The 122207-nt window shown below is 44.8% G+C and overlaps 9 protein-coding genes across 19 annotated transcripts; 5 read left to right on the top strand and 4 right to left on the bottom strand.

Moving 5' to 3' along the window:
* Positions 1–5301: 5301 nt before the first annotated feature.
* On the bottom strand, positions 5302–20684 carry crfb16 (cytokine receptor family member B16). 2 transcript variants are annotated; one of them, XM_015956522.3, is made up of 7 exons: positions 19489–20684; positions 17986–18112; positions 12998–13182; positions 12807–12925; positions 12566–12696; positions 12146–12300; positions 5302–11486 (listed from the first exon to the last, which is right to left on the bottom strand). In XM_015956522.3, the coding sequence occupies exons 1-7, from the start codon at positions 19553–19555 to the stop codon at positions 11449–11451; spliced, it is 822 nt and encodes a 273-aa protein (XP_015812008.1). In that variant the 5' UTR covers positions 19556–20684; the 3' UTR covers positions 5302–11448. The 2 variants fall into 2 exon arrangements, with proteins under 2 accessions (XP_015812008.1, XP_015812007.1); XM_015956521.3 differs by having other exon boundaries at positions 12549–12696; positions 19489–20475.
* Positions 20685–37223: 16539 nt separating this feature from the next.
* Positions 37224–41199, top strand: cldn15la (claudin 15-like a). Of its 2 annotated transcripts, none has more exons than XM_054747270.2 (5): positions 37224–37856; positions 39657–39821; positions 40280–40361; positions 40566–40679; positions 40852–41199. In XM_054747270.2, exons 1-5 carry the CDS (start codon positions 37640–37642, stop codon positions 40922–40924), a joined length of 651 nt encoding a protein of 216 aa, XP_054603245.1. In that variant the 5' UTR covers positions 37224–37639; the 3' UTR covers positions 40925–41199. The 2 variants fall into 2 exon arrangements, with proteins under 2 accessions (XP_054603245.1, XP_054603246.1); XM_054747271.2 differs by having other exon boundaries at positions 37448–37856; positions 40855–41199.
* A 747-nt stretch (positions 41200–41946) lies between these two features.
* On the top strand, positions 41947–58952 carry saga (S-antigen; retina and pineal gland (arrestin) a). 5 transcript variants are annotated; one of them, XM_015956496.3, is made up of 16 exons: positions 41952–42950; positions 45281–45353; positions 45618–45678; positions 45804–45848; positions 47206–47405; positions 47493–47552; positions 49564–49631; positions 49701–49836; positions 50029–50113; positions 50205–50277; positions 56347–56484; positions 56560–56637; positions 57403–57417; positions 58089–58141; positions 58236–58245; positions 58647–58952. In XM_015956496.3, the coding sequence occupies exons 2-16, from the start codon at positions 45306–45308 to the stop codon at positions 58774–58776; spliced, it is 1200 nt and encodes a 399-aa protein (XP_015811982.3). In that variant the 5' UTR covers positions 41952–42950; positions 45281–45305; the 3' UTR covers positions 58777–58952. The 5 variants fall into 5 exon arrangements, with proteins under 5 accessions (XP_054603139.2, XP_054603155.2, XP_015811982.3 ...); XM_054747164.2 differs by having other exon boundaries at positions 41947–42950; positions 47206–47552; XM_015956497.3 differs by lacking the exon at positions 58236–58245 and having other exon boundaries at positions 41954–42950.
* On the top strand, positions 50284–56140 carry LOC107383704 (zinc-binding protein A33). The gene has a single exon (XM_015956481.3). The coding sequence runs from the start codon at positions 53248–53250 to the stop codon at positions 54613–54615; it is 1368 nt and encodes a 455-aa protein (XP_015811967.3). The 5' UTR covers positions 50284–53247; the 3' UTR covers positions 54616–56140.
* Positions 58953–59440: 488 nt separating the features above from the next.
* On the bottom strand, positions 59441–106519 carry LOC107383697 (inner ear-specific collagen). Its single transcript, XM_015956471.3, has 7 exons — positions 105933–106519; positions 85875–86023; positions 65321–65535; positions 64692–65070; positions 62958–63038; positions 61565–61645; positions 59441–61302 (listed from the first exon to the last, which is right to left on the bottom strand). Exons 3-7 carry the CDS (start codon positions 65522–65524, stop codon positions 60422–60424), a joined length of 1626 nt encoding a protein of 541 aa, XP_015811957.3. The 5' UTR covers positions 65525–65535; positions 85875–86023; positions 105933–106519; the 3' UTR covers positions 59441–60421.
* On the top strand, positions 75429–81039 carry proca (protein C (inactivator of coagulation factors Va and VIIIa), a). Of its 5 annotated transcripts, none has more exons than XM_015956483.3 (9): positions 75429–75567; positions 75921–75993; positions 76583–76740; positions 78230–78254; positions 79049–79159; positions 79702–79842; positions 79920–80038; positions 80154–80271; positions 80369–81039. In XM_015956483.3, exons 2-9 carry the CDS (start codon positions 75924–75926, stop codon positions 80950–80952), a joined length of 1326 nt encoding a protein of 441 aa, XP_015811969.1. In that variant the 5' UTR covers positions 75429–75567; positions 75921–75923; the 3' UTR covers positions 80953–81039. The 5 variants fall into 5 exon arrangements, with proteins under 5 accessions (XP_015811969.1, XP_015811973.1, XP_070397617.1 ...); XM_015956485.3 differs by lacking the exon at positions 75429–75567 and adding an exon at positions 75587–75662; XM_015956487.3 differs by lacking the exon at positions 79049–79159.
* dusp28 (dual specificity phosphatase 28) lies at positions 86770–89085 on the bottom strand. The gene has a single exon (XM_054747304.2). The coding sequence runs from the start codon at positions 87321–87323 to the stop codon at positions 86940–86942; it is 384 nt and encodes a 127-aa protein (XP_054603279.1). The 5' UTR covers positions 87324–89085; the 3' UTR covers positions 86770–86939.
* Positions 106520–107036: 517 nt separating the features above from the next.
* LOC107383710 (zinc finger protein ZFP2) lies at positions 107037–109157 on the top strand. The gene is made up of 4 exons (XM_070541872.1): positions 107037–107112; positions 107222–107327; positions 107491–107572; positions 107621–109157. The coding sequence occupies exons 1-4, from the start codon at positions 107037–107039 to the stop codon at positions 108869–108871; spliced, it is 1515 nt and encodes a 504-aa protein (XP_070397973.1). The 3' UTR covers positions 108872–109157.
* Positions 109158–109227: 70 nt separating this feature from the next.
* Positions 109228–118894, bottom strand: vcpip1 (valosin containing protein (p97)/p47 complex interacting protein 1). Its single transcript, XM_015956429.3, has 3 exons — positions 116060–118894; positions 114216–114302; positions 109228–112254 (listed from the first exon to the last, which is right to left on the bottom strand). Exons 1-3 carry the CDS (start codon positions 118704–118706, stop codon positions 111473–111475), a joined length of 3516 nt encoding a protein of 1171 aa, XP_015811915.3. The 5' UTR covers positions 118707–118894; the 3' UTR covers positions 109228–111472.
* Between the last annotated feature and the right edge of the window lie 3313 nt (positions 118895–122207).

Below are 122207 nucleotides of genomic sequence, written 5' to 3'. Positions count from 1 at the left end.
ATGGATATTTGGTGAAGCGCCTTGGGCTTCCTGACAGGGTTGTGGAAGGCGCTTTATAAATAAAGCTTTGATTGATTGATTGATTGATTTGGACCAGCAGTGTTAGCCCCATGTCGCTAATTAGCCTAACTTCCCAGTGGATAGACGAGTTTCACGCTGCAACCAGCCATATTACATGCAAAACAACTCCACGGCTCGCACACCAGCCAGGCTATAGCGCATGTGTTTGAGGAAATGCTCCAGACATGGGGTATACCTAAAACATCAGTACACGTTGTGCTTCGTGACAATGCCAAAAACATGATTAAAGCCATGAATGATGCAGGGCTCCAAAGTCTGCCGTGTGTCGCGCACACGCTCCAGCTGGCTGTTCACGAGGGCTTACAGAGGAGCATAGCTGATGCTATAGCAATGGGGCGAAAAATAGTTGGGCATTTTAAGCATTCCGCCTTAGCCTACACCCGCCTCGAGGACATTCAGGGACAGCTGAACCAGCCAATAAAGAGACTGCAGCAGGAAGTACATAAGCGCTGGAACAGCACTTATTACATGCTTCAGTCCCTCATTGAGCAAAAGCGAGTGCTGGGGGTGTATGTGTCCGAGCATGAACTCCCTGACAGTCTCACCGCTCACCAATGGGCTCTTATTGAGAAGATTGTTGCCATCCTCGCCCCCTTTGAGGAACTAACTAAAAAAGTGAGCAGCTACGACGCACTAGCCTCTGATGTCATCCCAGCTGTGACTGTGCTTGTGAGACTTCTAAACAGAGAAACCGACGAGGACCACGGTGTCAAGACTATGAAAGCAACCTTACTGACAGCTGTGAAGAAGCGCTTCAGTGGCGTGGAGACCAACCCACTGCACTTCATCTCCACCATACTTGACCCAAGGTAAAGTCTATATTTTCCCATATTACTCCCAGAAAGCCACATAGCTGGCATTTGTGACAGTGGTTTGGGGGAAACTAAAATCTCTATTTTTCCACATATTAATAAATTCTTTAATTTTGTTCAGGTATAAAGATCGCTTCTTCTCCACCAACACTGCCTCAGAGGCCAAGCTGCACCTGAAGTAGGAGCTGCAGATGATGTCCAGAGCTGAGTCAGAGGGTAGTCGGGCGGAAGCTGCAGAACCTCCTGCTAAACTGTTCCTCAAGGCCCAGGCCAGCACTGGCAGCAGTCTGGACACTGTCTTTGAAGAAATCGCCATGGAGCAGGCCCAAGCAGCACAGCCGCTGGCAGCAGGAGCTGCCATTGAGCTCGACACATACCTCGGAGAGGCCCCAAGCCCTCGTGAAAACAGTCCTCTGAAGTACTGGGGTGTCAACAAAATCAGGTTCCCCACTTTGGCTAAAATGGCCCGTAAATACCTCTCAGCTCCATGTAGCAGTGTGGAAAGTGAAAGGCTCTTTAGCTCTGTGTCACACATTATAGATGAAAACAGAAACAGGCTGACTGCTGATAATGCAGGAAAGCTACTTTTCTTAAAAAAACCTGCCACTCACTTTTTCTAAATAGGCTTCATTAAGTGAGACGTCTTAGAGTTTATTTTAAAACCTTCCTCAGTTGCACTGACTGCCAGAGTCCCATGTTGGTGGATGTTGTTAGTTTACTCGAATATTGTGCACTAAATAGCAAAGATGTTTATTAATGCCTCTTGTGTTGTCCAAAGCGGCAGAGTTTACAACAAACTGAAAAAAAAAATACCTGAGTTGCAATGTTAACCTTGTTTTTTAATAATTATTTATTCCTTAATATGTTGCATAAAGGATGCTGCAGTTTTCATTTTAAATAAATGTTCTTAATTCCAAACTAGTGCCTTGTTTTTTTTTTTTTGTTAAATTATACGACTAAAGCTGTTACCTGTAAATTTAAATCAGGATTTTATTAAGTACTCGGCATCGGTATCGGTGAGTACTGAAATGCAAGTACTCGTATTCGTTTTCCAAAAAAGTGGTATCGGTGCATCCGTAGTGGCAACCCCCGTACCTGCTGGTGGACACCAGAAGTTCGGGGAGACGTCAGGCTGAAGAAGGAGGCCTACAGGGCGTGGCTGGTCTGTGGGTCTCCGGAGGCAGCAGACAGGTGCCGGATAGCCAAGCGGGGTGTAGCAGTGGCAGTTGCCGAGGCAAAATCTCGGGCGTGGGAGGAGTTTGGTGAGGCCATGGAGAAAGACTATCAATTGGCTCCAAAGAGGTTCTGGCAAACTGTCCGGCACCTCAGGAGAGGAAGGCAGCAACTCGCTCACACTGTTTACAGTGGGGATGGGGAGCTGCTGACGTCAACTGAGGCTATAGTCGGATGGTGGAAGGAATACTTTGAGGAGCTCCTCAATCCCACCTACACGCATTCCGAGGAGGAACCAGAGCCGGGAGACCTGGGGATGGACTGTCAAATCTTGGGGGCAGAGGTTGCTGAGGTAGTCAAACAATTACACAGCGGCGGAGCCCCGGGGGCGGACAAGATTCGTCCTGGTATGTTGTAGGGCTGTCGTGGTTGACACATCTCTGCAACATTGCGTGGTCATCGGAGGCAGTTCCTGTGGAGTGGCAGACCGGGGTGGTGGTCCCCATCTTTAAGAAGGGTGACCTGAGGGTGTGTTCCAACTATAGGGGATCACACTCATCAGCCTCCCTGGAAAGGTCTACTCCAAGGTACTGGAGAGGAGGGTCCGATCGATATTTGAATCTCAGATTGAGGAGGAGCAATGTGGTTTTCGTCCTGGCCGTGGAACTGTGGACCAGCTCTATACCCTTGCAAGGGTGATGGAGGGGGCATGGGAGTTTGCCCAATCAATCCACATGTGTTTTGTGGATTTGGAGAAGGCTTATGACCGTGTCCCCAGGGGCACCTTGTGGGGGACGCTCCAGGAGTATGGGGTGGGTGGCTTTCTGTTAAGGGCCATTCAGTCCCTTTACCAGAGGAGCGTGAGTTTGGTCCGCATAGCCGGTAGTAAGTCGGACCTGTTCCCGGTGAGGGTTGGACTCCGCCAGGGCTGCCCTTTGTCACCGGTTCTGTTCATTACCTTTATGGACAGAATTTCTAGGCGCAGCCATAGTGTGGAGTGTGTCGAGTTTGGTGGCTGGAGAATCTCGTCTCTGCTTTTTGCGGATGATGTGGTCCTCCTAGCTTCATCCAGCTCTGACCTTCAGCTCTTGCCGGCAGGAGGCCCCCGGGTCGACCTAGGACATGTTGGAGAGTTTACATCTCCAATCTGGTCTGGGAACGCCTTGGAGTCCTGCCGGAGGAGCTGGTGGAGGTGGCCGGGGTGAGGACGGTCTGGAGCTCCCTAGTTGGGATGCTGCCCCCGCGACCCGGACCCGGATAAGTGGAGGAAGACGACGGCGGCCGTGGGTTTGAATGCTTACACCTCTGTAACTACATTTACAAAACATTCTACAAATTAGTTTTCAGTGTCACATGTAGCAGTCACATTTGTAAAAAAATATACTACTGTGGTTCAGCAATCCAAAAATGCACAAATCATAAGGCTATCAATCCACCATCAATACAAATATTCACATCCTAATGCCCTTAATCCAGTGTGTTGAGTTTCATAAATCTGGTTACCTTTGGAATGTTTTTGCAACAGTCACTCTAGGAGATGGTCTTGCAGATGAAGTGGAAGCTCCAGCAGCACTCTGTGGTCGGTGGAAGGAGAACCGAGTGGGGTTGTAGGATGCAGGCACGCTTGATGACTCCTCCATGCCTTCTCCATGAACTTCGTAATGACCTCTCACTGAGAGGTCCAATGTACTGAAGCGTCTGTCATTACCAGGAAAAATGGCTACATTGCTGTCATCAGTAATATACAGACTGGTGCAATGAACCTTTGAAATAAGTAAAAAGCAATTTAAAAATGTTCTCTGCACAGCAACATCAGTAAAATGTGTTTTAGAATAAAAGGCTACCTGGAAGATTCTTATCTTTTCAGTCATCATGTCTTCTTCCTTTAAAGTCAGCCGTTTTGTTCCTTTGAACAACACATAACTGTCCATGTTGGTTGGTTTAATTAACAGCTGGTCGGTGAATCTGATGAGGTCTGAAGCTAACGTAAAAGTTTCGAACTCTAGCAAGAAAAAAAAAATTCCGGGTCACGTAACCCCGAATAACGAAATATTAAAATCAAATTCGGTGCAGCAGCCATTTTTCCATTTCTCATATTTGATCTGAAACTAAAATAGAAAATACGAAAAACACGACTTTTTTTATTTTTTAAAATCCGTTTGTAAAACAAAAAACAAAAAAAAAAAACAAATCCATTTTTCCTTTTTTGGTTGTTTTCAATTGAAAATAGAAAGAACGAATGATACACGGATTCACCTGCAGCCTTTGGGATGACCACTGTGGACGTGCAATCTTCCGGGTCACAATGAATCACACCAAATTCAAGATGATGTACTCCACCCTCCGGTTAGATGACAAGCTGAACAGGCCTTCCCGTCTCAGGCAGCTTGCCCCTATCTGCTCGATTTGGGACATGTGGACCTATCGCCTCCAAGTGCAAAGTACAGATTGAAACTCTGGGTCACTGCAGTGGCCCAGAGTTTCAATCTGTACTTTGCTGGTTTACTTGGCATATACTGGCGAAACCTGCACCTGCCTCTGAAAGGGAAAAGCTGCTCATCAACACACACATCTAACCCAGTGTTAAAAAGCATTTGGAGGCGATGGTTCAACATGTCCCAAATCGAGCTGAATTCTGGAGCAGGATCCGTTGTCCTCCCTTCTCTTTCACTGGACAGGTCAGGAGAAGAAGTCAAGGAAACAGAATGGTCTGACTCCACCTCAGAGTCCACTGGAGATGTTTCACTCTCCTCATTTTCTTCATGAGTACCATGCTGCAGCTGGAGCTGATCCAGAACTTGTTCCACAGAGAGATGCCTCTTCATCTTGCTCCGTGGCTTTCACAGAAGTGAAATGACCAGATAAACAGACTACAAGGAGTTTGAATGTGGCAGGTGCATAAACATACTAATTGTTTTTGTTTTCTACACTTTGAAGTTCAGTAGGAGAGTCAAACTGTGTTTTATTTACTTATCAGAGGTCAGGTTGGCCTTTTGACTTCAATAAAAACAGCAGAAAATCTAAAGAAATGTGTAAACTTTCTCGCCTGGGCAACATATGGAGAAATTACTGAATTTGGTGGTGAACAGTAAAAGTCATAAATTTGAATACTTTTGTCCAAAATTAAACCGTAACATCACAGAAAGCATGATTATTTGTTGCAGGTGATACAGGATCAAAAACTGTGGTTTGCACAGAAGTCAATGGGACGTTTTTGTTCATAACAGGCACAAGAGGGTGGTAAATTTTTAATCTGCTGCTACACAAAAACTAAAAAAGCATAAAATGTGATATTTTGCCAGACTCTTGACATATCCAAGGCTGATTTAAAAAAATATTTCAGTCACTCAAAATATGTTTCATGTAAAATATCTCCTCTTTTGTCTGCTTTTTTTAATGAAAAAAATGAGCATCACATAATCAAACTGGCATGTAAAGGGTTAAATTTTAGATAAATATTCAATATTTGATTTTTTTTATCAGAACTGAAGTTGATCACAAGATTTAGACCCAAAAAGCAGAAAAAAATATTAATCTGGACCATTTTAAAGCAGTTTTAAAAGTGGACGTTTTTGTCCTCTAATGGCTCAAGTGTATAGTAAATTTTAAATCTGTTGCTATGTAAAAACTATAAATGCAAAAAATTCAAATTTTTAAATATTTCATAACATAATAAAGACTGATTTGTACTAAACACCCCAGGCAAAAAAAATGTCTTTTTTAGAAAATAACTCAGTTTTAGTGTTTTTTTTTTTCATTAATTACATGAACGGCTTTGAGTATTTAAACTGGCATTTCAAGGGTTAAAAGCTTCAAAATGATATAACGTTTTTATGTTTGAGCAGGGCTGATGTTGTTCGACAGATCTATGAAAAAAAAGCAAAAAAAATAAAATAAAAAAAAGAATGTATACATTTTTATAGCCACTTTTACAAGCGGATGTTTTTATCCTTTTATATGAAAATTAAAGTAAAGCCTGAGGGTTAATAAACTTTTGACTAAACATTTTTACATCCTTCATTCCTTTACACATATCAACACAAAACATTTCATTTTTCAGATTCATCGTGTTAAAATGTGTTTCAGAAAACCTTTTGTGCATTTATCAGAAGATCTGAAACAAACTCAGATGACACGCCTGAGTTATTTAAATGAGCTTTATTCCTGCTTCAACACCAGCCCGACAACATGTCATCGTGTTAAAGTTAAGTTATTTATATGTAAATGTATGTTTTCATATTAAATCTTTCATTTAGTTTATAACCAGAGGGACAGTCCAGGTCCTGGAGGGCCGCTGTCCAGCATTTTTAGGTGTTTCCCTGCATCAACACACCTGGTGTCACTCAGCAGGTGATTAACAGGCTTCTGCAGAGCCTGATGAACTGCTGAAGCAGGAAAACAACTAAAACATGCTGGATACCGGCCCTCCAGGACCAGGATCGGACACCCTTGGTAACTCTGTGTGTGTGTGTGTGTGTGTGTGTGTGTGTGTGTGTGTGTGTGTGTGTGTGTGTGTGTGTGTGTGTGTGTGTGTGTGTGTGTGTGTGTGTAAATTATATCAACTAAAAGCAGAATGAGGATTTTGATTCAACAGCAGAAACTGCTATGTTGAACGGACGATCTGTAGCTTGGAGTAAAAACAAATTATACTAAATGTGTTTGGTTTGAATTCCTGATATATTAATGAAAACCTTTGTTTATTATGTTCTTGATCTGGATTAAAGGGGAACTAGGCCATTTAGGCTGCTTTTAGCACCCCCCAGTGTCCATTTGTTGAACCAAAACCTAACCTTATCTCCTCACTAGGGCTGCACAATAAATCGTAAATATATCGTTTTCGCGATATCAGCATGAACAATATGCATATCGCAAAGAACTGATAAATATTGCAATGAATGGTCAGCTCAAATGTTTGCTACACATAATGCATTCTGTCAATCAAATGGAAGCATGATTTTTTTAACAACTAAATGGAGCTCTTCACCCATTTGGCCAACTGGGTGAGTTCTCATAGGTCAGATGCCCGCCTCCGAGGCGGATGGCACTTCATTTTGATGGTTAGCAAACACCTGAGTTAGTTTTATTCTGCTCTTTCTGCTGATTCTGCTTTTCCCTGGATCCACTGATTGCCTTTTCTTGTTAGGCCCGAGCAGTGAAGCTGCGAAGGCCTATTGTATCTGCTCCGTTTATTATTACGCTTTCTTTCTTTCTTTTTTCTTCCGCGTCTTTGACTGGCCTTTAGGGGGTCTTAGCATATCCAAAAAGTCACCAAATTCTGGCCCAATATAGAAAGTGCGTGAAATTTACGTATTTCACTGGCGATGTGAAAGTTCATAAAAAAATGGCTGAACAGCGCCCCCTAGAAAGTGAAAAATACCCCTCTCCATAAAGCTTAGTTTATCGTACAGTTATGAAATTTGGTACACTTGTAGAACTCAACAATATGCACAGAAAAGCCTCTTGCATCCATGGTCAATATCAAACAGGAAGTCGGCCATTTTGGACTAAAGTGGCCATTTTGACCCTGTTTCGGCCATTTCTTGGGTCTATATTTGGTTGAACAGTTTGGTCATTTTTCGCACGATCGTCTCAAAAATAGTGTGCGATCGAACAGAAGCGACAGACGATTAAAATGAGACAATAAAATTGACTTTTCGTAAATACTGAAGGGGCGGGACCAGGCCTCAAAGTTCGAGCACTCGCCAAAAAAATTCAAATTGCTATAATTTCATAAATGAAAGAATTACAGATAAAGTAACTTTCTATGGACAATCATCATCGCCCCCCGAAGACAAATGAATGGTCGATTGATGATGTCACATAAGCCCCGCCCCTTCAGGACTTAAAAGGTCAAGTTTTACTAGGAAATTTTCCAAAATTCGCCCTTTCGAATAATCATCCTAAATTTGTATCAGGTAACTGAAGACAAGTTGGGGTTGCTTGGCGTCACTTTATGGGAGTTTTCTGGAGAAGGCGGGGCTGTGGCGGCGCGGCGAACTCAGGCGTACCGCTTAGGCCTTACGTTTGCCTCCCATTTCGTCATTTCTAGAGATATCGCCACGAAACTTCTTGTGAGTGATCCTAGTCCGGCCCCCAAAAAAATCTGATGTGAAATTCCGGTGGGCGTGGTCTATTTTCTGAAATAGCGCCCCCTAGGACCATTAAAACTGACAGCCCCAAGCCATGCTTTGACTGAGGATTACGAAATGTGGTACACTAATGTGGTGTCTCAGGACCTACAAAAAAGTTTCTTGGAGCCAAGTGCAAAGTCGCACAGGAAGTCGGCCATTTTGGTCCAAGTGCGCGATTTAGTGGTTTTCGCACACGTTGTTTGGAGAGTGATGCTCCGTCGCCCTTTTCACCAATCGCCTTCACACTTCTGCTATATACTCTTAAGACATAGATGAAAAAATTCAACCGTCGGATTTTAAATAAGTATAGAGGTGTGGGCGTGGCTAAGCCTCAAACTCTGACCTGTCGCCACGCCACTCTTTTTTTCACAGCTCCCTATTGGACTCCTTTTATCCAATCACCACCAAACAGTGGCAAATAGCAGCAGACAAGTTAAGGTCACTTCGTCTATAGTACTGGCAGGTTTCGAATAAAGGCGGAGCTTTGGGAGCATGGCGAAATTCACCATCACGCCATGGAAATACGTTTGTCTCTCATTTCTTCAATCATTGTGACATTGCCACACAATTTCTGATGAGTGATCCTACTCTGACCCCTAATATAACTGGACAGCTGAAGTTTGTGGGCGTGGCCTATTTTCCGAAACAGTGCCCCCTAGGACCATTAAAACAGTCAGCCCCAAGCCATGCTTTGACTGAGGATCACACAATTTGGCACACTAATGTAGTGTCTCAGGACCTACAAAAAAGTCTCTTGGAGCCAAGCGCAATGTCGCACAGGAGGTCGGCCATTTTGGTGCAATTACTCAATTTAGTGGTTTTCGCACACGTTATTAGGAGAATTATATCTCCTCGCCCTTTCCACCGATCACCTTCAAACTTCTGCTATATACTCTTAAGACATAGAGGAAAAAATTCAACCGTCGGATTTTAAATAAGTATAAAGGTATGGGCGTGGCTAAGCCTCAAACTTTGACCAGTCGCCATTACTTTATTTGACTTAACAACTCCCATGTGCATGATCAGATCAATTTCATACTTTGTCTGTGTGATCACTGACCACATCTGAAGACAGTGACAATGTGGACAGCTGACATCACCTAAGCCCCGCCCCCTGACTACAGGAAGTCTATTGTTTTATGGTGAACTTCCCATATTTGTCCCCTCTAATTTAGTCAAGATGACACTAAGGTCATGCACTGTCTTCATGATGTTGTAATGACCATTCAGATCTGATAGCTTTTCAGAAAGTGAGGGGCTTTGATGCCATGGCGATTTCTGGCGTGATGCTGTGACCTTACGTTTGACTGTAACTTCCACAAACAGCCTCCGATTTGCCCGAGACTGAACATCACATCACCAGTGTGGTAAAGATAGAGTATCTCCTAGGGGTGAGACATGTAATGGTGGGCTCAGAAGGGATGCTGAGTCAGGGTGAGGTGTGGACGAGGAGGCCTTTCACGGTTTCCGGTGTTGGGGTGGCTGACTTTCTGTTCCGCCAGGCATGCCCTGGTGCCCTCGGCTGCCGGCCAGGATGGAAAAGCGCGGAGCCGGGTTTGGAGAGCGTCGGGGATGGAGCGGAGGGGGTGCGGACAGAGGGCGAGCAGCTTCGCTGCGAGGGCCGAACGACGCTGCTTGCAGCTTTAATTCATTTTCTTTTTCCCTTTCCTCACATCTTTTGCATTTCTCATTGTTATGATTTTTTTATTTCTTTGTTTTGATTGTTTTTTTCCTGAGTTAAGATTTTATTTATCGCAAGTAATATCGTCATTGCAATATTAATCATTGTTATCAAATATCGCAGGTTTTCCTAATATCGTGCAGCCCTATTCCTCACTGTGCGTTCGTCTTTTTAGCACCTTAATCTAACAGCTGAAACGTCTCAGAGCGTTCCTCAGTGTCTACAGGAGTGATTCATCACTAAAATAAACAAATCAGCTGTGTTCCTGATCTAAAACATGCAGGGAACGTTGTGGAGCCAGACTGCAGTGCCAGGTCATTTTTCCCAACAGAGTGGCATGTCATTCTGAAGTTGCAAGTGGGATATTCTGGCCACAGCGGGCAAAAGAGGCTGGGTGGCCTTTCTTTAACCCTGTAGGGTCATTTTAGCACTGGTTCAAGTTGCTTTTGTTCAATATCAGAAAATAACCTTTAGATGTTACCATAATGGCACTATCTGAGCTCCATACTGAGTTCTGCGTTACAAACCAGCTTAAATTAGGAATGGCAGCAGCAGCTCAGAAGGTAGAGTGGGTTGTTCAGAAATTGGAAGGTTGCAGGTTCAATCATAGCTCTGACCGTGCTGCTGGTGTTGGTCAGTGTTCAGCAGCATCACCTCTGTCAGTGCGCCCCAGGGCAGCTGTGGCTACATCGTAGCTCATCCCCACCAGCGTGTGAATGACTGATTGTGGTGTGAAGCGCCTTGGGGGGTTGTAGAACCCTAAGAAGGCGCAATAGGTTATTTACCATGAGATTATCTGTTTTAGATTAAATCCTTTATTCTAGATGAATTAGTAGGTTTTATCTAGAAATATTATTTAAATGTTGCCATGTTTTATGAAGCTGTTAAATGAAACATTAACGTAAACTTTAGGAATCTGATGTTTCTTCTTCAGCTTCTCTGTGACACCGAGAGCAGATGTTTAGCTGCTCGTGGTTGAAGTAAAAAATTAAATAAAACAGAAAATGCTTATTTTAGATGAAGTTCGCTGTGCTCCCCTCTCCATTCCCATGTGATGCGCACTGGAAATACGCGTCATCAGTCCAGCAGATGCCAGCCCATGAAGAAGGCCTTAACGAGAAGCCAACGCGGTTGGCAGGTAAAAGAGGAATATCCCAACTCTCTTACTCATTCAGTTCCTGTTAGATGAAACACACACGGTGTTTGTTGTGTCTTAAACGATTATCTGCTTCATTACTTTGTCAGTTTTAACGTTTCTGAACTTTCTTCTTCCTGCAGCTTCATTCTGAGTAAACAAGCTTCATTCACAACGTTCCTCTTGGAAACAGGAGCAGCAGAACCTCCTGCTCCCTTTGGCTCCGCTCAGAACTGGACCAGAACAGAGCCACTCCTGATGAATCCTGTCCAGGTTTTCATTTGTTTTACTTCCTTCAGGATTCTGATTCCGGGTTTTCCATCCAGATTTGAACACAGCACGTACAAACTGAGGGTGTTGAATGTCTCCAGACCTGTCCATCAGGTCTTCTCCACCAGCAGGGTGGGTGTTTCCTCACAAAGCTCCGCCTCCTCCTCAGGCCCAACAAACACCTGAGTGTCCCAGTTTCCTTTCTGCAAACAAGTAAACAAACATGTTTATCTACTGGTGCGGTGGCTCGTTAGGGTCATTAAAAGAGGCTGAACAAGAGCTGAGACTAAAATCATAAATTCAAACGGTTTTGGTTCAGTTTTTACTCAGTAAAACATAAAAACAAGTTTTATTCTGAAGATGAGCTTAAGCTCAAAAAACTTCCTTCAGTCCTCCACAACAAGAGTCTCTAACAAATGCCCCCAAAACAACAGAAACTTCCACAATTAGTTCATGTTTGTTTTTTGGTAAAACATATGATGCAGCTTTAATCGCTGGGGATTCAGGGAAATTATTGACAGGTGGCGTGGAGGAAAACAGGATGAAGAAAACATTTCTGTTAATTCTATACTTGCGGGGATTATTTAGTTACAAAAATAGATTCTTTTTGTTTAGTTTTACATGGTCTTTCTTGTGCTGATAAACAAGGATTCACGTGAATAAATAAATCAACCGTGGAAAAAGGAGCTAAAAGATTTTCTATTTTGTTAAAAACTATGAAGTCATCATGGTATTCTGTGCACCAGTTAATCTCATCACTAGAATGAATCTAATTTAATCACTAATCTAACGGTTACACCAGCAGGAGGCGCTAGCGTTCCTCAGGCAAAGGTTCTGATTCTGTAGAGTTCTGAACACAGACCAGCGACTGCGGCAGCGGCTCCTTCTGGAAAAACATCTGCCAGGATTCTGGATGACAGTGAATGATGGACCAGAACAACCCGATCAGCAGACCCAGCATGATAATGATGGTCAGAATCACGGTGGTCGGTTCCTTCCACGCTGGAGCCCCGGGACCTGCCGGAGAGCCGGGAATCAGAGGGAAACCATGCTTTATTCAGGCAGACCCAAAAGTTTTTATTACATCAAAAACAGAAGAAAATCATCCGGACTCGTTGTCTGATTCCTGTTCATTTGTTTTAGGCTCAAAAATCTACAAAACTGTATTTGTGTGTGTGTGTGTGTGTGTGTGTGTGTGTGTGTGTGTGTGTGTGTGTGTGTGTGTGTGTGTGTGTGTGTGTGTGTGTGTGTGTGTGTGTGTGTACCTGTGATGGACACACACCGGGTCTCGGTGTACCCGCTATGAGCACCAGGGTTCAGGACCAACTGGGCCTTGACGCAGTACTCCTCTCCCTCCTGCAGGGCGGCGACATGTAGATCCTTCTGCTCAGCCGCCATCATGTAAACAACAGCCTGAAACAGAAATTCAGCTCTTTTAGAGAAATTTTATGCAGCCAAACAAAAGATAAAGCATGTCTAATCAGTGATGACCTAAAGAGAAGATAAAGAATAGAAGATGAGACCTGCGGCTCGTCGTCTTTCTCCCACACTGTCACGCTGGCGCTCACAGACGGCTTTATGATCGACACCTGAAGGGCGTCATCCATCGTGGTCACCATCATCTCAGGAACTTGAAGAATTGCTGAAACAAAATCCCAAACCTTTAGAAGAAGCTCTTGCTTCAGTCGTAGACGGGATTAGGAACTGGACTCACTGTTTCTCCTGTTGAACGGGACTTTGGCCCAGTTTGACAGCTGGGAGCCGCACTCGGCTCGGACCTGTAGAACGTAGTCAGCATCCGTTCCCAGGTCCAGGCTCAGGTCACACTCACTGCCCGGGATCTTCTGGCATCTGGCAGCTTCCAGCCAGCTGTTGTTCATGAACAGAAGTTCAAACTCTCTGAGGAGGAAACAACAACGTTGGTAATCTTGTCTACAGTCAGGCTGATTTAGGATTAAAATATTCCTAAAGCTTCACTTCAAATAATTAAAACTAATCAGCTTTAAAAAAAATGTTCATGCCTCTAGCAGCATTGTGTGTGTGTGTGTGTGTGTGTGTGTGTGTGGGTGGGTGTGGGGGTTACAGCTTGTTAATGTAGTTTCTGCTTTATGAAAATTCTACGGAAGCAGGTTGCAGGTTTAAATCGCTGCTGCAGCCTTCTCTCTTGCTCTCTTTCTTGCAATAGAAATGATATTTTCTTCTTCTTCTTCTAAAATACACAAATGCAACTTCGTAGTACATGCACTACCACAAACGTTGTCTAAAAACTCTTAAAATATTTTAACCTCAAACAAACGTTTATAAGAAAACATTTAAACTTCAAAACAAACTCATTCTGAACTTCCTTCTCTTTAATACTTTTAAAGTTTATTTTATATATTAATAAATGATTGCAACTCTAAAATATAAAAAAGTCTACATACAACTGGGAAAACCGAGTTTCTGACAGTAAATATCAGAGGTAAATAATCTGTTACTCTAGAAACAAGAATTCTGTTTTAGCTCTATGATGTAAAAAAATTAGTTGCAGAATTAATGCCTAAAATCATCTTCAGCTCAGTGGATATCAGAAGTCCCCCCCCCCCACCCCCACCCCCCCACCCCCCCACCCCCTTAGTACAATGTCAGGTTCCTGTGCTGTACAAACAAACAAAAGATAAATAATTTCAGAACTTTTACCGCCTTTGTTGTGTAACGCTAACCCTATAAACTGAAAAACTAACTGAAAACCTTCAGGTGGAGGGATGAAAACCAAAAACACTAAAATAATGTGCTTGTACAAGTGTGCACACGCTAATACTTTGTTGAAGCACCTTTTGATTTAATTACAGCTTTTAGGGTATGCGTCTATCAGCATGGCACATCCTGACTTTGGAAGATGCCCGCTCGTCTTTGCAGAAACTCTCCAAATCGGACAGATTGTGAGGGCATCTCCTGTGCTCTTCAGATCAGGTTCAGGTCTGGGCTCTGGCTGGGCTGTTCCCAAACTTTAATCTTCTTCTGGTGAAGCCATTCCTTTGTTAATCTGGATGCATGCTTTGGGTCGTTGTCATGCTGAAAGACGAAGTTCCTCCTCACGTTCACACGTTTCTATCAGAAGCCTGAAGGTTTTAATATTGACTGGAATTTGGACTGTTCATAATTCCCGCTAAGGCCCCAGTCCCAGCTGAAGAAAAACAGCCACAAAGCATGATGCTGACACCACCATGCTTTAATGTGGGGATGGTGCTCTTTTGGTAATGTTTTGTTTTTGTGCCAAACATATTTTTGGGAATTATGACCAAAAAGTCCCATCTTGGTTTCATCAGACCATAACACTTTTCCCCACATGCTTTTGGGAGACTTCAGATGTGTTTTTGCTAAATGTAGCCTGACTTGGATGTTTTTCTTCATAAAAGGCTTTCATCTTGCCACTCTACCCCATGGCCCAGACATATGGAGAGTACGGGAGATTGTACCACACAACGAGTACTTGCCACATATTCCTGCAGCTATTCCTGCAGCTCCTTTGTTGTTGCTGTAGGCCTCCCTGACCGGTTAGGGTTAGGGTTTGGAGGGGTGTCCAGTTCTTGGGAATGTCACTGTTGTGTCACATTTTCTCCACTTGATGAGGACTGTCTCCACTGTGGTCCATGGTATGGCTAAATGACTTGGACATTTTTTGTACCCTTCTCCTGACTAATCTTTTGACAATGAGACCCCTCTGATGCAGCTGTTTTTACAGGACCATAGCTTTTGCAAAACGGGATTTGCCGCGGCTCCCTGGGGAGGATTTTGGCATTTATAGTAGCAAAGCTGAAGCTAGAATAAACTGCCAACAGGCACCTCTCAAACCAAGACGGGATAAAGGGAGGTCGCTGGGCGGCCCCCCCGCATGTGACGTACAGGGTCGCGCATTCAGCGTCAGACGGAAGACACGTCAGACTGATGAAATTTCTTTTTCAGGACCTTTAGCTTTGATGTGACCTGCTTTTTGTCCCGCTTGACGCCCCACTCAGCCGGTGTTTTCATCACTCTGTCGAACAGCTGGCTGTCTCTCACCGTCCCCGTAAAAAGGTGACTAATCTGTTCGTCCGCTCGCACGGCCAAAAACTTGTGCGTCCATCCAGTTTGCCAAGTTGTAGGAGGTTGAAAGATACTAGTGAGTGGCCGTGTTTATCTGTGTTTATATCCCTTCCGGCCAGCAGTCGGCGCGCAGACAACGCGACCACCCTCTTTTGCGGGGGCGCCTCCCATAGTCGCTCCAAAAGGATTAGCGGGGCTGACACGCGTTTAGCCGTCAGAGGCAAGGGGCGCATGCAGCAATATATGGATTGTGGCTTTTGTTGTGGGATGCAACCAACTAAATATACCAGCTAGAGCAGCTGAACTTTATTTGGGGTTAATCAGAGGCACTTTTAAACGATTCAGGTGGACTACTATTTAACATGATTTGAGTGTAATAGTTTAATTCTGAAGACAGCTACCTCTCCAGAAGAGCATGTGCACTCTTATGCAACCACATTATTTTAGTTGTTTTGGTTTCCAACCCTCCACCTAAAAGATTTCAGTTTGGTTTTCAGAGTGGTTTAGCTTATAGGTCACATTAATGGTGACATGTGTGTGTGTGTGTGTGTGTGTGTGTGTGTGTGTGTGTGTGTGTGTGTGTGTGTGTGTGTGTGTGTGTGTGTGTGTGTGTGTTTGTGTGTGTGAAGGTGGGTGTGGGTGTGTGTGTGCGTGCGTGCGCGCGCGTGTGTTGGTTATCCGACGCCATTCCAGAGATTTGTTCGAAGAGGGCTATGTAGGTCAGAGGCCAGCTGTAACTGGATCTGTGTCTCAGGCTCCGCCCACCCATGAAGCTCCTCTTCTTCTTTTGAGTTCACATTATTCAGCAGCTGTTTCTCTACATTCCTGCCAGGTTTTGGCTCCTGTTTGGAGGAGGTGTAGCGATGAGTCAGCATCCAACCTGTTTGGTGACTTACCGCTCAGAACAAAAGATCTGCAGATATATTAATGTCGATGCTCCTAATCAACACCAGCTAAAGATGGGATGGAACCAGCTGGTCTGGTCAGCACCAGCCATCACCACCATTACTGTGACTGATGAACACATAAATCTGGTGCTTTCTTTTACTTTGTTTTGTTTTTTACTGTATTTGTGAGGAAATAAGGTACTTTTAGGAAGAAGTTCTTTTTATTTTTGTATAATATTTGACCCGGATCAGGTTCTTGGGTCAGGCACCTTTAAATGAACTGATTAGGGATGTGAACACAAAGGGATTCTTCTAGTTTAAGAACACGCAGGTTTTATCGTAAAAGTGAAATCGTTTCACTTTTCCACGTTTTAGTGAAGCTTTAACGCCTCCTCTGTGGGACTGAAGGGGTTAAACTCCCAGAATAACCTCCATTTGTGATCATTGTGATTCTGAGTCCAAACGCTTCAGAACAATAAAGTAACTCTTAAACAAAAGCTGTGATTGACGGCCGAGGACGATCCGGATTTGTGCAACGTTCTCTTTTCACCTTACAAGTAATGTCTGTTTACTTTGAGGGCGGGACTCCACCCCAGGCTATGGACGACTTCGTCTGCAACACTGTTATCAATAAAGCTTGTTTAGAAATGTGAACGGTGATCAGTCAGTTGGTGGAAACGAGGCTCAGGTTTCACTTGTTAATTCCGACTCGCCTGATTCTGGTTGTTTATAGTGAAACGGCACTCGGAGCCACCGGGTCGGGTTAATGAGACTAGAACCATCAGTAGCTTTGTGACACTTTTAGGATTAAATCTCTTTAAGATGTAGCTAAATAAATATAATATTTATGTACAAATTTCACCCGACCCAAGAGGAGTTAAGCTGTGAGGCTGTGGTTACCATGTAGCTCATCACCACCACTGTAAAGTACTTTGGGGGGCAGGCGCGTTGCAAGCTTTTCAAACGTGTGGGGGATGTTGTTTGTGGATGTCATCAGCTTTAAATTGAAACTCAACCTCAATCCAGTAACAGGTCCGCGCATAATTCACAGTAAGTCCTTCCAAAAACATTAATATTCACCAGTCAGGGCTTAATTTGAGGCGGATGTTGCCAGAACAAGATCCGGGAACTATCTTATTTTGAAACGACCGTTCCGGCAACTGTCCGCTAGGATCCGGTAACTCACACGACAAACTTGTGCTATACGCAGGATTCGAATTACAGTTGAGCTAGTGAGCTCCTGGAAGCCCTCAGCACACCCAGGGGGAGTCCGAAACGACCCTGGTTCTACTTATATTACATTATCTATGTGAACTCTCCGGGGATTATTTAGAGCTGAGAGGCTGCAGGCGCATCAGTGGGTTTGCGGCCGCTGCGCAGGGGTAGGGGGAGAGGGCTGAAGCAGGGGAACAGTAAAGATGCAAAAACTACCGTTGTTAAAAGGTTTCTGCCGATGTCGGGTTTCAAGGAGAAACAGGAGGGGGGGGGGGGGGGAGATGGAGATGTGGCAAACAGAGTGAGTGCAACGTAGAGAAACCAGAATGGTGTGGAGGTGAGCAAAACGGCTGGAAAAGTGTGGGTGTTGAACGATCTCAATAAGAAAAGTGTGGGTGTTGAACGATCTCAATAAGAAAAGTGTGGGTGTTGAAACCCCCACATCCCACACGGATGCGATGCCCATGTTGGGTGGTTGTGGAACCCTAAAGCGCTATATAATAGAGAGCATTTATCATTTCAGCTTTCTACTCACCCCTGGTACCGGACCGAGTACAGAACCGTGGTGTTGCAGGACGTCGTCGGGCTGGACCACCTCAGGATGTGCCTCAGGTTGACAGAGTCCATGAGGACTCTGCTGGGAGGAGACAGCGTCCAAACATCTGCAGACAGTGGAGGACTCAGAGATTAGAGATTATCTACTGAAACCATGATTTTGTTTGTGATTCTGCTGTTTTTGAGGACAAAGACGAGACTAATTCCTGGATGAGAACCTGGTAACTTCTGCTGATGGAAAGTGGCCTGACTCAGTGGTATTACAGATGTGGAGCTGATGTTAGACCTGAGAGCCATTCACACCAGATGTGCTGAGTCTGTATAAAATGTTCTTTCCTGTGTTTGATCTTTTCTGAGCATCAGATGATTTCAGTTTAAATTCCAGATTAGATTAATTCCTCTGACGAAAGACAGGAGTTTGTTTTGAAGCTGGATTTTTCTGCGTAAGATCTCAGAGCTACAAACTAAAAGCTTTTAATCATCAGCCTTCAGCTCAGCGTCCTGATGGACTCCAGCTGTCAGCGTTTCAACGTCAGTCAGACTAAAAACATGAGAAAACAAATGAAATGATAAAAATCAGCTAGTTTATTCACAGCGTAAAGTCAGCAGCAGATGTAAAAATAACAATTAAACTTGGTTTTAAAAGCTTCTGGAACATAAATCAGTAACACGGTTAAAGTGAGTTCATGTTAGAGTCAAACTACAAAAACATCACAGAAACTAACAGAACTCAAACAAACCTTTTGTTTTTGTTCTTAGGGTTTCTCCATCTCATGGTAAATGGTCTGTATTTGTATAGAGCCTTCTTAAGGTTCCACAACCCCCCAAAGCACTTCACAACACAATCAGTCATTCAACCATTCACATGCTGGTGGGCTACAATGTAGCCACAGCTGCCCTGGGGTGCACTGACAGGGGCGAGGCTGCCGAGCACAGGCACCACCGGTCCTTCCAACCAGCAGGCAAGGCGGGTTAAGTGTCTTGCCCAAGGACACAACAGCAGAATTCTCTGGTCTGAGCCGGGATCAAACCTGCAACCTTCAGATTAGTGGACAACCCGCTCTACCTCCTGAGCTACTGCTGTCTCACATTCATTCTGGAGAATTAAAAACTAACTTTAGTATCTGCTGCTGTAAACACTTTACAGGCTCCGCCCACTCAGTGCATTAAATGTGCTGGTGAGTAAATGATGCAGACCCAGGGAAGGGCTGTGTGACGCCATGTTGCTTTGGTCTCAGAAGCAGATATAAAAGCTGGTTCTGTTTCTAAAGAGTTAAATTAGCTCTACACTATAAAAGGTATTAATGTTCCTCCTAAAACCTGTCAGTGTGAGTTATTTTTTTTACCATAAAATTCCTAATTTTCATTTTTACTTATTTAAAATTCTGTATTTTCACATCTAAATTATTCAGAAGAGAAACACAGAAGGACAGATTTCAGAGGGTTTTGTAACCTGTTGGTAGCTTGGTTTATTTCTACTCACCGTTCATAAAGTCCAGCAGGATCAGCGGCATCAGGAGGTTCCTCAGGGTCATTACTATGAAGATCATGTCAGGAAATGCATTCAGCGTTCAGCTGTCCAGCTGACAGTAGAAATCCTGCAGTACGGTCCGGACTGCCCGTCTAACCCATGGTGAGGTTGTGGTTCCTACGAGGTTCAGGTCGGATCTGCTGCACGGCCGGATGCTGAAGCTGGATTAAGAGTCACAGATCTGGTCTGACTGGTTGTGAGCTCCCTGAAGGCTTCAGCTGTCACCTCTGATTTACAGAGAAAAACCTGAAACCTCAGAGGCTGCTGCTGCTCGTCTGTTCTTTTGTTTATGTTCTAAACACGAGTTATGAGCCGAAGCCAGAAATAATATCTTAAAAGATCAGAGCTTCTAGAAATGCAGGTTTTCTGTTCTTTTGACGCTCTACAGAAACACAAACATTTTTCACCATTAATCCCTCAGACTTTTTGTTTTTACATATGAATTATCGTTTTTACCCCTAAACCTGCATAACCACCTGTGTGCAAAACACATTTCATTTGTTTTCTTGCCCAGTTCAGCAGCGTGTTTCTAAATGTAAGGTGAAACTTGCAGCTTTAAACATGGCCTCCTGGGATGTCCCTCTCTCCTGATACCATCTCATGTCCCCTCTCACTTTCCCTCATCTCATTTGCCTCACTGCTGCTGCTGCTTTCCTCATTCTCTGAAATTATAATGGCACTGTTAGAATAAAGAATAATTTTAAAATAAAATTAATAAAAATGTCTTAATATTTCAAAAGATTTGTACCACCGTTTACTTGAGTACAATATGTGTGGTCACTGGTCAGTGGATCAACATGCAGAGGTTCTGCTGTACTTCTCACTGCGGGGTCCTTCCTCCTTCTTGGTTCAGGGTGATGAACAAACACAGCATCAGCCCTGAGTCTCACCTTGCCTTGCCTAGTCTTAGTAAACTGTCCCTCCCCACAATGTGCCTGTAGAGGGGTGTATTAGTTTATTTCCTGCCACATTTAACAGTTTAATTGCAGTCTAGTGCAGTTGAGAGCAAAACATGTAGAGCCTTGATAGAAAACATTTGAGAGTGCACGTTAAACTCACTGCACACAGCTTTTTCTTATTGTGATCTCTGGTCATGGTGATGTTGCTCCTGGTGACTTGAGCCAACCATTTTCTTCTTCTCTCTGCGACTTTGGGTAAGCCATAATTCAGATTCCTCCCTCAGACCGATTGCTGTATGCAGCGCAGCCAACCACGGTAAGAAATTCAACCTATAAAGGGATTATTAAAATGCAGTTTTTGTACATATAGAAATATTGAACTAAACCAAAAATATAGAGATGTTAAATTACATTTTAAAATTTTATCCAACCCTAAAATTAGTCATTTCAAATTTTAACCCACTGACACATTTTATTTTAATAATAATCAAAATAAAGTTATTCAAAAGAGTTTCATTAGGTCTTGAGAACATTGCTCATAATTAATGATTCAGCTTATTTGTGCATATGTAATGACTAAACATAATGTTGGTAAAATGCTTTATTAAAAATACATGTTGTACAAGTTTGGTGTTCATTTTTTCACAGTTAACACTTTTTTATCTACTGTGATGAACCATACAGTTTTATTGAAAATTTATTTTTAATTAGTTGCTATAGAAGCCAGATAAACTGGGTTATAGATGCATGTACTGTCTTCACATAAAAATATAAAGTAATGATTGTAAAATGTATTCTACTGAACATAATAGATCATCATTCAAAGCATAAACAGCTACATATTTTCTTCAAGGTAAGCTGGAGCAGAATTCTAGCTTTCAATAAACACTTTAAAATGGACATTACAACTCGAGTTTAAGCTTCTTGTAGGACGTAAAGTTATTAAATATGTTTATATTAGAGCAGTGTGTTGCATTACTACATCGCATTTATTGCTATAGTATATTATAGTAATGTATGTGGTCTAAATGTGTTCTACAGTGTGTTAGGACTGTCGTGTTCCTGTAATGGAGAACAGTCACGGGTGTTTGTCTTCCTACAAATGCTCAGAAAAATATAAATCGGGTACTTTGTGAAGGAGTTAGGACATAATATAATATAATATATAATATTATTCAATAATTATCACAAATCGCCAGGGGAAATGTGATTATATTAAATTTTTGTGATTTGTCCCACCATACGCTGTTCAAACTGACTTACGGCGCTGTGGGATGTTTGGAACTGAGAGCTCCATGAACCACGTGACCGCGAGTCGGTGAGTTCAAAGAGTGTCGTAACTCTCTCTTTCTACAGCTCTGACAGAACCCTGCCCTCCTCTCCCAATGATTGGACAGGAATTCGAGAAACGTGATTGGTAGCTAAGACTCGTGCTCTCATTGGTTCCACCCAAGTTCCTCCCACTGAGCTAGAATTGAGACAAAAAGATCTGTAACACTGTAGATTTGAGGTTTGTACCTGTAGAATGAAATGTGTGTTTTGAGAATTTTGATTTCAAACTTGTACCTTGATTTTTTTCAATTTGGAAGTCTGCTAGTTACAAAACAAAAGTTTTATGTTTCTGAATGAATGTTTGATGTTGCAAAATGAGTAGTAAATGTACAAAATAAAAGTTAGATTTTACAAAATAAAAAATACATGTACAAAATACAACGTTCCTGTTACAAAACAAGAAATACAAGTACGAATTGAGAATTACAAGTTAGAAAACTAAAGTTACAAGTTACGAATCCAAAGTTACATGTGATGAAACATGTTCGAAGTTACAAAACTTGGTAAAAGTTATGCTGAATATTGTCCCAATCCTAGCTCCATAACATCCTCCCTACTAAGGAAGATCCTGTCTGATCAGCTCATCAGCTGAATGAGAGCACCTGTTTGCAGGACACAAACAAATTCAGTCCTCACCTCAGAAGGAATCAGTGGGTACAGCAAAAAACTGTTCAGCTTTGGGGGAAACCACAAAGAGGCTACTGGTATGATACTGACAACATTTTACTGTTGAACAAAGTTAAATGAAATTGCCTGCTTAGATTTGATTTAATAGTATTTGAAATGCAGTGGATTATATGTTATTTGGACTTTTTACTTTCATTATTAAAGCAGCATTATTAGATAAAATAATTTATTTCATTTTGACTGTAATTGTATAAATCTGTTTCTGTTTGAAGGTTTTCAACCTGATTACCTGATTTACCTCAAATAAATTAAGAAGAGGAAATGAGTTGTTTCCTAGCTCACTTTTTGTGGTGGATCAAGTCCTTTTCAAGTTTGGACAGAAGCTGAACGGAGAGAGAAACTTGACAGTTGAAAACCAATGCACTCACGGTGAAGGATCATAGGCCTGAGTCAAGAGAAAGAGCTGTTTCAGCAGCAGAGGAAAATAAAGACAAAGCCTGGACCACGTTCTTGATTATAAGTTGTTTCACACAAGATGGCAGAAGAAGCTTTTGGGAAATCAGTGAGTCAGCTGAAGAGAGAAAAAACCATGGCTAAAAGTGTTTTCACCAAAGCAGCTAATTCCCTCACAAGAGAAGTACAAAGCATGATGAAAGGTGAACTACAAGAGGAGTTCAAGGAACTCACATGTGAAGCAAGAAGACTCTGAGAGTCAAATGATGACTATAAAGCTCGCTTACTAGCAGACCTCGAGGCTGAAGACGGAGAAGAGCTAAGCAAGCAACAGGAGCCTGAACTGGAGAAAACTGTGAATGACTGTCAGACAAGGTTGGATGAAGTCAGAGCCCTAATTCAAAACAAATTATGATCAAGCTATGGACATGAGGTGATAACTGCAATCCAGGAAGCAGAAAAGACATGTGAGGAGGCTATGGCAATGCCAGTCAGCGCCATAAACCAAGATGGATATGAAGTACAGATCGCCTTCATGAGACAGCTGGTCCAAGAAGCTGCTAAGACCCTAGCATTGTGGGAGATGTGGATTCCAGCCACAGAGCGACCTGAGCTGGAAGACCGAGTAAGGGATTTGAAGCTCATGAAGAACAAGCTCGGTGCGAAGAGAGTAGAGTTTGCAATAGCAGGAAAAATTGCAAAGGACAAAAGAGATGCAGATGTGGCAGCAGCTGCTGCATCAGTGGCCACCAATATGGCTACTACACCAGCCACTCACCCTATGCCCATTGTGAGAATATAGCCAGCAAGTATGCCCAGATTTTATGGGTGCAATAGAGTTCCACCGATGGAAGAAGGACTGGGAAAGTCTACAAAGGCAAGAAGAACCCACTGGCTCAGTGGAAGTGAAAAAAAAAATACAACTTCTGGACAGTGTAGTGTCATGAATGGCCTCTAATTTGTGACAAAGGTCACATTTTCCCAGCTGGGTCAAGCTGGGACGTTCTGTAACTTTGCCCCACAGATTAACCACGCCAGGAGCCGTGATGTCTGCTGAAACACCATCTTTATCTGCTGCTGTTCCATCCCAAGATGAAGGACACTTCAAGCTTCACAATAATAATTTTAAATAATAATTTTAATAAACTCTTGACTTTATTACTGTTATTACAATCATCATAAATAATCTCTTTATTCAGTATAAATGTATTTTAATTACTGAAATGACTTATTATGCTTTGGTTATAATAATGATTATGGTTGATAATCCTAATGTGTGTTCAGCAAACCAGAAGGTCATCTTGCACGTTAGCCAGCCTCATTCAGAAGGGATCCAGGGTAAAGGGTAAAACCATCTCACATGTCGTTACCTCATGACCAAGCTTTCTGACGCTGAGAGGGCGTGTTCCGATGGTTTTGTTAAAACCGAATCCCGCAGCAAAAAGTTGAGTTCTTGAACCATACCAGGAGAAGAGGGACGGCCGCCCAAATCTCTACTAAGCATTCTGTCACGCCGATAGAATTGCTTCGAATAAACGCACCTGTTTCCAGCTGACGCAAAACTCCTTCAGAGTTATTGATTTTGAGACGCTAATAGTTCCACCAGTCGAGTGACCCACAGAGACATCTCGGGACCGATTTGGTCGCACTAAGGTCCTTCTACCAGCCTTGTGCCCAGAGGAAACCATCTCCACCTGACATCTCGGATCCAGAAGAGGGTTCCTGATCTGGGTGAGGTAGACACTCTTGACAGATTGCGTCCGTATGCTGTTTCTTCTAATAAACATCAGTTAGCTGCAAAACAACTTTCCACCCAGAACGATTCTCTCGCTGAAAGAAACCTTCTGATATTAATTCACACATCCAAAACTCTCATTTTCATTTTAGCTTCCATTCAGTCACATGTTTGCCTTTAAAACAAGTTTTAATATCAAATTGTCTGTTAAAAATGGTCATTTTTAAATTGTCATTTCAAATTGTCATTTTTTAAAAGTGTTAGTAATAAATTCTTAACTTTTAAAACTGGACTCTTTGAAATGAAACACAGAATGGTGTATATTTCTGGTTATTGAAAAACCAAAGATTCCTTTAAACTTGTGATTAAATAAACTTTTGCTATTAAATTTAATTATCTTAAATTAAACATTAATCTTTGGATTAAAAATAGACCAAGCTCGTTGGCATATGAACTTCTATCGAATATATAATGTCCTAGATATTTATATATGATAGAAGCTTCATTGTTAACTTGTTTGGATCTTTTCTCAGAATCTAACAAAGCTGATAGCAAACAGTGTTGATTCTAGTATGTAGTTAACTACGCTACAACAGCATCGATGAAAAAATTTCCAGAGACCTACATCTATCAACCTACAAATTAGAAATTTTCAGGGTGCTTGAAAACAGATTTGGAAATAAATCTACTATCACCATGGAAATAATTGAAGAACTTCAGAAAACACCCACAGTAAAAGCAAACCGGCCAAGAAAGGTTATTGACTTAATCCAAATGGTGGAAAAAGCTCTGGCTGACCTTACAGAGCCTGGAGATGTGAGTGCCATTAAGAACTCTCTGGTAACCAAGTCTATTGAATGCAAGTTAGCAGAGGCTGTAAAAAAAAGATTGGCTTGTGTTTATGGTGAACCCTCGCAACAATGTCACGCCAGACAATCATTTTGATAACCTTCTCAAGTTCCTGAAAACTCAAGAAGAAATTCTGGAGAAATTGGAACAACTTGAAGTAACTGAGAAGCCAGAGAGGCAAGAGAGTAAGATTGGAAAAAGGTTTGCTTCCACACGCTCCATAAAGAAAGGAGGATGTGTCGTCTGTGGAGATGAAAGGCATAAGGACAAAGTATTCTTCTGCAAAAGGTTCAAGGAACTGCGCTGCCTGAGAAAATGAATGCCGTTATGGCTGTAATGAGCACCGTTATGGCTGCTCTCGTGGTCTGCCTCTATCTGTGTGTAACCTTGGTCAGGCGGTGCTGCGGAGTCAAGTTCCTATGCTCTGGTTCGCTGGAGCACTGGCAATAAAGCTTTTTCTGATTCTGATTCTGATTAAGAAGTTGGGAGCATGTAAGTGGTGCTTAGGATGCCACAGAGAAGAGGATGAATGTTTAGGCAACTACCTGTGCAGAAACAAAGACAGCGGAAAGGGGAGCTTGTCAGATCACCACTTTTTTCTCTGCCCCAGAGGATAATACGGAAAAAGCGGGGAAGACAAAGGTGGGAAAGACGGCAGGAAAAATCCCAAGTTTACCGAAGAACAGGAAAAATTCATGGCTGAACTCTCCCCAGAAATGGCAGAGAAGTGCAGATGAGTGTTTACAAACTTGACTGCAAAACCAAACAACCCAGGAAGAGAGAAGAGGGGATTAATGGATGCAAATGGCCTGGAAGAGCTACCAGTCCTTATGATGCTTCTAGAAGTCACTACCAATGCAGGTCAGAAAATGGGAACCCTAACTGACTTGGCATCGGACACTAATTATATAACACACAGAGCTGCTAAAAGATTGAACCTGAGGAGTGAAAAAATCACTTTGGTCGTCCATGGAGTTGGAGGAATGGCTATGAAGGTTAACATCAGACGATATCTACTCAGGGTGAGAATCAAAACACCCAGAGGGACAGAAATAGCTCAGGAACTCATCTGCTATGGTCTGCGTGAAATAGCCAAAGTCCACAAAGTTATTGAACCTGAACGGCTGAGGAGATTCTTCCCAGGAATTGCGGTGGAGGACTTGAAGAGACCAGAGAGCGGTGATTCAGTCATCAGCCACTGTGAAGGTCGACTCGCCCCACAGAGAATGAAAGTTGTTGGGGATTTCGTCTTGTGGGACAGCCCACTGGGGAAAGTTGTGGGAGTAACTCATCCAGATCTCTCTGAGGAGGTGGACATCACAGCACATCGGTCTGAAACGCAATTTGCTTACTCAATGAGAACAGCTGCAAGGAAATATGAAGAGATCGAGGAGACAAGAGAGAAGCAGGCTGAGACCAGAGTTTCTAGAGTGGTGGAAATGGGACAGCATTGGGACAGCCTGTGAACCAAAGTGTGGTGGATGTCGCTGTGGCAGCTGTCAACCAGGAGGAAAAGAAATGACACTGAATGAAGAAGAGGAGTTTGAAATCATAAAACAAGAGCTCAAACATGTCAAAGCGGATGCCCACAGTGATGCACCACACTGGGATTCAAAATACCGCTGGATCGAAGACCCAACCTCTCTTCCCAATAACCGGAGTGGGGTAGAAGCTACCTTTCGGAGAACGGAAAAACAGCTTAAGAAAGATCCTAAGTGGAGGGCTGCCTATGCAGCTCAGATACACGAGATGGTTGGAAGAGGAGCAGCCAGGAAGCTCACCAAGGAGTTAATGGATGGGTGGAAAGGGCCAATTTGGTATGTGAGCCACTTGATTGCACCAAACCCCCACTCTTTAACAACACCTATACAAGTCATATGGAAGAGCAGCCAAAGGTTCCAGAGACTAAGTACAGGTGCTGGCCAGTAAATTAGAATATCATCAAAAGGTTGAAGATATTTCAGTAATTCCATTCAAAACGTGAAACTTGTACATTATATTCATGCAATGCACACAGACCAATGTATTTCCAATGTTCATTACATTTAAATTTGATATTCATAAGTGACAACTAATGAAAACTCCAAATTTGGTATCTCAAAAAATTAGAATATTCTGAAAAGGCTGAATATAGAAGACACCTGCTGCCACTCTAATCAGCTGATTTACTCAAAACACCTGCAAAGGCCTTTAAAAGGTCCCTCAGTCTTGTTTTGAAGGCACCACAATCATGGGGAAGACTTCTGACTTAACAGCTGTCCAAAAGACAATCATTGATACCTTGCACAAGGAGGGCAAGACACAAAAGGTGATTGCTAAAGAAGCTGGCTGTTCGCAGAGCTCTGTGTCCAAGCACATTAACAGACAGGCGAAGGGACGGAAAAAATGTGGTAGAAAAAAGTGTACAAGCTCTAGGGATAACCGCACCCTGCAGAGAATTGTGACGACAAACCCATTCAAAAATGTGGGGGAGATCCACAAAGAGTGGACTGCAGCTGGAGTCAGCGCTTCAAGAACCACCACGAGGAGACTCATGAAAGACATGGGATTCAGGTGTCGCATTCCGTGTGTCAAGCCACTCTTGAACAAGAAACAGCGCAAGAAACGTCTCGCCTGGGCCAAGGACAAAAAGGACTGGACTGATGCTGAGTGGTCCAAAGTTATGTTTTCTGATGAAAGCAAGTTCTGCATTTCCTTTGGAAATCAAGGACCCAGAGTCTGGAGGAAGAGCGGAGAAGCACAGAATCCACGTTGCATGAGGTCCAGTGTAAAGTTTCCACCGTCAGTGATGGTGTGGGGTGCCATGTCATCTGCCGGTGTTGGCCCACTCTGTTTCCTGAGGTCCAGGGTCAATGCAGCCGTCTACCAGGAAGTTTTAGAGCACTTCATGCTTCCTGCTGCTGACCAACTTTATGGGGATGCAGACTTCACCTTTCAACAGGACTTGGCACCTGCACACAGTGCCAAAACCACCAGCACCTGGTTCAAGGACCATGGTATCCCTGTCCTTGATTGGCCCGCAAACTCGCCTGACCTTAACCCCATAGAAAATCTATGGGGTATTGTGAAGCGGAGGATGCAATACGCTAGACCCAACAATGCAGAGGAGCTGAAGACGACTATCAGAGCAACCTGGGCTCTCATAACACCTGAGCAGTGCCACAGACTGATCGAGTCCATGCCACGCCGCATTACTGCAGTTATTGAGGCAAAAGGGGCCCCGACTAAGTATTGAGTGCTATACATGCACATTCTTTTCATGTTCATTCTTTTCAGTTGGCCAACATTAGAGAAACAAACATTTTTTCATTGGCCTTTATAATATTCTAATTTTCTGAGATACCAGATTTGATGTTTTCATTGGTTGTCACCTATAAATATCAAAATTGAACGTAATAAACATTGGAAATACATTGGTCTGTGTGCATTGCATGAATATAATGTACAAGTTTCACGTTTTGAATGGAATTACTGAAATATTTTCAACCTTTTGATGATATTCTAATTTACTGGCCAGCACCTGTATGATTTATCTCCTGCTAAAAGGGCCTGATGTCCTTAACCCAATCCGGGCATTCTTACTCCGGTTCAGAAAGGGAAGTTTAGCAGCTCTGGGGGACATCAAAAAGATGTACAAATCTGTGTTGTTGGAAGACCAAGAGATGCACCTTCACCGATTTCTCTGGAGTGATACTCAGGAAGAGGAGATTGGAGAGTATGTGATCACCAGAGTAAACATGGGAGATCGACCAGCAGGATGCATAGTACAGCTGACTATGCGGGAGACTGCAAGGTTACCAATGTTTGCTCACCTACAAGAGGAGCGTAGAGTTTTAGAAGAGGACAGTTACGTGGATGATATCCTGACATCTCACAATGACTCTGAAAGGTCGAAAGAGATCACAAAAAATGTTGAGGACATTCTGAGAGCAGGGGGATTCTTTCTCAAGCCATGAATTCTGTCGTAGCAAGGTGAGAAGCAGATAAACCAGGAAGCAGTTGAGCCTGGATCAGCAAACCCAACAAGGAAAGCAGTGATACTTATCAATCAGATGAAATAAGGTGAAAATAGAGCCCTTGGGATTGGATACATGGTCCAGGAGGACAAACTGTATATATTATCGTCGATCAACTTCTCAAGAAGGAAAAAGAAAATAAGGACTGGCCAAGACCTCCTTGAAGAGGAAGTGAAAGAAAAGACTCCTGACCCACTGACTAGAAGAGAGCTATTAAGTCAAGTAGCTGGCCTTTATGACCCTATTGGGCTAGTCTCCCTTATCAAGCAAAAATGAGCCATGCTTTTCAGGAAAGCATTCCAAGAGGCAGCAAGTGGAGGTCTGATAAGAGACACTTGGGACAAGCCACTCTCTGAGGACCTCAGGAGAGAAGCCATTAAACTATTTGAGGAGTATGAGCATGTTGGCCACATCACATTCCCTAGGAGCCTCACACCAACTGGCTGGATTGGAAAACCTTGTGGAGCAACATTCTCCGATGAGAGTGACAAGAGCGTTGGAGCTGTAGTGTACCTCAGGTGTGAGACAGAGCAAGGCATCCAGGTCAGATTGGTCGAATCTAAAGCAAAACTCACGCCACTGGACCAAAAAGTGGAACCAGTCAAGGCAGAGATTTGTGGGGCCGTTGTTGCAACCCGGCTCAGAAAATATATTGAAAAGCATGGCCGAATGGAAGTTGAGCGATGGTTCCACCTACTAGCCAGTCAAACTGTGTTGGGAGCTATTCATCGGGACAGTTATGGATACCAAACCTGCTTTGGCAACAGAGTTGGTGAAATTCAGAAGGCTGGGTCTCTAGAGGACTGGTGGTGGATTCTTGGTGATGTGAACATAGCTGATGTTTTGACAAGAGGAGCTACTCCAGAGGATCTCAATGAGGTTTCAGAATGGCAAAACGGACCTTATTTCTTAAAACAGTCTGTGGAAGAATGGCCAAAAAAGTCGGCTAAAGAAGTTGCAACTAATGCCAAAGAGACTAGCCAAGCCTGCCCTATTGGAACTTTACCTGTTTCTGGACCAGTTAGAGAAGGCGTAACTAGAGAACGAGGCCACCAAACGGGATAAACGGGAGCTGGACGATCCACCCAGCAGACTCGCCTCACAGGAATGGAGCCGCTGAAGCAGCTGTTCAGGTCGTGAAAAGAGCCCTGCATAACCTTAGGGGAGATGGAATCTTCACATGGGGAGAGTTTCAAACATTCCTTTACATGGCAGCGAACCTGACTAATGAAAGGCCAACAGATGCCAGGACTCAGAGTCAAAAGGACTGTATCGAATACCTCAGCCCAAACTCTCTACTCCTTGGTAGGGCTAGACCTAAGGGAGATACAGGAAGCTTCAACTTTGACAACTACCGTTACAAGAGGCTAAGGGTGATTCAGGCAGAAGTCAACAGGTTCTGGAAGAAATGGAGCCAGACTGGACCCATCCTATTCGTCAGAAGTAAGTGGCACACAAAGGAACGCAATGTTGCAGTTAGCGACATCGTTTGGGTGGCCGGCCAGAATGCCTTGAGAAACCAATATAGGTTTGCCAGGGTGATCAGTGTCAACACCGACAGGAAGGGAGTTGTGAGGCATGTCAATGTCAAAACGTTCCCAAGTTACCCAGTTACCTCTGTGAGACCTGTAAAACAAGACAATAACGCAAAGAGAGAACATCCCACCCAGATCCCTGTTACAGTTCTTCACAGAGACGTCAGGCAGATTGTCATCTTGCTTCCTGTAGAAGAGCAAAATGTCACTGGGAGATGGAGAGAGTGGATCAATGGTGAAAGAGATTCCGAAGTCACCATAGTAAGATCAGCCTCTGCTCTATAAGCTTTGGACTTAACAGTTGTGACCTCCTTGGGTTCAAGAACCAGGAGCTCAAGTGGGAGGTGTCAGACTCAAAGTCATAATGTCAAATCAGTCAGCCAGTCAATAATGGCGCCCCCTGGTGGCCGAGGAACACCAATGTCCTCGCTACTAAGGAAGTTCCTGTCTAATCAGCTCATCAGCTGAATGAGAGCACCTGTCTGCAGGACACAAACAAATTCAGTCCTCACCTCAGAAGGAATCAGTGGGTACAGCAAAAAACTGTTCAGCTTTGGGGGAAACCACAAAGAGGCTACTGGTATGATACTGACAATATTTTACTGTTGAACAAAGTTAAATGAAATTGCCTGCTTAGATTTGATTTAATAGTATTTGAAATGCAGTGGATGATATGTTATTTGGACTTTTTAATTTCATTATTAAAGCAGCATTATTAGATAAAATAATTTACTTCATTCTGATTGTAATTGTATAAATCTGTTTCTGTTTGAAGGTTTTCAACCTGATTACCTGATTTACCTCAAATAAATTGAGAAGAGTAAATGAGTTGTTTCCTAGCTCACTTTTTGTGGTGGATTAAGTCCTTTTCAAGTGTTCAACCTTTGTTTTAAAGGTTTTAAAGAGTTTAAATCTGTCTCAAACTTAGCACAAAGTGTTTTAAAAATTTGTAAATATCTGGCATTATGTAAAGGATTAGAATTACATTTAATTAAGGACCATAAGACATTAAAGATTCATATCTAGTATGAATCCCATCTTACGGACACTGGGTTATTTAAATCAGAAGATTGGATCTTTTTATTACAGGGACTTTAAATAACACTTTGCATTAACTGAGAGACAAGAGAAGAGAGAGAGACTTTCAAACGTTTAAGGAAATTTATTAATAAATGATTTTTAAACAATTTAACAAGACTAACTCTCTAGTGATGGATGTTCTGTTGGAATGAAGTGTGAGGTGGATGGTGTGTGTGTGTGTGTGTGTGTGTGTGTGTGTGTGTGTGTGTGTGTGTGTGTGTGTGTGTGTGAATGATGTTAAATTCAGAACCTTCGCATCCGGAGAAGCAAAGTTTGAGTGGGTGATGATGTTTTGCTCCTAACTGATCAAAGTTTGAGACCAGTGGTCATAAATACATGAGATGCCATTCTGTCGCATCCACATACCCTCAATGAGACCTCTATGATGGATCCAGAATGCCCAGGTCCTCGGACATTCCTTCCGGTACTGGAGCCAATAGTACAGCGTCACAGCACGACAGACTAGTCCTTGGATTGTCTCCAGGTAAAAAGCGACAGGTGTTTCACAGCGTCAAAAAGAGGACCCTCCCTGGGTCAGCGAGTTCAGCTTTTATTCTGAAGGGCCCGTTGCTTGTTTGGTAACACAGGAATTTTCCCTGCTTGAATAGTTCTCATCTTAAAAAGAAAAGTATAGATGGCCTGTCCATACTTCACTTAACATGCGGTGAACTTCAGAGCATCTTGAGAGATCTTGAATACTGAACTTAAGATGGTGTTGGAACTGTTTTATTAATCTGGATGTTTTTGATTCTGGACGAATCAAAGCTGACAGATTAAATAAACATCACAGAGACTCTGCCATGCTTCAGACTTGAAGGTTCTGATTGGATCAGCAACAGCAATGTGTCATGTGATTATTTACCTTAATGTATCAGCGTGTCCAGTGACTAGAATAAGTCATTTACTTATTAAAACATATTAATCATAATATTGTGATTTCACATTGTATTATTGACAGTTGTTTTGATTGGCTTTATTGAAAATAGAGTTCTTTGGCTTTTAATAAAAGAAAAGGAAAGAGTATCTTCATCTTCTGTCTTCATTGCTGGAAAGTAAACAGTTTAGAAGCGAATGCATGACCTTGAGGCTGTTTCATGCACTCTGGCGCTGTGTCAAAGGGAACTGTGGTTAGAGGATAATAACCTTGAGGAATGGCTCCTTCATCACGTTACACAAGTTTGGACAGAAGCTGAATGGAGCGAGAAACTTGACAATGCTAATTCCACACATGCATGAGGAGAACACGCTCACTCCACACATGCATGAGGAGAACACGCTAACCCCAAAATTCCACTATCTCTGCTCCACTCCGGCACGAATTCCGCAGCAAAAACGGTCCCGTTGTAGTCAATCATAGCTGTTCCACTACTGCGGCCCGTTCCGCCATCCGGCAAAAATAGGATCGATTCTATTTTTGCCGGACACCGAAGCACTTCCGCAGTCAATGGACAGAAATCACAACCGCCCAACAAGAAAGGGAGCAAGCACAACTGTTATTTCACAATAAATCGATAAACAAAAAGCGTTTTTTTTTTTTGTTTCATATGCACAGGTTTAACAACTTTTAACAACTATCAATGGCGGTTGAACTTTAAATGCACAGAAATAAGCCATAAATACAGTTTCCACTATCAAAGTAGTCACCCTTTGTTGATCCAAACACTGCTGATCTCTCAACACAAATGATGGGCAGATTAAACAGTTCATTTTGATGCTTCTCCCACACAACGGGTGTTTGGATCTAACTTCCGCTTTTATTGCTCGGACTGTATCGCAAGATCTCGAAAATCCACGCACGCCTGTTTGCGCACCTCAGGTCTCCGCACCGGAGTGGAGCCGTTGTAGAGCGGGTACAGTATAATTTGAGTTTGGAAGCGAGTGGCATCGGAAAGCGGGGGCGGAGCGGAGATAGTGAAATTTTGGGGTAACTCCACACATGCATGAGGAGAACACGCAAACTCCACACATGATTGAGGAGAACATGCAAACTCCACACATGATTGAGGAGAACACGCAAACTCCACACATGATTGAGGAGAACATGCAAACTCCACACATGCATGAGGAGAACACGCAAACTCCACACATGATTGAGGAGAACATGCAAACTCCACACATGCATGAGGAGAACATGCAAACTCCACACATGCATGAGGAGAACACGCTAACTCCACACATGCATGAGGAGAGCATGCTAACTCCACGCATGCATGAGGAGTGTAAACAGAGCTTGTGTGAAGTAGGAACCTTAATGCAGGATCCTTGTTTCATAGAGTCTATAGAAGTGAGGGACAGCTCTGGTTGTCAGCAGCTGCACTAAATTGTTTGTAATCAAACTGAAGATCACGTCAAACAGCAGAGAGGCAGTCGGTAAAATAAACTCTTATTATAATAATATTGTGAAGGTTTCTGCTGCTGGAGAGCACTGATGTGGCCCAAAGTCTTCCTGAAACTCTGCTGAGAAAACCTGATATGTTCATTGTTGTTGGTTCAAAAGTGGTTTTCTGTTTAATCACTCAGGTCATTTGGGTCACATACAGGTTGTTTCTCTCTGGTTGGTTAAGTTAATGGGATGATTTCAGACAGTTTTACTGAAATTTTTGCATCTAAATGTTGTGTCTTTGTGATTTTTGGTAAATGATGGTTTATTTAATGGAACGACAAACGCTCAGGGGTCAGAATGGTGGTTTCTGTGTGTGTGTGTGTGTGTGTGTGTGTGTGTGTGTTCCAGCTGCATCACTTTAGCATAAAGTCTGATTCTACGTTTGTTGTGATCCTCAGAACTCCTCCTCGACAACTGAACTCGTCTTTTCTTCGTCTCTCGCAGCTTCTCAGCTTCTTTCTTTAGAATTCTGAGAATCTGAATCTGTAATTACTTCAGCTCTTGAATTCTTCAGGTTGTTTTCAACCTCATCCTCGTTAATCACAGCCCAATTAGGTACAAATGCAAACCAGAGCCAAAGCAGCAGGTGTCCAGGTGTGGTGCTGCAGGCGGCGCTGGTTTCTCAGCTCTGATGACGTCTGACTGGATCAGGGTGGAAAACTGATCCAAGCATAAAATTATTTCTGTCACCAAACCTGTGATGTTCAGCTGGTATCGTTATGGGATCAGTTATTAATGATAATCTACGATTTAATAACAATAAAAATCTTATCTTAACAAGCATCTAGAGATGTGATCTGTCGGACCAGAACTGACACCAAAAGACTGATCTTGCATCAAAGTCCGGCTCAGAGCTCAAATAAAATGAACCTTTTAACATCAGTTGAGGTTTGAGGATTTCAGCTGAGAGAGAAACAAGCCTCTGACCAGACTTTGGACTCTGATCAAACATTAACCGTCACCGACCATAAACCCATAAAACACAAGCTGAGTTTCACTGAAAACCCAAAACAAACTTCTGCTGTTTAATCATCAGATAAATGATGGTGTACAGCCAGAGAAGGACAACTTCCTGTTTCAGCAGACCGAGGAGCTGATTTTTCTTTTGTTATTTAAGCCGTGACTCGTCGTCAGGAGGAACGACGAGGTTTCCATTTGGACTTGATCCAGTGAGTCTTCAAGCAGCTGATCAAAGGAGGAGTTGAGTCAAAACCAAAAAGTCTAAAAGCAGCACAGCCTCCCAGTTCTATAGAAAACTGGATCAGCATCTGAAGTCCTGCAGGCCTCACCTGGTTCACGTCAGAGGTCAGGATTTAGAGCTCCAGAACCTCAGCTGACCTAAACCACAAACATCTGGAATGTGTGTGTGTGTGTGTGTGCTTTGGGGTGTTTAGTATCATGTAGGTTATTATTTGTGTATTTATACTTATTTGTGTTTTTATACACACTCTGAGGTGGAGCAGCCCTCTGACATCACAGACTGGTTAAGTCCAGCAGCTCACTGGTTGCAGGTTTTGTCCCTGAGAGGGTGGACAGAGACACCCTGGCAGTGGAGCTCCCAGATAGTTTTCATAGGGGTGGCCAGATAGATGTTGTCCTCGTGGCTCTGTGAGAGTTTAGCCGGTGGAATACGTCGCATGCTCCTTTATAATTTTTATAAAAATAAAAACATGCATTCAACATCCTTACCTCAAATTTGAAGAACAAAAATTTTCTGAAAAACACATTTCAAACAGTTATTTGGAATGTCATTTTAAAATAAATTGTAGCATTTTAGAACACTTTATTTCACCTTTTGCTGTTTTCACAAACATCCAGAAAAACAAAGAGATTTAAACTTTAGTTTTGAAGATGGTGAGCAGAAATTTAGTCTGATTATTTACTCTTCAATTGTATTTTTATTGGGTTTTAAATCCATCCATCCATACCCGCTTATCCCCACAGGGTCGCAGGGGTCAGCAGTCTTCGGGAAAACAGGCGGGGCACACCGTGGACAGGTTGCCTTTCCATCGCCGAGTTTAACATTTATGTCAGATTAAATAATATGAATTTATAGTTTGTGTGAACAATAATATGATTCACTAAAAAACATTGGTCCTCTCTGGTGTGACCAGCAGTTTTCTCGGGGTGGTCCTGGACACCCCAGGCCACTCCTTGGGGGCGCCACTGCACCCTGGTGGTGGGGTCTACCACCCCCTACCGCAATGACCTTTCCATTATAAACACACTTGGGATGTTTAAAATGTTTGAGCATCACGTGTCAGAAATAAACAAAATAAATGACTAAAACTTTCCGTCCCTGACAGGAAACTGAAGCTCAGTCAGTCTGAATCCAACTTTATTCATAAAGCTCTTTAAACAGCCTCATCAGACCAAACCGATGAACAAAAGGATAAATCACCAAAAAAAAAACATTTATTAATTGCCGTTCCAGAGAATAATTTTCTGAATTACAATTCCAGCATTTTCTTGTTGGCAGAACGTTTGATTCACTCAGTCAGAATTAAAAACAAAACAACTGGTTTCTAGTTGGAAGGGGTCACAGATCAGAATTCCAGCTAAGTTTAGCATCAAGGAGATCAGAACAGAGACCTGCAGAAATGGGAAAGGTGTCCTACATAAATAAAGTTCTGGTCCAGCTCTGGTCAGACAGAACCAGATGATGCCTGAGTGGACCTGAAGACACAGGTCTGGTTCTGGTAAACCCTGATCTGAAGGGATACCAAAGATCTGGTTCTGTTTGGTAGTTTTTACCCATGTTAGGAACATGGATGGGACTGCTGTGACCTGCTAACGTTCTGCTGAAACCCCTGATGATTCACTTGAACCTGGATCTGTTGATGAAGCAGGTGTGTATGACCTCCTGCCACCACACAGGCTGTGAATCATATCAGAGGCGTGTCTCCAGGCTCTTCATCATCATCATCACATCATCCTGATCCTGGTTTAGGAGATAAAGGGGAACTTCGAGGAGTGGCCCTGAGGTTTATGGCACTTGTAGGGTGTAAAGTCCACCGGCTGCAGCCTCAGACCTCAGATTAGCTCCGTGTTACTGAAGGAGAGAGACCAGACCCTCCAGCTGACCCACCCAGGACTTGGACTATACATCCTCAGACACATTGAGACCTTCTCTGACGGCTTTTTTGGGTCTTGTGGATTTTGTATTTTGGTGATTTTTCCTGGACTTAGCGATCATGTCGACAGCTGTGGAGGCAACCGGGTTCCTCATGTGCATCATCGGCTGGCTGGTGACCGGATCGGCGCTCGGTAACGACTACTGGAAAATCTCCACGGTGTCAGGCAGTGTCATCATCTCCCAGAGGCAGTTTGAGAACTTGTGGCATGCGTGTGCGGAGAACAGCGCAGGCATTGCCGAGTGTCGGGACTTCGAGTCGCTGCTCGCCCTCCCAGGTAAGACCCGGTTTGGTCCCATCCATGTTTAAACACACATTCAGGTCAGTCCCACCCTCTCTTTCTGAAAGTTGTTTTGAAGCCAGGCATCTGTGAGGAACATCACGTCACCATTCAGCCAAAGAAATGGCTTTAGTTTCTGCTTTTATTTAACAAATGAAAAAATGTTAATCAGAAATACTTACTTAATCAATAAATGGGGAAAGCTTATCAGAAAATTATTAGAGAGATCAATCAGCAGCCTGACGTCTGACTTCACAGGTCAAAGGTTGCCGGATTCTAACGTCAGATGTTTCCCGCCAAAAAATCAGATTATTTTCAAAAGTCCCTTAGTAGTTACATCGCAGAAATATGAAAGTTATCTGGTTTGTTCTGCTTTTGTTGAAGTCAGATTATCTTCTGGTGACTTTTTGAACTTCTTCTGGAGGTTAGGGTTAGTAATGGAGCGAACCCCAAACAGAAGCAACCTCCGCAGCATCTTCTGTAGTTTATGTTTTTACGGATATAAATATGTGCATGGATGAGTTTTGACTGCTTTTATTATTGTGAAGATGCTAACAGTTGCATCAGTCTCGTGTGAATGTTTTAGTTGATTTTAATTCAAGCTCATGACTTTAGAAAAACCACGATTCTTGCGTGTGTGTGGGTGGCTGACCAGAGATCAACCATTTTATGAAACATGTTCGTTAGAATCCAACCAGATGTTTTACTTTATTCCTTCGTCTGTCCTGAAACTACAGGAAGGTTGTAAAAAGGAGTGGTGGCGGTTTTTATGACGGGTCAGTAAACGACCAGAGCAGCTGTAAAAGCTTCGATATCGACCACAGTTCCTCTTTTCCACTGAACACCGTCGAGTTTGGGTTTAAAAATAAAGATTGTTTCTCAGAAAATGTTTGTTTCTAATTGAATATTTAAATGTTTTAATCTGGTTTAAGTAAAGAGCGTCCGGCTCATTAAACACAACTTCGTGTTTTTCACAGAGACCTGGCTTTTATTTTTTATTTAGAGAAAATGAAATGTGCCATTCAGTTTTTAAAAGTTCGAAAAGAGCAAGTCACCCCCTACCAGAGGCTTACTCCACTCCCACTTCCTGTTTGAAAAAACAAATGCTATTTCCTGGCAGACCGAGAGGGCGGAGCCGCTAACTAATACTCACACAGACTCACAACGGCATTGTGACATCATACGGTACCAGCTAACATTCTAGGGTACCTCTTAGCCAATAGCAATGGCAGATTTAAATTTAAATGCAGAGCAGTTTTTACCCGACGACGGCACAACACTGACAGTTTTAGGCAGAAAATTAAAAATTGAACTAAAATGCACTAAATTGCAAAACTATTGACTACAAGTGTCTGCAGCACGATTAGACACTCATTTATGAAGATTATCAGCAAAGAGAAGTTGATTTGGTGGTGACTTGTTCTTTAAACCAGCAGTTCAAAAACAGATTTGTGTAGAATTATCAATAAGGAGGTGAAACTAGAAGTTCTTTCTCTGATTGTTTGATCTCTTATTGTATTTTTCTTTTTCTGCATCATTTAAAATTGGACCTAAATGTTTATAGTTTACTGTTTTCTTCACAAACACCCATCAAGTTGAGTGGATTTACATGTTCAAATTATATCATTAATATAATTGAAGCTGTATTTATGATAAAAGTAAAAACACGAGACCCTTTAGATATTAAACTGGATCGGGATCTCAGCTGTTGTTAACAGATGTTTATAAAACCACAGCTGCTCCGTGCATATCCTATGTTTGTTGGGGTGTCTGAGCTCCTGCTGTCTCCTCCTGCAGCACACATCCAGGCCTGTCGGGCTCTAATGATCATCTCTCTGCTGCTTGGACTCGGCTGCATGATCGTTTCTCTCCTCGGACTCAAGTGCATTAAAATCGGATCGGCCTCGGAGCAATCCAAGGCCAAGATGGCCGTGGCCGGAGGAGTCCTCAGCCTTCTTGGCGGTATGCTGACCCCAGACCAGAGTTGTGTGTGTGTGTGTTTATGTACTGTAGGGTTTTAGGGGCTGGACTGCTACATCTTTTATCTAAATCTAAAATAAACCTTTTCTTTTTATATTTATGTACAAATGAACACATTTTCCTGAGGGTTTATAACACATTTATTAAATCTTTAGAACTATATCAGCAGGATGGTTGTAAAAATGATCTCAGCAGTTTAATTCTTTATTTTTAGATTAATTTAAAGGTGTAGAGGTTCATCTGCACTCTGATTAGAAGATATCATACTTTCTCAGGTAAAAGCAGAAAACTGTTTTAATCCCTTTCAAACGTTTCCTCTTCATCACGTTTCTGACATAAATCACATCCAGATATTCTGAACTAAATTCTTTAAAGTTTGAAACTTCATTTTATAAATCTGCTAAAAAAATTGGGTTTCAAAAGATTTGTTTCATTTTCAGGTCTGTGCTGCATCATAGCCTGTTCCTGGTACGGCTACCAGGTGGTCCAGGACTTCCACAACCCGTTCTTTGGAGGAGTGAAGTGAGTTCACACACACACACACGCACACACACACACACACACACACACACACACACACACACACACACACACGCACGCACGCACGCACGCACGCACGCACGCACGCACGCACACACACACACACACAGACACACACACACACACACACACACACACACACACACACACACACACACAGGTTAACGGTGTGTTCTGGCTCTGCAGGTTCGAGCTGGGTGCTGGTCTCTACGTGGGCTGGGCTGGAGGATCCCTCTTCATCCTGGGCGGAGCTCTCCTCTGCCTCGCCTGCAAGAGAACGTCACCTGCTGTCAAGAAAAGGTAAATAAAACACACCTGACAGGAAGAAACTCCTGAATGAACCTGATCTGGTTTTAATTTAGAAACTACATTTCCAACAGAAACTATTTACTTTTACTTATGTAATTGTTTTATTTTATTTTACTTATTTGGGTTCAAATTAAAATAAACTTAATTCTTCTCTGTTTTACAGCAGCTACCCTCCTCAGAAGGTCTACACTGCTACGGCCAAGTCTGACCCAGATACAGCCAGAGCTTACGTCTAAACACACACACACACACACACACACACACACACACACACACACACACACACACACACACACACACACACACACACACACACACACACACACACACACACACACACACACACACACACACACACACACACACATACACACACACACACACTTTAGCATTTTTTTCTTATTGTTTTCAGACATTTTTATTGATGACATCAAATGAAAAATAAATGGTCAATTTTCATTGATTGTTAAACTGTTTATTTTATCTGAATAAAGTTTGTTTTACAAAATAAGAGCTTTGTTTCCTTCTTAGAAACATCACTGGCCCAGGAGCATCCAAACTTTTCTAAATAAGGCTCAAACTTGTCAAGTGAAAAGTTAAAAGTCCTTGCCAGTAACAAAAATGTGACTTCTTTTATTTTAAAAATCCAAAAATTATTTTATGGGGATATTTATTCCATTAACTGCATGAACAAAGCCCTAATTATGCACGTTAGTAAGGATCAGAAATAACATAAGCAGCACTACATTGTCAATAAGCTGAGGAGAAATTTATCATGATAGAAATGCTGGAGGGGTTCTCACAAATTCACTCTGAGGGCCCCAAACGGCCCCTGGGCCTCCATTTGAACACTCAGCTTGGACCTCATTCTTTAAGAATCCTGCATGCAAATAAAAATAAAACCATTTAGTGTCTCTGAGTGGGTGGGCCAGGCCTGCTGCTGGTCCACAACCCTCCCCTAGATCTAGAAAGTTATTTTCTGTGAAAGTCTCAGAGACAAAATCTAAATCTGAACCACAGAGAAGGAAGTCTGGGCCTCTGCACTCCGGCTGCGGTCTCCACGACTCCAGACAGGTAGAGGAATGGACAGATAAAAAAAATACCTTTTTATTGTTTTTTTTTCTGATGCTTTAAACATAAAACATGTGTGTGTGTGTGTGTGTGTGTGTGTGTGTGTGTGTGTGTGTGTGTGTGTGTGTGTGTGTGTGTGTGTGTGTGTGTGTGTGTGTGTGTGTGTGTGTGATATTGATGATTAATGCGCTGCAGGCAGTAATCCACCTGGGTCTCGACCTGCTGACGGGCAGGACGGTGGATTAAACTCTGTTAGGCTCCGCCCACACCAGAGGGGTGAAAACAACCACAGAGAAATACGTAAATAGGTTTTGTAGGTTTAAACCATATTTCTGGGTTCAGACGAATAAAATAATCAGCTGATGCTTAAAATCAGAGAAGAAAACATTTTGAATGAATAATAAAATGAATCTGATTTGATCTATTAGACATAATAAATAATTAATCGAGGTAAAATAATCCTCTTTTGCTGTTTTGTCAGATTAACACGCTGCTTTATTTACACCACGAGGAGTAAAGTGAATATTGCAGCAATGCATTGTGGGTAGTGGTTAAACCCTCCTTTGGTTTTATTCATTTACTAGTTAAAATACAAACTGAGGTTTTTATTGAACTCAACAGGTTTTTCATCTAAATTCTCTATAAAAGCTGCTCTAGAACCTTTAATCTCAGTTTAGTTTCACGTGTTGCAGATTAAACCTGAACCCTCCTGGTTTTTAGGGTTTCAGGGGTTTTCTCTAATGCAGGATCTTGTTTTATTTTAGTCTGAATCAGAAGAATGTTGTTCTGATCGTTTGTTCTCAGGAGTTTCTCTCTGATTTTCTTCCGACTCGTCAGGTTACGTTGGGGATGTTTATGACCTGAAACCAGCTGCTGTTTTCTCTCTGCTCTCCTGGTTTCTGTTGCCGATCTTCTCGTTTCTGACAGAAATCTGAATGTCTCTGAGGATGAAGCTTAACCTTCTCGCTAACATCCGCATTTAATCCTGAACCCGATGTGCTGACAGAGGTGGAACCGGCTTCAATCCTCTCAGGTGGCTCACTCACAGGAAGTCTCTGAGGATGGAGGAGGAAAGAGGGCAAAGGTCAGACCTGATTGGCTGACGGAGCCGTGACGAGCAGCAGGTGGTTACTTATAGATCCTCCTGGAGAGATGACAGTTTCCACGTCTCATTCATCACTTCAGCAGCAGGTGAGTAAGATCAACGCCACAGCACCGCTCCAGGTCCAACCAGAACCAGACGGGGATTTTTAAAATCCAGAAACAATTCCACCTCAGAGGTCAGAGGTGGAATTTCTGAGCTTTAGTTTGCTGACCGTCCACTTTTCAAACTAGCTAAGTGTCTTCCTGCCAGGATGTTTGAGTAAATATTATTTAGGGAGACCGAGGATGGTTGCAACAATCTCCGTTTACCCAGTCAGGAGCGAGCTACGCTGATGTCATCAACAGTTGATGCCCACTTGCTCATTGGCCACACTGGCAAAGCCACATGTCTCTGAGTAGAAAACAGGCAGTTTCGGAAAAATAAAACCAATTTTCAGGTAAGAAAGTAAAAATTTTCATCTCAGCCGCTAGGTTCGTGACAGGCACTAGGCGCAGGGAGCATGTCACCCCTGTGTTGGCATCCCTTCATTGGCTGCCTGTGCAATACAGGACAAAATTCAAGATCTTGGTACTGGCATACAAGGCCTTACACGGAACTGCTCCAGCATATCTTGGCAACCTTTTGCATAGACATGCCCCCTCGCGGGCCCTTCGCTCAGCCGGCAGGGAGCTGTTGATCGTTCCACGCACTAAGTAAAGGTCACGGGGGGACCGTGCGTTCTCTGTGTTGGCACCTGCACTTTGGAACCATTTGCCTTTGGTGGTGCGTCAGTCACCCTCATTGGGGGTTTTTAAGACTTGCCTTAAGACCCATTTTGTTGTCAAGGCTTTTCAGGATTAGCAAATTTTACCCGGTTTCGATGCCGCGGCCTCTTAATCTTTTTCTGGATTTTATTTTTTGCTTTTACTCTCCTCTTTTAATTGATTTTATGCTGGTTTTACGATTGTTGTGTTTTATTCTGATGGTTTTATGTTTTATTGTGTTGTGTTCAACACCTTGGGTGTCTGCATTGGTCGCAGAAGGGCTTTATAAATAAATGAAATGAAATGAATGAAAGATATTTTTTGCATAGTGTCCATTGTGTTATAGATACAATTGTTGGACAGCTCAAGCAGTAGTTTCTCTCCTTTGATTTGGTATCTATCATAAGTGCAAGCTTTGAAGCTAATTGCTAAAAATGATTAGCTTTTTAATGGCAACTCAGCATGGGGTTCGGTTTTAACAGGTCTGAAAAGGTGTTGCTACCTTCCACTACCTCACTGGTCTCAGTTTTACATCATGCCTAGGCAGTGGATGCATACAACAGTCAGCAGTGTCCCCACAGGAGAATGCGAAAGCCTGATGACACAAAAGATGCAGACTCAGAAAATGTCTGCATTGTATGTTTGGAGCTCTTTGATAACTCACGGCCAAGGGAAGAGTGGGTTAGGTGTTAGCATTGTACATATTGGGCTCATGAAGCTAATGACTCACTGTGGATCTTTTTAAGCATAAACATTTAACCGTTACATCGGTTACAACTCACCCCGGTACTGGGGTGAGTTGTAACAACCGACCTCTTTGTATTTAACAGCAGTTTAATAATCTGTGATGGAAGTCTGAATGCATGTAATCTGTAGCAGACAAATATGGGTTCCACCTGTTAAAACCTGAACTTTCCACCACAAAGAACCACTGAGTTACAGTTGCTCAAACACAAAGTGGTACAACCACCCCCGCCTCCTCTAGTTTGAATTTAATCTTAAATTATGATAAACATTTCAAGCTTTTAAATGAAATCCAGGTTAAACATTACAGCGAGAAGACGACGCTCTTTTCTCAGCAGGTTTTGTTTTCATAAAAAATATTTTCTATGTGACAAAAAGGTTTGTGTTGTTTATTGAAGAGCTGAAACACTCCAGAGAGTTTTAACGGGATTAATGAGCTCAGCAGATTAAATTCCAATTTAAATTCTTCGTTTAATTGAATTAAATCAACTAGAACCTCTTTGATTAGTTCATTATTTAAATATTTCATCTATAGGATGCAATAAACTCAAGTAAATGTGTGGATTTTTGCCACTTCCTTTTTGGCTTCATATATTCTGCAGATTTATGGGGGATTGTCTTTAACATGTGTTACCATGGTGACTGGGAGGGGCAGTTACACCGGGAATCTCACAAGAAAGCCTGGTTTTGGGAAAATCTTGCTTTCTGTTCACAGATAAAAGAAAAACTCGGTCAAATGATTTGAAAAATGACTAAAAACAGAAATCTACTAAAAATCTAACATTGGTTTTTAGTTTGATTTCACAGAAAAATATCAAACTAATGAAACTAAAAGATGGATTCTGAAGTGAAACAAGACATGAATCTACAGAATAAACCACCTGTCGGGTAAAGTTTTGTTTTGACGCATGTTTATTTTGTCTCTTCAGGCTCCACCCCCTTTTCATCTCCAGCATGAGTCCAAAAAATGTCATTTTCAAGAAGACCTGCAAAGACAAGTCGGTGAGTGAGTGAATCAGGCGACGGAACTATTTCATCATTAGTTTATGATGCAACAAATCAAATTATTTCTCTGAAGTTGTTCCTGCTACAGAGAGCCGAGCATGAACTTAACTCAACAGTAACGTCAATCTGCAGAAGAGAATCAGATCATTGTCAGATGAATTATCTCGTTAATCTGTTAGTGGTTGCTGGTTCACTTCCTTCTGCCCTCTGCAGCTTTTGCTGGTAAGAACTGAAGGAATGATTGTGATTCGTTTGCTTCAGGTCGGAGTGTTCATGGGAAAACGAGACTTTGTGGACCGTGTTGACGCCGTTGATCCTGTAGGTGAGACTCTGAAACACTTTTACATCCAGTTAAACCGTTGGAGGAGTTACAGGAATTGTATCACCTGGATTGGATTTGATCCGTCTGGTCAGCGATCAGCTGTTTGTATCTTTCTCCACCACTAGATGGCGTCATCCTTGTCGACCCAGAGGCTCTGGCAGGAAGGAAAGGTTGGTGCTCGAACACACTTTTCAACAATGTTTTAATTGAGTTTATGTGACTTCTGATCCGGTTGACGTTATTCTACCCCAACACTTTTGCTTGGTGTGAAACTGAACTCAGCACTGATGCTCAATACACAGATGAACTCGGCGGTGCGGCCTGAATTATTTCAGCTTTGGCGCTTGTCCAGGATCAAGCCCATGCTCTAATAAGAATTTAGAAATGGTGACATCATAATTTGTTCTGTTACCACTGTAACTCCCGTCATGTCGGTCTAGCCGCATCTACACTCTCAAGGCTCCAGATGGTCCAGAATGCAAAATTCATCACGGGAGTTAAAAGATGGGGGGAGTATCTCACCAGTACTGCACACCCTGCGGTGGCTTCCAGTTAGGCACCGCCTTGAAGTTAAAGTGCTCACATATCAGTCTCTGGCAGGGACAGCTCCCCTTACCTTTCATCCCTTTTGGAGAAACATGTCCCCTCAACATTGCCGCTCTGCTGCTGATGACCTTTTTGTTGTGCAGAGGTCAAAGAGCTAATGTCGTGGTGTGAGCTTAGAGGGAACATCCTCGGGGTCTTTGAGAACCGAACTGATGCAGCATTACAGATGTCTGACGTCACCCTAGGAGGATGTTTTACTGTCTGTTTAGACTTTTAACTGCTGTCATTTCTCTTAACTGAATTTATTTATGATAATTTTATATTTGGCATGTTTTTATCATGTTGACTTTATTATTTTATTGTTTGTATTTTATCATGTTCAATGTTTTGGGCTTCCTTGACTGGTGGAAGGCACTATATAAATCAATAAATGAAATGAAATGACACCAACACTGAGGAATGAGATCATGGATACCAGCAGCCAGAAGGAGTTACGCCTCCAGGCTCAGACTCAGAGTTAAGATGAGGAGTTCGGACATTCAGGAGTGGAGCTGCTGCTCCTCCTCATCGAGATGAGACAGCTGAGGTGGTCAGGGTGCTTCCTGAGGGTAGATGTTTCATCCCTCTGGGAAGAGAGCCCTGGGGCTGAACCAGGACACGCTGGAGGGACTGTTCCTCTAGGCTGCTCTGGGAATGCTGTAAGATCCCACCAGACTAGCCAGACAAAGCTGGGAGATAGGTGGGAATCCTGCTTGGGCCGCTGCCCCTGAGACCTGGATCAGGATAAGTGTCGGACAGGTAGTTCCAGATTCCATGATTGATCCAAGAGGGAATTTGTCTCAAAGCTTCTCAAACATCCTCAAAACTCTAGTCAAGCCCAAGTGATGCCCAATGCAACGATGGGAAGCTGGGTACACTTCCTGGTGCGTCCTTCATCATACCTGATACGGACCTGGAGTATGTGTCTGCTCCGCCCTCTAGTGTTCGTCACGCTGTCCTGCACCTTCCGCTACGGCAGAGATGACATGGACGTGCTCGGGATTGCCTTCCGCAGAGAACTGTACCTGTCCACCCGCCAGGTGTATCCACCCCTGCAGGACCGTGAGAAGGGCGCCCACACCAAAGTTCAGGTCAAACTTCTGCAGAAGCTCGGGATCAACGCCTACCCATTCTTCTTTGAGGTGAGTCGAGAACAGCTTACCAGAAAACTTTTTGATATCTTAATCAGAGCTCAGAACAATACACTTACATGGAATGCTTTTTCCCAGTTTCCCGACAACCTGCCTTGCTCAGTGGCACTTCAACCAGCACCCCAAGATGTTGGGAAGGTAAGATCTGAACTCCAGAGGTGGATTCTGGTGCCTTAAGCCAAACCTGACCAGTTAGGAGCTTTTGTTTGGACTTTTTAAAACAACAAGCTTCTCCCGAGTGTCTCTCCAGACCTGGGGGTATTCCAAAAAAGTGAGTTTAGAACATCAAGGATCTCCTAATAAATCCTTGCTTGACAAAGCGCTCCCCTTCCCTCCCTGTTTCACCGGTTCCACGAATGATCCTCAGGTGAATTCAATCCCCTATTGGCAATCACTGCTCACGCGCATCCATAGGCAGCCCCTGTTAATTGATGCTAGGTAAATGAGAATGGAAGGAAAGGACAGAACTTTGTTCTTCTTCCAGACGGAGCAACAATTATTCATTCATGCCTATGAGGACTACAATGATATCAGAACTAAAATAGAGACCATGAGCTGTTTGATAAAAGCTGTGTAGCTGGCACTATTTAGGTAGAACGCTCAGTTTACATGACTGTAGCTCCTGGAGAACGGTCCGACCCTTGGGGAGAAGATAAGGAACTCGAGAGCATCTCCTCCTCATAGACAAGAGCCAGCTGAAGAGTTTCAGATATGTCCCAACAGAAGGAAGTCTCAGGGAAGATTCAGAACTCCCGGGAAAGATTAAATCTGATAGAAGGTCTGGGAACACCTAGTAGAACATGTGGATGAGCTGGAGGAGGGATGGAGGTCTGAGAATCTCTGCTGAAGTTTCTGTGGGGGTGGATGGGTGGATTCAATTCAGTTCAGTTTATTTATAAACTCAAGAGTCATCTCAAGGCACTTCACACAGTACACACACACACACACACACACACACACACACATGCACGCACGCATGCACACACACACACACGCACATATACCAAATACTGTTTCTATGGTTACATTGTGATTTCTTAGTAAATATTGTAAATGTTCTATTTGGTGAGAGATAAACTTTATTGATTTTTTCCTAGTGAATTTATAATTAAACAGATAAACTAGTATTAGCACATTCAATGTCAAAGAAAGTAAAATGTTATCATCAGGAGAGAGAGAATGTTTAAGTGGTTAGCAGCAGTGTGCTAGCCGATGGCCCCCTCCATGAGGCTACCACAGCTCAGCAGAACATCATTGTAGCTTCTTCTGGGGAGAAAAACACTTGATACTGAAATAGCAGGAAATAATACAGTTAAAGAGCAGATTGTAGAAGAAAGTAGTTGAGTGTGGAAAGTGGTCAGTATATCCTTGCAGTCTAAGCCTATAGCAGCATAACTACAGAGATAACTCTGGATAACCTAGCCTTTTAGATGTAGGCATGTTGGAGGCAGGCCAAGGGAGAGCCGTCTTTACCGACTGTACACTCCACCTCCCTGTACTCCCCCACTTGTCCAGATCTAGGCTAACATCAGATTTGAACCATAGGCCCTATCAAATAAAAAATGTTTTAAGCCTAGTCTTAAAAGTAGATAAGGTTTCTGCCTCACAGTCTTAAGCTGGGAACTGGTTCCACAGGAGAGGAGCCTGATAACTAAAAGATCTGCCTCCCATCCTAATTTTAGATATTCTGGGAACCACCAGTAAACCTGCAGTCTGAGAGCGAAGTGCTCGGTTAGGAATGTATGGAACAATCAGATCACTGATGTATGATGGAGCTTGATTATTAAGAGCTTTACATGTGAGAAGGAGGATCTTAAAATATATTCTGAATTTAACAGGCAGCCAATGTAGGGGAGCTAAGACAGGAGAGATATGATCTCTCTTTTCAATTCTCATTAGAACTGTGGATGGATGGATGGATGGATGGATGGATGGATGGTGAGGGGTGGGTGGGTGGATGGATGGATGGATGGATGGATGGATGGTGAGGGGTGGGTGGGTGGATGGATGGATGGATGGATGGATGGGTGAGGGGTGGGTGGATGGATGGATGGATGGATGGGTGAGGGGTGGGTGGATGGATGGATGGATGAATGGACAGACGGATGTTCCATCTGATGTTACTGTGACACATCATCTTCTTCTGCAGCAATGTGCCGTGGAGTTTGAAATCAAAGCATTTAGCGCTGAGAGTCAAGATGCAAAAGTCCATAAAAGGTGAGTCTCACCTGTCCTGTTGAGTGAGACGTCAGCTGTTTGTCCTCAACGTCTCTGTATGTCCACCAGGAGCACGGTGAGGCTGATGATCAGGAAGGTCCAGTACGCTCCGGAGACTCAGGGAACGCCACCTTCCGTTGAAATCACCAAGGACTTTGTCATGTCGGACAAACCGCTACACATCAAGGCATCGCTGGACAAAGAGGTCCGACGTTTCAGATTAATCAGCTGTTCTAATCAGATTTATTTATTTTAGGCTGCAGGATTTAAACAAAACTGGAAGGATTTAGAATTAGTTTCCCTTCCTGTAAATCTGTTTGATCATCTTGTTACTGAAGATTTTATAACTATTGATAAAGTTGAACAACTTTTTGCTCCTGTTTGTGTTTTTGTGTAGCTCTATTACCACGGTGAGACAATCAAAGTTCTCGTCAACATAACAAACAACTCCAACAAAACCATAAGGAACGTGGTCCTCTCAGGTAACCCGTCTGCTTGGGACCGTCCCTTTTAGAGGACGGGTCTAAAACCTGGAGTAAATTACCTGGATTAAAATGGGTTTTCTGGTTTCAGTTGACCAGGTGGCCAACGTGGTTCTGTATTCCAATGACAACTACTCCAAATGTGTGGACATCGAGGATTCTGGGTAACGAGCAGCAACACAGACTCAGTATTTCTGTTTATTACGACTCTGCCACGCTCAACGACATGTTTGGGATTAAGGATCAGAATTAGACAGAGACTAGGAACAGTTATAAATGTTTAGTTTTCTTCTCAGACTTGTTGTTTCCTAACAGATTTTTTTTCTTCACATTTATGACCTAAACTTTTTCTTCTGTAAAATTAAAACTAGAAAAAAGTTTTGGGGAAAAAGAAAAAGATAAAAATAAATGTTTGAGTGTTCCGTTTGGACCGATGATTACCCACAATGCACTGCAGCACCAACTGCTGATGGTTTGGGCTGGTTCTGACTCAACTAGACTCAGGTCCACCAGGTCCATCTGTCTGTAGTTTGGGTCGCGAACCAGAACCTCGATCCAACCAGCAGCAGGTGTGGTCCACTCGCTTAAAACCAGAACCCGATGGGATGCTGTGGTGTAAATGGCCCGTATTTGATGTAGCACCTTCTAGAGTCCTGGAACCCCCCAAGGCGCTTTACAACACAATCAGTCATTCACACCCAGGTGGTGATGAGCTAGGGTGATTGGAGGATTCCTGACCTGTTAGGTGGAGGATGTTTTAACTCTGACAGTGTTTGTGACCCAGAATCTGTGGTGAAACAGAAGAAAATTATAAAGATTTTCCAAACTGTTTGACTAATGAAAATACTTAATGAGGCTCACATGCAGGCAGCTGGACTTCTTTGGTTTCCCGAAGATATTTTGGTTCTCATCCGAGGAGCGTTATCATTTCTGACTGGAATATGGGAGGGTCAGAATTAACAAAGCTCCTTTATTCTAACCCTTTGGATTACAATGGTAAATGGCCCACATTTGATGTAGTACCTTCTAGAGTCCTGGAACCCCCCAAGGCACTTTACAACACAATTAGTCATTCATCCATCCACACCCTGGTGGTGATGAGCTACACTGTAGCCACAGCTGCCCTTGGACGCACTGACAGAGACGAGGCTGCAGGCAAGGTGGGTTAAGTGTCTTGCCCAAGGACACCTCTGCAACAGACTGAGCGGGGCTTGAACCTGCAACCTTCTGATTATGGGGCAAGCACTTAACTCCTGTCTCACTGTCGCTCCATGTAGCAGCTTCCTGAACCGGGCTGGACCAGGACTCCATGAGTCCCAACGGTTCTGACATCAAACCCAAAAACTTCTGTTGGATTAAACTCGACACCTTTGACCCAAATGCCGCTCGCCCAAATCTGGAACAACGTTTATTATGTAAGAGCTGAAGAAAAGCCGTGGAGTCACCGAACCCGGGCCCAGTACCGCTGAAGCTTCTCTACTGATAGGATCTTCAGAAAAGGGTCCGGCTCACCTGAGATGCAGAACGAAACGGGTTTTAGGTTTCAGAAGGAAATGCAGACAAAGGTTGATGTTGAATAAAACTTTCCCTGAAGCTTCAGCAAGCCTCGGCTCCTGCTTGAGTCTCTGCCATCGCTCCGACTCTACAGGAAGTAAAACTCCAGGAATCAGACATTTCCTGGTTTTCAGCATCACATGGCTGCTGAGTCGGAGTAGGACCTCAGTGTTCCTGCTCATATCCTGTTGTTCCTTCTTGCTTCTAGAGCGTGTGTGTCCCAGCAGCAGGAGGACAGTTGTGGCCCCCTGCAACAGGAGGACAGTTGTGGCCCCCTGCAGCAGGAGGACAGTTGTGGCCCCCTGCAGCAGGAGGACAGTTGTGGCCCCCTGCAGCAGGAGGACTTCTTATCCTGAACCAACAGAAACAAATTCAAATGTTCTGGCATGGAAACAGCTTCCTGCTGCTTGATCTTCTGGACCATTTCAGTAATCAAAGCCGGTCAGAAACCCAGAACTCCTTCAGTCCCAGGGACAAACCTGCAGTTTCCAAGGAGGGCTGGTGAATCCTGATCTGAGATCAGACTCGAAGCTCAGATGCTGGATCCCAGATGATGAAAACATCTAATCTGTCTGAAACAGAAAACCATAAACAAAGCAGAGTTGGTACAGCGTGAGATGTTTGGGGACGTAAAGCGTCTGACGTTGTCCACCAGCAGCAGGTAAAGGTCTCTGCCTGGTGGCTAAACGTCTCCTGATGGGCTTGAATAAACTCAGATTTTAATCTCATTACATAGCTGGTTTTCTCCGTTTGTTCTCAGATGTTTTAAAACAAAAACTGAGTTCTGTTGAGCATGTACAGCTCGTCGTTTTAGCTTCCATGAGTCAGAGACACCTTTGGGAGGAGATGGAGACAAACGGAGACTAAACTGACACTTTTAGGACCAGCGAAGCTGTTTCTGCCCAGCGAGTTACTGGTTTTATTCAAACAAACCAGTCTAACAGATGATTACAGGTGTGTTTTAGTCTACTTCCTCTGACAGGAAGGAGTTTTATTTTGAAACTGAACTTCCTGTGAAGTTATTTTTAGAAACAAAACAACAAAACAGAATCCTTCTGAAGAATAAGTAAATTTGTATTTTACACCCAAGCGTCACCAGAGCAGTAAAAGGATTCTGTTGGAACAGTGCCAGGATGACTCGATGATTCTGTGACTCGGTATGTTGGCGTGTGGATGAACAACATTCCTGCTGCAGGAAGATTTTTAGTTTTCTCACATGGATCATTTGTTAACACACCAAAGTGTCTCTGAAACATTTCCTCCCACAGATGTTCAGATTATCGGAGTTCTTCTAAACGAGTCAAATCGAGTCTGATCGGCTCCAAAGACCCGGTTTCATCAGCGTAATCTTTACAGAACCAGGACAAAGGTCATATTACCAGTCAGGAATGAAGCTGGACCTGCTAAGCAGACGGATCTCCGCCCTGCTGAGACTAAACCAGCTTCAAGTTTCCTCCTCGGTTCCCGTCAGTGATGCAGCACCTCCAGACGAACAAAGACATCTGCAGCTTTGAGCCTTTCCACCATTTTTCCCCAGAGTTCCCGTTTCTGCTGTGATTTTTCATCTTCTTTCAGACTGAATGGCTTACAGGTCTCAGGAGGACCTCCACTGTCCCATCTGCCTCGAGGTCTTCAAAGATCCCGTCATTCTCCCATGCAGCCACAGCTTCTGTAAAGCCTGCCTGAGGAGCTGGTGGGTGGAGAAAAGGATCCAGCAGTGTCCCATCTGTAAGAACACGTGTGAAGAGAAGGATGTTCTCCGCAACCTGGCCCTGGGGAACCTGTGTGAGACGTTCCTAAAACCAGGAGACCAGGCCAACATCTGCAAGCTGCACGGGGAGACGCTGAAGCTCTTCTGTGTGAACCACTGGGAGCTGGCATGCGTCGTCTGCAGGGACTCAGACAAACATCTCAACCACAAATTCAAACCCCTGGATGAAGCAGTGCATCAACAGAAGGAAGAGCTCCAGGAGCGTCTGAAGGTTCTGCAGGAGAGGATGAAGGTTTTTGATCAAGTTAAGGTTAAGTTCTTCCAGACAGCTGAATATATAAAGGTCCAGGCCCAGCAGACGCAGGTTCAGATCAAGGAGCAGTTCCAGAAGCTCCACCGGTTTCTGGAGGAGGAGGAGAAGATCAGGATGGTTGCTGTGATGAAGGAGAAGGAGCAGAAGAGCCAGATGATGAGGGAGAAGATTGATCTCTTGAAGAGAGAGATGGTGGCTCTTCTGGATAGAATCAAAGACACAGAGAAGAAGCTGAAAGCTTCAGATGTTTCGGTCCTGCTGTCCCCGATGGACAGGGTTCAGCAGTGTCCCCAGCTGGATGACCCACAGCTGCTGTCAGGAACCCTGATTTCTCAGGCTAAACATCTGGGAAACCTTAGCTTCAACATCTGGAACAAGATGAAGGACGTGGTCTCCTTCTCGCCTGTGATCCTGGACCCGAACACGGCCAACCCAGAACTGGTCCTGTCTGATGATCTGACCTCTGTGAGATGTGGGAGGAGACGGCAGCTCCCTGAGAACCCAGAGAGAATCAACGGTTTCTGCTCCGTGCTGGGATCAGAGGGCTTCTGCTCGGGGAACCACTACTGGGACGTGGAGGTGGGCAACCACACCCGCTGGGAGCTGGGGGTCCTCCAGGAGTCCGTTCAGAGGAAAGGGGACTTGTGGCCAGGACTGTGGAGAATCCAGCTGTGTGACGGGAAACACAAAGCCATGTCCCCGCCCCGAACCAGCGCTCTTCTGCCGGTGAAGACCCTCCAGAGGATCACGGTGAACCTGGACCTGAACAAGAAGAAGCTGTCATTCTTTAATGCCGACACCAGCGAGCCCATCTACACCTTCATCCACAGCTTCACGGGGAGAGTCTTCCCGTACATCTGGGCTGGAGAGGAGCGCCCTCTGAGGATTTTACCCGTTAACATCAGTGTGTGCATGCTCGGGTGACGCTGAGGCGTCCTCACCAGGACGCAGCTGTCCCCAAGAGGCTTCTGGTCCTCCACACGTCCAGGTTTCTTCTCATCAGAGGCCTGGGGCGTTTGGTGTGGTTTTAATGTTCTGCTCTAAGCTGTCCAAGGGTGGGGGAGCAGAACTATCAAAGGTTCTAGAAGCTGATGATTTCTACTGATGGTATAAGAGTTAAAGAAATGTTAATGCTGAGGGGAGAAGATAGAGGAGGAGGAGGAGCAGCAGGAGTGGGGGGGGGGGTCATTAAACAGCTTAAGCTGGGCGGACACTGTGCGATTTTTTCACTCGTAGCACTCAGCTTCAGCTCAAACTGTACGACTTCCTCGCAGAGCAGATCTCACGAGTCATGTGCTCACACTGTACGTCTGGTAGTAACACGTCGGCCCTAAAAATATGCTAAAAATAGCAGTTTTACACAACACGTCAGACTTTTTTGTCTTGTTTTGCCTGTTGTCCTTCGGGAGTGCTGCAGGAGGACACACAGGGATTAATGGGGGTTGGATGAGGAAAACGAAATAAAGAAAGTAAATTTGTATTTAGTGATCAGTTTAATTTGACATGAACACGACAAACACGCTTTCTTGACAATCTTTGTGAGTAAAAAAAAAAAACTTGTAGAAACAAAAGCGAACAGCGTGTGTTATTAGGGAAATAGCGGGCGAGCGGCGCTGATGCAGGATTGCGCATGCGCCGTGAGCGGTTCTGATACTTTTTGGGTCGCAGCGCCACTTCAACAGTGCAATACCCTCACGAGGGATGAGCAAACTATTAAACACGGCAGAAGTCCGTGCGAGCTCACAACAGCTGATCGGTAGCTGGTCACGGGGTGTTAATCGCCTCTCGTAACCCCCTGTACACTACACGACACTCAGCGCAAAACTCGCCCCGATCTTGTGGATTCTCGCACGAGTGGAAAATCGGCTCAAAAAAGTTAAAAAGTCGCACAGTGTACACCCGGCTTTAGACATGTTGGTTCCTGGTTAGCTTTCAGGTAATTATCATGTAAACAATGAAAGTGAGTCAGAATAGTTTAGACATATAAAAATCTGTTAAACGATGTTTTAATTTCTAAAAGCAGAAACTGTCTGGTTGTTTTATTGGATTATCTAATCTGTGGGTTAATAGAATAACTCACAGATTAAGTATTAGTATTATAGTTTGTTTCCACCATTTTTTAACCTGCTTTCACTCAATTCTGACCGCGAAGGGTTTTGATGTTTCCGGTTTCATCAGATCTGTGACTCACCGATCAACTGTAAAGGCTGTCACCTTGTGGCCGAAATCAGAACTGCGTCATGTTTTTAGTTGTTTTCTGACCTTATTTTGTTTATTTTCTGTTAATAAAACGTGTAAAAACACTTTTAATGTTTTAATAATTTCAGGCTTTAAGTAGACGGTTGATTTAAAGAAGAGAAGTGTTACTTTGCCTGATGTATCTGTGAGAAACGCACTTTGGGGATTGTAGATGTTTAAATTTGGGAAATAAAAATATTTCTATATAATATATCCTGTTTTTAAACATTTGAGTCTTTTTATTGTTTTTGTTAAACACCTTAATGATGCATCTTAGCTGGAAGCAGCTACACAAAATAAAGCTTTAAACCTTTTTGGTCTAAGAGAAATTCTAGTGTAGAAACTAAAAAAGGTCTTTAAAGCTTCCAGGTGCATCATCCTCTGTGTGTTTTATTCCTCCTGTAATTGTTTCATCAGGGATTCGGTGTCAGCCGGAGCAACGCTGCAGAAGGTCTACAAGCTGCTGCCACTGCTGGCCAACAACCGTGAGAGGAGAGGCATCGCTCTGGACGGCAAACTGAAGCATGAAGACACCAACCTGGCGTCATCGAGCATGTGAGCAGAACGTTCCTCCTCAGCAGGAAGCAGAAACCTGAAAAATCTCCTACATGTTTGTGTTTTTTCTTTCAGAGTTAAGGAAGGAGTCCTGAAGGAGGTTCTGGGAATCATGGTTTCATACAAAGTCATGGTGAAGCTCGTCATCGGAGGGTCAGTCTGAGGTTTCAGCTGCATGTCGGGGCTCTAAACCACATGTTGACCATTTTAGCTTCATCTGTTTTTCACAATAACAACTTTTCTATCGCTAAGTAGGACCTGCAGGTTGGAGGCCTGTCTGGTCTGGAGCATACAGGCGTGTGTTAACACACAGCTAAAGCCATCAACCTACTTTTCCATCTAGTCAGGGTCAAAGGTCACTAACTATTTTAAGTCCAGATGAGGAAATGGGTTTGAATTCTTTTGTGATTTAAGACGTCTTCCTACGATAACTGCTGACTTGGGATTAGTCCGACTTCATCAACATTTACAATGTTTTTCCGAACAATTCATTCTTTAAAATGTATTAAAATAATTTTAATGCCAAGGCAGAGTTCCTGGTTTTAGAAATGAAAATGTAAAAGTCAGGCGTTAAACTCAGCTTTTCACCCTGAATAACAACATTAATAAAAATGGCGTATGGCTGTAGGGAGACGAGGGCGAGCTGATGCAGCAGAAACAGATTTTTCACATGAAAACTCTAAAGGGCCTTAAACAGAGTAGAGCTGGAGTTGTGGATGTTGTAACCGGGTACTTATGAAGGTCAGCAGGGCGCGACGCCTCGGACTGGTGCTGAAACCACTCCCAGCTGCTTCCTCTAACACCATTTTGGTCCTAAATCCTCTCATTTTGTTACAGGTTTAGATTCTGACTTCAATACTTTATTCGTTTGTTCCCTCTGAGAATCTAAACTCTGCTTTGGCCCTGATCTGCTCACAGGATGATGGGATCGAGGTGAGTTCCTCCTCCTCGTTTATTCACTTTAAAGTTTTCAGAGCAGTAAAAACGTTTTTATTTATGTCTCATAATAAATGGAATATTTGATCATTTATTTAGTGAACAAAAGGTAACAATTAACCTTTATTTTATTTTAATTATTTTACTTTATTTCCCCAGACCTATTCTTAATGCTGAGTAGAGGGTCTGTATCATTGATGCTGACTCGTTGTTTTTATTGTTATATGAAGTAAATTATTTCTGGGGAAGTTTTTAGTTTTGGTCATTTTTTGATTTTTTTTATGTTTAATTTTAGAACAATTATTGTTTCTACCACTTACCAGACAGACCCTAACTCTAAACTAAGCTCTAAACATCTGTGTCTCCGCCAGCCGACTGGTGTCTCCGCCAACCGACTGGCGTGTCCACCAGCCGACTGGCGGAGACACCAACCGACTGGCGTCTCCGTCAGCCGACTGGCGTCTCCGCCAACCAATTGGCATCTCCGCCAACCGACTGGCGTCTCCACCAACCGACTGGTGTCTCCGTCAGCCGACTGGCGTCTCCGCCAACCAATTGGCGTCTCCGCCAGCCGACTGGCGTCTCCACCAACCGACTGGTGTCTCCGCCAGCCGACTGGCGTGTCCGCCAGCCGACTAACAGTCTAACACTAAGACTTTATGTTGCAGCGAGGTCGGCCTGGAGGTTCCCTTCAGACTGATGCATCCCAAACCTGATACAGGTAAAGCCTTTATTACAACTTTATAATTTCATGTTTCCAAACACAAAAATGCTTGATTTATTAATCTTTATGTTCCTGTCTCTGCTGCCGACAGTGAAGGACGGGTAAATACGATCACAATCTCTGATCTTAATCCTAGTTCCTAAAACTGTGGTTTATATAAACAGGGGATTGAATCTTAAAACGAAACAGATTTATTTTTCATTTATTACAATAAATGAAACAAAGACTTGCGTTGTCTCATAAATTCACTTTCCATTATGAAACAAATGTTTGCTGTAACCTTCTGAAGCTGTTCTGGTTCTGGATCAGCACCTCTCCAGACTTTCTAGTCAGTATTTAAATCGACTTTGTTCACTGTTCTGATTCTCTGTTGAAACGAGACTTGTTTTGAATTTTCCTTCTGTGACTTCCAGGTCATGTGACCGAAACACTTTAAATCAGATCCTAACTGTGTTGGGACCAATCAGGAAAACTCTAGATCTGATGTGGACTCTGTTTCCAGGGAGCTGGAGGAGGAGTTGGTGTTCCAGGAGTTTAAGCGCTCCTACTTGAAGGGAATGATCGGAGGTGATGATGATGAGGAGGAAGGAAACGTGTCAGGGGGGGATGACATGGCGCCCAAAGAGAAGTAGATCAGAGCTATTTCAGACCCCTAGACCTGCTTGACCACTAAGTTATTACAGATGAATGTTTGTGTTTTAGTCTTCAGCTCCAGCTGTAACCTGGAGCCCGTTAGGCAGCACCGGTGGTCTCGTGTTCATTTTATACATGATAACCGTGTTTCTGTTTTAGTGGCGGTTGAAACAAACACGTAGAAACATTTAAATGTCTAAAGGAGATGTGCTCTTCTGTGTTTGAACAATAAAAAGCTGTTTGAAACCTTCAAAAACCAGCTGTCCATAGCAACTCCTTCTGGTTTTTCATGGAGAACAAGGTTCTGGATTTACTGGTTCATCAAACTCACATTTTGGTCCTGAGATGTGGGTCATGGCTCTGCCTTGGAGGTTAGAAGAGATGTGAATGGATGGATGATTGTTGGTTGGTTGGATGGATGGATGGATGGATGGATGGATGGATGAGTGATCAATGGTTAAATGGATGCATGGATGATTGATGGTTGGATGGATGGATGGATTGATGGTTGGATGGATGGATGGATACATGATTGATGGATGGATGAATGATCAGTGATTAAATGGAAGGATGATTGTTGAGTGGATGGATAAATGAATTTTAAACATCAATGTTATTTTCATTGTTCAATAAATAGCAAGCACAAAAGAATTCTAATAATAATTTTGTGTTTTAATTAGTTTATTAATCACTTTCAGGCCAAAAAGCAGATTTGAGGATTTTGGAGGGAATTGAAATCACATAAGAAACCGTTAGAAGCATTAGACATCCTGCAAAGCTACACTAATGTAATTAATGCTTTGCTGCAAACATCCCATCAGTAATAATTTATTAAAGAGGTCGTTTCGGGTCATGAAACTTCTCAAAACTGAAAAATAAAATAAGAATTAAAGGATTTAACTGAACGATTTGAGGTTTGTAACAAACTTTTCACTCCAGCGTTCTTTCAAACATCATTTGTTCAAAACGATCAAACTTCACAGAAACCTTTTCATAAACCAAACCTCGGTCGTCTGGGTGGATTCTGTTTGGGTCAGAATATTTAAAGTTACAACAACTCTAAGTACAAATGTACAAAGTGAACTTTGGGTAAAAACCAACAAAAGCACTTCTGATCACTCCAGATGGATCAATCTCCTTTAGTAGCAACATCACATTTTTTCTTTATTATTAAATCACTTTTACTGCAAAAAGCCAACTAATTAAAGCTCAGATGAAAAACCAAAGCATGCTGGTGTCCAGGAACAAACACAAAGCCGCAAAAGCCTTAAAACCTTAAAGCAGAGCCTTTACGGCGAGGTTGGTGTGATAAAAGCAAAATGAAAAATCTAAGTGTGGATCTAGCTGTACGTTTAAAAACGGCTCATTTTCATTTCCCTTCGCTCTCCGTCCTTTAGCCTGCAGGTTTGGGGGTTTGTTGCAGAAAATAATTTTCCTGACAAACAAATGTAAAGATCCCGACACGTGCAGCGTAAATGTCTGAAGTCCGTCCCAGGGGAGATGGGGGCGGGGGCGGAGCTTTCCAAGTGAAGTGAAAATGCCCGTGGTTTAAACCGTACAGAAGGAAACACACTGAGGGTCTGATTGGGTGTCTGCTGGTGCAGGTCTAACCTTTCTGCAACCTCCGCTGCTTAACGAACGTCATTAAACCCAGTCAAATGGTCTGGAAGGTAAGGTCGGCGGCGGTCCAAACTCACGGCTCATGGGTAGCTCGCAGGAGTCGGGGTGCAGCAGGTACCCGGTGAACGAGCTGGTGCTTTCAGTATCCATGTACATGCCATTGGTTGTGACGTCCTTCACCTGCATCCAGACCCTGTCGCCCATGGCCAGGTGAAGGACGATGGACTGGCTGACAGTGGCGAGGTTGGATGTTTCTGTTACTTTGACTATAGGCATGAAGTTTAGGAAGAGGCCGGCTTTAAGAGGTTTGTTTGCTACGGCTAGGCTGAAGGAGAAGCTGTAGGTGCCGTTGACGGGGGCGGTGTACATACCCAGGGACGGGTTAAAGTGCCCCTGCTGGTTGCTGATGACTTGGCTGAAAGCTACGGGCCAGTTTGGAAGGGGGAAGGACTGATTAATGGCTGCAGAAAATGCCGACTGGATCGCTGGGGAACAGGGACCAGGTGGGCCCATCATGCCCATGTTACCCTGGTCACCCTTTGACCCTGTAAGACCCTGAGTACCCTGGACACCTTGATCACCTTTGTCGCCTTTACTCCCCTTTGCTCCTGGCAGTCCATCTGTTCCATTTGTGCAACGACAGATCCCCTGTGCACCTTGATCACCTTTGGTACCATTTAAACCTGGGCTCCCAGGTAGGCCTGTGTCACCCTTATCGCCCTGCCCACCCTTGGGTCCTACAGATCCAGTCACCCCAGGAAGTCCCCGGGCTCCAACTGGTCCAGGTGGTCCTTGTGTCCCTGGTGCTCCTGGAATGCTCTGACAGATGGCAGGACATACACCCATTTCACCTTGGGGTCCTTGTGCACCTGGAGGTCCTGCTAAGCCTAGATCTCCTTTCTCCCCTAGAAGAAAAACATGACATTATTTTTATATGAAGGTAAATTTAGTCTCTGAGCTGCTGAAATATTGTCCCGTGCACATGAGGAAGAATTCGTTCCCGGTTACATCTCAGTCTTTGATGGAAACAAAAACAACCATTCTGCACCGTTCCCATCCCTGTCAGCACGGCCGTGTCCGCTTAGGAAGTTTTGGATTTAGCATTCTGTAAATGTTCAGAGGAGATTCATGCTGGAGCAATCATTTTATGGAATAATCTCAGCAGACCTTTTAATCCCTGATCACCCTTTGTTCCAGTGAATCCAGCAAGACCAGGCTGTCCTTTCTCTCCATAGTCTCCCTTCTGACCTGGAGAGAGGGGGTGGGGGTGGGGAGAGAGAGAGAGAGAGAGAGAGAGAGAGAGAGAGAGAGAGAGAGAGAGAGAGAGAGAGAGAGAGAGAGAGAGAGAGAGAGAGAGAGAGAGAGAGAGAGAGAGAGAGAGAGAGAGAGAGAGAGAGAGAGAGAGAGAGAGAGAGAGAGAGAGAGAGAGAGAGAGAGAGAGAGAGAGAGAGAGAGAGAGAGAGAGAGAGAGAGAGAGAGAGAACCATCTCATGACACTAGACATGACTTGTGTGATGTGAAACGAGAAGTTTGATAGGATCAGAATTTGATGAGTGGGCTGAAAAGACCTTCAGATCCCTCAGAAGTTATCAGAAGACGTGTCTGGATGTGGCTTCTGTGACAAAAAACTTCAGAAAGACCAAAATTCTGAATCTTTTGGGTTGAAATCAACCTCTGGACTTCCTGAAGCTTCCCTCATAAATGTCGACCAATGTCGACTGGCCTTCTGGGCTCAGCCTTGGAGATCGGACCTCCAGAACATACTAGAATAGTTTCTCTCCAGGATGGTGGAGGTGTCTGGTGAGAAGACATTCTGAGCTTCACTGCTGGAGCTGCTCCACCTGGACTTGGATGAGCAGAAGTCCTATCAAGTTACTTTTAGAAGAACCTAAACTCCTTCATTCCATCAACATGATTTTGTGGACAGATAAAAACTGAGAACCACAAAAGGAACCGACCTTACTGGACCAACATCTTTAGTGCATCCCATAGTTAACAGGACCAGGACCCTCCTAATCTGATCCAGGCTTTCCAGGTTAAACACAGAAGACTAGAAGGAAAAAAGTCTACTTCTGCCAGACCTCCAGAGGCTTGTTCATCTACACACCTGTGCAGGTGTCCATGAAGCACGGTGGTGGCTGTGTCATAATATGGACCCACTCCTCAGATCATAGGTCAAATTAGGGTTGAGTGTGGGCAGGAAAACAGATCCAAGGAGGGAATCTTATTCAGATCAGCAAGAACTGATCGGAGGAACCTTCACCTCCTGGGTCTGACCTTGGAAAACTGCTTAAGACTTGCCCGTGAGGAGTGGAACCGCTCGGTTCTACGGTTCTGTTTGCTTTGGTCAATCAAAGAGATGAGTTTTAGTTTCATGAGTTGATGATGGTTGAGGAGTTAAAGTCCCACCCTGTAACTGGAGGGTTGCAGGTTCGAGCCCCGCTCAGTTTCCTCTGACTCAGAAAGGTGCTGTCCAGGTGTGGGTCATTTATCATTTGATTCCAGTTTTGGTCGTGTTTCCTGGTTCTGGTATCCTGATCATCCAGGACGTGTTGCTTACCTTTGATCCCCTGAAGACCGGTGAATCCTCGGTAGCCTTTGTCTCCCGTCAAGCCCCTGATTCCTGGACTTCCAGGTTGACCTGATAAAAATGGGGGAGGCGGGGTTATAAGTTTCGTCTGTGAGTCTAGAAGTTTTCCTGCTGAATGTTTTTTTTTCTACTTTTCTCATCGTAAAATCTTCAGATTCTTCATTCAGACCAAATTTTCACGTTTCTGTCCAGCCAATCACGAAGCACCAAATTCTGGTTGTCATGACAGCATCAGATGCATTTGTGAACAAATCCCTTTTTACCTTTACAGTTGCTGCTGTGTGACGTCAGGTTTTTATTCACATCAACTTTAAAAAAACTTTACCACCAAACAAACAACCAAACAAACAAACAGAGAGAGGTGATGAAATGATGACTGCTAATCACCTGGGTGGATGAGCAGAGAGAGGCTGACTTGTTTTAAGTAAGAAGAGTGATCTGATGATGTCATAATTTATAGTATTGAACCTGTGGGCGGGGCTTAGTCTGACTTACCCAGTAGCAGCTTAAACATCCTTTTAGGACGCACCTCTTCTAAATCTCTTTTCCTAAACTTGAGATAAAGGTAGCAGGTCTAAACAGAAAGTCCTGCATTGTGCCATCTGAGGTTCCTGTGTGACATTTCTATGATCATTTGGCTTGCCTTAGAGCTGATATCAGGCGTATTCAATCCTGATCCTGGAGAGCCGGTATCCAGCTTGTTTTAGTGGTTTCTCTGCTCAAACACACCTGTGCAGCAGCTCATCAGGCTCTGCAGAAGCCTGTTAATCAGCTGCTGATTAAATCAGGTGTGTTGAAACTAAAACCTGTTGACCTGCCCTCCAGGACCAGGATCGAATACACCTGCTTTAAATGTTTAAGGAAAGCTTTGTGACAGTTTGAAGCCCTTTGGGTTTGAGATAGAAGAACAATAAATACAAAATAGGATTTTGAAACAGTAATTCGTGCTTTTATTACATCAAGGCTTGATTACTGTAATTCTTTGTACCTTGGTGTTTCACAATCCCACCTCTCTTGGTGCAGAATGCTGCTGCACGGCTGCTCACTGGGATGAAAAAGATGGAGCATGTTACTCCTGTCCTGGCCTCACTGCACTGGCTGCCTGTTTGTGTTAGAATCCAGCACAAGGTGCTTTTATGGGTTTTTAAATATGTGCATGGCCTTGCTCCAGATGACCTCTCTGAGCTGCTGGTTTTCTACTCCCCTGTACGGTCTCTGAGGTCGGCTGATAGGATGCTCCTGGAAGTCCCAAAAAACAGACATAAGCTCAGAGGTGACGGGGCTTCTCTGTAGCGGCCTCTAGGCTCTGGGATGAGCTGCCTTCGAGCGTTAGGTCACCTCCTCTCTGTCTGGTTTTAGATCTCTTTTGAAAACATGTTTTTATGATGTGGCTTTTAACTCAGCATGAGTCGTTTTAGTGTTTCTAGTGTTGTTCTTGAGCTTTAGTCTTTATGCATTTTTATGTTGTGTATTGTTTTTATGTTTTATTTCTGTGAAGCACTTTGGTCGGTTTTAAACTGTTGTAAGGTGCTACACAAATAAAGCTGCCTTACCTTACAAGCATTTCATCTCTCTGTTATGCCTGATTAGATTAGATTAGATTAGAAACATTAAAACCTGGATAAACCTTTCCGTGTGCAAGAGGAGACACATGTTCCTAACACGGAAACGTCTCAGGTAGGGTGAGGGAAGAGGTCGGCGTACCTGGAGGGCCTCGGTCTCCACGGTCTCCTTTGGGCCCCCCAGTCCCTTTACAGTAAGAGCAAATGCAGAAAAACGGGATCTGGTCGATGGACGGAGGCACCGGCGCATTGAACAGCATGTCACAGATGGCCGTGTTGGACACTGGGAAAGACGTGGAGTCGGTGGGTAAAGCCAGCTGCGAGGTGGGGTCGAACATCCTGTTAGACGACATGTTTCCCAGGAAGTCATAGCCAGGAAATGAGGCGGACCCCTCTGCGTGCTCCGACCACTGGGGAAAACCAGGAGCAGATCTTTTCTCTACACGTTTAGTCTCTTCTTGGAGGTGCATGCCTGAGCAGGTGGAGGACAGGACGAGGAGTCCCAGCAGGCTGGACAACACCTGGATCAGGAGCAAAAGGTCAGTGGAACAAGGAAGATGAGCTAAACACAGCTTTTCATGAGATTTACTAAAATGATGTTAGCCCAGGATTCGCCCTGGCCCTGGAGGTAACAACACCTGACTACAGAATACGTTCTTAGTTTAGTGTTTTTCATCATTTACATTTTTAGATTTATTCATTAACATCAGTCAATAAGAGATCAGATCTGGTGTTTCAGGTAAATCCTGCGATGCTTCAGGAAGAACTCACCATTCTCTCAGAGGCGTCCAGCATCTTCAGCAGAAGGATTTTTAAGAAGATGAGCAGGATGCAGGCAGCTTTGATGCTTTTATAAGCGTCGCCCTCAACAATGCAGCTCTCAGCCACTGTCTCGTCGGGCCGACCCACAGACAAAAGGGTGAGGACAGGGAGGGATGTCCTCATTGTAGAGGAAGAACTTGGCTTTCTGCCCATCTTGTCTCCTTCTGTTCCATGAAAAGGTGAAAACACGCTCAGATGTGAAAGATGAGACACGGCTCGGTGTATCGCTCCATCTCTCCACACCCTCAGTTTTGTTTCTTTTTTACAGGAACTCCCGTAGCTGCAGATGATTCTGTCTGCTGGGTTTCACCACCGCCTCCATGTTCCTTACAGGTAGAGTCCTGCATCACATCGTCTCACAGGACTTTCCCTTCAAACCCAACTGACTTCTCTTTCAAACACACGGGGCAGAGACAAGACCAGATACAGCTTCAGCACATGAAAACTTCTCAAGAACTTATGTTTTCTTAGTGAGCATAAGTGGGGCGGGGCCAAGAAGGGCCATATAGATCAGAGTCAGGTGGTTAGGCCAGGATGAGGCGACCTTAAAACCGGAGTTTTACCTTTGGTTTGCTGACCTGATTATTAAAACAGAGCTGCTGATGAGGCAGGAAGCCCAGGTTCTTCTGACTGGAGACTCCTTGGGCTGAGGGAGCTCTGAGAGTTTAGGGTTTGGTTTTGTATTTTATTTTAGATCAGTGCAAACTAGACTGGATTGTTTCTAAAACGGTTCGTAAAACAGTGCTATTCAGTCATGGTCCTCCAGGGACACCATCCAGCATGTTCTAGAGGTTCCTCTGCTGCAGCACAGCTGGTTTAATCAGCAGATGATTAACAGGCTTCTGCAGAGCTTCATGATCTGCTGAACAGGTGAATCAGGTCTGCCGGAGCAGAGAAACACCTAAAACCTGCTGGAACTGGGTTGGAGCTACATCCGACATGTTGGTGACATAAACCATTTGGTAACTCTTTACAATATGGGCACTTTAATAACGTTACTGATATTATCTTTTAGGGTCCTTATTAACACTTTAATAGTTTAATAACGCTTAAAAATGCACTAAAGTTAAAGTCTCATTAATCATCACAAATGGGTGAAATTACATCTCAGTATGTGTATGAGTATGTGGTGGTTTAACCCACACACACACACACACACACACACACATATATAGATACATGCACACACACAGATACAATCACATACATAGATATATGCACACACACACACACACACACACACAGAGAGAGAGAGAGAGAGAGAGACACTCAGATACACACACACATAGACACACACAGATGCACACACACACATATAGATACATGCTCACACACATACGCACACACATGTACAACACACACACATACATAGATACATGCACACACACACACACACACATACACACATACATGCACGCACACACACACACACACACACACACACACACACACACACACACACACACACACACACACACACACACACACACACACACACACACACACAAACACACACACACACACAAACAGATACACACACAGAACCACACACAGACACACACATAGATACATGCACACACACAGATACAATCACATACATAGATATATGCACACACACACACACACACACATACACAGAGAGAGAGAGAGAGACACACACTCAGATACACACACAAATAGACACACACAGATGCACACACACACACATATAGATAGATACATGCTCACACACATACGCACACACATGTACAACACACAAACATACATAGATACATGCACACACACACACACATACATAGATACATGCACACACACACACACACACACATACACAGAGAGAGAGAGAGAGACACACACTCAGATACACACACAAATAGACACACACAGATGCACACACACACACATATAGATAGATACATGCTCACACACATACGCACACACATGTACAACACACAAACATACATAGATACATGCACACACACACACACATACATAGATACATGCACACACACACACACACACACACACACACACACACACACACACACACACACACACACACACACACAGGAAAACAGTAAAAGACATTTTATCTGTGTGACAGAAACTTTGGATTTCATGTCATTAGTTTGGATGTTTCAGGTGTGTGTGGCGAGTCGACTGCTGGTGCAACACCAACACCTGCCTGAGTAATAAATGAGTCCAGAAGACGTCACCGAGGGTTTCATCTCAACAATGAAGTAATCCAACACTCCTCAATGAGCTGCCTACTTTATTCACACGTTTATCAGAGAGAACAAAACATGGTCCAGAAATGTGGACTTGATCAAAGATCAGATTAAAGCACATCAGATTCATTCTAACAGATCCTTTCCCGATGACTTCTGTCGTTCTTCTAAAGCAGCTCAATGTTCTAATTAACTGATTTCTGCAGGATCTGTGCTTTTCTTCTAAGCTCTTTGTCCTTTGCTCCAATGGTCCTGATGCTGATAAAACTCCAGATTGTAAAAAGATCCCCAGCCGGTAAATGATGCTCCTCCAGAAACTAAAACCCTTTTGGGAAGCATTCAAGCTGCTGGGAACACATCTGAAGCCAAATCAGCTGACCACATCTTGCCTTCTGGCTCTTTTGGGGCTTATTTTGAAACTTTGGACCTTGTTTATTTTATCTTCTATTAGGAATCAGAACAAATCTAAACTAGAAAAGGGTCGTTTTGGTTTAAATGTGGATAAAACTGAGCTGAGCTGTTGAAATGAGCAAAATTTATTTGAAATTTAGATATTTTAGCAGCAAAAATCCCTTGAAGCTAATTAACCGAAGCAGAAAGTCCTGAAGAGCAGAAAGATGAAAGCTCTGAGCTCCTGGATGAAGGTCTACAACATGGTCAAGCTCCTCCCTACATTACTGAGCCGGTAAGCCTTACCTGAGCCCTCTGGTCCACAAATCAGAACCTTCTAGAAGTTGTAAGGACCTGATTGAAAAGTCGAGGTGATCGCTCTTTTCAGGCTGTTGCATCCCGACTCTAAAATGAACGTTCTTCATCCTGACGTAGTCTGGTGACCTTTAAAACACAGCTGAAGAGCCTTTTATCTAAATCTTTTGTGCTTTTCGTGTTTCATCTGTAAAATGACTATTATCTTCCTATCACCTTATCATTTTATAACTTTCCCTAAAACTTATGATTTTATTTATCTCTTTTTTCTTGTTTTGTTTTTATGATGATTTGCTGACTTTATGATTAATTTTGGTTTTCTGTCTGCGATAACTGCTACGTATGTAAAGTTTACTTACTAAAAAGTGGTGAGTAAGAGGAAAGCTGATGGAATTTCTTGGATTTAAAAGGTTATAATTACTTTCAGTGGCTGATATTTTAGCAGAGAAAAACTAACGGTGACTGTGATTCTAATGGGGACGAGTGGGATAATGGCTGAGGTGTTACATAACCACAGGAAACATGCTGGATGGACACCATCAGCATCTTTAGATTCAGCGTTCTCATGAGCTGCTTGTAGAAAGATAAAGACGAAGAAGATGATCCAACCAAAAACCAGCTGGAACCGGGCCAGTCCTCAGTCCTGAGAGTAACCCACCCTCCCTCGCCCGGGGAACCAGAGATGTTTCGTTTATGCCCCCTAGGCCAGCTTTTATTCTGAAATCCTAAAGAAAACTGAGCTGTGAGAACAATGATAAGGCACAAAAGATGACAGAAAGATGAATAGTTAACCTTAAAACATGTCCTGGTTTCCACAGGCACTGCAGGTCAGTGAAACCCTGGAGGCCGACCCGGTTTCCTCACAGGTACCTTATCTGGGCGTTCGCCTGGGGCAGCAACAATACCAGCATTCTTGTCTGAAGGGTTTTCATGTTGCTGCTGGTGTTACGTGATGCCCAGAAGGGCGAAGACAGTTCGGTCAAATGAATCAGAACAGCCAACTAGGAAACTGTTTTCACCTAAAACATGTTAGTGTCAGTTAGCATGTTCTCCTTATGAATGTGTGGAGTTAGCATGTTCTTGTTGTGAATGTGTGGAGTTAGGGTGTTCTCATGCATGTGTGGAGTTAGCATGTTCTCCTTATGCATGTGTGGCATTAGCATGTTCTTGTCATGCATGTGTGGAGTTATCATGTGCTCCTTATGCATGTGTGGCTTTAGCATGTGCTCCTCATGCATGTGTGGAGTTAGCGTGTTTCAATGAACGTGTGAAGTTTGCATGTTCTCCTCATGAATGTGGGGAGTTAGCATGTTCTCCTTATGCATGTGTGGAGTTAGGATGTTCTCCTTATGCATGTGTGGCATTAGCATGTTCTCCTCATGCATGTGTGGAGTTAGCATATTCTCCTTATGCATGTGTGGCGTTAGCATGTGCTCCTCATGCATGTGTGGAGTTAGCATGTTCTTCTCATGCATGTGTGGAGTTAGCATGTTCTCCTCATGCATGTGTGGAGTTGGCATGCTCTCCTCATGCATGTGTGGAGTTAGCATGTTCTTCTCATGCATGTGTGGAGTTAGCATGTTCTCCTCATGCATGTGTGGAGTTGGCATGCTCTCCTCATGCATGTGTGGAGTTAGTGTGTTCTTCTCATGCATGTGTGGAGTTAGCATGTTCTCCTTATGCATGTATGGAGTTAGCGTGTTCTTCTCATGCATGTGTGGAGTTAGCATGTTGTCCTTATGCATGTGTGGAGTTAGCGTGTTCTCCTCATGCATGTGTGGAGTTAGTGTGTTCTCCCCATGCATGTGTGGAGTTAGCAAGTTCTCCTTATGCATGTGTGGCATTAGCATGTTCTCTTCATGCATGTGTGGAGTTAGCATATTCTCCTTTTGCATATGTGGCGTTAGCATGTGCTCCTTATGCATGTGTGGAGTTAGCATGTTTTCCTACTTGATGAGTTGAGTTAGCGTGTTCTCCTCATGCATGTGTGGAGTTAGTGTGTTCTCCCCATGCATGTGTGGAGTTAGCAAGTTCTCCTTATGCATGTGTGGCATTAGCATGTTCTCTTCATGCATGTGTGGAGTTAGCATATTCTCCTTTTGCATATGTGGCGTTAGCATGTGCTCCTTATGCATGTGTGGAGTTAGCATGTTTTCCTACTTGATGAGTTGAGTTAGCGTGTTCTCCTCATGCATGTGTGGAGTTAGTGTGGTCTCATGCATGTGTGGAGTTAGCGTGTTTTTTCATGCATGTGTGGAGTTAGCGTGTTCTCCTCATGCATGTGTGGAGTTAGCATGCTCTCCTTATGCATGTGTGGCATTAGCGTGTTCTCCTCATGCATGTGTGGAGTTAGCATGCTCTCCTTATGCATGTGTGGCATTAGCATGTTCTCCTCATGCATGTGTGGAGTTAGCATATTCTCCTTATGCATGTGTGGCGTTAGCATGTGCTCCTCATGCATGTGTGGAGTTAGCATGTTTTCCTCCTTGATGAGTGGAGTTGGCATGTTCTCCTCATGCATGTGTGGAGTTAGCGTGTTCTCCTCATGCATGTGTGGAGTTAGAGTGTTCTCCTCGTGCATGTGTGGAGTTAGGATGTTCTCTTTATGCATGTGTGGCATTAGCATGTTCTCCTCATGCATGTGTGGAGTTAGCATATTCTCCTTATGCATGTGGGGTGTTAGCATGTGCTCCTCATGCATGTGTGGGGTTAGCATGTTCTCCTCATGCATGTGTGAAGTTAGCATGTTCTTCTCATGCATGTGTGGAGTTAGCATGTTCTCCTTATGCATGTGTGGAGTTAGCGTGTTCTCCTCATGCATCTGTGGCATTAGTGTGTTCTCCTCATGCATGTGTGGAGTTAGCATGTTCTCCTTATGAATGTGTGGCATTAGCATGTTCTCCTCATGCATGTGTGGAGTTAGCATATTCTCCTTATGCATGTGTGGCGTTAGCATGTGCTCTTCATGCATGTGTGGAGTTGGCATGCTCTCCTCATCATGTGTGGAGTTAGCATGTTCTTCTCATGCATGTGTGGAGTTGGCATGCTCTCCTCATCATGTGTGGAGTTAGCATGTTCTCCTCATGCATGTGTGGAGTTAGCATGTTCTCCTCATGCATGTGTGGAGTTGGCATGCTCTCCTCATCATGTGTGGAGTTAGCATGTTCTTCTCATGCATGTGTGGAGTTGGCATGCTCTCCTCATCATGTGTGGAGTTAGCATGTTCTCCTCATGCATGTGTGGAGTTAGCATGTTCTCCTCATGCATGTGTGGAGTTGGCATGCTCTCCTCATCATGTGTGGAGTTAGCATGTTCTCCTTATGCATGTGTGGAGTTAGTGTGTTCTCCTCATGCATCTGTGGAGTTAGCGTGTTCTCCTCATGCATGTGTGGAGTTAGCATGTTCTCCTTATGCATGTGTGGCATTAGCATGTTCTCCGCATGCATGTGTGGAGTTAGCATATTCTTCTTATGCATGTGTGGCGTTAGCATGTGCTCCTCATGCATGTGTGCGGTTAGCATGTTCTCTTCATGCATGTGTGGAGTTAGCATGTTCTCCTCATGCATGTGTGGAGTTGGCATGCTCTCCTCATCATGTGTGGAGTTAGCATGTTCTTCTCATGCATGTGTGGAGTTAGCATGTTCTCCTTATGCATGTGTGGAGTTAGCATGTTCTCCTCATGCATGTGTGGAGTTAGCGTGTTCTCCTCATGCATGTGTGGAGTTAGGATGTTCTCCTTATGCATGTGTGGGGTTAGCATGTTCTCCTCATGCATGTGTGGAGTTAGCGTTTTCTCCTCATGCATGTGTGGAGTTAGCATGTTCTCCTTATGCATGTGTGGCATTAGCATGTTCTTGTCATGCACGTGTGGAGTTATCATGTGCTCCTTATGCATGTGTTGCTTTAGCATGTGCTCCTCATGCATGTGTGGAGTTAGCGTGTTTCAATGAACGTGTGAAGTTTGCATGTTCTCCTCATGAATGTGGGGAGTTAGCATGTTCTCCTTATGCATGTGTGGAGTTAGGATGTTCTCCTTATGCATGTGTGGCATTAGCATATTCTCCTTATGCATGTGTGTCGTTAGCATGTGCTCCTCATGCATGTGTGGAGTTAGCATGTTCTTCTCATGCATGTGTGGAGTTAGCATGTTCTCCTCATGCATGTGTGGAGTTGGCATGCTCTCCTCATGCATGTGTGGAGTTAGCATGTTCTTCTCATGCATGTGTGGAGTTAGCATGTTCTCCTCATGCATGTGTGGAGTTGGCATGCTCTCCTCATGCATGTGTGGAGTTAGTGTGTTCTTCTCATGCATGTGTGGAGTTAGCATGTTCTCCTTATGCATGTATGGAGTTAGCGTGTTCTTCTCATGCATGTGTGGAGTTAGCATGTTGTCCTTATGCATGTGTGGAGTTAGCGTGTTCTCCTCATGCATGTGTGGAGTTAGCGTGTTCTCCTCATGCATGTGTGGAGTTAGTGTGTTCTCCTCATGCATGTGTGGAGTTAGCAAGTTCTCCTTATGCATGTGTGGCATTAGCATGTTCTCTTCATGCATGTGTGGAATTAGCATATTCTCCTTTTGCATGTGTAGCATTAGCATGTGCTCCTTATGCATGTGTGGAGTTAGCATGTTTTCCTACTTGATGAGTTGAGTTAGCGTGTTCTCCTCATGCATGTGTGGAGTTAGTGTGGTCTCATGCATGTGTGGAGTTAGCGTGTTTTTTCATGCATGTGTGGAGTTAGCGTGTTCTCCTCATGCATGTGTGGAGTTAGCATGCTCTCCTTATGCATGTGTGGCATTAGCGTGTTCTCCTCATGCATGTGTGGAGTTAGCATGCTCTCCTTATGCATGTGTGGCATTAGCATGTTCTCCTCATGCATGTGTGGAGTTAGCATATTCTCCTTATGCATGTGTGGCGTTAGCATGTGCTCCTCATGCATGTGTGGAGTTAGCATGTTTTCCTCCTTGATGAGTGGAGTTGGCATGTTCTCCTCATGCATGTGTGGAGTTAGCGTGTTCTCCTCATGCATGTGTGGAGTTAAGAGTGTTCTCCTCGTGCATGTGTGGAGTTAGGATGTTCTCCTTATGCATGTGTGGCATTAGCATGTTCTCCTCATGCATGTGTGGAGTTAGCATATTCTCCTTATGCATGTGGGGTGTTAGCATGTGCTCCTCATGCATGTGTGGGGTTAGCATGTTCTCCTCATGCATGTGTGAAGTTAGCATGTTCTTCTCATGCATGTGTGGAGTTAGCATGTTCTCCTTATGCATGTGTGGAGTTAGCATGTTCTCCTCATGCATCTGTGGCATTAGCATGTTCTCCTCATGCATGTGTGGAGTTAGCATATTCTCCTTATGCATGTGTGGCGTTAGCATGTGCTCCTCATGCATGTGTGGAGTTGGCATGCTCTCCTCATCATGTGTGGAGTTAGCATGTTCTTCTCATGCATGTGTGGAGTTGGCATGCTCTCCTCATCATGTGTGGAGTTAGCATGTTCTCCTCATGCATGTGTGGAGTTAGCATGTTCTCCTCATGCATGTGTGGAGTTGGCATGCTCTCCTCATCATGTGTGGAGTTAGCATGTTCTTCTCATGCATGTGTGGAGTTGGCATGCTCTCCTCATCATGTGTGGAGTTAGCATGTTCTCCTCATGCATGTGTGGAGTTAGCATGTTCTCCTCATGCATGTGTGGAGTTGGCATGCTCTCCTCATCATGTGTGGAGTTAGCATGTTCTCCTTATGCATGTGTGGAGTTAGCGTATTCTCCTCATGAATCTGTGGAGTTAGCGTGTTCTCCTCATGCATGTGTGGAGTTAGCATGTTCTCCTTATGCATGTGTGGCATTAGCATGTTCTCCTCATGCATGTGTGGAGTTAGCATATTCTCCTTATGCATGTGTGGCGTTAGCATGTGCTCCTCATGCATGTGTGCTGTTAGCATGTTCTCTTCATGCATGTGTGGAGTTAGCATGTTCTCCTCATGCATGTGTGGAGTTGGCATGCTCTCCTCATCATGTGTGGAGTTAGCATGTTCTTCTCATGCATGTGTGGAGTTAGCATGTTCTCCTTATGCATGTGTGGAGTTAGCGTGTTCTCCTCATGCATGTGTGGAGTTAGCGTGTTCTCCTCATGCATGTGTGGAGTTAGGATGTTCTCCTTATGCATGTGTGGGATTAGCATGTTCTCCTCATGCATGTGTGGAGTTAGCGTTTTCTCCTCATGCATGTGTGGAGTTAGCATGTTCTCCTTATGCATGTGTGGCATTTGCATGTTCTCCTCATGCATGTGTGGAGTTAGCATATTCTCCTTATGCATGTGTGGTGTTAGCATGTGCTCCTTGAGCATGTGTGGATTTAGCATGTTTTCCTCCTTGATGAGTGGAGTTTGCATGTTCTCCTCATGCATGTGTGGAGTTAGTGTGTTCTCACGCATGTGTGGAGTTAGCGTGTTCTCCTCATGCATGTGTGGAGTTAGCATGTTCTCCTTATGCATGTGTGGCATTAGCATGTTCTCCTCATGCATGTGTGGAATTAGCATATTCTCCTTATGCATGTGTGGCGTTAGCATGTGCTCCTCATGCATGTGTGAAGTTAGTGTGTTCTCATGCATGTGTGGAGTTAGCGTGTTCTCCTCATGCATGTGTGGAGTTAGCGTGTTCTCCTCACGCATGTGTGGCATTAGCATGTTCTCCTCATGCATGTGTGGAGTTAGCATGTTCTCCTCCTTGATGTTTGGAGTTAACGTGTTCTCATGCATATTCAAGTTTCACTTCATTTTTTTCCTACAGACCAAAATCAGTCGTGTCAGGTTAACTGGAGACTCTAGGTTTGATTGAGTCACCATATGTCCCTGTGCTGGACACCAGAGATCTGTCCAGGTGTCCCCCACCTCTCATCTGGTGGCTGCTGGTGGGAATAATCAGTTAATGGGTGAGTAAATATTACAGCAACAGAATGTCTGACATTAGCTGTAGGCGCCTGGTTCAGAGCTATCAGAACACATGGGGATATCAGAAATGGAACGCTCCATGCAGCTTGTCCGGAACGTGGCTTTTACATTAAATTCTCAAAATCAGCTGATGATACTGAAAACAGCTGGAATCTCCTTTGAGTCCAGATGCTCAATAGTAACAGGGGTGAGCGGGTGGAGGGAATGTGTGTTTGTCCAGCTGCAGACTGTGGACTCTCAGTAAACACTGATAGTTAGTTATTAACACAATAGAAACAGATCTGATCCCTGAGTTGCTCCACAGATTTGAGTTTCCTGTAAGTATAAAAATCTCGTCTGTCTGAATTCAGCTGTTTTTTGTTTTGGTCTGATGATGCCGTAGCGGTTGCTTGTGAGATCTCATCAAGCCAAGGTTGTCTCTTGTGTTTCTGCTCAGAGGACTTTGAGTTTCCAGCTGAGGAAGACCAATCCCGTAGAGATATTCCACCAAAGCTCTTTGTGTTTGAACATTTAGGCAGCTAGAAGATCATTTGCACACAGTCTGATTGAAACTTTGTCCTTTTTTCTGAACTTCACCTCCTTCAGAAGACATTTTAGAACCAGATCTGATCTCTGAGCTAAATGATGAGTTGCATAGGTTTGCATTTTGAAAATGATGCTTGTTTTTCAGGTCATGTCTCGCCTCATGATTTTTGTGTGTGTGTGTGTCGCTGCGTGGTCGGCGTTGGTCATCAGTCAGTCAGGTAGGTGAGTTTGGACTGAAGCAGGGTTTTAGGTAGAGAACATGACCTAAAGTAAAAAATCTGTCTGAGGAACATCAACAGGTTATCATTCTGCTGCTCCGGAGTAGACACCCGTGTGTTCACACAAGAAAAGCATCAGTGACAAGCTGTTCGTCATTCTGGGAGGGTCAAAGGTCATTTCCAAACTATTTAGAATCTATCACTTTTCCCATGAGTGGACATTTCACTCTGAGGTCAGAGGTCAAGGACAAAAGAGCTCCATCTCAGATTCCACAGATTTCATCCAGCAGGTTAAAGGTCATGACAGGCCTGTTTGCGAGGGGATTGAGGAGGAGCCCTCCACTAGCTAAACATGTAGCTCAGATTAGAACCACAAAACATCTGGAACAATGTGTTACCCGTAATGCTCTGCAGCATATTTAGGAGAAAACACAACACATCTGCTGCCAGCACGGTGATGCAGGGCTGATGGTTTGGGCTGGTTCTGACTCACACCAGCAGCTCCTCTAGGCACCGATGTCTTTTAGAGTCTAATATCAGAACATCTGTCTGACAGCTGGAGCTTGATCTGCATCTCATCTCTGTGCAGTGTTCTCGGATGCCCCGCAGGCCCACATGCTGCTCCGCTCTCGTCGAGCCAACAGCTTCCTGGAGGAGCTGAAGCCTGCCTCCATGGAGCGGGAATGTGTGGAGGAAGACTGTGACTTTGAAGAGGCCAGGGAGATTTTCCAGACAAGGGAGGCAACAGTAAGATTTTCCCATCAGATTAATAAATCGTTAAATGACCCACTCTTGTATAGCGCCTTTCAGAGTCAGGGGACTCCAAGCGCTTTTACTCTATAGTGTATCATTCATCCATTCACACACACGTTCACACGCTGGTGGGGATGCTCCACACTGTAGACACAGCTGCCCTGGGGTGCACATTAAGTCTAGAAGAGCTCTGGATCAGCAGTTCTCCAGATCTTCAAATTCTTTTGGGAAAATTGTTGAATCTAGAACAACAAATGTATCCATCCATCCATCCGTCCACTCTTCCATTCATTTTTGCCCGCTTATACGGAGTCACTTCGTAGGGGCAGCAGCCTTAGCAGAGAGACCCAGACTTCTCTCTCCCTAGCCACTTGGGCCAGCTCTTCCGGAGGAATCCCAAAGCGTTCCCTGGCCAGGTGAGACATAGTCCCTCCAACGTCTCCTGGGTCTTCCTTTAGGTTTAGGTCCCCTCCCGGTTGGACTTGCCCAGAAAACCTCACCAGGGAGGCATCCTGACCAGATGCCCGAGCCACCTCAACTGGCAATTTCAGCCGCTTGTATCCATGATCTCGTTCTTTCGGTCACTACCCAAAGCTCGTGACCTTAAGTGAGGGTGGGAATGTAGATCCACCGCCCAAAACATTCAGGAATCACCTCAGTGTGTCATTGGGACATTGGATTACACAAACCAAGTGTTTTTATTTTATTTTCTTATAACACAGATTATTATGGCCATAAACCAGCAAAGGTGAAACTGAATTTATGCTTTTGACTTCATGAAATTAGCTTTGTTTGTTTTGAGTTCTTTGAGTTTTGCAGGTAGAGTAACGGTACTCGTGCTTCTGTGGAGGATCACGTTGCATTGTCTGACTGTGTTTATCGATATGGGCATGTAGCTCTTTTCAGCCTTTGTATTTAGCATCACCACCCTAACCCTAACCCGTTCTATATGAATGGTAATTTGGCGTCCCCTAGTGGTGATATATGGTTAGAACATCTGAAAACAGAAGCCATGAATGCGCTCCACCAAAAGCACAACTCAGCACTGCTGGTACCCTATACTCCCAGAATACCCCCACAGGGCCCCCTGAAGGACACGGTCGACCATCTCCAAATACACAAAACACGTGTAGATTGGTTGGGCGATCTCCCACGCGCCCTCCAGGACCCCCTGTTCCGTGGCCAGGACGAAAACCACTTTGTTCCTCTTGAATCTGAGGTTCTACAATCCGACAGACCCTTCTCTCCAGAACCCCTGAATAGACCTTACCAGGGAGGCTCAGGACTGTGATCCCCTGTAGTTGGAACACACCCTGTGGTCCCCCTTTTTAAATAGGGGCACCACCACCCCAGTCTGCCAATCCAGTGGAACTGCTCCTGATGTCCACACGATACTGCAGTAAAGTAAACACATTAATCAGAATCTTGTTTTCACCATTTGGAAGCTGATGAGTGACGTCTGGTTTGTTTTGTGTGTTTCCAGCTGGAGTTTTGGACCGTGTACACAGGTAACTCTGCAGATCCAAGCCGACCCGTTAAACTCTGTTCAGTCATCATATGAGTGGAAAGAAGGTTTTATGATGCAGTGAAAACCAAAAGATGGAGTCTAGAGCAGCTCGTGAGTCTGAGATCCTGCTGCAAACTTCAGAGTGTTGTGATGTAAAATGAATCTGACATGAAGGCAACTGCATTTGTTTGGTTTCTGGAAGACAATTCACTGGGCGATGGTTAGGTGCTCACCCCGCGATCAGAAGGTTGCAGATTCAAGCCCCGCTCAGCCTGTCGCTGACGTTGTGTCCTTGGGCAAGACACTCAACCCCCCCCTGCCTGCTGGTGGTGGTCAGAGGGGTCCGTGGTGCCTGTATACGGCAGCCTCGCCTCTGTCGGTGCGTCCCAGGGCAGCTGTGGCTACATTGTAGCTCATCACCACCAGGGTGTGAATGTGTGTGTGAATGTTGTAAAGTGCCTTGGGGGGTTCCAGGACTCTAGAAGGCGCTATATTAAATAGAGGCCATTTACCATTCTCATCCAAGGAGCTTTGTCAATCTCTCAAAAGAGAAGCAAAACGTCTTCAAGAAACCAAACAAGTCTAGCTGCCTTCATTCAGCCCACTTGGACTCCGGCTGAAGCTGTTAGAACATCCAAACATCTGAACGGGTTGCTGCCTCGTTTCACACAACAAGCTAGTTAAAAGCTTCATGAGAACTCGTCAGGATAAACCAGAAGGTTGAATCTTTAAACACAACAGGAAACATAAAGGAGATAAACCTGGAGCACTCTGGGTAATCTGTCCATGTTTCAGATGGGAACCAGTGTCAGTCCAACATGTGTGTGCACGGGGAGTGTGTGGACCAGTACCAGGACTACGCCTGCCGGTGTCGACCCGGTTATGAAGGCAAATACTGTCAATACAGTGAGTCTGGGTCTGGTTTTCTTTGGGTCTGAGACTGAAGGGCCTCAGGCTCCAGAACCAAAGTTAAGAACTGGTCAGGGACCAGAATCAGGGTTAAGCACCAAAAATGTTAAATCAAGTGTTAGAAATACATAAAAATCAATTGACAAATATTAATGAAAAAGCATTGTAATGTAAATAATACATTTAAATCTCTTATTTTATATTATATATTTATTTTATTGAAGGATTATATTTAATTTTAGGATTATATTTATTTTATTTTAGGATTATATTTATTTATCTAATTCTGCACACAGACTAAAATTATAAGGCTTTAGACTGAGTCTAATATGAAGAGTTTAAAGTGTTTTTATTATTTATATAAACTAAATCAGCTGTTTAAGCGTTTGAACTAAATGTGTGCAGCATCTGCTCGGTTCATTAAACACATTTAGCGCTACCTGCTGACCAAACAGACACGTTTTCTAATTATTTCAAGTTCATCGCCTGTGACAAAAGGCAGTTCCTCACTTCCAGTTTAAACGCCATTTCCTGTTCAGACATAACGGCTACAAACTGCTCGATGAACAACGGCGACTGTGATCACGACTGCACGGAGAGCGAGAATGGTCTGAGCAGGATCTGCAGCTGTGTGACGGGATACAGGCTGGAAAACAATTACAGGAAATGTGTTCCTAAAGGTGGGAATCCCCACCACACACACACACACACACACACACACACACACACATGTTCATGTCTATTTTATTGTCTGCAGGTTCCTCTGCATGTGGTCAGCTGTTGATCAGCAGGTCGGAGTACGCCAATCCGCAGGGCGGTCTGATGCCCTGGATGCTTGGAGGAGAGGTGGGAAAGAAGGGGGAGAGCCCCTGGCAGGTAACGATCATCCACCCATCTATGTCTCCATCTGTCTCCATCCTTCCATCTACATATGTGTGTGTGTGTGCGTGCGTGCGTGCGTGCGTGCACGCGTGCGTGTGTGTGTGTGCAGGTGTTGGTATTAAATGCTAGAGGGTCTTTTCACTGCGGGGGCGTCCTCATTGATAAGAACTGGGTCCTGACGGCAGCTCACTGCCTCCAGAACAACCACCGGTTCAGCGTTCGACTGGGTGAGTTCTCACTCCACGGACGGACACACACACGCACACGCACACACACACACACACACACACACACACACACCTCACCTGGGATCTGTGTTCTCAGGGGATTATGAGCGCCTGATAACTGAAGACACGGAGGTGAAGCTGGAGGTCAGCAAGGCTTTCAAACACCCGAACTACAACAGCCAAACGGTGGACAACGACATTGCGCTGCTGCGCCTGCGGACGCCCGCTCCTTTCTCCAAGTACATCCTCCCAGTCTGCTTACCGAGCCGAGCCATGGCCGAGAGGGTCCTGCACCAGAATGGCACAGTCACCGTGGTAACGGGCTGGGGCAGAGATGACACCGGCAAATACAGCTCAGCACTCAACGTTATCAAAGTCCCGCTGGTGGACCACAGCAACTGCAGCCGCCAGATGTTCCCCCACCAGCTCTCCAACAACGTCCTGTGTGCCGGGATCCTAGGTGAGAGGATAGATGCCTGTGAGGGCGACAGCGGAGGTCCGATGGTCACGCTGTACCAAAACACCTGGTTCCTGGTGGGCCTGGTGTCGTGGGGTGAGGGCTGCGGCATCAAGGACAAGCCGGGTATCTACACCAAGGTGTCCAACTACAACAGATGGATCAGCCAGGTTCAGGAAGAATGGGACAGGAAGCACCAGCCACAGAGAGCGCCGACCGTCTGAGACCAGAACAGCTCTGGTAAACCCTCAGAACTGCCTCACAGAATCAGAGATGGAGCACCTTTAAATAAATAAATAGATTTACCCCAAGCTCTATTCAGTTTGTTGTTTTGAACCACCGCCAAGACTTTGGGGTGAAACATCTCAACAGTTTCAAGGTTAGTGTCAATCAGTTTTTACTCTGCTGCTCTAAATCAAGAATGGGCAACATCCATCCTCGAGGGCCGCTATCCAGCATGACTTAGTTGTTTCCTTGATTCAAAGGTTGCATCACCTGTTCAGCAGCTCAAAACATGTTTTGGTACCAGGCTGTAAACATGTTTATTTCTGCTGTGAAACTGGTATTTTTTAACATGGGAGTCAATGAGGATTTGCTCGTTTCTGACACCAGCCCCCAGCGGATGAGGGTGGAACTGCAATTTCTGGTACTTCCGGGTTTGACTCAATTTTAGAGCTCCATTGTGGGGGCTTGGTTTCTTTCGGGTCTAAATCCAGTTTCTACACCTGGGATTGAACCCTGAACCCTCCACAGACTGAGTTAGACAAACACCTAAATGTGTTGTTTTTTAGAGCTTTTAACTTTTCTAATACTGACCTAAAGTCTGAAATGACTTATTTTCTCTGGGACTGAACTCCAGACAGCTTGTTACAGCCAGCTCTCAGAGACAGGATGAGTTCAGACGTGACCTCTGACCTCAAAGCATTCCACTGGTAGTTTGGTGTTAAAACTAACTAAACTAACTAAAGCACTGTAAGAATTTATGTAAACTGAGTCTAAAATTCAGTTAAAAAACGTCTTTTTGATGACTTGGGATTTGGACTTCTCCCTTTATACATGTAATCTATCCCCCCCATATCTCATAATCCTGAGGTATCTAAATCAGAATAACGAGTTTTAAAAAAACTTTTTATCAGAGTGGTGGGAATGGGCTTCCATAGTTTTGGGTGTTTTTAGGTGGACTTGGTCTTTTTTTTCTCCATTTCAAAATAAGATCTGGATCTTTTCAGGTTAAAAGTGTCCTGCTGTGTTCTCACTGTTTTGAGAATTTGTTGGATTTGCTTTTTGAAAGGAGCTGAATGATTATAAGTCACAGCACATTTGCCCTCCAGGATCTTCCTGGAGAAAACCAAGGTCTCGCTGTTTGGGAAACACAATCAAACACTACAGCAGCGGTCCTTAATAGGCGGCCCGCGGGCCGCCTACTGAGGACCACTGCACTATAGGAACATAAATCATGTGTATGTCTTAGAGGTTGCATGACTTAATTTTTTTTAAAGTCAACAGTCAAGTAATGAAAATCGAGTCGACTTCGAGTAGTCGTTGATGACGTCATACACCTGAAGCGGCACGGGGGGGGGGGGGGGGGGGGGGGGGGTGGGTTGGTATGTTCGCTGGAGTTTTTGACAATTAAAATTGCGTCCACATTTTCTAAGTTAACACATTTCTTTTAACAACGGTAGTTTCTGCTTCCTACTTCAGCCCTCTCCCCCCACCCCCTGTGCAGCAGCCGCAAACTCACTGATGCGCCTGCAGCCTCTCGGAGTTCCTGCTGATCTAAACATTAAAATAATTATTTCATTTTCTGTTCCTCACTTCTGATTACCTTCAATGGTGTCTGTTTGTTGCAACCACCAGGTACAAAAACTAACTTGTTTTTATTTGACTATTTTTCTGTCCTGTATCTGTTATCTTCCTGCATCTCCTCTCAATCCTAAAGAAAAACTGCTACCTGCCTTCATATATATTCACCTCATGAGTTACCTTTGAACTGCAGTTCTAAAAGATCTACCGACCACAAAAACAGCGGAGTGCCGCTGCTCGCCAGCCGACTACAACAGGACCGTTTTTGCTGCGGAGTTCGTGCCGGAGCGGAGTGGAGATAGTGGAATCTTGGGGGTGCGTCACCGGAGAACAAAACAGGTGATGTGCCTCGCTCCGCAGCAGCGAAACGCATCAGGCACAAATAACAGACAGAAAACATGAAAGGAAATGAGCCGACATGAACGATCGCGTGTTTAATTTGTTTTTGAGGTGGTGACACCTGATTTGGCGGTGCTCAGGACGCAATGTCTGGAGCACGTCAACGATCAGAGCTTTGCATGCACAAACTGGTTAAGATTAGGATGGGGGTGAGGGGAAGGTTAAATTGCAAGAGGGAAAAGGTCACAGTTTGGTTAAATGTCCGTTTTACCGCCGGTGTCAGTACCGACACTCTGGCACAGCGCGTCGCCTCCGCCTTCCGACGCAGGGGCTCATCACCTGCTGTCTTTTCCGAGGACTGCATCTTGTCAGTCATTATCATGTGACAGCGACTAGTCGATGACAGGCATAAAAAGTCACTATAGAGCCGTGAAGTCGACTAGTTCATTCAACCCCTAGTATGTCTAACATTTAATCACCAGCTGTTGCTCTTTTTCTGTTGGTGATTAAACACAGAAAGGTACAGAGAGACTCCGGAGGTACACAAGCCGTAAGCTTGGGCTCAAATTCAAAAAGATGGATTGTTGTGAATTATTCAGCTAATCCCCGCCTGGCATCCGCCTTAAGCCGAGTTTAGATTAAACCTCCACTGACACTGGACTGACTCATGAAAACAGAGTCCTCTAACACCTTTTAAATCAACTTGTGGAAACTGAGATACAAAACCGACACACAGCTCACACTGATGACTCCCAAGTACTGAAGTACTATCGAAGTAAGTGTCCCTAGTTAAGTTATGGTAAAAGTACACAGGCCTAGTACTTAGTACTTAGACCTAAATAAGCCTTGGTCAAATCACTTTTAGATAGACCAACTTACTTTGACAGAACAGTTACTTTAAGTTACTTATGTGGCAAAGTAACTTGATACTGACTACTTTGTTGCCATTTCTGGAAAGTACCAGCTTGGCACCAGTCCAACCAGTATGCACGCACACACATACACAAACACACACACACATGCACACACTCACACACTGGTATCTCACATCATTTCCACTGTTATAAGACTTTGTCGTTTTACTTTTATTCCATCAGATTATTTAACTTTATAATAAATAATAAACCGTGAACTATGTGTTTATTTAACATGAATAAAAATGCTGGTAAACATATTTTCTTTAAACCAACGAAACTCTTCATGGTTTCTGCGCGTTACTCCAAACGAGGTCGGGAGGCTCACTGATCACACACACATTGTGTTTGTAAAGGAGAAAGGTTTACCTGGATAAATAAACTTAAACCAAATAAATAAATAACATCACGCCAGTGTTTAGCTTTAGCAGCTAACCACAGAAGTTCAACTGTAAACAAGAGTCGCTGGTTTTTGTGACAGAAATATTATTTTATTCTCTAAATCTGAAGACAAACACATTTAAATCAGACTCATCAGAAAACGCAGTGCCCAAAACAAACAAACAAACAAACAAACACAGTTAAAGAAACATTTCATCCTGCAACTTTTTCTTTATTATTAATAAAAAAGCTCACAGACCATCATGAGCATTTACGTTTTTCTTTCATTACCTGAAGGTCAATAACAGGTGGGCGGTCTCTTAAAGGGGAGGAGCCTCTCACTCAGACACAGGTGAGGCTGACTCATAAACATGTCTCTCGGCCTAGTCCACACGTAGCCGGGTTTTTTTTAAACGAATATCCGCCCCTCCAAAAACTTGCATCCACACCACCGCGTTTTAAAACAAAACTGTCCACACGTACCCGGATAAATACGTTGTTAAGGACATGCCAGACCTGTAGGCGGCAGTACTTCCCCCGTTCTTAACCTCGTCCTTCATCTGTGGTCTTCCGCAAGGAGCAGTAATTCCGCTTGCAAAAACAAACAAGCAAAAAGCGCTTGGACAATTGATAAATCGAGCGCAGCTCTGAGGGCATCCATGCTGTCGGCTAGTGTAAACACAGGTCGCACACGTGATGTCAGCATTTTTTGTCGCGGAAAGTGACGTTGCGGACCTTAAAACTCCGGTTTTGTCCGTCCACACGCAGACACCCAAAACGGAGAAAACGCAGATCTTCACTTTGGCCGGAGTTTTTAAAAAGATCCGTTTTTGTGTGAAAAAACTCCGTTTTGTGTGGATGACAGGCCAAAACGTAGAAAAATATCTACGTTTTGGCAGATCCCTGGCTACGTGTGGACAGGGCCTGAGTTACAACCTGGTTTCTGTTAGCAGAAACACCTAAGATTTTAAAAAAAAACATTCAGTAACAGACAAACATCAGCTGTTCTGGAGCTTTAAACTCACTCCGATAGAGATTAGGATTATTTCACAACTTCCTGTTAATCTGAGTTTCATTTGTAAAACAGAATAAAAACACAAGAATGAGTCATACTTTGATGACATCAATGATTTTTCACCTCGTTTGATTAAATCTGTCGTTTTGGAGGATTTATTTCTTTATTCTGATTAAAGCTCTGCTCAGATTAAACAGACAAAAGAAGGATTAGAAAATGTTTTTGTGTTTGATTCAGAAACTGATTTTTTCCTGTTGGGAAACAGAAAGAATAATTTCTTCTGCTTTAGGAGGAACTTCAGAGGAAACCTGAAGATCATGTGTAGGACTGCTGATCAAAATTATGTGACTAAAAAATCTCCAGGTTTTAAAAATAATCTAGAATTTGGAGCAAATCTGATATTTGTTTTAGTTTTGAGTCAAAACTAAAACAAGAATTAAAGATTTGAATTTAAAATAAAATTATAAAAATGTTCTAGTTTATGGTGAAGCTGAGCCCTGGTGGCCTTCTAGTGGTCGAACACGGCACAGCAAACGCATCAGCTTCAAGCTCTTAAAAAAACTTCATTTAAAATAAAAAATGCATTTTTATCTGATTTTTTCAGGTTTTTCTCCCTTTTAAATCTGTAATTTTCCTGTAAAATAATTTATGTTTAAAGAACGAATCTGTTTGTGAATCTTTGTGCTTGTCTGACCTGGAGTCAGCGAGGCTTTAGGGGTCGTTCTGGATCGATCAGAGCTCTGAGAACTCTCGTCGCCTCCTCTTCAGCACCTCCTCGTACCTCCGGAGCTGAGACATGAAGCCGGGGTTCGGGTCGATCACGTGACGAGCCGTCTTCACTCTCTGAGAGGAAATAAAATAAAACATCAAAGTTAGAATAAAGTCTGAGCTGTTTGGGTTTCTGGCTCCTCCTGGAGAACGAGCCGCTCAGAACCAAAAATGACATCTAAATAATGAAGAAAGAAGCTCCTGCAATGAGAAGATCGGCTATTCTGTTTTATGACTGTGGGCTTACATAGATTTATGATGATTTAGATTTGTGTTTTATCTCGTTTCTTAAATCCTCCTTTCTCCTGTTTGTGTTTGAATGCATCAGCATGTATTTTGTCCCACAGAGGCTCCTGTTCTGGCTCAAAGACACCTTGGAAAATGAAAACCTGAGGAAATGAAGCCGTCATCACATCTGACGAGTCTGCTGACGGCTGAAAAAGGAAGTCATGAGTCTGATTTATTTTAGTGCCGTAACCTAACCTCCAGCTGCCAGCCAGGCTCCTCCCACTCACCTGAGGATTATTTATTTATTTGTGTGTAATTATGGGATGCAGAAACTAATGTTTACTTAAAGAATACAAGAACCTATGGAACAAAGACACTAGAGGTGGTCGAAAACTTAACGTATCCATTAGGAGGTTTAAGGTTACCTTCCCCCCACCTTGAGTCTGCCCTACGGAAGCCCTGAAAGGTAAAAATATAGGGATTATGACTGTCTCTAAATCTGACCCTTTTAAACTGAAAGATGTTTTTGTTTCTGAAGCAAACAACAAAACTGGTTTTCAGCCCGAGAAGGTAAACAAATACTTCTAGGTCAGTATTTTTCCTCCTGACTTCATAATATCTTTTTTATTGAAAACAGCTTTGAAAGGAAAATTAAATGTGGCTTGTTTATTGTTGTTAAGTCAATCATGGCCACAAGGGGGCAGAAGGTCTTTGTGGTTTGACCTCTGGGGCTCTTCAAAGTAGGGTTAACACTATGTGGTGGTTAACGGGGCCTGGTGGAGGAGACCGGTGGGAACCCGACCTGCACGGCTTCAGTCAGGCTGACTTTGTGATGCTTCATCAGGAAGGCGATGCAGATGGTCGCCGAGCGGCTGCGTCCGTTCTTGCAGTAGACGAGGCTGCGTCCTCCCCGACTGGCCTCCTTCTGGATGGCGTCAGCGCAGTGGTCGAAGTGGCTGTAAAGGTCCTCGCTGGGGTCGTCGTAGACCGGGATCTGCAGCTTGGTGACGCTGGAGGAGGGAAACGGCTGCTGCCTGGATATGTTGATGCAGAGTGTCACCGCCTCCTGCTGGAGCAGTTCGGTGCTGCAGGCAGAGCGGGCGTTGCTGATGAACAGGGAGCTGGTGACTTTACACAGCTGCAACATCCTGGTTGGTCACAGAGAGGAATGGCCCTCACAGGCTCCGTAGATACCTGTCAGAGAAGAGTGACAGACGTAAAAAGATAAGTTGTCGAGTTCTTCGTTGTTGCAAAAGAATTAAAACTTAACTAAAGTCTTTTTCCTAACAGTTTTGATGTCAGAAACTGAAATAAGGACATTATGAATTATGTTTGATACCACATGACCCGGTGTGTCACAGACGATACATAATAATGGTAATAATAAAGATGCACCGATGACACAACGGTAAAAACGGTAAACGTGTTTCTGATCAACTAGAAAACTGATTCTGGAAGAAAACCTGAGATCTGGTATAAATACAGGATGAGTGGTGATGAGTTCACAGACTGGTGGGAAAATAAGATGTTTGAGTTTCGCCTCAGCTGATCCTGCTGGTTTTGGTCACCAGCTGGTATGTTAGTCCACCCTGGAAACAGCTGATACTGAGTGAACCAGCAGGATGAAGAGTCCTTGAACGCCTCACGGACAAACGGACTGACCTGCAGAATCCTTCATGTGACCTGCTTTTCCTGTTGGGTTTGGCAAAGAAAGTCCAGTTGCTGCTTTTCAGAGGTAGGATGATGCAAAGGCCCTGTGTAGACTATAAAGTGATGTTAGGCTGTAAAATAGATGCAGCTGTTAGGTTATTTTTAGTTTCCTTAACCCTTGAACCTGAAATAAGCACAAACACAGAGGGGAGTTAGTTCATTTTACGCTGTGTTACCAGAACATCGGAGAGAAGACGCTGGCACAACCCCTACCGGAGCTCCGCCATTATCTCTCTACCCTTACTCAGTTCCACAGCAGTTTTATTGAAACCCAGGACGAAGAACGCGGGGCCTTCTCGAGTTAGAGTTACAGGCTCGTCTCCTAGGATACCGCATTCCAGAGATATCAGCGGGCCTACAGAGGTGTATTTGCACAGTCAAAATACTGGAAAGGAAAGAAAGAATGTGCTGAGACCTTCTCCAGGACTCAAAAAGGAACATTAAATACAGAAAAAACCTATCAGCAGCCATCACGTTTACGGTCTTATTTAGCTAGTATTACATTCATGGTAGAAAAGTGTAAAATAGTATACCAATTCAATTCAATTCAAATTCAAAAATACTTTATTAATCCCAGAGGGAAATTAGAGTTTCAGTACACACAATTCTGATATAGGACATACATAGGCAAAGACACATGACAAGAATTGATGACTGTGGTCATTCGCAACCCGAGACGCGCTACCTTAATAGAGAACAGAGGGGTTTACATGAGGATTGGATCAGGTGGAGTAAAAAAAAGGCACTTCAGAGTTACCCTCCACAGGGCTTCAGAGGTGAAGTGAGTACATCTGTCCGAGTCAACCCGAGTGGGAAGACCGAACCGGGTGAAGATGTGATTCATCAAGAGAATAGCTGTAGTTCTCGCCGTGTCATTAGGTGCTGGTAGACATTCAACCCACTTGGTGAATGCACAGGTCACGGTCAAGATGTATTTATTACCCCTGCTGGACCTGGTTAGAGGCCCCACCCAATCGAATTGCAAGTCCGACCACGGTGTGGACGGTCCCTTTCTCTGTAGGGGAGCTCTGTGTGCGGGGTTGGATGGCTGAAACAGACAACAAACCAAACAACGCTGGACATGATCTGAGACGTCGCAACGCATCCCCGGCCAATAAGCAACCTGGCTCAGAGCACCGAACGTGGCCTTGACACCTTTGTGTCCGGCGGAGGGAGAGTCATGAGCTTGCGTGATCATGCCCCCCGTAGTGACTGTGGCGTCACGAGAACAGGTGGCAAAGGAGGCTTGGAGGCGTGCATCAGCAACCCTTCAACCATTCTCAGCGTGACCCGAACACGAAAGAGTGCACGGAGCTCAGGAACGGAGTCAAGCTCGGCGGAAGAAGGCAGATGAGATGTAGGATCAGAAAGGTACAGGATCATCCTGCTTATAGCAGGGTCCTGCGACTGAAGACTGACGATCGTTACCAGAAAAGACAGGTTGAACGGACACAACACCCTCGGATGGTTTGGAGGTGGACGCGTTAGCGGCCTGAGCTCGAGACACGACACACACGCGGGGTGGGTCAGACCGAGAAGACACCTCCTCAGGAAGCCACAAGGGGTTGAAGGCCCATGGAGTACCATCGGCCGCGCCTTGTTTGGCAAGAGAGTCTGCAAGGTCGTTCAGGTCCTTATCAGTTCCGGGTGCACGAGAATGTCCTTTGACTTTACGCCAATAAATGTGCATGTCATGTGACGTCACTAGGGCGTCACAAGACATTAAGAGGTCCTGATGTTTAATTGGCTTCCGGTTAGAGGTTTGGAACCCATTACTCTTCCAAGACAGTAGATGACAAATGAAACTGAGACGCGCGTAGTCTGAGTCAGTGCAAATCACCAGCTCACGGATACCACGGTCCACAGTGAGTTGTAGTACTATCAAGATCTCAGCCACCTCTGCAAACTGTGAGGTCTTAGGACCCAACCAGTAACATAGGGAGTCCTTCTGGTCAGCATTCAACCAGACGACACCCACGCCTGACCTAGGTGCCGCACCGTGTCGAAAAGAACTGCCATCGACGTACACGGTCGGCAAGTCCACACAGAGAGACTGATCGAAGTTAGGGCTGCTCGATTATGGCAAAAATAATAATCACGATTATGGTGACTGAAATTGAGATCACGATTATTTAGGACGATTTTTCAATTTATGTTGATTTCATTTGTTTTTATTCAGTCATAAAACTGCTCAGGGCACAATCAGGACGAAAATAAGAAACAAGATGATCACTAAAAGAACTCCTGATTCCCAGTATAAAAAGACCAATATACTTATAGCTCATAGTCTATGACCCAAGGGCTATAGACCTTGGTTTAACTCATGTAAGTCTAACCAGTACAGACCCAAATACCAATATCTTGCAAATACTGACAGGAAGAATTATACTGTGGCATTCATAACAAATACATGCAAATAAATTGATGTTCACAAAATGTTGCATAATACGTATTCAGTCATGTCAAGGTGCTGTAGGAGAGTGCACTAGCACCGTGTCCTCAGAGAGATTAGTTATTATTTATCAGCGTGAGGAAGTTATTTCTATCTTATTTATAAACTATTTATTTACAAGTCCATCAGTTAATGTAATAATTGTCCCAACCACAGCTGCACCCCCCACCCCCCAACCTGCTCTCACAGCAATCGGGGCTAGCTGCACGTGTGTTTAGCGCGCAGCACGCGCACATTTAGCCGTTTTTAGTGGCTCAGGAGTCCACAGGTGCGGTGTGTGTGTCACTCACTCTGGTTGCTCCAACAAGGAGCCGGCTCCGAGAGCTGTTTCTTAAGCGACTGACACATCACTACATCATTCCCTTTCCTAATGTCCTGAAGAACGGTCCGGAGAGCAGGCGGAGTGTTTAGCTAACCTGCAGGAAACGTCGACGATAGTTATCCAGAAAGTAGCTAAGGGTTACCAGAGATGTTTCTGAGGTGTTCACTAGATACTTTTAAGTTAAAAAGTCAAGAAGGGGGTCTGAAAAGCTGCTAGAAATAGCGTCAAAGTCGCTAAGTTGGCAACACTGTGAGGAGCGCTTCATTTGCAACTCGGGGCAGCGCAGGCGGGAGGAGCAAATAATCGGCTTGTTTTGTTTTTTATAATCGTTCAAAACTCAGATCGTAATCGTGATTAAAATTCGATTAATTGAGCAGCCCTAATCGAAGTAGTGGTGGTTGCGGTTTAGAAGAGTCTGAGGAGGGCTAGCTGGCGGGACTGATGTGACAGCGTCGTCTGAGCAGTGTTGGCACGCAGCCAAACCCATGCCAAGAGGGCTACGACGGTTCTGGGCGTAGCATACTTCGATGTTGAAGCTTTGAAGGGCCAGCGGCCATGACGCGATTCACGCATTGGTCACCACACCACCTCTGATGCGCTGACTGTTAAGGAAGGTCACTGGCTGGTGCTAAGTTTCAATGATGATTTTCTGTCCAACGATGTAGCTAGAAAAGTGTTTCACCGCCCGCATGGTGGAAAGCAAAGCTTTTTCACAGCCAGAGTACTTTAACTCAGGACTGGACAAGAGCTTACCAGTGAGACAGTGTGAGCATCCTGTCACAATGTCCCGATTGATCATGCGCCCTGGCTACTTGGCCAAGGGGATGTCCCTTTGGCTGACTGGTTAGAGTGTATGACTCTCACCCGGGAGTCTGGGGATCGAATCCCACCCGGGCCCTCGTTTATCCACCTTGCCACATTTGGCGTTGTTGGCAGGATCCATGTAGTACTGTCAAGTAGGTCCATGGATGTGAAGTTTGTGGCACCCTGCGCGGGGGCACGAGGACGTGCTTGTGGAAAGAGGGGGGAAGATGTGACCGTGTGAGCATCCTGTCACAATGTCCCGATTGATCATGCGCCCTGGCTACTTGGCCAAGGGGATGTCCCTTTGGCTGACTGGTCAGAATGTATGACTCTCACCCGGGAGTCTGGGGATCGAATCCCGCCCGGGCCCTCGTTTATCCACCTTGCCACACCAGCATAGGCTACAACACGCCTGTCGCAGTCATATACTTGGTAGAGACTGGCACTCAAACAGTAAGATGAGAAACCGACCTCAAGGTGGAAGTCCTTGTCACAATCGGGGAGCGCCAAGCACAGAGCTGAGCATAACGCAGCCTTCAGGTCATCCATGGCCTGTTGCTGCTGCTCAGTCCACTCGAAAGGCACATGCTTCTTCAGTAGATTAGTCAGAGGTCTCGCTACCTCAGCGTAGTGTTCTACAAACTGGCGCGAGTAGTTGCACATCCCTAGGAAGCTCCAAAGTTCAGAGACCTTCGTAGGAGGTGTGATGGTGGCCAGGGGCGGATTTAGGACTGAAGAAGATCCGGGGCTTAACACACACACGCGCGCGCACACACACGCATGCGCGCACACACGTGACACGCACTAGTCAACATCATATATATTTGTCTTGTACCACATAATGTTTAATCTGAAGCTACATATTCAGCATATTCAGGGCAGAGTATTGTTCCTGTTAGTGTTTAGTGTGAGATGATGGTGAATATTACCTTTCTTTCTCCAACAACTTTACCTGATAGTAAGCTAACTTTAGGCAAACCAGCAGCACAACAAATATTTTCAAATAAGACTCACAAACCTGAGTCAACACCAGTCTCATCAGAGCTGGGGTTCTGTCGTTGTACTTTTGGTCTAAAAAAACGTCCTTATATCCATCTTCACTCATGCGTTTCAGACAGAGACTGCAGAAGCCAGCTGCTGAAGGGCTTCTCTTCAGTCTCAGGTGAACTGTATACTGACTAAGTAGCCTAGTGGTAGAGTGTCTGCCCTGAGATCGGGAGATCAGGGGTTCGACTCCTGGTCGGGTCATACCAAAGATTTTGAGAAAAATGGGACCCAATGCCTCCCTGCTTGACACTCAGCATTGGATTGGGGTTGGATTGGGGGATTAAACCACCAAATAGTTCCCGAGCGCGGCGTGTCTGCAACTCAGGGGATGGGTCAAAATCGGAGAATAAATTTCACCACACACCTGTGTGTGTGACGACTAAATGGGACTTTACAAACTACTGCCAGCTGCGCCCTCTCTGTGTGACTTTGGTACTGCATGTTACTTCCGCGATTTAGATCCGGGGCTTATCATGAAAGATCCGGGGCTTCAGCCCAAGTAGCCGGGCCTAACGCAGCCCCTGATGGTGGCCACACCTTGAATTCTGCCAAGTTGAGGCTGCACTCCCTGTGGTCCCACAAGGAGGGCAACAAACTGAACCTGTGACCTGCACCACTGACCTTTGGCGAGAGAAATCTTTGCACCAGCAGCTGCGGGCTGACCCATGACATGGTCCAGCTTGGATAGGTGGTCATCCAAGGTATGCTTATGAACAGGAATGTCGTCGACATAGATGAGGGTACCTTGCTCTCGAGCATCAGGGCAGGCTTTGTCCAAGAAGATGTTGAACTCAGCTGGTGAGTTGGAATAACCAAAAGGACACAGAGTGAAGGTGTACTGGCGGTTGGCAAAGGAGAAGGCTAGTTTGTGTCGGTCAGATTTATGGACAGGAATTGTTCAGAATCCAGATGCAATGTCAAGGGTGGAGAAGTATTTAGCATCTTTCACTTTTGGGGGTTCCTTTTCTAGGCGCGCCATTGGCCACCTAGACAAGGGAACCTGTTTGTTGAGTTGCCTGTAGCCAATGGTTAGTCGCCACTTACTTTCCATCTTATCTGGAGGCAAATTAGCAGAGCACAGGGTTAGAGCCCCTCCCAAGTGGGAGGCATCTCCAATAACTTGGACTTTTGTGACTTCCTGTTGCAGATTTAAAAGCTGCATCTGCATGTTTTTCATTTCAGCAAGTTGCATATTTTTCATTTCAGAAAGTTGCATATTTAGCTGGGTCTTCGTTTCATTTTTCCACTGGAAAAATAGCATTTGCATCTGTGAACTATGCAGTTGAAATTCACTTTTCATCTGGAAAATGAGAGAAGTCAAATGATTATTTCTGAAGCCATTGTATAGTAACAGATCCTTTAATTTGTTATAAAATTAATGGAAGCTGAATAGGAAACCCCTGCTTACTGGTTGGATGTAAATGAGCTTTGTTACAGGAGAAATTGCAGTGTTTAGAATGAACAGTTTCAGTAATGACCCAGAGATGTCACTCGGCTGACCGTACCAAGATGGCTGATCGAGAGGTTGTGTGGGCTTACCAGGAAAGATGGCGGCATGTGTGCTCATGCGCTGTACTTCCAACTGACGGTTAGCATAAATGGCTAACCAAAAGTCCGTTTCTCACACTGAAATTTTAAAAACGCCGCTAAATCAACTCGAACGATGTCGGAGTTTGTCCCTTTGTGGGTAGCGAATATTAAGACACAGGAGCGCTGTGTCAATCGATTTTCAGCTGCGGGTAGCTACACCGTTTTTGCCGAAATCGAGAGCTAACCTTTAGCAGCTGAGCGTGCTAAGCTAGCGGAGCCTGTCAGCTGACCAGGACTTTGCGGTCTAATTCTGTTGTTAAACTGACCAGTCCGAATACCCGAACGTCCTTGACTCATTTGTGTTGATATTTCAGACTAATTAGCATGTGCAATTCGTGCTGCAGTGACGTTCTTCCGTTTTAAAAGCCTACAAGACTGTCGCAATTCAATGCTGGTCAGGCTACGGGCTGATTTACCGGTGATCAAACGGCAATCGGGAAGCGAACTTACGGTGGAGAAATTCTTTTATCTCCGTACACAAGAAAATACACAGTGTCACGAAACACTCAGAAAAGACATATAAACATGTATTTACATTAAAGATGACAGCAGGAAAAATAACCCTGTTCTTTGCTAGAAGCTCCAACATAGCTTGAGATGACGTCAGCCTTAGTTGAAGAGATGAATCAGTGCCTCCTTGTGGGAGGTGAACAGTGTCACATCCCCTTTTAACTTTAAATGGAGATGCTGCACTCTAGTGGAGAATTACGAGATTGTCCAGTTTTCAACCAGAAACATCCGTTTTAAGTGTTTTACTGTTTAAAAATGTCTCAGAATGAGCAAGAAGTGTTAAATTGTACAAATATCTGGCAATGGCTCGCCATTCTGTAATGGTTTAATTTACATGTTATTTCATGAGCCATAAGACATAAGATTCCATAGTAAATATGAAATCAACATGTGGGTACTTTTAACCAGAAGATTGGAACTTTTTATTGCAGGGATTATGTAGCCACTTCGTATTAACTCAGAGACAACAGAAGACAGAGTCAAGTTTTAAAAGTTTAAAGATTTATTACTAAACAAATTAAAACTAGACTAACTTTATCACTAAATGTATAGTGTAACTAAGGTGAATGAGACGGGGAATGGTGTAGTGTGGAATGTTGCTCAGAACCAGCAAATTTGAAGAAACGATTAGTTCTGGTGGGAAGTGAAGGTAATGTCTTTGCGCTAAGCTTTGGTTAGGAGATTCATAAACACATAATACACCATTCTGTCGGTCTACGCACCCTTGTGGAAGTCCCCGTCTAGATCAGGAGGTGTAAAGGTCCAACTTGGACCTTTGTGGAGCCGAAGCTTGTAGAAACAGCCACGGCAGCCGACCACCAGTCTTGAGATACTTCCGGGTCACAACAGTTTATTGGCATCAAACAAGACCCAAAACGGGGTCGTGATGGTTCAGCTTTTATTCTGAAAGGCACCGTTGCAGCAGGTGGAACGGTAACAGGGTTATCCAGCTTGTCGTTGGTTCTTTCGGCTGAAGAGGCGAGTTACGGATTGGCCACTCCGTCAACTTCTCTTGAACGCTTTGAACTGGCGTTAAAGATGACGTGAGCATGGTTTTATACTTTGGATGTTTTGGTTTATGGTTGAATGAAAAGATGACAGATTTACCAAGCACCACCAAAACCACACCTCCGTCAGATCTGGCAGATTCTGATTGGATCAGTAAAAGCAATGTGTCATCTCTTAACGCTACGCGAGATCAGTCTCTAGTGGAAACATTTAAAGGTATATTACTTATTATATTCTATAGGATTGTAATAAAGTAATTAATGTTTTGATTTCACAGATTGGTCACATCTTATTATTGACTAACACTTTGTTTGATTAGCTTTATTAAAAATAGAGTTCTTTGATTTATTAAAGAGAGTCCTTTTCTTCATTATTCTCTTGAGCTGGAAAGAAGCAGTTTAGAAGCAAATGCATGACCTTGAGGCAGTCTCATGCAGATTAGTTCTGTGTCAGAGGCATCTGTGGAGAGAGGGTAAATAACCTTCGGTGGAATAGCACCTCCATCATGTTACATTTGCTATGCAAAAAAACACCAGACAGAAATGCAACAGACTTCAGACATTACACAACAGAAGTGTCCACTAGGTGGGGTGGTAGGGTTTTGGGATTCTTCACACGTCATCAGCAGCAGCCGCAATAAGCAGCGCTCTTCACCTCAGTCTGGAAAGGGGTGGGAGGTTGTTGGGTTTACAGAGCAAAGTGACTCCTGGAACGATTCAGCGGCCTTCACAGCTCACAGTCCCACCCAGGCCGGGAAAGGGAGACAGAGTTGCCATGGCGATGGCAGTATTCCACATTTCTTCTGGGGGGGTATTCGTTTCAGCCTCACAGGCTTAAGGGCACCAGATGCAGATAAGAAATTGTTTTGGGACCAGAAAAAGATAATTTCTTCTCTGTCTTAGAGTTCCGCTGGTCCTCAACCTCTCAAAATCTAATAATGGCGTAGATTAATCTATCCCAATCCGTGCTGATTCGTCCACTCGCTCCTTGATCACATCCATCTTTTGTGTCAACGCATGAATCTCAGCCAAAGTTCCAAGCTTACCACTCATCTCCACAATTATAGGAGTCTTTGAATTCACAGCGCGGTGCAATCCATCTCTGAGCTCTGGGATTGAGCCAATATTCCTCGACAGCTCATTAATTTTTTTGGTAAGTCAGGTAACCTCCAAGGCCAAAGAGCAGGAATCCTGACACCAATGCCACGAATATCCAGACATCTTCAGAATCCTCTACAGACAGCTGAGATAGGCAAATCAGGTTCCACTGTTTCCAGGAGTCCATGATGTGCCCAACTGGATCTGTCCAAGAGGGGCACCCGAGAGCCTCTTCTTCCGCTCTCATCGTTGAGAAAATTTTGTCAATCGAGTTGAGTGACCAGCTGACCAGGTCCATTTGTAATAATTTCCAGTTTCCAGAAAAAATGTAGAAGCTCCATACACCCAAAGACAGACAAAAAGCCTTGGGGATAAGATAGGGAGGAGAGGAGGAAAAAAAGCGTCTGTAATCTCCAAGAGCCGGAAGAAGAAAACAACTGCAGTCCTACATAGCCTACATATTTGTGTTAGATAAATACCTGCTGGAAGGTTTCTAAAGCGTTATTGTGACGAAGAGTGATTTGGAAATGTCTACTTTTCTATTCTGTCCTTTAAACCACAGGAGTTTTATTTTTTTATCTAACTGTTGAGGGTATGCCCTCATGAGGAAATTACTATGCAGTGATTTTCTCCAAAAAGACTGTGCTTAAATTGCTCTGAAAAAGCAGATAATAACATCAGCACCAGAGACACTTCATTTCCCATGATGCTTTGCATAGGGAAGCAAGGTGATGATGTCACCACAACAACCAGCTCAAAAACTATAAGTTTCAGCGAAAAACTAAACTTAACTGTTCTTGTGTACCAGTTGCACTGGTGCAAAGGACACGCTCATTGCATACTCCGATCAGCGTGAGCAGATCAAACACCGAACGCTGAAAAGCTGGGTTTGGAAACCCAGCAAGCAAATCTACTTTTTCTGCATTCCTCCAGCTGAGGTGAAGGAAACGATCGCTGACTGATAAACTCCAACTCCATCAGGACCTGACTGGGAACGAGCGGAGCCCATCCAGCTCTCAGAGACGCTGTAAGTTACAAATTCAGCACAACAAAAAGAAACTTTGCTCTCTTCCAGCCCAGTGGGAGAAATTACGGAGAAGCGTAAATCACATCTGACCAGGGAACACAAAGGGACGCCTTGTTTTGCCCGGATCAGCTGTTATCTCCTGCAAGTTTTATTTCATTTAAACTTTTACCTTTTCTCGTCTCCTCTAGACCAAGATAAGCAGTCGACCGTGTGACTTGCTTCAAATTATCAGACAGTTTTCTCTATCTTCCGTAATAAAACACGTTATAGATATATATCGTGAAGTAAGATCTTTTGTTTATTGTTTATTTAATCTGGGTTATTGTCGGTAAACTCTGGCCAGGCTGGTCGACTTCTCTTTTAGATTAGATAATTTACCGAGTGACCTTTGTTGTTTAAGAGTCTAAACTTTTGAAGTGTTACAGTTAAGTTTTACTGTGATTTTTAAGCCACTAAATGCAAGCTAATTCCCTTTTGTCTGCATCTGAGAGAGGAAAGTCAGCCTTATCAGACACACACACACTCCCCACACACCTGGGAAAACAAAGCCCCATTCATACATCCTCCATCTCACACACACACACACACGTATGTGTTTTTAGTGCTCTGGGAGGACGAAGGATTCATTCACACACACACACACACTCATACGTGTTTTTAGTGTTTGTGGGGACATCCTCCATTACACACACACACATCTCCAATTATATCAAATTGTTTTGCATTATTAATCTCCTTGTTTAATTAAATGTTATAAAATTCAGATATGTCTCCAATAGATTTCTTGTGTTGATTCAAAGTCTCTGCTCCTGACGGATTCCACGACTTCAAGAAAGACTGATAAGAGTTTTGGATTCAATTTTTCCCCGGTTAAAGGGGTGGTGCCCCATAAGATACGTAAGAGTATCTTAATTAATTAATACATCGGTAAATATTCCCATATTTACAGAATTTATTGAAGAATCCAAAAGTAATTAATTAATTACTAATTACTCGCTCCTAATTACCCCAACATAATCAACTAAGTTTAATTAAATCAGCTGTTATAATCAAACATGTACCTGCTTGTGAGTAGCCTTTTTATCAAATAGTTATTTTTTTTATTCAGTGGAGTTTTTCCCTGACTACTTTAATTAAAATATATTTATATTAAAGCTCTAGGGTACAATTGCTGGCTCCTCTTCCCTCCTCTGGTGCAAAACAAAACAATGTCTTCTCCTGTCAGTGCCTTTTTTACTGGTGAAAACATTTTGCACAACCGGAAAGTGTGTGTAATAAATGCTGTTACGTACGCTCGCCACTAGATGGCCCCTGCAGCTCCCTCCACATCTAGTTTCCATGGCAGCTGTTCTCTATTAGTCATCACCTGGTCACTCAGTTAAAAGGCTCACCTCACCTCCCATTCAGGGAGAAGGTCCAGAGTAGTTTAGACTCTTGAGTTTATACTATTCTCTTCTCCTCGTGTGCTCTTTAGTAATACTTGTTTTGCTCGCTAGTCTTCGGTTTACACACTCCTTCGGATTTGGATTTAGGATTAGACGGTTTGGTAACTCGACTTCGGAAAGTTTATTGACCTTGACTTTGGATCTCCCCAGAGCTTTCCTGCTTATCAGCAAAGCTCTTATTATTCTCGGTTGTTTTATCCTCACCCCCTCCTGGGGTGGCGTTTTCCGTTCTCCCCTTTGTATATAGTTCCGTTAGCATTTATATATATATATATATATATATATATATATATATATATATATATATATATATATATATATGTTAGCTTTTATATATATATATATATATATATAGTTGTTGTAAATACCCTTCTGTGCATCCTTTTTGTAATCAAACCTTCCGTTTTAGCGACACAGCACTTTGTTATTATTTCATCCGCACACTTCTTTTATTACTCCCTCTTCCTCATCACTCCTAGAGAGTAATAACGTGGGGGCTCGTCCGGGATTTATATTTATTTACCACCCTTCTCTGACATTTCTAGGTGTGTGTCAAAATATTAACATTGTGTTTGTGTCCCTTAGAGTCAGAGCATGGCAACCTTTGACCTGTCTGTGTTTGTGGAGGCTCCTTTGCGCCGGCTGCTGGAGAGTTGCCGCAAAACCGACCTGCAGCAGGTTGCCGCCCACTTCAGTCTCCCTCTGCCAAAGCAGCTAACTAAAGCCGCTTTACGACAACTGGTGGTGGATTACTTGGAAACTCCTGGTGGGTCTCTGCCGCCCACAGATGAGGAAAAAGGCCGTCTCGACCCGAAGAGGGAGACACTCGCTTCAGCTCCGCCTTCCTCAGCTGAGTGCTCATCTCCGGCTTCTGATTCATCTGGAGCAAGTCCTCCCTGTACTCCGCTTACCGAAGCTCGTCTGAAGCTGCAGTTGGCTTGCATAAAGTTTGAAGCTGAAGAACCGTCACCTTATCGTGGTGGAGGAGTTTGAGTGCCCTAATGATCCTAGGAGCTATGTTGTCTGGGGCACTTAGTGCCCCTGGTAGGGCCTCCCATGACAAATTGGTCTTAGGTGAAGGGTGAGACAAAGAACGGTTCGAAGGATCTTTCATGGCGGTTAAAACTAAGAGTCGGAGTACCCGGCCCGGAGGGTTACCGGGGTCCCACCCTGGAGCCAGGCCTGGGGTTGGGGCCCGTGAGCGAGCGCCTGGTGGCCGGGCTTTCGCCCATGGGGCCCGGCCGGGCCCAGCCCGAACCGGATACATGGGCTCGTCCAACTGTGGACCCACCACCCGCAGGAGGAACATGAAGGGTCCGGTGCAATGTGAATCGGGTGGCAGACCAAGGCGGGAGCCTTGGCGGTCCAATCCCCGGACAAGAAAACTAGTTTTTGGGACATGGAACGTCACCTCGCTGGCGGGGAAGGAGCCGGAGCTTGTGGCAGAGGTTGAGCGGTACCGGCTAGATATAGTCGGACTCACCTCGACACATTGCATTGGCTCTGGAACCCGAGACCTGGAGAGGGGTTGGACACTCTACTTTGCTGGAGTTGCTCCGGGTGAGAGGCGGAGGGCTGGGGTTGGCTTTTTGTTAGCCCCGAGACTCTCTGCCTGTGTGTTGGGGTTTACCCCGGGGGACAAGAGGGTAGCTTCCTTGCGCCTTTGGGTCGGGGAACGGGTCCTGACTGTTGTTTGTGCTTATGGGCCAAATATCAGTTCAGAGTACCCACCCTTTTTGGAGTCCCTGGGACGAGTGCTAGATAGTGCTCCATCAGGGGACTCCATTGTCCTGCTGGGGGACTTCAATGCTCACGTGGGCAATGACAGCTTGACCTGGAGGGGTGTGATTGGGAGGAACGGCCCACCTAATCTGAACTCGAGCGGTGTTTTGTTATTGGACTTCTGTGCAAGCCGCAGTTTGGCCATAACGAACACCATGTTCGAACATAAGGATGCCCACCGGTACACTTGGTACCAGGGCAGCCTAGGTCACAGGTCGATGATAGATTTTGTAGTCGTATCATCTGACCTGCGGCCGTATGTTTTGGACACCCGAGTGAAGAGAGGGGCGGAGCTGTCAACTGATCACCACCTGGTGGTGAGTTGGATCAGATGGCAAGGGAACATGCCGCGTAGACCTGGCAGACCCAAACGCATAGTGAGGGTCTGCTGGGAACGCCTGGCAGAAGAACCTGTCAAGACGGTCTTCAACTCCCACCTCCGGCAGAGCTTTGACCACGTCCCGAGAGCAGTGGGGGACATTGAGTCCGAGTGGGCCTTGTTCCACTCTGCGATTGTCGAGGCGGCTGTTGCTAGCTGTGGTCGTAAGGTGGCCGGTGCCAGTCGTGGTGGCAACCCCCGTACCCGCTGGTGGACACCAGAGGTTCGGGGAGCCGTCAGGCTGAAGAAGGAGGCCTACAGGGCGTGGCTGGTCTGTGGGTCTCCGGAGGCAGCAGACAGGTACCGGATAGCCAAGCGGGGTGCAGCAGTGGCAGTTGCCGAGGCAAAATCTCGGGCGTGGGAGGAGTTTGGTGAGGCCATGGAGAAAGACTATCGATCGGCTCCAAAGAGGTTCTGGCAAACTGTCCGGCGCCTCAGGAGAGGAAGGCAGCAACTCGCTCACACTGTTTACAGTGGGGATGGGGAGCTGCTGACGTCAACTGAGGCTATAGTCGGACGGTGGAAGGAATACTTTGAGGAGCTCCTCAATCCCACCAATGCGCATTCCGAGGAGGAACCAGAGCTGGGAGGCCTGGGGATGGACTGTCCGATCTCGGGGGCAGAAGTTGCTGAGGTAGTCAAACAACTACACAGCGGCGGAGCCCCGGGGGCGGATGAAGTTCGTCCTGGGTATCTCAAGGCTATGGATGTTGTAGGGCTGTCATGGTTGACACGTCTCTACAACATTGCGTGGTCATCGGGGGCAGTTCCTAGGGAGTGGCAGACCGGGGTGGTGGTCCCCATCTTTAAGAAGGGTGACCTGAGGGTGTGTTCCAACTATAGGGGGATCACACTCCTCAGCCTCCCTGGAAAGGTCTACGCCAAGGTACTGGAGAGGAGGGTCCGATCGATAGTTGAATCTCAGATAGAGGAGGAGCAATGTGGTTTTCGTCCTGGCCGTGGAACTGTGGACCAGCTCTATACCCTTGCAAGGGTGATGGAGGGGGCATGGGAGTTTGCCCAACCAATCCACATGTGCTTTGTGGATTTGGAGAAGGCTTATGACCGTGTCCCCAGGGGCACCCTGTGGGGGACGCTCCAGGAGTATGGGGTGGGTGGCTTTCTGTTAAGGGCCATTCAGTCCCTTTACCAGAGGAGCGTGAGTTTGGTCCGCATAGCCGGTAGTAAGTCGGACCTGTTCCCAGTGAGGGTTGGACTCCGCCAGGGCTGCCCTTTGTCACCGGTTCTGTTCATCACTTTTATGGACAGAATTTCTAGACGCAGCCGTGGTGTGGAGTGTGTCGAGTTTGGTGGCAGGAGAATCTCGTCTCTGCTTTTTGCGGATGATGTGGTCCTCCTAACTTCATCCAGCTCTGACCTTCAGCTCTTGCTGGGTAGGTTCGCGGCCGAATGTGAAGCGGCTGGGATGAGGATCAGCACCTCCAAATCTGAGACCATGGTTCTCGACCGAAAAAGGGTGGCTTGCCACCTCCGGGTCGGGGGAGAGGTCCTACCTCAAGTGGAGGAGTTTAAGTATCTCGGGGTCTTGTTCACGAGTGAGGGTAGGAGGGATCGGGAGATCGACAGGCGGATTGGTTCGGCGTCTGCAGTCATGCGGACGCTGAGCCAATCTGTCGTGGGGAAGAGGGAGCTGAGCCAGAAAGCCAGGCTCTCGATTTACCGGTCGATCTACGTCCCAATCCTCACCTATGGTCATGAGCTTTGGGTAATGACCGAAAGAACGAGATCGCGGATACAAGCGGCCGAAATGAGTTTCCTCCGTAGGGTGGCCGGGCTCAGCCTTAGAGATAGGGTGAGGAGCTCGGACATTCGGGAGGGACTCGGAGTAGAACCGCTGCTCCTCCGGATCGAAAGGAGCCAGTTGAGGTGGTTTGGGCATCTGGTCAGGATGCCTCCTGGACGCCTCCCCGGGGAGGTGTTTCGGGCATGTCCTGCCGGCAGAAGGCCCCCTGGTCGACCCAGGACACGTTGGAGAGGTTACATCTCCAATCTGGTCCGGGAACGCCTTGGGGTCCTGCCGGAGGAGCTGGTGGACAAGGCCGGGGAGAGGACGGCCTGGAGCTCCCTAATTGGGATGCTGCCCCCGCGACCCGGACCCGGATAAGCGGAGGAAGACGACGACGACGACGAGAAAAGACTCTTGAAAGGACTCTTTGACATGAAATCGAGCTCAAGCGCATGGACACTGAGGTTCGTCTTCAAGAAATAGCTCTCCAGATGAGGACTCTGGAAGCCGCCGCTTCCTCGAACCAGACGGCTGCTGACCGTCCTTCGCCCTCGTCTTCATCTCCACATGAACTGTCCTGAGATGCCTTGTCTCCACCGGCTGCCACTTCATTACCGCCCGCATTTGTCTCCAAGTGTGTCTCCCTCCTTCCGCCCTTCCGAGAGACTGAGGTGGATGGCTATTTCCTAGCTTTCGAGTGGATTGCGGTGACCCTTCAGTGGCCTTGTGAGGTTTGGTCTCTACTTTTGCAGTGCAGGCTCTCAGGAAAGGCTCTTCAGGTAATTTTGGCTCTGTCTCTAACGGACAGTTCAAATTATGAGTGTGTAAAAGCAGCCGTACTAAATGTTTATGAGCTCGTTCCTGAGGCCTACCGTCAGCGCTTTTGCTCATTAAAACCTCAGCCTCACCAGACGTTTGTTGAATATGCTCATGCTAAATCGGTCCTTTTTGAGAAGTGGTGTTCTGCTTCAGGGGTAGACTCCTTGAGTGACTTGAAGGAATTAATTATGATAGAGGAGTTTAAAAGACATGTACCGGAGAGACTTGTTTTGTACCTAAATGAACAGAAGGTCTCAACTCTTTTTGCTGCTGCTCTATTAGCTGACGAGTTCGCTTTAACTCATCGGTCCTGGGGGTCAAGAGCTGACCCTGTTCGACGTAAGAGACCCTCTGATACTCCTTCTGAGTATGATGTCCCACCTGAGTGTTTCTATTGTCACGAGAGAGGTAATTTCATTCGTGATTGCTTTCGTCTCCAGCAGAAAAACCGGAGGAGTGGAAATCCCCCTCCGACGAAGCCCGTGGCTGCTTGTGCTGTTATCTCAAACAGGTTGGATAAATGTGAAACCCCTCACTCCAGCTTTAACCCGTTTTTGTCAGCTGGGGTGGTGTCTCTGTTAGGCAACAAGGCTAACCATGAGGTGGTAATTTTAAGAGGTACCGGAGCTTCTCAAACTCTGATAAAACGGAGTGTGTTACCGTTTTCTGTAACCAGTTGGGCTGGTTATTCTGTGTTGTTGAGGGGTATTGGCATGGGTTTGGTTCCAGCGGAGGTTCATCATATTCACCTCACTTGTCCTTTGATTACTGGTGACCTAAGGGTAGCCATTTTAGATGAGTTGCCGACCCAGGGAGTAGACCTGATTTTGGGAAACGACGCTGTTGGTGGATTAGTGTTACCTCCTCCTGAGCTAATTTCTTCGCCTGAAATCGGGGAAAGTCTGGATAAGCTACCAGCTTGTGTGCTGCCTCGCGCCCAGCTTAAGAAAGACCCGAAAGTTTCACTTAACAACTCGGTGTTTAAGATGTTGACTGATGTTGCCAAGACAGATCCGGCTGTAAAAGCGCCTGATCTGGCCTCTAGAGGTCCTCAAGTGGATTTACCTGGTTCTTGTAAGTCGTTGGCTGGTGCTCAGAAAACCGACCACCGTCTGGCATCTCGTTTTGTTCTAGGTGACGTTGCTCCTTCGTCCGATAACATTCAGGAAATGGTGACATTTCCACCTGCCACAACTCGTCATGAGCTCTGGCGATTTCTAGAGATGGCTGGGTTTTATAGATATTTTTGCCATAATTTCTCAGTGGTAGCTCAGACCCTTACCATACCAGAGATGTCATGCTGAAAGAGCATGCAGCTGCCTTTTATTGGATGGCTCACCCCGCCCTGCAATCAATCTAATGTGAGCCACCTGGCTCTGTACTAGGATGGGACCAGACAAGATCTGTCTGTCCCATCACAAGAAGAAGAAGAAGATATCTTTTCTATAGCCTCTTTCAAGATAAAAATCACGAGGTGCTTTACAAAAACAAAAAATGTAAAAATATAAAAAATAATTTAGAAAATGATTCAAAATATATTTAAAATGAGCAAAAAATAGACAATTGTGATTAAAAAATGTAAAGAAAGAGAGAGTGAATAGATAAGAGGGAAATCAGTGGATTCTGAGGAAGGTGGAATAGGTGGGGAGAGTAGAATAAAGAGAGTGGTGAAGAAGGTCATACATAGTTTAAGAAGTGTTTCTGTGAATTTGTGAATGTCATTCCTAATATCTTCTCTTCATTCTTCTCGGTCCTAATATTACTCTGACAAAAACCACGTTCAGGATTTTTCCAGCTTGACTGAGAAAAGGAAACTAAAATATGTGGACAGAACTAAAATGTAGTTCCAAATTATCACCACTGGAGGACGGCATTTTCCCATTTAATTGTAAATGTTTGGGATTTTGAGAAATGTTTAATATGCATAAAACAGACACTTTTTTGTTGTTGTTTCAGTTCTAAAACGTAATAATTGTGTCTGTGGGACATTCCGTTAGATCATTCAGGTGTGTCTTACCTGTTGTGTAAGCTTTCATCTCATGTTTCCAGCTGACGAACGATGATATTAACAAAAACTCCAAAAATTTCCACTGTTAGCCACTCGCGGAGAAACTCTCTCGGGTGTTGAACAGAAGACATCGTTACTCCTGATTAGAACAAGGACTGAGACAGACCCGTTAAATGTGAGGAGCTAACCATTAGCTTTTTAATGTTTACTTCCGCTGTGGTCAGGGAGTCCGCTCCATTTGGTCAGCGGCGCACCTAACGGTGCAGAGAGTAGGCGGAGTCTTCTGCTGAATAAATGAAGCGTCACTCACCTGGAAAGTTTATTACTCTAAGATAGACATCCTGTCTTAACTAATTATTTCTCAGTGTTTGAGACGCTTATCTACAAGAGTCGCCCTCTAGCCGCCTTGTTCTCACTCCAGCTTGGTTCATGCTCCGGCATAAAAAGGACCAAACCCAAAGGGTCAGAACGCTGGAACTTCACCAGTAGGCGGCGCTAAAGAAGTTGCTCAAAGAGAAAACGGAGCCATCCTTTGAGGGTTCCGCTAGAAAACGGTTGTGTTGTGTCTGTGCTGAATGTTCAGAAACGATGTATTCAGTTCAGCAACAGGGAGAGTTAAACAGTAAGCGGGAAACAGATGCCGAGGAAGAAATCATCACAGAGGCGGACAAAAACCTCGTCAAGCGTAAAAGATGGAATCTACGCATAAATCTGCGCAACAGGACCGGTATTTACAGAGTCCGGTGTTGTGGTTAAACATCTGTTTGAGTTAACTAGCGACCTGAAAGTAGCAGAATACGTGTTACCGTCAGGCTAAAGCCTGGTGTTTTACACTTAGTGGTATCAACTACAGAACTGCATCCGGTAGCGTCGCTGGTTGCTGTTAGCTACGCTTAGCAGCCCTCGGTAGTGCCTGATGATTATTATAACGCGGTGTCGATAGACAGCGGTATTATTTTTACGTGTAGGGTTCACTGTCACATAGAATAATTAGTCCGCGCGACTCGTGTTGTTTCAAGTCAGCAGTACGGATAAAGACGAGTTCATATTTTATTGAATTATTAAAATCACAAATAAAATGGATCCTAAACAGCTGAACTGTGCACAAGCACTATGACCGATCCGCTCCAGGCCGTTCACTACACGGTTACTGGTAGCTCAGACTGCACACCTGGGGTGGAAAAGCTCGGTGTAACGGCTGCGTTAGACTGTAAACCATTCACAAATGGTTCTCTGAAGGCCCGGTGTTATGTCTGAATGTGTTACCCTGTTAGATGCGTCCTTAAATAACTGTTGAGAATCTGACAAGCAGCCTGGCGGTGTTGGAGCTCCTACTTTTATCAAAGGAAACAAAACAAGAACAACGGCCTTTAGTCCATCTCCTGTGCTTCAGAAGCTTTTTCAGTAATGAGCAACCCACCTAGTGGCTCATTAGGGTCGCCATGGTAACCACATAGCGGTTCATTAGGGTCACCATGGTAACCACCGGGGTCTCCTTAATAGTCCCCATGATAACCTAATCTGACCTGTTTAGGGCTAACCTGGGTGTGCACTCTGTATTCTGAAGGTGTTTGAGAGAAAGCCACAAGTCCTACGACAGTGAGACAGCTGGTGGAGGAGGGAACAACACAGATTTATGTAGAAGTTGTGTTTGTCACATTTTTGTTTGATGCTTTAAAATGTTTGTTCAGATTTAATCTGTGGAGTATTTTCAGATTTTATCTCATGATGGGAGGAAAGAGACCTCTCTCTCATACCTTCAGTTTTTATTTAGAGTCACTTTGTTTAATGATCTCACGGTTTTCTGTATCTCCACAGAAACCCAACAGATCTTCAAGGAGGAGGGCAGTTCAGCTGAGCAGCAGCAGCAGCTCTGGAACCAAGAGAGGAACTCCAGTCTGGACCAGGAATACCCTGAGTCTTCACAGGCTAAACAGGAATCTGAGGAACTCTGCAGCAGTCCGGAAATCAAGCAGGTGGTTGTGAAGCGAGAGACTGATGCGTCCACCGATCAGGAGAGTGATTTCAGTGAATCTGAACCAAACACGGAGCAGCTGGGCTGTCAGACCTCCTCTGTAGCCCAGAGTCGCCACCAGGAAGGAAACAAATCTCCAGTATCTGAGAGTCAGTCGTCTCTGCTGTGGCTGTTGCACTATAAACCACCTAATCTGGGTAACAGTGTTGCAGAGACCAAGTTTGTCAAATGTGACATTTGTGGGAAAGCCTGTAGGGATAAATCCAATCTGAAGATTCATCTGAGGGTTCACTCCGGTGAGCGGCCGTATGCCTGTAAGCTCTGTGGGAAAGCGTTCACTCACACTGGTAATCTGAACGCTCACATGCGTTCGCACGTTGAGAAGACTCATTCATGCAAAACATGCGGGAAAAGTTTCGCTAAAGTTGGTCAGCTGAAAGCCCACCGGAAAATCCACTCAGGGTTTTCCTTTCCATGCGAAGCATGCGGCAAAAACTTTCACACACAGAAGAACCTATCCAACCACATGCTGATTCACGCAGGTGTGAAGCCATTTCCCTGTGAGACCTGCGGGAAACGATTCAGCCAGAGAAACAACTTAAGAGTGCACATGAGGACGCACACCGGAGAGATGCCATTCCTGTGTGTGACGTGTGGGAAAACCTTCTACACCAGCGGCCATTTATCTATCCACACCAGGACACACTCGGGTGAAAAGCCGTATTCCTGCGACACGTGTGGAAAACAGTTTGCTTATCAGAACCGGCTGGTGAGCCACATGAGAACCCACACTGGTGAGAAACCCTTTTCATGCAAGACCTGTGGGAAGGACTTCAGCACGCGCAGCATTCTGTCCGTCCACATGAGAACCCACACTGGAGCCAAACCCTACTCCTGCCTGACTTGTGGAAGGAATTACAGACAGAGGATCAACTTAAAGCTTCACATGCGAACTCACACAGACGTCAAGTAGCTTCTCATTAAAGAGCTGCTGCAGCCACATCCGAGGGGTCTGCAGAAGTAAAATCCCACTCCTCAGCAACGGACCGCCCGTCTCCGGAGTATCGTACAACCACGCTCTCCGTAATCATTGTTGTAAATCCTTTGTTTCTACGTTTGTGTGAAGTTTGTGCCCATGAGGCCAAACAGTGACAGAACATTCCAGATGGATGTAATGCATGAAAACAAAACTAAAACGAAGTTCTCCTGGAAACTTTACCACAGTTGTGATGTAATAAAGTGTGAAACACCTGAAGTCACGAGGGTTTCTGTGGTAAACTCACTAAGCACAGGAAGAGCAGAGCAGCCAATGAGGAGCGGACACCAGCAGCTGGAGGAGGTGGTTTTATTGGTGGTGCTGAAAAGTCACACATGCAAACAGCGAAGAAGCAGAGGGGCGTCCATCTTTTATTAGCAAACCAGAGAAGTCGCCAAAAACAAAGCCATCTGGTTCTGTACAGGTCCAAATATTCTACAGTATGTACTTTTATACAAGTGGGTTACAATTCATGTCACGAGTAGAGCAGCCACAAGTCTGTCTGGCTTCCTTCAGGTTCAGCTAATCTGGCTACGCTAACGCTCCTTCAAAGTGCCGAGTCATACATCAAACTTCAGACATTTTTACTGCAGAAGGAAAACCTAAACAAGCTGAATTTAAAAACCAAAACAAAGATTTAAGTTGATACTAAAACCAGTTTGGCTTCAAGTTTAAGGCCCGACGATGATGGCCTGAAACCGTCTGTTCACGTCGACAGGACCGCGTTCCTGTCGACGTGAACGTGAATGCAAACATGTTTGTTGGCTAAAACACGCCAACAGAATCTTTTTATAGAAGATTTGAGGAAAGTCTGATAATAAAATGAAAAGTTTTGTGGATTCAAGGATTTAGTCGAATCCAGTTTGAGTCAAACACAACAAACCAAAACTATTTTATCAGATCAATAGTTTTAACAATGCATGTCACTTCCTGTTTGTTGGGTTGATGCTACTAAACCCGATCTCCTGATTCGTCCTGATGAAGAGCTGCTGGGAGTCACAGAAGCGTTTTTTACTGAAGGATCGGATTGTAATTTTACTCGTCTTGGCTAGCCCAACAGTGCCGTCGGGAGTTAGAACCCGAGGGGGCGAGTTTCTACACGAGAAGAGGCACATGTGGAGGCGGACCAGGCTGATCTACAGGAAAGAATCTGACCATCTTTGGCTGCTGCTCAAATCAAGAGTTTACCAGAGCTGCAGACGGGAGTCTTAAAGGCCAAAAAGGAAAGGTTCATTTATTCTGATGCAGGTTAGAAGGAAACAAACCAAACCGTAAAGTTCAAATAGTCATCCAACCAGGTGGAGCTAGCACACCTCCACCTGAGACGGAAATCACATCAGAACGGGAATTTAGCTTTAAACTTCCACGGAACACCGCCGATTCTATAAATATAAATTTCCTAAAATAAATAAGTCTTCATCTTTTTTTCTGTTGGCAACAATAAGCTTCAGTCCCCAGAGGCTCGAAGACTCATGGGAAATGTAGTCGCTAAAAAATAAGAAGTCATGTTTGCGAAAATGACATTTACACAAGAGAGCCTGAAGATCTGCAGGCAGAAAGTGTGTTTTCTGGTTCCTCTACCTGTCTGCCACACACACACACACACACACACACACACACACACACACACACACACACACACACACACACACACACACACTTCCATCCAGAGAGACACACTCAACTTCCAGGTAATAAACTCATTTATCAGATTAAAAGTTTTCTGGTTTTATGGGACCTTTTCCAGGAAGTTTAATGGATGAAGGTAAAAGCTACAGATTTCAGTCCAGGTGAGCAACAAGAAGGAATAAAACACCAGCGGCTCGAGTTTGGGCCAACCGGATCGGTGTTGAATGTATCACAGCCGTTAGTTTTCTTTGATTAGTCACTCATCTGAGTCTGTAACAAGAACAGAAGCTCAAACTCATCCGCTCTGGAACAATCTAGCTCCAAGCCCTTCGCCTGTCCTGTAGGTGGTGCTGTTTGGACTGCAGGCAAAGGCTCTGAACCCTGCTGAGGAAACAGCACCAGTCCTCCTGGTGGGGGGCAGCAGGTCAGTGATCAAGGCGCCAGTGAGGCTGGACGTGGATGGTGATGGAAGCATCGTTGGGAGGACAGGACGCAGCCTGAGACCAGCAGCTGATTAAGACCTTATCTACAGGAATGCATCGCACTCAAAAGTCCAACGGCTTTGTCTCTCAAGACTTTTCTAAAGCAGGAAGTCCTGATGTCTGCAGGAAGGAGGCTGTAGGTCACGTCGCCACGGCAACCCGGAGAAACGTTGTAAGGCTGCTGTTCACAACAAATCAAGTGAAGGAAACCTATTCTAACAAGCCAGGCGAGGAGGTGTGGGGGGTGGGGGGGGTGGGGGGGGGACTGGTGATGTATCGCAGCACATCTTCTTACCGACTCGCGTCCCAGCGAGGACAGTCAGTCCGCTCTTTAGTCATGCAGCAAAAACGACACAACATGATGAAGTTTTGGATCTGACCTGAGGCACTGAGACCCACAGATGGTGGAGGCGGGGCTTAGGGACAATCAGGAGTGGTCCATGGGTTCGGTGGCACCGCTCTGTCCGGCGTCCTGGCTTTCCATCTCCTCCAGTTCCTCCCCCTTCTCTGGTTTTCCGGGTCCTGCTGCAGCCAGAGGTTCCTGATCCACTGTAGCTCCTTGCTGACCCGTGATGGTTTTAATTGCAGCTGTTTGGTTCTGGCTGGCCCCGCCCCCCACATCAGTGGCGTTCTGCTGCTCCTTAAGGTGGCGCTCCATGGAGGCCTGGATGGAGGAGACCATCTCCTGCAGTTTCCTCCTCTGCTGCTCCATCAGACCGGGGTCCAGGCCACGCCCGTCCTTCATGGTGACGAAGCCTGGAGCCATGCGGACCAGCTCCCTGGTGGCGTCCTCGGGGACGTCCGACAGGTCTGGGGGTCCTCTGGACACGCTGGCGCTCAGGTCCACACCACTGCTGTGCTGGCGCGTGATAGGCCGATGTTCTGGAGGGGAGGAGCCTCCAGCACTACCCAGAGAGTGACCTTTACCTTGGAAGGCTGTGACGTTCTGAAGTTGCTCTTTTTTCCGAACAACGCCGCCGCTGCCGAGTCGCAGGACGCCGTGGGACGGGCTGCCCTCTCTGCTGCCCCTGGTGGATGCCTCGGAGCGGAGCTGCATCATTGCCTCCTTCACCAGCTCCTCAACATCAGGACCGACGGGGAAGTGACCTGCAGTGTCCACGCAGAGCTCCAGACGCTCTTCAGCTGCGTTATAAACAAAGGTTTTCCCCGTCAGGTGAGGCAGCGTGCAGTGCTTCCCGTCTATCAGACCTGGAACAGGAAACCTCGTCAGAACGTCACATAAACCACATTTCGCTGATAGTAGCAGGCATAACAGTTTTAGGATCGATCGGGATGTTTATCTCACCAAGATAATGGGAGAAAACTACGACACATACATCTGCTGTCCTCAGATACACGTTCTAGTTTTTATTCTTTAATCCAGAAACGGGATGAAAAGAAAACCTCGATGCTGTCCTGATCTGGTAAAGAATCAGTTTCAGCTCAGAAAGAAAAAACGAATCGTGTTTTTTCCTGTTTCTGGATCCATCACAGAAACTCAGTAAATATGTTTATTTCCCACAAACATGTAAATATGGAGGTTCTTAAAGGTGTGGGAAACTCATTTAATACATTAGCAGACGTCTCTGGTAAGAATGAATGCCTTGCTAGCCGTACTCGGGGCAAAAAAAGCCCAGAACTGCTTGGATCAGCACGGACAAGTCTGCTGCCACACAGAGCGGAGGAGTTCTGCTGTGTGGTGGAGGTGCTAATGCTAACAGTTAGCTCATTCTAGCTGAGACGTTCTCAGCTGTTTCCTGGACACTAAACCAGCAACCGCCTTCCCCGTCGTGAGTCCAGATGGGTGAGTCCATGAAAGTTAGTGACAGTGTGACGTAGATCTGTCAGGATTTTCTAATCCTAGAGTTTCACCGTCTGTTTTCTATCAGAAGCTACTGCAGGAGATGCAGTCAGGTCCATATATACTGGAACATCGACACAATTCTAACATTTTGGCTCTATACACACCACAATGGATTAGAAATGAAACCTAACAGCTTTAATCTGAGGGATTTTACATCCAGATTAGGTGAACGGTGTAGGAATTACAGCAGTTTGCACTCGTACTTCCCACCTGTTAAAGGACCTTCAGTGATGGGACAATTGGCTTCTAGGCTGTTCCAGGGCCAGGTGTGTGATATTCCCTCATTATCCCAATTCCAGCATGCAGATTAAAAGTCCAGAGTTCGTTTCAGGTGTGATGTTTGCATTTGTAATCTGTGGCTGTCGACTCTAAAGATGAGACCCAAAGAGATGTCACTATCACTGAAGCAAGCCATGAAAAACACAACGAACCCATCAGAGACATTCGGCATGGTCAAAACTACTGTTAGGAACATTCTTACACAGCAACACCAAAGGACCCAGAAGACCACAAAAACACCCAACAATTCTTTCCCTGGTGGAGGAAATACCCTTCACGAGCTGGCCAGATCCAGAACCGTGTCCAGGTGTGGGTGTGTCAAAGTCAATAATCAAGAGAAGACTTCACCAGGGAGCACACAGAGAGCGTTGGTGAGCCTCAAGCCCAAACGTCATTTAAACACACCTTCACAGATCTGGAACATCCTATGGACAGATGAGGCACCAGAGTGATGGGAAGAGAAGAGTACGGAGAAGCAAAGGAACTGCTCATATTCAGCCAAATGCTTCAGAAGTCCCTGGAGGGAGCTTCACAGAGCAGATGGACAATCACCCAAAGCATACTGCAAAAGCAACACAAGAGTTTTTAAGGCCAACAAGTGGAATGCTGTGCAACGGCCACGTCACCTGACCTGAATCTGACTGAGCATGCACTTGCTGAAGACAAAACTGAAGGGAAAACACCTCAAGAACAAGCAGGAACTGAAGACAGGTGTGGGAGAAGCCTGGCAGAGCATCACCAGCGATGCAAGCCAGCATCTGGTGATGTCTGCACGTTCCTGACTTCAGGCTGGACTGACTGCAAAGAATTTGCAACCAAGCATTAAAAAGTGAATGTTTAGTTTAGGATTATTATTCTGTCCCATCACTGCTGGTCCTGTAACAGGTGGGAGGCACGAATGCAAAGTGCTGTAATTCCTGCCCCCTTCACCTGATCTGGATGATAAACCCTCAGATTGAAGGTTTCAGTTCTAATCCATCGTGCTGGTGGGTGGAGCCTCCAGGTCGGCGAGGCTCTGAGGACTCACCCATGTCTTTCTTGACGATGTTGTAGAAGACTCCGCCCTGCTGGAACAGGTGAGGCAGCTTCTTAGCATACGACCACACATCCTCACCTGGAACAAGGAAACATTTTACCAGTTAAACCCTCCCAGTTCACACCCAGGTAACCATAAACCATCACGTTCATCTTTGCTTCAGAACATCACAGCTGATAATCCAGCTTAGAACTCAGAATAACCAAACCCAGCCGGTTAAAGTCTCAATCCTGATCCGGACCAGAGGTTCTGAGTCTAGTGGAAACCAGTCAGCACCGGCAGATCTGCTCTGGGTTTACTGGTCAGTTTCAAATGTTTAGATGAAAAAAAGATGGTTATCAAACAGCATCAGGTACACACACACACACACACACACACACACACACACACACACACACACACACACACACACACACACACACACACACACACGACGCTGCCTTTATGAAGGATGTTCAGATCCAGACCGATTCTAGATCAGATTAGTCTGGTGGAACATCAGCTCAGATTATTGTTAATCTTCTCTGCTGTTTACTAAAGTCAGCTGACCGACGGCTTCGGAGGCGTTCTCTGACTGAAGCCAGTCAACAGGAAGTGCAGCATCAGGCCCGCGGAGCATTCAGAACCCAGATAAAACCAGAAAATGAATGGAGGTGTTCTGTCATGCTGCCTGCTGTCTGGCTGATCTGTTTATCGGACGCTGCAGCGACCTTTGACCCTGTTAGCATGCGAGATAGGAAGGGGATGAAATACTTGACTCAGCTAATCCACCACACAAACAAACACATACACACACACACACACACACACACCGCTGATCAGGAGCCTGGGATCTCAGACAGCTGCAGATTGGACGCCTGTGGTTTGTTCACCTGCAGCAGCCAATCAGAAAGAAGCATGAATATTTGCTGCAGGTGGGAGAGGTGCATCAGTAACACTGAAACCTGGGGGTCTGGGGCCCCAAGTGGCATGAACACGTGTGTTACAATGGTAACGTGTGTTACTTTTATATATGAACACACACCTCACAGTGTCAGACGGTTTCCCTGCAGCTCATGAAGCTTCCAGAGCTGAACGACTAATAAAACCAGCTTCTCATCATTCAGTCACAGAGTTAATAAAACGCTCCAGTTTCACTTAAACGTGGTTAAAATCTGTTTTTCCTGAAGTTTGTTTCTGAAATGTTCCGACATACGGGAAGACTTCACTTCGAATCCGGAGATCGGAACTAGGAAAACAACATTTTCAGCATATCTGAGACAAAAAGCTGGAATTCATTCAAAAATGCTTTAGTGAGTCTGGAAATAACTAAAGATGTAAACAACTTTATTTATATTTAACTCCTCCACAGGTTTATCGTCTGATTCCACAGTTTTCTACCTAAATGGGAAAAACTGAACTAATTCCTGAAGTTCTTTTTGTTGTAATAAAAATAAACTGCAGCAAATCCCGAAACTTAATCTGAACTGGAGTTAAAGAGCCGGGTTAGTTTGTGGCCCCAGATGAACTGGAATTATGGGAGCTGAGCTAAGTTCCTGTTCTTACTGGACATGTGGTGCGGCCCTCGTCTACACGTTCATGTCTCACGGAGACACCGTGTGCACAGAAGCAACACGGAGCTGAAACTAAACCAGAGTTTTGCTGAAGAGGATTTAAATGTTTCATAAATCGGAAACGTTAAACAAGCGCAGAAGTTCAGCCCTTGTGGGAGAACTTTATGAAAAAGCATCAAAAACAAAGTTCTGCATTTTAACTCCACAGCGGAGATCTGCCGTCCCAGACTGGGTCCAGTAACGATGAGACGCTCGGTTCCTGTCAGACCACATGCCACCTACCCATCAAGGTTGCTAGGAGACAGAGGGAGGACATCTCCAGGTCTATGCTCTCCTGGAGTTCCCGGCTGCTCATCCTGCTGGACATCATGGCGTCGTCGCTCTTGGCCGAGTGGAGGGACGAGTGTGAGCTGGAGGCTCTGGTGATGGAGGCCGCGGGGCTCGTGTCCTCAGAGCCCCTCAGGATCTCCACTGTCACCCTGTCCCCATGCTGCAGCACAACCGGCTCGTTCTCCTCGCCGTCCTTCGGAGGACCCAGCTCTTTGGGCGGGAAGCCATAACGAATGCACTGCTGGGCCGGAAGAACGCCAAACTGGTTGGAGATGCTGCTCTGCAGGTCTGAGAAGGTGGTGTGAGCAGGCAGAGTCAGCATGGCCTGCCTGCCATCGCTGGTGGTCACACGGATCTTCTTCTCCTTGTTAGAAGAGGGGGAGGAGGACTTGGTAGGGGTGGCTGGAGCTGAGAAGGAGGATGTTTCTGGAGACCCCCCAGGGGAAGAGTCCCGGATCTGACCCTTTTGCTCCTGCTTGAGTTTCTCTGTGCGTCTTTTCTGGGAGACCAGGGCCTGCTCGCTGATGCTCTGCTGGATGCTGCGCTCCGCCCGGCTCATCGTCAGCTCCTCCTTGTGCAGCGTCTTTGCTTTCTGACCGGTCAGGATGATCTTGGTGGGGGGCTGCGGGTCTGCGGTGGGCTGGGTCTCCAACGGGTCGTTGAGCCGCTGGGCATGAGCCCCGTCGATAGAAACCGGGTTGTACTCGTCTGGGTTCTTCTTGGCGGTGTGATGCAGGATGGTGTTGACCACTTTCTGAACCAGGATCTCACTACCGAACTCTCCGGGGAAGTGCTTGGTGACCAGCTTCATAGCTACGTCGTACACGTTGCTGTTCAGCGTCGGGTCGGTCTCGTACTGGAACCAGTACACCGTCTCACGCACCACCCGCCCCCCCCACTCTAGTGTGATGGGGAAGGCTTCGGGGAGGTTGTCGTACTCCTTCCCCTCCCAGTAGTGCTTGAATCCACAGCCACACTTCCCCCCCTGGGACCGGGTGTTAGTTCTGTCCCCATCCAGGTAAACCACTGACCCATTCCCACGGATGTGGCGCACGGATGTCCCGTGACACCAGTTGCAAGTGTTGAGGGCGCTCAGTTTGTAGTCCGGGACGAGGATGTCTCTCTGGGTGTCATAGGAGCAGACCACGTTGTTTAGGGGGAAGCTGTAGTTCTTGTCTGGTCGGAGTTGGCCGTGTGTGGACTTGGCTAAGTTGTAGAGCTTTCCACCTGGGACAAGCCACTCGGAGGGGACATGGAGCTCTGAGAGGGCGCCGCAGATCAGGCAGCGGTGCAGCCTGTTCTCCATCACGGACTTCTTGGCTGCTTCGGTCACCTCCTCCGGCTGGACGCCGATCACCCCCGTCCGTCTGTAGACGTACTGGTGCACGTCGGCCACCAGCGAGGGGTGGATGCCGTGCCTATCCATGAACACCTCCTCCATGGCGTTCACTAGCCTCATCAGGTATTTATCCTGCAAGCTGCGGTCGCCTGCGATCACACAGCTGCCGTCTGATTCCAATTTGATGTACTTCCTGATGAGCTCCTGGGGAACACCCCAGGCCTTCGGCAGCAGGCGGGCTGGCAGCTTGGGCAGCACCGTGTTCTTGATTCCCACCAGAGGGACGTAGTGGTTCCTGCCTGAGCTGCTCCAGGCGATGCAGATGGGCTTATTGAGCTTCCCGTCTTTTCCCTTGCACTGCTCCTCCGGCACCAGTCCGGGCAGGAAGGTGGCAGAATAGTCCCCGGAGCTTCTCATTCCGCTCAGGGAGTCCAGGAGGATTATGGGTCGGTGGAGGACATTAGCTAAACCAAAAATGTGGATGTTGCGTAGTCCAAGAGGCACGCCCTCAGGCGGGATGAAAAGAGGGTCACACTCATTGATGATGTCCTCCCACTCTGCAGCATCGATAAAGTCCTGAAACAGGGCTTTGTATCGGACCAGGTTCTGTTTGAAGTTCTGCTTAAGGTTCTCTCGCAAGGCGTGCCAGAAAAGTTCTCTTCCTACGAGCGCTCTGGACACAGCGTGGACCAGGCAGTGCCCGTCTCCATCCACATGGACTGGAATAAGACACTCTCTGTTTCCGTTGGCTTTCTTGATCTCCTCCAGAGTGTCGTGGAGGTAGATGAGGCTCCCAGACCTGTCCTGCCCATATCCCATGGTGGAAACATGGTCCGGCTCGATCAGGAAGGCTCTGTCCCCCAGCAGAGAGCAGTCAAAAATGTCCCCCTGGTTCATGTCCCTCAGCAGCTTGGCTTTTCCGGTTTGTTTGTCCATGCCGTAACGGGTGAGCACCGGGGACAGCAGCTTGCAGTGGTAGTTAGAGAGCCCCATCACCTTCACCAGCTCCGTCCCTTTCTTCGGGGCTCCGGTGACGCCGAGCAGGGCGTTTCTGAGGAGGTTGTGGAGCACCACATCTGGATCCGTTACCTCCTCGACATTCAGCAGGTTCCTCTGCTCGTGGCGCTGACCGCACTCGGTGCACTCGATGCTAATGGAGCCGTAAGCGGGGAAGAAGAGCCTCGCCTGACATTTCGGGTCTGGGCAGGTACCAGACAAAATACGCTTGTCTTTTTTCTTTGAGCTCTGCAGCAGCGACATTTCGGGCGAGAGAGGCTGAAAACGTATTTTAGCTTCACAATAGCATGATAATTACCCCTCAGGGACGCTGTCGGGTGAAGGGTGGCAGCGATTTCAGCTATTATCGTCCAGAATAACACAAGAACAACACGGAAGCGGCCGTTTTCCTTTAGCATCTGATTGTTGCTCAACGTACGTGCGCTTGCTGTTGGATGATGGGAAATGTAGTTTATTTTTGCATGTAATTGTCCCAGTTTTCCCACCGCTTACATAATAACTGAAAACTATTATTTTTATTATCTCTCTTGTAGTTTGGTCGTGGTAATTTTTATCCATGAAACAATTACTTTTGGTGTCTTATTTCATTTGGTAGATTTGTGAATCAGCTATCTACATTTCCCAGAATGCACCGCGCTGGACTAACGTTTTGTTGTGTAAGGAAGTCAGTTCCGAACTCCTCTGTATGTTTAGTCTAAATAAAAGGAATACATTTGATTTTTATTTCTGTTTCAATCCCGTAAATGAACTTAAGCACATTTACATCAGCCAGAGTTGATATGAGTGGCGGCAGGTGGAGCAGGGCCAGTCTGCTTTTGGTTTCTAACTTACATCACAAGTTTCCCAATTAGCTTAGCTGTTAGCTTCTTGTATGTAGCTCTCGCTGAACTCCATTCAGAATTACGGGAATTCTGTAATTAAACCTTTTTAATTTAAGTTAAGTATCACAACATAGTAGAATAGACCTTTCATTGACCTTTAAGATAAAAATGTATTATTCGTATTGTATTTGACTAATGATGAAATCCAGTTTATTAGAGCGAATGAATGAATGAAGTTTCCAGGGTTTGAAGATTAATTATCTCTGTTCAAAAGGATCTTGTATTACACAAAACTGACCACCAGGTGGCAGACTAAAACCTTGTTTCAGAAAAGAAATTCTTTAACCCTGTTACAGGAAACATTTATAATAGAAAAGCATCATGAGAGATTGCGTGTGTGTTTTATATAAATAAATTGAGGTAGGCTAATTATTAAAAGTTGTGATATTCATTCAGAAAAAGACGAAAAGAAACTCCAAATATTCAGTTTAAAATTAAAACAAAACAAATGCTAAATTAAAACATGTATAACTGTTGCAGAACTTTGCGAGCATTTTTTTTTTCATTCTTTTCTTATTTTCTAAAATTATTTTTCGTGTTATATTTTTATTTTTTTATCTAACCCTGTCAGAAATATGCAGAATCGTTGTTGACCAGAGCTTTTATTGCGGGAACCTTTTGAAATATCAGAAGTTAAAATATAAAGAGAAAACTCACTTTCAGGTTTGTGGTTTTTTTTTTTTTACTTGAAGTTTTTTCCACACAGTCATGATTTATGGGTCATTGGAAAAGAAGAGTTAGAGTTTGGAGTAATTTAAAACAATAACAGGAAATAACAAGAATGAGCTACGTCACACAAAAGCTAATCAGGAATAGCTGCTGTTCGCTTATCAGTCGACAGATGCTCCTGTTTGCACCAGCAGCAGCAGGGGCTGATGGGAGCTGAGGAGCTGGTAAAACCACGTGGCCCTGGTCTGATCTTGTTTGGCCTCAGCTGCATCAGAGCACCACTTCTCCCCAGGTTCACCAGAGGAAACACCACTGAACACAATGCTTTTCTTCCCAACTGCTGCTCTGTGCTGTATATGTTCAGGTGAGTGTTTCCAGCCAATCAGGAGCCAGCACACCCCAACTGGAACAAACCTTCACCTGTCTGTCTGTGTCCCTACGGTGCTGGTTACCATGGCAACAGAGGTGCTAACTCAGGACCAGTAATCTTATACTGCCAGAGATGATCATATAGTTTCTCTAAAGTGTTCAGGAACAGAAGCGTGTGACAACAAGCAAGTTCACTGGTACCAGCACACGGAGCAGCATCCTCTTCGGGTCATCCTATGCATCGATCTCATTAACAAAACCATGAACAGATGCTACAACCATCCCCAGAAGGATCATTTTATGGCAAATACAGAAGACTACGGCTGTAATGCGATCACCATAAAAGTCCAACAGGAACATGCAGCCTCCTACTACTGCAGCTGTCAGAAATCTGGTCTCCACAGAGAGAGATGATCTCTGCAGGCTGAACAAAAACCTCCAGATGAACAGAAGTCAGACAGGAAGAGAGCAGCAGACCTCAGCAGCTGACCATGTTTAACCTCCATCACACACATGTAGCAATTTCATCAAAATGACCAGACGTTAACTTTTAACTTACAGGCCAAACTCCTTCATACAGGACAGTCTGACACCGCAACCCCGATATGAAGAAATGAACTTGAGCCAATATTCTTAACTTATCCCGCGTACGTCACAAGTCCTCAAGGCTGCAAGAGACGCAGGACCTCTCATCTACCCTCTTACAACAACACTCATCTTCCTTGACTCATAAATGACTTTAAAACTTTATGTATTCATATTTTGTAGAATGAACCATTTGTTTAAATCAAAAGTGTTTTAATAATGTGTCCTATACTTTACATTCACGAATGATGGGTTGGCATGAACATTTTCTTTAATGATTCATTTCAGATATCAAATTAGACAGCATCAGTAATTGATGATTTTAAGAATAAAATCTATCCGTATATTAACACCTCATTATATTATCATTAATGGTGAAAACATCAGTGCTCCACATAACTGTTATAATATTTTCACTGCACACTGAGAAATGACCTCTCTGAGCATCTGAGGGAAGGTGGGATCTTCTGAGGTATTCTGGTAACGCCTTTAAAACTTGTCAAATTCTGATTTGTCTAAATTTGTCAACAACAGTTAATAAAAACAGAGATCACTTCCTGATCTAGTCAGGTTTCCAGTTTTAGGTGTCAGCTTCTCCCACAGTTCCTGGTCATGGTTCTTGCACCTTCTGACTCAGGAAAAACTGAACAAACGTTAACATCATAACTTTGTGACTAAAAGTAGCAAAGAATTAGTCTGGTGGTTGCAGTGTGTTAGCATTTACAGCCTCTGACCCATGTGACCTATGTGAACCAATTAGATAACTCATTCACACCAATTCAGGGTTAAAATGATTCATATTCATGTGATCATTTTGATCACATAAAGCCAATGATCAGAGGAGCTGCTGAAATGCTCTGACTCATTTCAGCGTTACCAGAGTTATGAGCAACAGTAGCTTCAGCTGAGCTGTCAATCATCAGCAGCAGCAGCAGGGGCTGATGGGAGCTGAGGAGCTGGTAAAACCACGTGGCCCTGGTCTGATCTTGTTTGGCCTCAGTTGCATCAGAACACCACTTCTCCCCAGGTTCACCAGAGGAAACACCACCGAACACAATGCGTTTCCTCCCAGCTGCTGCTCTGTGCGGTCTGTGTTCAGGTGAGTGTTTCCAGCCAATCAGGAGCCAGCACACTCCACCTGGAACAAACCTTCACCTGTCTGTCTGTGTCCCTACAGCACTGGTTACCATGGCAGCACAGCTGACTCAGAAAGACCTGACACTGACCAGGTGAGCTGGTG

Source organism: Nothobranchius furzeri, chromosome 11 (assembly GCF_043380555.1).
Source record: "Nothobranchius furzeri strain GRZ-AD chromosome 11, NfurGRZ-RIMD1, whole genome shotgun sequence".
Classification (NCBI taxonomy): domain Eukaryota; kingdom Metazoa; phylum Chordata; class Actinopteri; order Cyprinodontiformes; family Nothobranchiidae; genus Nothobranchius; species Nothobranchius furzeri.
This window is presented reverse-complemented; position numbering and strand designations above follow the sequence as displayed.

Bases quoted from the DNA above. Each gene is read 5' to 3' on its own strand.
- saga (XM_054747164.2), top strand. From the start codon at position 45,306: ATGAGTCCAAAAAATGTCATTTTCAAGAAGACCTGCAAAGACAAGTCG. The intron at 45,849-47,205 runs GTTGGTGCTCGA...TCCGCCCTCTAG, and splicing joins GGCTCTGGCAGGAAGGAAAG to TGTTCGTCACGCTGTCCTGC. The intron at 49,632-49,700 runs GTGAGTCTCACC...TATGTCCACCAG, and splicing joins GATGCAAAAGTCCATAAAAG to GAGCACGGTGAGGCTGATGA.
- LOC107383704 (XM_015956481.3), top strand. From the start codon at position 53,248: ATGGCTTACAGGTCTCAGGAGGACCTCCACTGTCCCATCTGCCTCGAG.
- crfb16 (XM_015956521.3), bottom strand. From the start codon at position 19,555: ATGATCTTCATAGTAATGACCCTGAGGAACCTCCTGATGCCGCTGATC. The intron at 12,926-12,997 runs GTGAGTCCAGTT...ATTTTGTTTCAG, and splicing joins CCCGTTCAACAGGAGAAACA to CAATTCTTCAAGTTCCTGAG. The intron at 12,301-12,548 runs GTACACACACAC...GCTCTCCGGCAG, and splicing joins CCGGTGTGTGTCCATCACAG to GTCCCGGGGCTCCAGCGTGG.
- dusp28 (XM_054747304.2), bottom strand. From the start codon at position 87,323: ATGTTGCAGCTGTGTAAAGTCACCAGCTCCCTGTTCATCAGCAACGCC.
- vcpip1 (XM_015956429.3), bottom strand. From the start codon at position 118,706: ATGTCGCTGCTGCAGAGCTCAAAGAAAAAAGACAAGCGTATTTTGTCT. The intron at 114,303-116,059 runs GTAGGTGGCATG...TCCTTGTTCCAG, and splicing joins TCTCCTAGCAACCTTGATGG to GTGAGGATGTGTGGTCGTAT. The intron at 112,255-114,215 runs GTGAGTCCTCAG...TTCCTGTTCCAG, and splicing joins CATCGTCAAGAAAGACATGG to GTCTGATAGACGGGAAGCAC.
- cldn15la (XM_054747270.2), top strand. From the start codon at position 37,640: ATGTCGACAGCTGTGGAGGCAACCGGGTTCCTCATGTGCATCATCGGC. The intron at 40,362-40,565 runs GTGAGTTCACAC...CTGGCTCTGCAG, and splicing joins CCGTTCTTTGGAGGAGTGAA to GTTCGAGCTGGGTGCTGGTC. The intron at 40,680-40,851 runs GTAAATAAAACA...TCTGTTTTACAG, and splicing joins TCACCTGCTGTCAAGAAAAG to CAGCTACCCTCCTCAGAAGG.
- LOC107383697 (XM_015956471.3), bottom strand. From the start codon at position 65,524: ATGGGCAGAAAGCCAAGTTCTTCCTCTACAATGAGGACATCCCTCCCT. The intron at 65,071-65,320 runs GTGAGTTCTTCC...CTCCTGATCCAG, and splicing joins TGGACGCCTCTGAGAGAATG to GTGTTGTCCAGCCTGCTGGG. The intron at 63,039-64,691 runs GTACGCCGACCT...CATTTTTATCAG, and splicing joins TGGAGACCGAGGCCCTCCAG to GTCAACCTGGAAGTCCAGGA.
- proca (XM_015956483.3), top strand. From the start codon at position 75,924: ATGTCTCGCCTCATGATTTTTGTGTGTGTGTGTGTCGCTGCGTGGTCG. The intron at 75,994-76,582 runs GTAGGTGAGTTT...ATCTCTGTGCAG, and splicing joins GTTGGTCATCAGTCAGTCAG to TGTTCTCGGATGCCCCGCAG. The intron at 76,741-78,229 runs GTAAGATTTTCC...GTGTGTTTCCAG, and splicing joins TCCAGACAAGGGAGGCAACA to CTGGAGTTTTGGACCGTGTA.
- LOC107383710 (XM_070541872.1), top strand. From the start codon at position 107,037: ATGACCGATCCGCTCCAGGCCGTTCACTACACGGTTACTGGTAGCTCA. The intron at 107,113-107,221 runs GTGTAACGGCTG...ATAACTGTTGAG, and splicing joins ACCTGGGGTGGAAAAGCTCG to AATCTGACAAGCAGCCTGGC. The intron at 107,573-107,620 runs GTTTGTCACATT...GTTCAGATTTAA, and splicing joins CAGATTTATGTAGAAGTTGT to TCTGTGGAGTATTTTCAGAT.